This window comes from Phacochoerus africanus, chromosome 6 (assembly GCF_016906955.1).
Source record: "Phacochoerus africanus isolate WHEZ1 chromosome 6, ROS_Pafr_v1, whole genome shotgun sequence".
Lineage (NCBI taxonomy): Eukaryota > Metazoa > Chordata > Mammalia > Artiodactyla > Suidae > Phacochoerus > Phacochoerus africanus.
The window spans coordinates 8,539,670-8,656,764 of record NC_062549.1 but is presented as its reverse complement, the minus strand read 5'-3'; the positions used below and the strand labels follow the sequence as shown (position 1 = coordinate 8,656,764).

Sequence of the window (117,095 nt, the reverse complement as noted above, 5' to 3'; positions counted from 1 at the left end):
CCCCATTTGAGAACAGTGTTCCTATTCCATAAGGATTTGAAGAGGTGACTCAGCAGGACACGGCGGGGGTGGCAGGGGGGTGGGGGCAGTCAGCCCTGCCTCCGAGGGACCCGAAACACCTTCTTTCTTCCTTTTCTGGACTTGACTGCCCTCCACTTTACCCACCAATCTCAGAGTTACTTCGGCTCGGACAGTCTGGGGCTGCCAGAAAGAAAACCAGTGTCTGCTCAGGACAAATGGTCAGGGCAAGGGCAGGTTGGCGTGGGTCTCTAAGAGCCTTCGATGACAATGACGAGGGCTCTCACTCCTTCCAGAGAAGGAGCACGCTGTGTCCGTGCATGTGGGGAGAGCACCCCTCTGGCTGGTGCGATTGGCTCTCAGCCCTGAGCAGCGCTTAGATTTTGCAGAAAAATCATCATCAGATGATTTCCGAGACAAACTCCCATTGTAGATGGGTTCTGATGGGCTGGCAGTGTCTTTTTTTTTTTTTTTTAACTGATTTTATTAAAGTTCAGTTGATTAACATTGTTGTGTAATTTCTGCGGCACAGCGGTGTGATTCGGTTTTACATATAGACACACACACACATATATTCTTTTTCATATTCTTCTTCATTATGGTTTATCACAAGGTATTGAAGAGAGTTCCCTGGGCTATATACCCTAGGACCTTGTTATTTACCCATCCTATAGGTAGTAATTTGCACCTGCTGATCCCAAACTCCCAGCCCATCCTCCCCGCCCCCTTGGCAGCCACGAGGCTGGTCTCTCTGACCATGAGTCTGTTTCTGCTTGGTAGACAGGTTCATCTGTGCCATACCTTAGATTCCACATATAAGTGAGGTCATAGCGTCTTTGTCTTTCTCTTTGGGACATATTTCACTTATCATGATCGCCTCCAGAGGGATCCTTGTCTGGCAGCGTATTTGAAAAGACACTCGGAGGCTTTGGACAGGGCGTGGTCTTCCTGCCCTGTCACAGACCCACTCCCTCCTTTGTTCTTGTAAGTTTGTGCTTAGGAATCAGACCCCAGATGTGCATTCCAGAATGCAGGTCCAAGGCTCAATTTCTTCTCCTCCATCCCTGCCCGAGGCGGGCCGAGGGGCCGGCTGTCATTTGCAGGCTGCCTTTTCACAGAAGCCTGGGCCAAACAAAGGCGTTGATCCTCCCTCCCGGGCGGGGCTCCTCTTCGCCGCCAGGCCCCCGGAGGACCTGGAGGCCGGCGGGAGCGGGATTCTCTCCTATGCATTATTCACACCAGAGCTTCCCTTTCTATTTTTAATGTTCAGTGTGTAGCGCGGGTCCCTCCGCCGGCTATTTTTAGCAACACTGCTGCCAGCTGACGCCAGAGACAAAGGCGCGGAGGCACCTTGAGAATGACAAATGGCGATTCCAAAGATGAAAATAGAAGGGCTATTTTTCTTCCTGGAAAGAAAGAGAAGACAACGTCTACAGTTGCAAAGTTGCTGGGGCTTGAATTGAATTTATAATTTGGGACATAGAGCCTGCCACACACAGCGAGGATTTCCTTCTTCTTTCTCATCTTTTGTCCAGATGAAATACACCCTCCTTGGTGGAGCTTTCCCTTATATCCTCTCTGCTTCCCGTGAGCCCCCCTCTATCTAGATATTGCACCTCCATTATTATTATTATTATTGTTGTTGTTATTATTATTTTGCTTTTTTAGGGCCGCACCTGCGGCATATAGAAGTTCCCAGGCTAGGGGTTGCATCGGCGCTACAGCTCCCAGCCTGCACCACGCCAGGTCCTTAACCCACTGAGTGAGGGCAGGGATGGAACCTGCATCCTCACGGATACTAGTCGGGCTCATTACCGCTGAGCCACCACAGGCTACATCGCCATTATCGCCGTAATAATAAATGCGTTATCCTCATACAGTATAGTGGGGTTTTTTTGGCCATGCCAGCAGCATGTGGAAGTTCTCCAGCCAGGGATTGAACCTGTGCCACGATGGCCATCTAAGCTGCTGCAGTGACAATGTCAGATCTTTAACTTTCTGTGCCACAAGAGAACGCCTTCATTTTTTCAATAACAATAAACACACTATCTTCATAAGGTCTTGTAAATGTTTGCTTCCCTCCAGGCTAAGGAGCTTCTGGAGGGCTATGACTTTATGTTTGACCTCTGCCATCCAGTACTAAGAAAGAAAAAGAAGCAGCCTCTGCCCTCCAGAAGCGGGTTGGTCACTCCCGGTGAGGCTCTTTCACTCTCTTGCTAGGCACGAACTGTCTCATGAGGCATCAACATCAGACAAGTTTACTCTGACACTATGGGAAAGTGACACAGAACAGGGCCACTTCACGAGGGACACTTCATAATCTTGACTGGGGACAGGCAAAGACGAGGTCCTTGGACCACCCACTAAATATCAAACATCCCCCTCCTTCACTAAAATGAGTGACTGGGCACCTGAAAAAGAACCTCGGGGAGGTCCCGGTGTGGCTCAGCGGGTTACAACCCCGGCTAATATCCGTGAGGATGTGGGTCTGACGCCTGGCCTCGCCCAGTGGGTTAAGGATCCGGCGTGGCTGTGACTGAGGCGTAGGCCAGCAGCTGTAGCTCCGACTGGACCCCTAGCCTGGGCACTTCCGTGTGCTGCAGGTGCAGCCCTAAAAAACAAACAGCAAACAAACAAACAAAAGTCCAGAGACTGCATGAAGCGGTCAGCAGTAACCGTTTCTTTTAGGTCTGGTGGTTTTCCCATGAGTGCTTTGACCACTCCATCAAGATATTTGTTCAAGGATTTGATTGGGACTGAGCTTTGATCACCTTTTACCTCTGGGTGTTCATCATGATCGTCTCTCATCAGCCTGGAGTTACCTGGGACTCAGTCAGCTTTGGAGCTTCCCTCTCGCCGTTTCTGCATATGGTCACCTGGGACTCCTGACTCATTCGTCCGACCCCCTGATATCAGCAGACAGGTGCATCCAAAGATGGACCCACAGCCACATCCACTTATGTTGCAACCCCGAGAGCATTAACCCTTTTATGTTTCCCTCAGAGCAGCCTCTTCTGGGTCCACTTGAGCCTGGCTCTACTGGAGTAGAAGGTATGAATGCTGGGGGGGTCACGTGAAGGACGATAATTGTCTTCAGTGGCCTTGGGGGGGGTGTGAAAACCACAAAGGGACAGATTTGAGCTCCACATTCGGAAGGAGCTTCCAACATTAGGAATGGCAGTTCAAAGACAGGGCTTCCTTATGAAGTAATGAGATGCCTGGCAGAGGGCGGCTACAAGCAGAAACCAGCACCGTTTGGCAGGAGTGTTTCAGAGCACAGCCATGGATCATGTGAGCCTGGGGGAGGGCAGCGTTGGCAGAAAGGAAGGTTGATGAAGGGATTGCAGAGCCTTTGAGACCATAGGCCTCATCCCCTCCCCGCCTCTCACCGAGACATGCTGTTCAACGTGCACAAATTTGAAAGGGTTACTGGAGTTCCTGTTGTGGCCTCAGTGAGTTAAGAACCTGACATAGTGTCCATGAAGATGCAGGTTCGATCCCTGGCCTTGCTCAGTGGGTTAAGGATATGTTGTTGCCATGGCTGTGCCATAGGCTGGCAGCTGCAGCTCCGATTCAGCCCCTAGGCTGGGAATTTCTTTATGCTGCAGGTGCAGCCTTAAAAAAAAAAAAAAAAAAAAAGAAAGGAAAAGAAAAGGGTTACTGAAAATGTAGTGGTATCGTTTCTCCGTCAGCGGATATCAAAAATACAAGTACTATTACAGGGGGATCTGTGAAATCCTTTCACCCTAAACGTGACTTCCTATTCTTAAAAAAAATTGCGAAATGGAGTTTGGGTAGATTCCAACTTCAGATGGGAGAAATCGGATTAGCTGGCATTTATTTCTCTTCCAACCAGTTCTCAGATTCTAAGGGTTCACCTTTAACATAATTTTACTCCACAGAAGAAAGAAGAGAAACAAGCAGTGAGAGTTCTCTGTGTGTAATTATGGTGTCACCAAGAAATGGATCATTTAAAAAAATATGCAAGGAGCATGCCCAGTGGGGGGAGCAATGAAATTGCATTTACTAATGCAATTGTCCACGTATCTATCACTGACATTGACATTTTCTTCTTAAAAATCCATTTGGAGAGGCCACTCAAGTGGCACGGACATGACCATGAACTTTAGGCAGTCAGCACGGTGGAGCACGCACCACGTTTCAGCCGTCTGCAGGGAGAGAGGCGTTCCTCTTGCGGGCAGGCACTCAGCCGTCTCTCCACCCCGCAGGGGAGCTGAAGGAAGCAGAAGCAGCAGTCCGGATCTGCAGGACAAGTTACTTCAATCAGCCCCACGGCAGGACTTTCAGGGAGCGAGAGTGGTCCAATTCCATAGCCCTTGTTGGATGGGCTAAAGTCTTTCCTAAAAGATGGGCTTGAATCTGCATTTTTGTGGAACTTGGGTGAGAGAGGATGTTTGGCTTCCTTTTTTTCTTTTTTCTTTCTTGCTTTTTAGGGCCATACCTATGGCCTATGGAGATTCCCAGGCTGGGGGTTGAATTGGAGCTGCAGCTGCTGGCCTGCGCCACAACCACAGCAGCACTATGGAATCTGAGCCATGTCTGTGACCTACAGCACAGCTCATGGCAACGCTGGATCCTTAACCCATTGAGCGAGGCCAGGGATCGAACCCGTGTCCTCATGGATTCGAGTCGGGTTCATTAATGCTGAGCCATGACGTGTATACACAGGCCTTAGCCAAATCACCTCCCGGTTCTGGGATTCAGTTTCCTGAGTCTCACAGGGAGGATCAACTAAACGGTCTCGAAATTCCCTCCAACTCTGGAGTTATTCACTCTGGTGGAAGCGCTTTCTGAGATTATTTGCAACATCTCCAAGAAACCCAGTGCTTTCCAGCTCAGGCTTGCTGAAATTCTAACGAAATGTTAACAATAGTTTTCCAAATAGTGCCAGCATTGTCTTGAATTGCAAAGCACAGCACAGAATAAATATGAAACGCAGAGTAATTTTTAATATAGAATGTGAAGCCCTGGCAGGCTTATCATCCACCTCAGCCTTGTTACCCCGGAAAGTGCAGATGGCGATTCCAAGAGCCGTGCCCTCGATTCGCCTGGACCATCTAACGTTCTCTCCAAGGATGCGCTCTCCCCTGTGCAATGTCTTGTAATCTCAAGGATAATGAATGCTGTTGTCTAGTCATTCATTCCTTCAATCAATCATTCAACCATTCCACAGACTTCTAATGACTCTAAATTTCTACTTACCAGGCACTTTCTAAGCACCAAGGATGCAAAAATAACTAGGGCACTGCCAACCTCCTCAGTGCTTTCTATTTCGAGGTCAGGGAGCTAGTCTGTCTTTCTTTTTTTTTTTTTTTTTAGGGCTGTACCCAGGGCACATGGAGGTTCCCAGGCTAGGGGTCGAATTGGAGCTGTAGCTGCTGGCCTATGCCAGAGCCACAACAATGCCAGATCTGAGCCACATCTGCGACCTACACCCCAGCTCACGGCAGCACCAGATCCTTAACCCACTGAGCGAGGCCAGGGATCGAACCCGCATCCCCATGGTTCCTAGTCGGATTCGTTTCTGCTGCGCCACAACGGGAACTCCCAGCCATTCCTTTCAACCAATGTATAAGGGCAAGGGGGACAGAAAGTGTGGAAATTAAAAAAAAAAAATTATCACATTTGCCCTAAAAGAATGACCAACCAGACAAGTGGTCTCCTATACTGAGAAAGTGGGAAAACGTCTTGACCTTCTATTTTAAAAAATTATCAAAGAATATGTGGCTTCTTCTTCCCAGGCTCTCTTTTCCCTACAGCATCTTTTTACAAAGCCTCACAGGGCCTTCAGTGGGCCTTCCCTCAGGGTGCTCTGCGTGCTGCACCCCCACCCCACTCCCTCCAGGCACCCAATCCTTTCCCAATCCCACATTGCCTCAGCAAAGTCATTTTGGGGGACAATTAAATTCATTAGTTAAAACTTAAATTAAGGAGTGCCTGTTGTGGCTCAGCAGGCTATGAACCCAACTGGGATCTATGAGGATGCGGGTTCAATCCCTGACCTCTCTCAGTGGGTTAAGGATCCAGTGTTGCCGTGAGCTATGGCAGACACGGCTTGGATCCATCATTACTGTGGCTGTGGTGTAGGCTGGCAGCTGCAGCTCCAACTTGACCCCTAGCCTGGGAACCCCCATATGCTGCAGGTGCTGCCCTAAACAAACAAACAAACAAACAAAACCCCAGTTAATTAAATTAAAATTTCAGACTTGAATCATTATCCTAGTCTTTATAACTCTAGTCTTTTTCTCCCTAAAATTCTTTATGTATTTTTTAAAATTACAAGTATAGGTATGTGTGCACAGGACAGGAAGCTCTCCAGGGGCTGGGTAGGTGAGCCAGTGACATTTTCTGGGCTTATACTGTGTACAGAGCACAAGCCTAGGCACCTCACAAGAGTGAGCTCAGGGATCCTCAGAGCGACCCTGGAAGGCAGCACCCTTGTTTTAGGGGTATGGACAATGACATGAAGAGGGAACAAGAAAAAAATTTCTGTGTTGGGCAAATACGACCGACGAAAATAATGTTAAGTCTAAAGAGACTATCGAGGCTCAGTGAGTAAGGACCCAACATAGTATTAATGAGGATGCAGCTTGATCCCTGGCCTCGCTCAGTGGGTTAAGGATCTGATGTTGCCACAAGCTGAGTGGTGCAGGTCGCAGATACAGCTTGGATCCAATCTTGCTCTGGCTGTGGTGTAGACCGGTAACTGCAGCTCCAATTCAACCCCTAGCCTGGGAATTTCCATATGTCGTGGGTATGGCCATAAACACAAAAGGAAATTTTTTTAAAAAGAAAGACTATCAGGTCAATTAGGGGGAAGAGATTTTGGATCAATGGGCAGAGCCGAGGGGATCAGAAGTTACTGGGAAAGGCATTTAGTTCGGGGGGATTCAGAGTTTCGTTTTGTTTATGTCTGATTTTCCTGTCTTGTGGCCCTGCTGCTGGTTGCTGCTTTTCCCTTGGATCTTCCCATATGTGGTTTGAACAGTTCCGAAGCCCAGTTATATATACACACACTTACCTCCCTGAGCCTCCCACACTGCCTCTGTGCCTGGAGCACCCCTTCTGGGCGACAAGGACTTCCACCTGGAGGGCCCACAGGCATGACATACTTATACTCAAACTCACTTGCCTCAACTCCTGCTCCCTCACTGTCCACCCAGTCTCTCGAGCCATGGCTATGGAGTCATACTTGAAGCCTACCTGTCCTGCTCCCTTCTGCCTCCACCTTCAGTCCCTGGATTCTCTGGATTCTACTATTTAGTCCTTTCTGTGCCCACACCCCCTTCCTCCATCCCTCTGGCACTATTTTTGCTCAGGTCCACAGAGCTACCCCTTGGGCCAAGGCAGCAGTCACTTCTGGCCTCTTCACATCCAGGGGGAGAGGCTCTTTAATCACCCATCCTTGTGTTTGGGGGAATGCATCTTCCACCTAACAAAATCCCTTAGATCGGTTTCCCCAGAAGCCGATATGGCCACGAGGAATCACCTGCAGATAACTTAAGAATGTGTTTCCAGGACCACCTGGTAAGGGAAACAGAACAGGCAGTGGAAAGAAGGCAAAAGCAGGGATGCGAGTTCAGGTCAGACGTCAGCCCCGTCCTGCAGGAAGCTCTGGAGTACAAAGGGTGCCTCAGAGAGGTTTTTCCAACTCAAAGAAAGGAGCTAGGCTCTGATATCCTGCATCAAGCAGTCCTGGGCTAAGAACCACCTCAGGGAGATAAAGCTCCCAGGGACTTCCTGTTCTCTGTAGCTGCAGGCAAAGGGCTCCAGCAGCCCCAGGGCTGAGAGCTGCCTTCCGGGGTCACTCTGCGGATCCCTGAGCTCACGCTTGTGAGTGGCCTAGCCTTGTGCTCTGTACACGGTACAAGCCCAACAAAGGCTAGGCACAGTGCCTGCAGATAGAATCCAGGGAGGGGCTCACAGAAACAGGACAGGGCGTCCCAGGGTATCTGAGTGCAGCACCAAGAAGCCCCCTAAAGAAACTATCCAATTTTAAAGACGGGAGAGAACTCACACTTTTTGAGTAGTTTCCATACTCAGCCCCTCTGCCGGTGAGTGCCATTTTCCTTATCACGACAAGACGAAATGAGTGTTACCTGAGCGTGTGGCTCCAGAATTTCTCAAATGGAAGGAATATTCCTTACTTAGTGAGGTGCGGTAGGAAGGGCCTGGATGTCCAAAGAACACATAGAGTTGCTTATCAGGTCTTGGGATGACTAAGACCAAGGGAACAAGGATACCAGATGTACCACCCGAGCACGTGTCGCCGTGTCTTCCGTGTGAACTGCTGGCATGCTGCCTGGGAATCCAGGATAATTTTAAAGTCTCACGTATTCACAGGCCTGGGTACTTTGTCTCACCTCTGAAATTAGCTGTGAAGTGTGAACGAAGTTAGCTTGCTGGTTTGGCAGCCTGAGGTCTGAGATGTTACCTTATTATGCCAATCACTAGATAATTTTAGTAGACACATTAATAGCTTTTAAACAGAAATTTGGAGTAATTAATGAATAAATGAGAAATAACAGGTGGGAAAAAAAGGTTTTGTTTTCTGGGCCTCCTTTTTCCAAAACACCTTAAAAAATCCTTTTGCATAGATTGTTCTTGATATTTAATATGCAGTTTCCTCTTGCCCTCCCACCTCCATGTTACTGATTTAATATATACATTCAATAAAATACATTTATTAAAAAGCAAGCATTACTGATCTTTCCTTCACTCATTTACTCCATTTCATTCATTCACTGAATAGATGGTTAATGAACAGATTGAGTACAAGATTCTGTGCTGGACCTTAGGATAAATAAAAATCCTACTTTTATAAAGCTTACAATTTAGGAAGGGAGAGATATTAAGACCTGCACACAAATATCCACAATCTAATATTGAAAGTGATCCAGACAGATACAGAAAAGGCATATGATAATTCAGAAAAAGGGAGAAATTGCTTCCATGTTGACTCATTCAATTGCCCTAATGGTCTTTGGCGGACATCTGTGCCTGCACCGGGCTTGGCTCCAATGAACGAGGAGGAAAAAAGCAGAGGTTAACCAACAGAAAGGCCTCAAGCTTCCCCCACTCTCCTGCCCTTGTTACCACCTCTTGCTCAGCTCGGGCAACCTCCTATTTGCCACATCCCGGGGCCTTTTCTAGTTCGCATTTATGTGGTCACTTTGACATGATTGACCAGGAAGCTGGTCTTTCCTCATTTCTCTGGTTCACTCCCCACCCCTCTCTCCGTCTTGTGAGTTCTTCACTGAATTATCTTCCCGCAGTCATGTCTACAGTGGTCCCTTGACCTTCTTTGACTCTCAGGAAAGAGAAACCTCCAAGACTACACAAAATACTGCCTCACCCATAGGATCACTAATTTTATTAGACCAATAATATTATTAGTTTTTAATACAATAAAGATAACAAAATCATACTAGCGACCCTGAAGGAAGTATAAATGGCCCTCTGATGATTTGAAGACATGGTGTAGACAAAGCCATCATTTCCCTTCTGAAGCCCGGTCATGTGCATGGGAGCTGAGTCTAAGGGTGCTTGAATCTAAGGGTGCTTCAAGGGGGACAAAATGTGAAACTGGGTAGAGTTTTGTGATTCAGGTTCACTCTCTTGAGTTACAGAATTTAATATTTTGCCAAACTCAAGAAGATCGTATAAGTTTGTGAGCCTGGAAGCACAGAGAAAGCAGCACTTTAAGCTGAGCAAAGTTGAGATGCTCGACTTGCCATGGCAGTTGTTGAAGAGAGGGATGGAAAGCCTGAGGGAGATGGGCAGGCTAGAATTGATTTACCACCTCTACCCTGGGGAAGACCCATCAGATGATCCACAGGAAGGCTCAGAGGACGAATCATTTACTGTAAGGATAAGGAATGCTCTGGTGTTTTTTGTTTCTTTTTTTTTTTTTTTAGAGCTGCACCTGTGGCACATGGAAGTTCCTGGGCTAGGGGTGGAATCAGCTACAGTTGCCGGTCTACACCACAGCCACAGCAATGCCAGATCTGAGATGCATCTGCTACCTACACCACAGCTCACTGCAACACTGGATCCTCAACCCACTGAGTGAGGCCAGGCATCGAACCTGCATCTTCATGGATGCTAGTAGGGTTTGTAACCTGCTGAGCCACAAGAGGAACTCCCAAGGAATGCTCTGTTGAGTGGGCACCAGTATTGGGAAAGGGGGTGGGTCTCCTCTGTAGGCCAGGGCTGTTGTAGAAGAGGCCATGAAAGAACTTGGCTTGCAGATAGCAGTAGGGATGGTAGGACCTTAAACCACCAGGGGCCAGGTGACAGTGCTTAACTGCCAGCAACCAGCAGGTTGCAACTGCTAGGATTGTCAGGTTGACACAGTGAGGACCATGGAGATGCTTAATATAATGTAGTATCCTTAGGGGCAAAACAGATGTGTAGGGGATGAGGTTAATATTCAGCTGGTACCGGCAGAAGAAAGCAAGGATGAATGACCAGCAAGGTGCTACTCCTTGAGGATGAGTAGTTTGTCCTTCCCTTCTAGATTCTCCTAAGGAAGAGAACCCCACCAGGATCCTGGAGGATTGGTTCCCCAAACAGGTATTGAGAAGTGTATCTGAACAGGGCAAGGAAAGGGATGTAATAGACATGAGATGCACTGCCCGGGGGCTTTTCCCAAGAAAACCTTGCAGTCAGTTATAGGGAGTATGGTCAGCCTACAACCCCAGTACTTTGCTCTTTCAGGGTTTGGCCATGATGTGTCACCCAAAACCATGCCTTTCCTGGGGCAGCTTGTGACCAAGGGTGATATTAACAATCCCACTATTACTAGTCCTAGTAATTCCTCTAAAGCTTTCCCACGCCTTTATAAATAGCTCATTTAAGAAACCCTCCTTGTATTATCCTAATTTGAGACCTGACCCTGATTATACAATGACCAACAAGAATGGTACACCCGTGGAGACTCCCACAAATAAACGATCTGCAGGCAGCAGGCGCATTTTAAGATTCTGACTTATTTAGCAGGTTGGGAAAGACCAGTAAAACTCGGATATACAAATATAAACACAGACCTGTAATAGGTATCCTGCTCTGAGTTTTCTGAGGGATCTTCGCATGTTTTCATCAGCTCATAGATGGGGTATTTTGTTCTCATTCTAAGCAGCCGACTGCCTGTCTTAGATGTCACCCGCCGAACGTGGCACCGACTGGCCACCATCAGTCAGTCTGGAGTCAGTCTCTTTTCAACACTGCAGATCCTGCCAGGCTCAAGAAAGCATTTGTTCTCTGGGGGCTTCCAAAAATATTGACAGTTCTTGGAAGAAATTCAACACTAATTTGGGGACTTTCTCTTTTGCTTTTCCATGGTGACAGCTTTCCTGACAGCATGAGGCCAAGCATGTCTGCTGTTTAAATGGTGATTTTTTTTTTAAGTTGATGATCTCATCGCTGTAGTTTTGTCTGGGTGAGTATGAGTGGCAGAGACGCTGCCCATGCCAGGCTGTGTAATGAGCTCTCGGGAGGATGATGAGCTCATCAGATTGCTAGCATGACTGTGGGCTTGGGCTGCCTTCTGTGTATCCCTGGCATCTGGGTGCTTGCATATGGACACCTTTGCTTCTGAAAATGACACAGCTGGCATTTTATGTTCCAGCTGGACATTGGAAGCTCCCCCCGTAGAGATGCTCTTTGAGCAGATGCCTTCTTTTTCTTCTTCTTCTTCTTCTCTCTCTCTTTTTTTTTTTTTTTTTTTTTGTCTTTTTAGGGCCAGGCTTGCTGCATATGGGAGTTCCCAGCCTAGGGGTCCAACTGGAGCTGCAGCTGCCAGCCTACACCACAGCCACAGCAACACTGGATCCTTAACCCACTGAGCGGGGCCAGGGATTGAACCCCTGTCCTCATGGTTGCTAGTTGGGTTCACTACCGCTGAGCCACAACAGGAATTCCAGATGCCTTTTTCTTAATCTACGCTAAGAACTGTGCCCTTTCCTGTCCGGTCTCCAGACCTTTGTTGTCCCCTCCCCCTGGAGTGCTCACTCCGCCAGTTCTACCTGTCCAAATTCCAATTATCTTCCCACGTCACCAGTATCCCCATGAAATCTGCCACCTGTCTCGCATGTTGGATTTAATAGTTCCTTCATCTGGGGTCCATTACATTATGCCTTTATGATAACTTAGAAATAATATTTGCATAGAATTTCACAGTTTTCTAAGCACTTTGCACATATGTTACTTAATCCTTACAACTTATGGCATTATTTTATTGTTGCAAGGCTTATTCAGTGGGACATCGGTACTTATCCACCCCAAATTCCTACTTCTCCTCTTGGCCATAACAGTATGGCGCTTTCCTGCCCCCGTGAAGTTAAGTGCAGCCTTGTGACTTACATTGGCCAAGAAAGCAAAATTGATACATGATTTCTGAGCTAAAGCTTGAAAAACCAGTGTTCAACTTGGCGCACTTTCTTTTTCTCTATACCATAATATCAGGCGATATTTGAAGCTGTGGCCACTCCAGCATCCTGCATTCTCTATTAGGTGCTGATGCTACATAATTGGTAAGAATTGGTCCAGCCTTGCAACTATTGACGGGCGAGAGCAAAATTACTAGTGCTGCTGCATTCCTAGGGCTAGGACATAGATTACTTCAATAAAATGAAATAATTGCCGGAATGGAAAACTTTTTTAAATGATGTAAGTATATAGGAGTCCTGTAATGGTTCAGCAGTAATGAACCAGACTAGTATCCATGAGGACATGGGTTCAATCCCTGGCCTCGCTCAGTGGGTTAGGGATCTGGCATTGCTGTGGGCTGTGGGGTAGCTCACAGACACGCCTGAGATCCTACCTTGCTGGGGCTGTGGTGTAGGCCAGCAGCTGCGGCTCTGATTAGACCCCAAGCCTGGGAACTTCCATATGCTGAGGGTGTGGCCCTAAAAAGACAATAAATAAATAAATAAATAAATAAATAAAGTATGTGGGAAGAAGATGCTAAATTTGTCCCAAAATTTCATGGGAAAAGTTACATTTAAACTGATATTTGAAGGATGAACAAGTATCCAGGCTGAGAAGTAGGAGTTGACTGTTTTGAGGAGAAAGTGAAAGGTACAGAGCCAGGAGAAAAGTGTGACAGAGAGACAGTAAACAAATGGCCTCCCAAAGAGATTACAGTGAAAGATAACCCTGGCATTTGTGCAGGTCCTTAGCTTTTTCTTTGGCCATGCCCCTGGCATTCAGAATTTCCCCAGCCAGGGAACCTATGTCACAGCAGCGACCCGAGCTGATACAGTGACACTGTTGGATCCTTAACCCACTGAGCAAGGCCAGGGATCGAACCCAAATCCTCATAGATACTAGTCAGGTTCTTAACCTACTGAGCCACAACGGGAGCTCCATCTCACTAGTTCTTATGAGAGATCCTTCAAGCACCTCTTTGCCTTCACTTTGAGGGTGGGAACCCTCCACACACCTGCTGCTCCCAAGCCATGGGGAGAGGAGGAATAAACTTCTGCCTCATTCCTGTACTTCCTGAGCAACTGTCTTCTCCTGTTTTTCATGATTCCAGTTATATATATATTTTTTGGTCTTTTTTTGTGTGTCTTTTTAGGGTCGCATCTGCAGCATTCAGAGGTTCCCAGGCTAGGGGTCCAATCGGAGCTGCAGCTGCTGGCCTATGCCACAGGCACAGCAACGCAGGATCCGAGCTGCCTCTGCAACCTACACTAAAGCTCACGGCAACACCGGATCCTTAACCCACTGAGCGAGGCCAGGGACCGAACCCACATCCTGATGGGTCCTACTCAGGCTCATTAACTGCTGAGCCATTACGGAAACTCCCGATTCCAGTTATATGGGTTGGAAGGTGCAAGTTAGAGGTTGCGGCAGGTGGTAGGAACTGTTGTGTTGAGATGGCACCTCTCAATAAGTCTTAAAGGAGGTGACCAGTTAGAATGTGAGACTCCTAAATTCTCTTTTCAGTTTTGCCCTTAGTTTTCCATTCCAGGAAAAGAAAGCAGGGTCCCATTCAACCGACACAGCATCCTTTTGCATAGATAACATCTTCATTGTATTCATTAATCACCCATTCAATGCAGAAATCACTGCCTTAGAGATAAAGACGAGACCAAAATTCAGTGTTGCATTCTGCCTTTGAAGCCCAACATTTTAATAGAACCATTTTCCATGACTTCTCAAGTTCTTTCTAAAAAATAATTTTGACATCTCTAATTTATTTAACCATTCTTCCATTGGATATTAGGTGCCTTAAAAAAAACACCAGCATCATAAATAGGGCTGGGACGGACCTCTTTGAGCCTTAGCTATCTTGATGTGATTCTGATTATTTCCTAAGATGAAATGACCAAAAACAGAACCTTGAGGTCAGAGGGCAGAAACATATTCAATAGGCTTACTACATTTTTAATATGTCATCTCCAAAAATGTCATGCCCGTTTACACCGCTGCCAGCCGCAGGGACGAGCAGCCCCGCCGTGACGGGTTTCGAGGGCAAAGTCAAAGGCACGCGGGGCTTTCCCTGTCCTCAGAGAGTGACATCATCCCTCGGTGTTCCTGCCAAGACAAGTCTCTGTTGAGTGGACCCGGATGCGTGACTGCTTTCTGAGCCAAAGAAAGGCTCTCAGAAAGTGGGATTTTACTTTTTTTTTTTTTTTCAAGAGAGTGGGAGGCCAGCTGGCTCTGGATCTGAGCATAGACAGAGGGAAGCTTGAGCTGAGCTACAGAGGTGTTTTTTGGGGTTTTTTCCCCTTTCTTTAAATGAGAGAGCCACGTGAGGATTTTCTCCTTACATCTGAAATCTTCAATCAAGTAGAAATGCATTTAGCATGAACGGTGTTTTCCGAACTGGGTTCAAATCCTGATTCACTTGCTGGAGGATCTTGAATGTTTTATTTAATCTCTGTAACTGAGTTTCCTTCGCTGGACAATGAGGTAAATAACCCTCACCTCTGAGTGTTGCTGAAACATTGGAAATAATCTCTCCCACCGAATCGTCTTCATTGCAGTCCAGGCCCCATCTGCCTACGCGGCATCCCTTCTAGGGCAGCCAATAGCTGTGTGTAATTTAGCCCGGCCGCGGCTGGACTCCTCTTCCACTGCCCCAGTCGAAGGTGACTCCCTTCGGCTCTTCCACATCTCTCTCCAAGCCCACTGATGCTGGCAGTTTTCAGACAAACACTTAAGGACCACCCTTGACTCCTCTTGGCTCTCTCTTTCTCCAAACACACACACACACTCCATCTCCGCATGCTCATGTGTCTCTCCTTAAAATACAGGCAGGATCTAGTTATTCTCCCGACTCTCACCAGCCCCCGCCCAAGCCAAGTCAGCGTTTTCTCTCTCCCTCCTTTTTCTTGCCTAATTGCTCCCTGGCTTTTACATATAAGGTTGGCTTATTTATTTACTTGTCTGTTGATTTATTTTCTCCCTTCAGGAGAATAGAAACGCCATAAGGATGGAGATGTTTGTCCATTCTGTTTATTGCTGAAGCCCCAGCCTTGGGAGACAGCAAGTGTTTAATTCATATTTGCTGCAATAAAAGGAAAGGCACATAGTAGATGCTTAATAAATGTAGTTATTTTTTATTTATTTATTTATTTATTTATTTGTCTTTTTTTGTCTTTTTTTTGTTGTTGTTGTTGTTGTTGCTATTTCTTGGGCCGCTCCCGCGGCACATGGAGGTTCCCAGGCTAGGGGTTGAATCGGAGCTGTAGCCACCGGCCTACGCCAGAGCCACAGCAACGCGGGATCCGAGCCGCGTCTGCAACCTACACCACAGCTCACGGCAACGCTGGATCGTTAACCCACTGAGCAAGGGCAGGGACCGAACCCGCAACCTCATGGTTCCTAGTCGGATTCGTTAACCACTGCGCCACGACGGGAACTCCAATGTAGTTATTACGAGGACCCTTTTTACAATGCTAGATCAGCCTCAGGTCACCACATATATCATGAAAAGGAAGTGCCCTGGAGCCAGACACGGGGCCTGGGATGTTGGTGATGCCTTGAGGGCTATGAATGGTCCTCCTGGAGGCCAGGACCCAGGTCACCGGCCTGCCGCATGGACCCAGCCACAGAGGGGACAGAGAAGATGGTTTTCCTGCCGAGACTCATCCCATCCCAAAGGTGGCTTCCCCTTTGGGAACAGAGGAGCAAGTTTCACTCTGTGGATGGAGGAAAACAGAAGAGGAAGAAACTGCCTTTATTCACGCTTCTAAGACATCGTTACCCGGTTCACTATTAAAATCTACCTCGGAGTTCCCGTCGTGGCGCAGTGGTTAACGAATCTGACTAGGAACCATGTGGTTGTGGGTTCGGTCCCTGCCCTTGCTCAGTGGGTTAATGATCTGGCGTTGCTGTGAGCTGTGGTGTAGGTTGCAGACGCGGCTCGGATCCCGCATTGCCGTGGCTCTGGCGTAGGCCAGTGGCTACAGCTCCGATTGGACCCCTAGCCTGGGAATCTGCATATGCTGCAGGAGCAGCCCAAGAAATGGCAAAAAGACAAAAATAAAATAAAATAAAATAAAATAAAATCTTCCTCAGGGAATGGCCTTCTCAGGCTGATTGGATTAACCAGCCAGGAAGGTCTGAGCAAGGTGACACTGTCCTAGAAGATTTTTTTGTATTACTTTCACATTCAGATCTAAAAATAACCTTTAGGAGTTCCCTCTTTGGCTCAGCAGTAGCTAGCCCGACCAGTGTCCACGAGGACATGGGTTTAATCCCTGGCTTCACTGGGTGGGTTAAGAATACAGTGTTGGTGTGAGTTGTGTGTAGGTCACCGACGTGGCTCAGATCTAGCATTGCTATGGCTGTGGCGTAGGCCGGTGGGTACTGCTCAGATTTGACCCCTAGCCCGGGAACATCCATGTGCTGCACGTACAGCCCTAAAAAGACAAAATAAAAATAACCTTTAGGTGTGAGTGTTACGTGATGTGGGAGTCAGTTTCTTTCTTTCTTTTTTTTTTTTTTCATACTGATGTGCATTTGATCCAGCACCATTTATTGAGGAAGCCATTCTTTCTCTACTGCTCTGTTGTGATAGATCCAGGGTCCACATGGGGTGGTCCTATTCCTGGACTCTATTCAGTTCCGATACTGCACGGTTCTAATTACTAAACGCTTCACATACATTACTCTTCTCCATCATCAAAATAATCACCACCACCATCATCGCCGTCCCCATCCCCATCCCCACTGCTGGCACCATCGCCATCCCCATCGCCATCCCCACTGCTGGCACTATCGCCATCATCATCCCCATCCCCACTGCTGGCACCATCGCCGTCATCATCCCCATCCCCATCCCCACTGCTGGCACCATCGCCATCCCCATCGCCATCCCCACTGCTGGCACCATCGCCGTCATCATCCCCATCCCCACTGCTGGCACCATCGCCGTCATCATCCCCATCCCCATCCCCACTGCTGGCACCATCGCCATCCCCATCCCCACTGCTGGCACCATCGCCGTCATCATCCCCATCCCCATCCCCACTGCTGGCACCATCGCCGTCATCATCCCCATCCCCACTGCTGGCACCATCGCCGTCATCATCCCCATCCCCATCCCCACTGCTGGCACCATCGCCATCCCCATCCCCACTGCTGGCACCATCGCCGTCATCATCCCCATCCCCATCCCCACTGCTGGCACCATCGCCATCCCCATCCCCACTGCTGGCACCATCGCCATCGCCATCCCCACTGCTGGCACCATCGCCATCATCATCCCTATCCCCATCCCCACTGCTGGCACCATCGCCGTCATCATCCCCATCCCCATTACCATCATCTTCATCCCCTTTCATCACTTTGACAACTAACAGTTACTGAGATGCTTACTACCCGCCATAGCTTTATATGCATTTAATCCTCACATCAACTTGATGTGATCAGCATTATTATAAACTTACTTCTGCAGAGGAAGAAATGGAGGCTCAGAGGGGGCGGGTTGCCTTTCCAACATCACACATGTAGTTGGTGGCTGAGCAAGGAATGCTCCCATCTTCGTGGGAACTCCTGCCTCCCAGGGCTTTCTATTTTCCCAGAGTGCTTCCCTCAGCTACAACTTTCCGGTCAATTACGTCCCCGCTCCAGCCTAGAGGTGGCTCTTTCAGGTCATGGGACAGATGGACAGGACCTGAGGCAGGGCTGACCACATACTGGGCTGCCTGAAGCCCTACTTAGGAGCAGCTCCAGTTGGCGGCTCTCATTGAGCTCCCTTTCCTCTGCCACATCCTCTAGCTCCCCTCCCACCCAGCACATGGGTTTCCAGCAGGTTAGACACAGCACTGGATGCTGGGCAGTGTTTCCATGGTGCCAGGGAAGTTGCCCCAACCCTGTCCCTTTAGCACAGCTCACAACTGATCTAGCCAGTTGCCTGGAGACGCCCGGTGCTCTATTTAAGGGGTGAGTGGAGGACAGAACAATTCCAGTTGAAAACAACTAACTCGGGCTGCCTTGAGCCCTGAGAGCTGGGAGGCAGAGGCAGAGTGATCGGAAGGACATTGGCGGGCCGGAGGATGTCACCGTCCCTGACCCCAGGATTCTGCTGATGGCTAGTGCAGACTTGCGTATTTCTGCTGAGTCCCCATGCTTGTCTGAAGTCAGCAGCCGAGGAGGTGCTAACTGCATTCAGGTAACACTTCAGAAGGTAATTTCACGCCCTGCCTTGGTGCTGATGAGGCACTATTAATTTGGGGACACTTTAACACCACTACATTGTGCCAGCTTAGCAACCTGGCTAATTAACAGGAAAAAAAAAAAAGTAAGGGGATGATTTAAAGAGACATTGTAATGAAAAAATAGTCACTTCAAATGTTTTGATACAAGGAGAGGGTTAGGGCTTCTTTTGACGTCGATGGAAGTAAGGCTATGAGATTGTTGATATACACACATAGAATTGTGTATATTCTCATTATATACCAGTGTGTTGTGGTATAAAAGAGAGAGGTACAGTGGGAAGTGCATGGGTTTGAAATAAGATAGGTCTGAGTTTCAATATAGACTCTGTTCTTACTGAAACAGTGTAGAGAAGTCATTCAATCTCCATGAACCCCGTGTTCCTCAAACATAGAATGGGGCTAATACACCCACATCGCTGGATTATTCTGATTGGAGGCTGCTGTATATAATGCACCCAGAGTGGTGTTGGCCCAATAGTAAGTATTTCACAAGTGGTTTGTAAATGATATTCGAGTATGAGAACTTTCCAGACTACAAAAGCATGCTTGAAGTGGATTCTATGAATCCAGAGTTCTTTGGACATAAAAATCCCCCCAATTCTTTCCTGTATAAGGAATTGGCTGCACTGGAGCCTGCTGGAGAAGGGGGGATTTCCAGTGCAGGCTCACCTGGGGGTCTGAAGTTTGCCCTCACACATCTGAATGAAATAGATGCGGTTATTGTCATTTTATAAAGAAGGAAACCAGGGCTCAGGGGACCGAGTAACTGGCCTGAGTCCATACTGTTGGATCAAGGTAGTGTAGAAAGTTATCCAATGCTGGTTTAACTCGGTTCCACATGCACTCACGCCATCTACCAGATTGGCTAAAGATGGCTAGTCTTTATTATACGGCAGGACTCTGATTTTAGCGGCCGATTATCATGCAAAACAAAGACTCCATTTACAGCCTGACTTGGATCTCAGAGTCACCCTTATCCAAGTCTTGACCATCGAGAAGCAGATCTATGCTGGAACTTCAAGAATGTTTCTAAATGACAATTCAGTTTGAAAAAAATTTTTTTCTTTGTGTCCAGCTAGACTATAGATTTGATGGTTGGAGCTCCAGCAACTGTTTTAGGCCCTGAGGTGACATCATCTCAAAATACCATGTGCTCAAATGGAGGAGCAGAAAATTAGAAGCCTGCTGGCTAATGACACCATGAAATCCATATTAGCCCTGGATTCCCTACCCCTGGGCTCCTATTCATCAGGGAGAAATAAGCCTCGCTCTTATTTTATCCACTGTTCTCTTTTACTTTTTCTTACATCCAGCCAGATGAATCCTAATAAAGCAAAAATCCCAACTACTACAACTAATGTATAGTGCAGTGCTATTGATTCATAATCTAGCTTGATGCAGTCATCCCCATCACTGACAGCTTTGGTCAAGGCCAAGGAGTATCTGGAGAGCAGGCTGAGGTACAAGGTCTATTTGAGGTCCTGTGGTATTTTCCCATTCTCACAATGATCCTTCTGTTCTCCTACTGGGACCAGAGATTGTAGCGTATAAGAAAGAGCCTGGGCTTGGAGTTAAGTCTAAATCCACCTGACAAACTTCACGTTAGCTGTGTGGCTTTCTGATGGTGTCCTAGCCTCTCTGGGCATCAGTTCATTCATCTGTGGAAGAGAGACCATACTTTATTTCTACCTCATTAACACTGTGATGAGGAATAAATGGTTCCTGAGTGTGAAAGCACCCAGTCTAGTTTTACAACGTAATGGGCTTGGTCAGTGTTTGTTGAATTCAGCATTGCTGAATTTCAGAGAGTTTTATGTATATAAAATTGTACATATATAATACTTATATTTAAAATCAATGTGTGTGTGAGATTATATATGTGAGATTATATATATTATATTATGTGAGTATGTGATTATTATATATATTATAGTATGTGTGTATGTGAGATTAATACATATATGTATGTACATTAAACTCGATGAATATGTTCACTATTTTGTTCCATGCATTCTTTTTCTTTTTTACTCAGTAAAGAGAATTAAATGCATAACTAAACAGAGTGGTGATTTAGTTTAGATTTAGATTGAATTTAAAATTAGATTTTGGACACAACTTAGAATAGATTTACAGGGAGATCCTGCTGAGTAGCATTGAGAACTATGTCTAGATACTCATGTTGCAACAGAACAAAGGGTGTGGGGGGAAATGTAATGTATATAACTTGATCCCCTTGCTGTACAGTTGGAAAATAAAATAAAATAAAATAAAATAAAAAATAAATAAAATTAGATTTTGGGAGTTCCTGTCCTGGCGCAGTGGAAACGAATCCGACTGAGAACCACAAGGTGGCGGGTTTGATCCTGGGCCTTGCTCAGCATTGCGGTGAGCTGTGGCGTAGGTTGCAGACACAGCTCGGATCCCGCGTTGCTGTGGCTGTGGCGTAGGCCGGTAGCTGTAGCTCCAATTCGACCCCTAGACTGGGAACCTCCATATGCCTTGGGTGCGGCCCTAAAAAGCAAAATAAATAAATAAATACATAAATTTAGGTTTTGTTCACCTTTCCTTTTAAATGAGTTGACAAGGCAGGGAAAATCCTGGCAGGCTACATCCCGCACAGGTTATCTGCCGTGTTCAGCATCTCCTTAGACATCCTGAAGTCACACGGCCTGCCTACCTCTATCTCTCCCTTCTTTCTTAATTTCCTCCCTTCAACAACCATCTCAAGTGCTGATATGATGAATCAGGGGCTGAAAGACAGAAAAGAAACAATGGCTCTCGAATTCATCCGGAAAGGTGTGTCCCTTAATGAGGGACACAGGCGCTTTTGCCTCTGACGACTCCTCACCAACCCCCCCGCCCCTGCCCTCAACACACACCTGTCATGATGCCAGGCCTGGAGAGCTGCGCCATGGGGGCATTTCTTTTCAGAGCTTTGACCACCTCCTGTCCCCTAGGATGTAAGGTCTTCAAGGAAAGACTTTTTTAAAATTTTTAGTTGGTTGCCGGTATAGCCCCCAGGGCCGAGAATATTGCTTACTCCTCGTAGATATTCCTCATATGCGTTGGGGGGAAAAAATGGAGTGACTGCCAGTGTGAACTCATCTCTTTCTAGTTGGGTGAATTATTTCTCAAAATCTCTATATGCAGCATAAAACTAAGTCAATATTGACTTATCGATTACTTTCCCTTCTCCCCAACTTAAGGTCTCAGCTTTCCTGGAGAGAGTTAATCAGCTCATTTACACATGCTCATCATAGTTCCTGAAAGCATCTGCAAGGCTCGTTTGACTTACATACGTTCACGTTTATATGAACATCTTTGAATTTTCTCAGCATCTCACATCCCCACACCCAACCCCTCCTCCACGGTGTTCAATTTAGTCCGGTTAGTGTCTGCCCCGTGAACAATCTTCCATATATTCATTTTGGTATAGATGTGTCCTTTAAAACATCGTGTTTCATCAAGTGTGTGTGTTTAAGTTTCCAACGATTTCATTTGTGCTTTAATGTTCATGCTATTTCTTATTTTTTTCACTGGACACTATTTTTTGAGAACAATTTCTATTTCTGCATGTACACCTAGTTCATGGCCTTGGACTTCTGAAAACAATGGCATTTAAAACACAGACATCGGAGTTCCCCTTGTGGCTGAGCAGGTTACAAACCTGACTAGGATCCATGAGGATGCAGGTTCAATCCCTGGCCTCTCTCAGTGGGTCAGGGATCTGGTGTTGCCTTGAGCTGTGGTGTAGATCACAGATGCGGCTTGGGTCCTCTGTTGCTGTGGCTGTGGCCACCAGCAGCAGCTTTGATGTGAACCCTAGCCTGGGACTTCCATATGCTGCAGGAGGGGCCCTAAAAAGCAAAAATAAATAAATCAATAAAACACAGACTTTTTTTTTTTTTTTTTTTTTTGCAGGGGGCACACTTGTGGCATATAGAAGTTCCCGGGCTAGAGACGGCATCGAACTACAGCTGGAGCCTATGCCACAGCCACAGGGACTCCAGACCAAGTCACATCTGAGACCTATGCCACAGCTTGTGGCAATGCCAGATACTTAACCCACTGAGCAAGGCCAGGCATCAAACCTGCATCCTCGCAGACACTATGTCAGGTTCTTAACCCTCTGAGCCACAAGGGGAACTCCTCGACCTGATTTTATTCATCCACATCCCTGAACATTGGGAGTTCCCATCATGGCACAGCGGAAACGAATCCAGCTAGGAATCATGGGTTACAGGTTCCATCCCTGGTCTCACTCAGTGAGTTAAGGATCTGGCATGGCCTTGAGCTGTGGTGTAGGTCGCAGAGGCAGCTCAGATCTGTGTCGCTGTGGCTGTGGTGCAGGCCGGCAGTTGTAGCTCCGAGTGGACCCTAGCTGGGAACCTCCATATGCTGCGGGTGCGGCCCTAAAAAGCAAAAACAACAACAAAAACATATCCCTGCACATTGGACGAACAGTTTCCTCCAACTCTCTGCAGTCACAAACAGTTCTCTGTGGACCTAGGCATGAGTTTTACCGCAGTTGTGTTTCAGGAATGACCTCCTCTGTGATTGGCCAGGCATCTGTTATCTAAGGGGTACCAATTGTTATGTGATTTGACCATCACCTTCCCTGCATGTACATAGAGTCACCAACACCTGCAGACAGGTGTCCAGAAGATAGAGAGCATTCTCGTTTCTCCAGTCCTTCCCAGAACTTAATAACAAGTTTTAGAATCTCCTTGTTTAGTTGGTCTTTTCTGATTGCAGGTGAACTTTACTTATCAGCATTTAGATTTGCTTTTTATCAACAGATTTTTTTTTTTTCTGATTGGTGTGAGATCCTCCTGTGTTTCAGACACTAACTTCTTGTGGTTTTAGACTTTTACAAATGACTTTTGATATGAGGGGTCTTGTCTGAAATATTCTTCCCCATCCTGAAACCCTAAATACACTCACTTGCACTTTTTCTATCAGCTTCATAGAATTTTTTCCCATGTACATCTATAACCCATTTGGAGTTTTTGTTTTGTTTTTTGTTTATGATGGGAAGTAGAGATTCTTATTTTCCTCCTTCCCAATAGTATTTGAGCTATGTAAGTTGTAGAAAGCTGGTAATAAACCACATTGTGCCTGGTGAGCTGCAGTTCATTATTGCTCTATGGATAGGCTGATTCTGTGAAGTCATTTCAGCATTCCTTACTGCCCGTAGGCTAATGATTGTCTAATTCTCCTTTGAATTACGTGTACCATCATATTGGTCCACTCAATAATGAGTTAAAGACAATCTTTGACGTTTATTTATTTATTTATTTCGCTTTTTAGGGCCTCACCCGCAGCATATGGAAGTTCCCAGGCTAGGGGTCAAATTGGAACTGCGGCTGCCAGCCTACACCATAGCCACAGTAACTTGGGATCTGGGCCGTGTCTGCAACCTACACCACAGCTCATGGCAACGCCAGATCCTTTAACCCACTGAACGAGGTTAGGGATCGAACCCACGTCCTCATGGATACTAGTTGGGTTCATTGCCGTTGAGCCACAATGAGAACTCTGACATTTATTTACATTTACAGGGGAGTTAAAATTTTATCTTTTTTCCCCAAAAATCTGTCACCAAAAGCTAAAATTTTCTTTTAAATGTTCCTTTAGCTTCATCTTTTGAATTGTGACATATGATGCTCTCATTGTCATATAAACTCAAAATTTTCACCTATTTCTTTTTTTTTAACCCAGCGATCATTTAGTAGTCTCTTTTCTAGATTAAGAAAACATAGTTTAGCTGTACTTTTCTAACTTTATTGCGTGTGATCAAATAGGTTTTCTCTCTGTATTTATACCATTTCATTTTACAGGAGTTGGAGGTATGTTATAATGGCCTATGAAGTGTAAGACAATTGAAAAATGTAAATGAAAACTTCGATCATGGGCAACATGTATTCAGGCTGGATCCCCCGCAGCTCCCTTCATCACTGTGGTCCAGGTGTATCTGGGCATGGCTAAGTGGGCAGGAAAGTGGTAAATGGCTGAAAAAACATCTTGCTGTGGGGCTGGGAAGAAAGAAGGATGGAGGACTAGGTTGGCCGTCCCCATAGGCCACCTTCAGGTTTAATGACTTGCTTGGAAGTCTCACAGGACTTGGCATATAGTTATGATCACCGTTGCGATTAATTACATAATGCAAAGCAGAATCAGCAAAGAGACAAGGCTTATGGGGGCAGAGTCTGGAGGCAACGACATGCAGCTTCCAGAACCCTCTCCCAGTGGAGCTTCGCAGGATGCACTTAATTCCTCCAGGATGAGTTGTGACAGGTGTGAAATGTCCACCTGAGATGCTCATTAGAGACTCGGGACCCGAGGCTTTCTTATCTACCTCTGCCTGGTATGTACCAAAATTCCAGACTCTCCAAAGGAAAGCAGTTCAGCCTACACCACACTGTTTGCAGGGACTGCTTAAGCTCCAGGAGCCCCCCTTATCAGTTAGGGGATGATGCGAAGCTTCTCGAAGCCCCAGGTCCCAGATGCCAGCCAACAGCCAGTCTTGCAAGCATGCCTTTCTAAAGATAGCAATCTTACACTTGTTCTGTTACCTCTTCTCTCACAAGAAGCCTCCCAGGAGAGGGCACAGGATGTGATCTGATGGAAGGAAGGTGTGTTTGATGACCTGTCCTAGAAGTAGCCTAACCTCCTAGGATGGAGGATGGGTTCAGGGTATAGTGTGATGACTCCCCTGCCCATGGAGGGAGTCTCTTTAGCAAGGCTTGGGGAGACTGGCTGAGTCCTGCAAGAATGCATAGCACCCTCTGCCACCACCCGCATTTCAGATGCCAGTCACTAGCCAGGCTATCACCTCGGCTTCTGACCAACTGTTTATAAACTAGAGTTTCCAATGGCTCCCTCCTTAGGTTCAATTAATTTGCTAGAGCGCCTCACAGAACTCAGAGAAACATTTGACTTACTAGATCACTGGTTTATTATGAAAGGATATATACTCAGGAAGAGCCAGACTGAAGCGCTGTGTAGGGCGAGGTGTGGGGAAGGACCCGGAGTTTCCACGCTCTCTGAGCCCCCACTCTCCTCAGATCTCCATGTGTTCACTAACCCAGAAGCTCTCTGAACCCTGTCTTTTTGGTTTTTTATGGAGGCATCATTACAGGGGCATGATTGATTAAATCATGGGCCATCAATGAAGGATTCAGCCTCCAGCCTCTCTCCCCTACCTGGAGGTGGATGCGGAGATGGGACTGAAGCACAATCCTCTGGTCACGTGGATGGATCTCCTGGCAACCAGCCCAGTCCTTTCCTTACCTCCGGGCTTTCTGGTCGTCTTCGTCTCATTAACATAACAAAAGACACATCCGGTGCTTCCAGCACGTACAAAATTCCAAGGGTTTCCAGGAGCTCTGTGCCAGAAATGGGGACAAAGAATACAGAGGTTTCTTATAATAAATCATAACATCACATTAGGGAAAGAGGGTTAATAAGAGAGTGGAAAGGAAGAGGGAATTATGGGAAGAGGGTAAACATGCAGGATATCTCCCAGTCCTAGAACTTGACGTCTGGCCCCTAGAGTGACAGGGAAGGGGCAAGATGAGGCCCAGTTTTGCACTGTCCTGTGCAGAACTGGGTCCATCACCTGAAACCTGTGTGGGAGAGAATCTTTTCAACACCCTTGAGATGCAGCCTTGTGCTCAACTCTGAGGGATGGCCAGCCCCGTGGTGGAGGTGGCCTCATCCTTGGTACTCTCCTTGGACACCACTTGCTGGGTATCTACTTACAGATGAAGATGGACTGGAGGAGAAAAATTTCTTGTCCACCCCCCCCATATACAACATAAGGCAGGGAAGAAGGGTTTCAACTAATGCAGAAGTGCAGGTGCACCTGGGGAGACCAAAGGTTCTGTTCCAAACCACTGCAATAAAGCCAATGTCATGGACTTTTCGTTTTCCCAGTACACATAAAAGTTATGTTCACACTATACTACAGTCTAGTAAGCATGCAATAACATTATGTCTAAAAGATGTACATACTTTCATTTAAAAACACTTCATTGCTTAAAAATGCTAACCCCCATTTTGCTGGAGAAAGGTCTCACCTTGATGTCGATGGCGGCTGACGGATCAGAGCGGTGGTTGCTGAAAACTGGGGTGGCGATTTCTTAAAATGAGATGACAGTAAGTTTGTCCTACTGCCTGACTCTTCCTTCATGAGTATTTTCTGTGTAACACACGATGCTGTTTGATAGCATTTTACCCACAGTAGAACTTTCAAATTTGGAGTCGGTTCTCTCAAATCCTGCTCCCACATTATAAGTTTATGTGATATTCTAAATCCTTCGTTGTCCTTTCAACAATCTTCATAGCATCTTTTTTTTATTTTTCATTTTTTAATGGTTATTTCCCCAATACATTTTTTTCTACTGTACAGCATGGTGACTCAGTTACACATACACGTACACATTCTGTTTTCGCACATTATCAGGCTCCATCATGTGACTAGACATAGGTCCCAGGGCAACATAGCATCTTCACCAGGAATTGACTCCATCCTGAGACACCACTCTCTTTGCTCACTCTTCATCCATTAAAGTTTTATCACGAGATTACAACAATAGTCATATCTTCAGGCTCCACGTCTGTCTAGTTCTCTTCCTATTTCCACCACATCTGTAGTTACTTCCTCTGTTGAAGCCTTGAAACTTCCAAGTCATCCAGGAGAACTGAAGTCAGCTTCTCCCAAACTCCTGCTCAGGTTGATATTTTTACCTCTTCCTGTGAATAATGGATATTCTTAACGGCAACTAGAATGATGAAGCCTTTCCAGAAGGTTTTAATTTACTTTGTCCCAATCCATCAGAAGAATCTATGGCAGCAATAGTCTTATGAAATATATATATAGTCTTTTTAGGGCCGCCTCCTGGCATATGGAAGTTCCTAGGCTAGGGGTCGAATCAGAGCTACAGCTTCCAGCCTACACCACAGCGACAGCAATGCCAGATCCGAGCAATGTCTGGGACCTAACCACAGCTCACGGCAATGCTGGACCCACTGAGTGAGGCCAGGGATTGAACCCATGTCCTCATGGATCCTAGTCAGGTTCGTTAACCTCTGAGCCATAAAGGGAACGCCATCTTATGAAATATACTCCTTTTTTTAAATTTTTTAATTTTTTTTTTAATTTTTGTTTTTTTGCTATTTCTTGGGCCGCTCCTGCGGCATATGGAGGTTCCCAGGCTAGGGGTCCAATCAGAGCTGTAGCCACCGGCCTACGCCAGGGCCACAGCAACTCGGGATCCGAGCCGCGTCTGCAACCTACACCACAGCTCACTGCAACGCCGGATCGTTAACCCACTGAGCAAGGGCAGGGACCGAACCCGCAACCTCATGGTTCCTAGTCGGATTCGTTAACCACTGCGCCACGACGGGAACTCCGAAATATACTTCTTAAATAATAAGGCTTGAAAGTGCAAATTACTCCTTGATCCATGGGCTGCAGCATGGATACTGCATCAGCAGAAAGGACATAACATGAATTTCACTGACCATCTGCATCAGAGCTCTTGGGGGACCAGGTGTACCGTCCATGAGCAGAACTGTATGGAAAAGAACATTTTCCGTCTGAGTAGTGGGTCTCAACAGGGGCTTAGGAGTTCTTGTTGTGGCTCAGTGGGTTAAGAACCCGACTAGTATCCACGAGGATGTGGGTTCAATCCCTGGCCTTACTCAGTGGATTAAGGATCTGGTGTTGCCACAGCTGTGGTGTAAGTTGCAGATGCAGCTTGGATCCCGCATTGCTGTGGCTGTGGTGTAGGCCAGCAGCTGCAGCTCAGATGTGACCCCTAGCCTGGGAACTTCATATGCCACCTTTTTAGGTGTGGCCCTAAAAAGAAAAAAAAAAAAGAAAAAAAAACCTGTGGGCTCAAAATACTCAATAAACCCTGTAACCAGATGTGCTTGTGGTGTCACTGGTTTTGCTGTTTTATCTATAGAGCACAGCAGAGTAGATTTAACAGCGTTCTTAAGAGCCCTAAGATTTTCAGGATGGTGAACCAGCATCGGCTTCGACTCAAAGTCACCAGCGACTTTAGCCCCTAACAAGAGCGTCAGCCTCTCCTTTGAAGCTTCAAAGCCAGGCATGGACTTCTCCTCTCCAGCTGTGAAAGTCTAAGAGGACATCTTCGTCCAATCAAAGGCTGTCCATCTGTATTGAAACTCTGGTGCTGAGGGCAGGCACCTTCATCAATTGCCTGCCCTGGGGCTTCCAGATAATGTGCTGCAGCTTCTGCATCAGCACGTGCTGCTTTGCCTCGCCCTCCAGTGTTACGCCCACGGCTTCTTTTCCTAAACCAAGCTCCTGGCTTCACGCTTTTCTTCTGCAGCTTCTTAACCTCTCCACCTTCAAGGAGCCCAAGAGAGCGGGCCTGGCTCTGGCTGAGGCTCTGGCTTAATGGAAGGTTGTGGTTGTTTTTTCGGTCGTCTCTCCAGAGCACCAACTCTTCTTCATGTCAGCAATAGATGGTTTTGCTTTCTTATTATTCATGCGTTCATGAGATAAGCACTATTTTTTTTTTTTTTTGTCTTTTTAGGGCTGCACCTGCAGCATATGGAGGTTCCTAGTTTAGGGGTCGAATTGGAGCTGTAGCCGCCGGCCTACACCACAGCCACAGTGACGCAGGACCTGAGCCTTGTCTGTGACCCAAACCACAGCTCAGGGCAACGCTGGATCCTTAACCCAGTGAGTGAGGCCAGGGATCGAACCATCATCCTCATGGATACTAGTCAGGTTCTTTACCACTGAGCCACAGTGGGAGCTCCTAGAATAGAACTTTCATTACCTTCAGGAAATTTTCCTCCACATTCGCACCCCGGCTAACTGCCTCTAGAGTCCTGGCTTTTACCTCTCCCGGCTTTCATTCTGCCTTCCTCGCAAAGCTTAATCAGTTCTAGCTTTTGATTTAACATAAGAGGTATAGATGCTTCCTTTCACTTAAGCACTTAGAGGCCATCGTGGGGTTATTAACTGGCCTGACTTCCATTCTGCGGTGTGTGGGGAATAGGAGCCAACAAGACGAAGGAGAGAGAGAGAGATGGGACAATGGCCTGTCATGGAAGCAGTCAGAACCCACATGTATCTGTTAAGTTTGCTGCCTTCCAGGGGCCCAGCTCACAGCGCCCCCAACCAATTACAACAGTAACATCCGAGATCTTGGATCACAGATGAACACAGCACAAAACAACACTGACGGCGGGAATTACCGGAATGCTGCAGGGGGGTGCGAAACGAGCAAACGCCCTTGGAAACGTGGGAAACGTGATGATGGAGACAGAGCTTCTTGACGTGGAGCCCGTGAAGATTCTCCATGTGTTTTTGTTTTTCCTTTTTTTTTTTTGAGGCAATAACCATGAAGCACAATAAAATGAAGTGCAATATAATAAGATAGACCCGAGTTTATTCTCCGAGGTGTTGGGAGTACAATAGGAACTGCTCTGGGAGCCCTTCTAGTCAGAATCACAAGCGGCTGTTGGACATGGGCCGCGAGGATGGTCGTGACCCCAGGAAAGCAGCAGAGATGGGGGCTTGAGGGAGAGGAGGTCCCCCAGAAGGTTCATCGTGCTCGGGGGAGCCGTGCACCCTGGGAGATTCCACATTCCTAAGGAGGTGGGGAGACACAGCCAGGGATCTGGGCCTGGGGCCCGGGGGACCTTGCCGTAGATAAAATGCAAAGATGATACCAGAAAGAATATTAACTCCTGGATAGGCAAATACGGTATCAGTGCTGAGCTCAAAGAAATACGGCCAAAGGAAATTAAAAAAAAATTCTCCTTTGTCTTTATCTGCATCATCTAGGGAACATTAAATGGGATTCAATTCATACCTGTAAACAGGCCTCTCAGATTGCCTCCAAGGATCTGTATTTGGCCTTGCATTGATTTGTAAATATTTTTATTTATAGAACCCTCCCCCCAAAGGCGAGGCAGGCAGCGGTACAGGTTATAAAAATGATCCTGAAGTAAAATGAAATAGGCATTTCATCCCCCGCCGCCGCCGGTGCCCACATCTTGGATTCATGCACCAGGAAGACCTTCTCTTTGTGGAAGGGATGCTGCCAGATAGAACTTGAGCTTCAGAGCCGAGGAAGGGCGAGTGGTCGACTGTATTGTCCTTCGGGCTCCTAACAATGTCGCTGGTCTCAGCAGAACCCCACTCCTCCCGCAACACAGAGGGACCGACCGAGTCCTCTCTTCTTGAACTTGAACAGGCCTTGGTGATGGCCCTGATCAATAACAGTAAGGTGTGGCCATGAGGTCCTGTTGCGACTCAGCGGAAACAAATCCGACAAATGAGGTTGTGGCTTCAATCCCTGACCTCGCTCAGTGGGTTAAGGATCCAGCGTTGCTGTGAGCTGTGCTGTAGGTCAGAGATGCGGCTCGGATCTGGCATTGCTGTGGCTGTGGTTGTAGACAGGCAGCTGCAGCTCTGATTCAACCCCTAGCCTGGGAAGGTCCATATGCTGTGGGTGTGGTCCTAAAAAGCAAAGAAAAAAAAGGTATGGCAAAAGCAGGTTGTGCCACTTATAAAACTAGGTCATAGGCGTTCCCGTTGTGGCTCAGTGGGTTAAGATAATGTCCATGAGGATGTGGGTTCAATCCCTGGCCTTGCTCAGTGGGTTAAGGATCCGGGGTTGCCAAAAGCTGCAGTGTAGGTCAAGGGTGTGGCTCAGATCTGGCATTGCCATGGCTGTGGTGTAGGCCGGCAGCTGCAGCTCTCATTCGACCCCTAGCCTGGGAACCTCCATATGCTGCAGGTGCTGCCATAAAAAGAAAAAGAAAAGAAAAAAGAAAAAAACTAGGTCATAGAAATGCCATGCATTTCGTCATCGCTTTCCCAGGAGGCTCATCCTTGGAATTCAGCCACCACACTCCAAGGAGCCTAGGCCTCAAGGACACATGTGGGTGATGTGGCTGTTAGCCCAAGTGAGGCCTTGGTCAAAAGCCAACCTCAGAGTTCCCATTATGGCTCCGTGGTAATGAACCTGACTAGTATCCATGAGGATGCAGTTTTGACCCCTGGCCTCAATCAGTGGGTTAAGGATCCAGTGTTGCCATGAGCTATGGTGTAGGTCGCAGATGTGGCTTGGATCTGGTGTAGCTGTGTCTGTGGTATAGGCCAGCAGCTGCAGCTCTGATTCGACCCATAGCCTGGGAACTTCCACATGCCACTGATGCGGCCCTAAACACACACACACACACCAGCCTCGACTGCCAAATGCATGAGTGAAGACACTTCCAGTTTAGTCCAGCCTCCAATGTCAAGCTATCCATGGCCTCTGGGTCCTCCAAGTGGGGGTCCAGGCATGGGAGAGGACAGAAGAGCTCTCCCCAGTGTGTCCATCTGTATCCAACCTACAGAAACCATGTGCACAATAAAGTGGTGGTTTTATTGTACTAAGAATGCAGTGGTTTGTTACGTGGATGGGTGACCAGACATTCTAGATTTTTCCCTCTGGTGGTAGAAGTGAGCAGACTCAATAGCAGAGTGCTCCGTGACCCTGAGCGCTGAGGGGGGGCGCGTGTGGTCAGTGACTTCCTCCCCTGCAGGACCGCGGATCTGGACGACTCCCCAGTGCAGACGGTGTGAAAGGTTGACTCTGCAGCTGGATTTCACATCCCTCCTGAGGCTCTCCGTTTGTTGATAATTATCCCAACCACTGATGCTCTTGTCCAGGCAGGGGGACTGCGTGCTGGGTCCTGCTTTCCCCTCTACTCAAGGGCCTCCACTCTGTCCCTAGGGGACACCCCCCCCCCCCCCGCCCCGGCTCCTATCCAACCCCGAGAAGGCTCACCTGGGTCCTTGGACCCGGCACTCTCCAACCTCTGTTCAGTGATGCCACCGACAGAGGGTCAGTGTGGGTATAACCCCTGTGTGGCTCAGCATTGGTGGCAGCATTGGTCCACTGGGCGTTTTGGGTGCTCAGGAGGACCTGGGGGGAGATGTGGCCTTGAGGCAGAATATTAACTCAGGTGGTCAGTGCAGGAGCCTGGGCTCCACATTCGTTGATGTGGCTATTGATCAACATCTGTGGCTTCAGGGCTCCAGGGAGTAACATCCCCAGAGGCCTTGTTTTCTGATGGGAAATGCGGCTTCTCTGCAGGCTTTGTTTCCTATAGGAAATGTGCCTTTCCCCAAAAGGGCCTTCATCGCTAGCCCACTCCGCAACTGATAGAAAAGGAATGAGAGGAATGGTGACTCAGTCTAAGGAAAGAGAAGGACAAAGAAATCCTAAAACTTACGGGACATTTCCAACTCTAAATCCCTATTGGACAAGGACTGATACAGGTAACTGAGCAGGGCCAATGGGAGAAAACCACATCTTTCTGGACCCCACGTTGGTACCCCCCCATCTTTAAGAGATAAAAATCCCTATAGGACAATAGAGAGGGGGGCTCTTCTCCCCGCTCTCAGCAGCCCTGGGAGCTATTTGCTTTCTTTTAATAAAGACTTCGCTTGCTTGCTGCCAGTATGTTCCCGGGATTCATTCTTCGAATGCTGTGAACAAGAACATGGATTCGGTATCATCGTTCTGGCATCAGCTTCATGGGGCCTGGATCTGATGGGCTCAGACTTGTCCTCTAGGCAAGAATCACAGGGGGCATTCACATGGGGGGGGGGCATGCTGACATCGCAGACGACAGAGATGGCATGCAGACAGTGGCATGGGTTTGGAGAAGCTCTTTAAAAATTTTTTTTATTGTAGTTGATTTACAATGTTCTGTCAATTTCTGCTGTATAGCAAAGTGACCCAGTTATAAACATATATATATTCTTTTTCTCATATTATCTTCTATCATGGTCTATCCCAAAAGACTGGATATAGTTCTCTGTGCTGTACAGTAGGACCTTGTTACTTATCCATTCTAAATGGAATAGTTTGCATCTGCCAAACCCAAACTCCCCGTCCATCCCACTCCCCCCCCCAACCCCCGGCAACCACAAGTCTGTTCTCCGTGTCTGTGAGTCTGCTTTTTAGAGGAAGAAAAGACAGGTCCGAGTTACCAACTGAATGTTGAACCTTGGAAGGAGGGATAGGGTTTTTAGTGTTTTTTGTCAGCTGGGTGATTAGAAAATGAATCTATGAAACAAAATCCAGAGGATAAGAAGCAGAATAACAGGGCAGGAATAGATGAGAAAAAACAACAAACTGAACGATGGCACAGGGGACGTCCCTTGAACTTGCATTTGAGGCCTGAGATGGAGATGCCAAGGGCATCAGCCTGGAGCTGGCAGCACAAGCCACAGGATGGGCCCAAGGGTCCAGGGAGAGGGAGGGTATGTGTGGACGAGGGGACAGGCTGAGGGGCCGCATGGGTACCAGCCTGACGTGATGGCCAGAGGAGCTATAGGTCACTCAGCAGGAGGAGGACAAGAGCCAGGGGAGGGGGCCTCGGGAGAACATTTTCTGGCACCTGATGTGACTCCTTGCACATGGTAGGTGCTCAGGAAATGTGTGTGGAGTGAAGAGCCCCATGGGCATGGCCAACTGAGACTCAAGGAAAGCAGCAGACCTGAGGGAAGGTACCGAGTCGGGGAGCAGCCATGCAAAGGAACAGCTAGCCAGAGCTGGAGCAGCAACACACTGGCCTGACAAGCATCAACCGGAGACAGGACGGGGTGGCACCTTCCCTCCAAAAGTGTCAGGCAAGCTGTGACAGGCTGCCATCGGTGGCAGATGCACAGTGTGCACGGAGCCCCGGCTGTCAGCAGAGGGGCAGCCTTCTCGAGAGTGGGTGAGGACCAGGGCACCTCCCCCTGGGCTGGGGCCTGTCAGTGGCACACAAACCTCCCTTCAAGTTCATGGCCTGGGGCCTCCTCTGGATGGACATTCGGAGGCCATTCACAGGCAGGGGTCCTGCTGCAAGGCTGGCAAGGGACCTGGGAGGGGAGGCAGAGATGTGAATGGGACATCAATGCCAGTGAGAGAGAAGGGCCAGCTCAAGAGTTCAGGTGGCTTGAGAAAAACCAGGAAAGAAAAGCGGAAGGAAAAACACGGGGCTGGCATGTAGGGTCCCTAGGATTTCGGAAGACATCACACCCGGGGGATTTCCTTTCTCCCGGGGGCTGAGAGGAGGAGGAAAGGGCTCCTGGCAGAGCTGATGTGGGGGCTGAAGCAGCGGGCTTTTTCAAAGTGAGAGGTGAGCAGAGGCAGAGAGCGAGGAGGGTAATGCAGGAGGATGTGAGAAAAGCAGCCAAGGCACCGGATTCTGGGATCATGTGCTGTTATTGGTGGGAACTTAATGCTGAATCCTCACCTTGCAGCTGTAACCAAAACATGCTATGCTGTTCCCTTCAAGTCGGGTGGCCCTTCCCTGGCTCGGGATGAAGATTTAAGCAGAACCAATGACAATAACGCACCCTCGTACTCTTGGATAATTGATGGTCCTTTGGCCATTTGAATCATAATCTCAGTCTCCATTCAAAGATGTGCAGATACTGGACATCGGTAGCTGTGTGTAAGCGTTTGCTGATTGTGTGTGTGTGTGTGTGTGTGTGTGTGTGTGTGCGTGCGTGTGTGTGTGTGTGTGTGTGTGTGTGTGTGTTTGGGAAGAGGGGGAAGCCTGATTTAAATGCTCGTATGTCACAATTAGAGTAACGAGGGTTTTCCTATATTTACGTGGAATATGGAGTTCATCATGCTCTATATAAGGAAGAGGTTTAAGTAGTTACAAAGTGAAGAAGGAAACAGAGGAGAGAGTAGGATGGGGAGGAAGAGGGGGGTGAGAACAGTAGGAGGAGACGGAGAGGCGGCGGGGGAGGGAGGAGGAGCGGGGAGCGCAGTTCAGAGCGGACACTGCCAGGCGCTGGACAGCTCATCCGGAGACAAGCCTGTGCATGAGGCTGGTGTTATTACTCCCCAGTCACAGAGAGGGCCACGGAGGCTCAGGGAGGTTTACAAACTTGCTGAGGCTTTGTCCAAAGAGTCTGAACTAAACTCCAAGTTCAAGGTGCCTCATTTCCAACCTCATCTTCTTGCCATCGCACCTCACCATCAGAGAAAGCAGGTATATCAGAAGAAAACTCAAATATTGCTTAAAACCTTCTTAAAACATCCCAGTTTAATCTGAAATTTCGGTTTTAACTTCTGAGCATGACCAGTTGGCCAAAGCACCCATTTCTTTGTTTTCTTTTTAGGGCCGCACCTGCAGTATATGGAAGTTCCCAGGCTAGGGGTTGAATCGGAGCGGCAGCTCAGGCCTTTGCCACAGCCACAGCAACTCCAGATCCAAGGCACATCTGTGACCCATGCTGTGGGTTGCGACAACGCTGGATCCAGAGTCCTCTGAGCGAGACCAGGGATTGAACCCATTTTCTCAAGATTACGTTGAGTTCTTAACCCGCTGAGCCCTAATGGGAATTCCAGAAGTCCCAGTTTAAGAATCACTCCTTTAATCCATGACCTCACCCATCTGCACAAGCAGGCACTTCTGGGATTTATAATCGGCACGTTTCTGTAACAGTTCTGTGATTTACTGAGCACTTTCTCCAGCCAACACTTTATGACAGACGAATGATGTCACAGCACTCTGAAGGCATACATTTTAATTTTAAACTAGGTTGAGTGCATGACTGCACAGAGGAGAAGCTAAAGCACAGGAGTAGTGATATTGAAAAGTAACTGTGTTTACCCCATAAACCATATACACACACTCTTGGCACTGAGCAAACCTGGGAAAGATTTTGGTGGGTCAGCACAGCCTGAAGTTTCAGATCAACGGAGGCACTTCGGGATTATCTTCAAAGCCTGGATCTTCCTCGCCTGGTATTCTTTTGGGTTCAGACTGAACTCTTCTGGGTGTGTGTCTTTCCTCTTGGACGATGTTAGCCACGTCAGGGAAGGAATGCTTGCTGGGATCGACCTCTAGTCTCTCAACTTGCTGGCTTCTACAACAAAAGGGGCAGGGGAAATTGAGATTGCCTTTTAAATTAAATTTTGAGGAGATTCAAATATCAGCAAGTACTATCCCTGGAGCACGCAGGCAAAGAGGAGACTGTCCCAAGTTTCAAGTAGCTTAAAGCCTTGGAGAGGCAAGCATCCGACCCTTGGAGAAATAAAGGGGCAAAAAGTGCCCACAGGGCTGTGCTAACGCACAGGCAGCCGGAGGAGAGGCCAGCGGGGAAACTCTGCTTACCCGGGAATTTTTTGGATAATTGAGATGACACAGGCCAAGCCCCACAGCCAGGATCAAAAAGAGACTCACTCCAGGCAGGTCTCACTCCTGGAGCCAGTTGCTCAGGACAGCCCAGCCGGCCATGGTGAGGCAAGGGCACTTAGAGGACAAGTTCAGGTGCACAGCAGGCTTAGCCCACGCTTTCCCTCCCACAAGAACCTGTTCTGATGCCTGCCCTCGGGCCTCCCAGTCATGGCCAAAGCTACAGTGAAGGAGCCAAACAGGACCTCCGCTGGCCCAGGATTCCCATTATCACTGCTGGAGAGAACACTCTAGATGATGTGGTCAAGAGGCTGCTTTTCTGGCAATTTCCATCCCATAGGTCTGGAGTGGGACCCAGTAATCTTTATTTACATGAAGTTCCCCCAGGGGTTTTGATGATTTTGAAATTATTTTGGAATTGCTGCCCCATTCATTCATTCAGTTCGTTGACAGATATAATCGAGCGCCTACTGTATTCTAGCTTCCGTGCTTAACACCAGCAATACCACGGTCCGTGCAAGCAGACAAGGTACCTGGTCATGTCTAGGAGGACAGTGTAGAATTCACCAGAAGAGTTATCACACTGTCACATAATCGTCGCATCACTGACCTCTTCTCTCTATGAGCCTGACATCTTTGAAGCAAAGACTTTGTCTTTTTCAGCCTGTGTCTTTGGCTTACAGTTTTACTGAATACATAGTTGTTGAATACATGAAAGCGTGCTATTATATTGTTTTGGAATTATGAGATTACATAAGAAATTATCCCTAACATAAGGAAAATCACAATCTAATCCAGGAGTTCCAAACCCGCATCCTCAGACCAGATTCAAGCAGGCGTCTGGCGGGGCAAGGAGATTCAGTTTTCTTTGGAAAGTATAAATTCTCTCTTGTTTTCGCAGCCCTCTCGCCTCATTTCTACAAATGCTCAGCCCTTGAAAGCCTAGGACTTTCTGATTCCTTAGTATTTTGACTAACACACCTGGACCTGCTGAAGACAAATGCAGAGTACACGGGGAATATGAAATGGTATTTTCTAAAGCCCCAGATTATACGCTACAAACTATGTAGAAACGTACGGTTTTCGGCGATGTGGATTAGAGTCAGGATTAACTGTAGCCCTACTTTTTAATGGCTCTGTCCTTATTGAAAAGGCTGTGATATCTATGGCTTAATTAAGCAAATATCCAAATTCATCTATTAAGCTTGTGTGGTCCTTGACTTTGAGGAAAAGCAGCCTCGCTCACTTCCAGGCACATCCCTCGGGCTCTCGCTTCTACATCTCAGGAATGAACTGTGAGCTCGGCCAGCATCCAGGCGTCTGTGGCTCCTCTGCTTCGGATGCGGTGAGGAGCAGTTTGCACCCAGAGCCTTCAGTGCTTGTGAATCCTGGGGTAGTAAGCAGTGAAGAAGCTGGGCCGGGGGCACGTGAGGACCGCGCTGACCCCCCAGGAAAGAGCAGAGAGGGCCTTTCCTCCCCTGCTGTTTCCTGCCTCAATGTCGCAGGCCTGAAGAGCCAGATGCCCACCGCTGGTTAACCCACTGCCTGGCTGTGAGAGCTGAACCCCTGGAATTGAGACTCTAGTAAGAATAGCTGGAAGACAGAATAAATAAAGTTACTGCCACGGAAGAAAGCAAGGACAAAAAGAAAAGGTCTGAAGTCAGTAGCTGTAAAACGCAGTGAAGACTGATTCCTTCTATTAAAGAACATAAGTAACTTTCTTCCCACACTCTATTGGGCCAGCATGTTTGGACCGAAGACTCCCAGTTCCCACTGAAAACTCGAGATCATGAAATTGAGATCATGAAAAATGTGGTAAGATAATTAGGAACCACAAGGTCAAAATTCCGTGAGATGAGGAACCAGAAAGAGAAGTGGAGCCCCGAAGCCACCCTTGCCCCGAGGGTACTTGCTGAACCCCTAAAGTTGGGCTTGGTCTTGCTGGATGTTTAGAGTCTGGGGACAGAGGTCAAGGGTGGGCTGACAGGACGCCCTCTCCCCAGTAAGGATGCAGCCCCAAAGGGCTTCTCCCTCCTGTAAGAGTGAACGGGCCTCATGTCCTACGGCTCTTCTGTCTTCAGGCTATCACTTCTACGTGGAATCTAAAATAGGGCACAAATGAACCTGTCTGCAAAACAGAAAGAGACTCACAGACACGGAGAACAGACTTGTGGTTGCCGGGGGAGGGGGGGGGGAGTGGGATAAACGTGGAGTTTGGGGTTGGTTGATGCAAACTATTACACTTAGAATGGATAAGCAAGGAGGTCCTACTGCGCAGCACAGGGAACTATGTCCAATCCCTTGGGACAGAACATGATGGAAGATACTATGAAAAAAAGAATATATGTATATGACTGGGATGGGATGCTCTGCTCTACAGCAGACATTGACACACACTAAATCAGCTATACTAAAAATAATAGTATAGTAAATAATAATAATAATAAAAATCAATAAATTATTTTTTTTTTGTCTTTTTGCCTTTTTTTCTAAGGCTGCTCCCGCGGCATGTGGAAGTTCCCAGGCTAGGGGTGGAATCGGAGCCGTGGCCACCGGCCTATGCCACAGACACAGCAACTCGGGATCTGAGCTGCGTCTGCGACCTACACCACAGCTCACGGCAAAGCCAGATCCTTAACCCACTGAGCAAGGCCAGGGATCGAACTCGCAACCTCATGGTTCCTAGTCAGATTCGTTAACCACTGAGCCATGACGGGAACTCCAATAAATTATTTTTTTATTTCTTATTTTTTTTGTCTTTTTGCCTTTTCTAGGGCCGCTTCCATGGCATATGGAGGTTCCCAGGCTAGGGGTCTCATTGGAGCTGTAGCCACCGGCCTACGCCAAAGCCACAGCAATGCAGGATACGAGCTGCGTCTGCAACCTACACCACAGCTCATGGCAACGCCGGATCCTCAGAGCAAGGCCAGAGATTGAACCCGCAACCTCATGGTTCTTAGTTAGATTCGTTAACCACTGCATCACAACGGGAACTCCTAAGCTATTTTTTTTTAAATACTGAATGAGAAATAACCCCACTCCGCCTGCCTCCCCATGGGGCTATAAGAGAGCTGCCCCAGTGGACAGAGGAGGGCTGAGTTGTCACCCTCAGCTGGCACGTCCTTGGGTTTAGAGCAGCTAAAAAAACCCTTCAATCTTGAATTTAGACTTCAGTGATCCTAAGCCAGTAGTGTTTTTAGGGTCTGTTCCAAAGCGTACGCTGGTGCTCCTTGGCTGAACACCTGCTAGACCTCTGAGAAGCCCCAGACAATGGAGCAGGCCACAGTAAAAAGTAAACAGCACTCAAGGAAAAAGGGGACTTTGCATAAGAATCAGCAGAAGCAACAAGAGCAGAAAGAGAGACATAAAAACTTCAGATATTGACTAGGAAAGGATGGATTATGAAACCACTACATTTAACATGTTTCAATAAAATGTTTCTGACTTGATAGTAAAATGCTGAAAACTTTCCCTCTGGAATTGGCAATGAGACAAAGATGCCTGCGATCACCCTCTATTCAAGATTGTACTGGGAGTTCCCATTGTGGCACAGTGGTTAACGAATCTGACTAGGAACCATGAGGTTGCAGGTTCGATCCCTGGCCTTGATCAGTGGGTTAAGGATCAGGCGTTGCCGTGAGCTGTGGTGTAGGTCGCAGACCGGCTCAGATCCCATGTTGCTGTGGCTGTGGTGTAGGCTGGCAGCAACAGCTCCGATTAGACCCCTAGCCTGGGAACCTCCATATGCCAAGGGATTGGCCCTTTTAGAAAAGGCAAAAAGACAAAAAAAAAAAAAAGATTGTACTGGATTTTTTTCCCTATTCAGTAACGCATGAAAAAGAAATAAAAGGTACAGATTGGGAAGGAAGAAAGCCATCACTCTTTGCAGGCATATAGGAAACACAGAAGAAACAATTGATAAATTAATAAAATAATAAAAGAGATTAGCAAGGTTGCTAGGTATGAAACCAAACATGAAAGTGAATTACATAGTGGAAATTGTTACACAATTCTGTGAATACACTAAATGCCACTTCACTGTATATTTTCAAATGGTTAACTTGGTGAATTTTATGTTATGTGTATTTTATCACACTAAAAAATTAGCAATCTATATGCCACAAACAAAAATATTTATGATAGCATCAAAAATATCACACACCTAAAAATCAGTAAAACATGGAAAATTATCAAATTTTATTAAAAGACACCAAATAAGACTGAAAACATAGAGATGCCAATATTATAAAGACTGTTCTCCCTAAACTGATCTATGCATCCAATAGAATTTCAAACAAAATCTCAGTACACGTGTGTGTGTGTGTGTGTGTGTGTGTGTGTATGAGAAACATGACAAATTTCTAAAATTTATATAAAATTGCAAAGGACCAAGGGCTCTTTAAGAAGAACAAGTTGAGAAGACTTTTCCTACTAGTCAGAAATGTACAATAAAACTGTGAAAATTAAGGAAATGGAACAGAATAGAGGCCTATTCTCGTCCTAGAGACCTAGACACACGTGGACACTTGATCTATGACAAGAGTGACCTTGTTAATCATTACAGAAAGTATAAACTTTTTTTTTTGTCTTTTTTAGGGCTGCACCCACTGCATATAGAAATTCCCAGGCTAAGGGTCTAGCTGGAGCCATAGCTGCTGGCCTACACCACAGCCACAGCAACGCAGGATCCAAGGTGCATCTGAGACCTACAGTACACCTCACAGCAACGCTGGATCCTTATCCCACTGAGGGAGGCAAGGGATCGAACCCGCATCCTCCTGGATACTAGTTCGGTCCAACACCACTGAGCCACGACGGGAACTCCTAGAAAGTATAAACTTTTTAATAAGAGACACTGGAACAATTTGGTGTCTACATGGGAAAAATTAACAAAATTGTCAGACCTTAAATAATCAGTTCCTAATGTATTATACCTAAATGTGAAAGGCAAAACTACCAAAGGCTTATAAGATAAAGACTACCTTTATGACTTCGAGGCAAGATAGGATTTTTAAAACAAGATAAAGCATTAGCCATAAAAAGTTTAATAATTTTTGTTGTTTTTAAAAATGTGATTGTCTGTTCTTGAAAAGATACCATGAAGTGGCTTCTGGTTTCTGAGAAAAATTACGAAGCTCTGATGAAGGATATCAAGAACTAAACAAATGGAAAGACACTCTGCATCCATGGATAAGAAGACTCAGCATTGTCAAAATGTCAGTTTCTCTCAACTTGATCTGTGCATTCAACGCAAATCCCAATCAAAATCCCAGCAGGTCATTTTGTGGATACTGACAAACTGATTCTAAAGCTTATGTGGAGCGGTGACAGACTCAGAACAGCCAACAAGTAGTTACGGAAAGAACAAAGTCGGAGCACTGATGCTGCTTACCTTAAAAACTGAGACAGCGAGTATTGGTGAAAGACAATAGACAAATAGATGAATAGACGATAGACAAATAGAAAGTCAGTGCAGAAATAGAGCAGTGGAACAGAGTGGAGGGCCCAGAAATGGGCCTCCGTAAATACAGTCAAGACACACAAAGAACTCTTCAACCTCAACACTTCAAAAGACAGTTTGGCAGTTCCTTACACCACTAAACATGCTCTTACTGTATGACCCAGCAATTGGGTTCCTTGGCATTTACTCAAAGGAGCTGCAATCTTTTGTCCACACAAAATCCTCAATGTAATATTTATGTTAGCCTTCTCCATAATTGCCAAAAATTGGAAGCAACTAAGAAGTCCTTCAGCAGGTGAATGGATCAATAAACTGTGGTCCATCCAGACAATGGACGGTCCAGCTCTAAAAAGAAATGCACTACTGGAAGTTCCCGATGTGGCTCAGGGGTAAGGAGCCCAACTAGTATACATGAGGATGCAGGTTCCATCCCTGACCTCACCAGCGGGTTAAGGATCCTGTGTTGCTGTGAGCTGCGGTGCAGGTCGCAGATGCGGCTCGGATCCCCGTGTTGCTGTGGCTGTAGTGTAGGCTGGCAGCTGTAGTTTCGATTTGACCCCTAGCCTGGGAACTTCCATATCCTGCAGGTGTGGCAAAAAAAAAAAAAAAAAAAAGCAAAAGAAAAAAGAAAAGGAAATGCACTATCTCGTTATGAAAAGACATGGAGGAACCTTAAATGCACGTGACTAAGTGAGGGAAGTCAAACTGACAAGACTCCCTGTTGTATGATTCCAATCATATAACCTTTTGGAAAAGGCAGAACTCTGGCACAGTACATATGTCGATAGTTGGCAGAGGTTGGGGGTGGGGAGAGAGGGATGAGTAAGTGGAGCACAGAGGATTTTCAGGGCAGCGAAGCTACTCTGTGTGATCCTATAGTAGTGGATACACGTCAGGGTACCTTTGTCCAAACCCACAGATGGCACCGCACTGAGGCGCAGCCCTAATGCCAAGGGTGGACTTTGCGATAATGGTGCCCCAGCTCGGGGCCGTCAATGGGCACAAACGTTCCACTCAGGTAGGGGAGGCGGATCACGAGCGAGGCTGTGCACGAGCTGGGGCAGGGAGTGTCTGGGAACTCTCTGTGCCATCTAATCAATGTTGCTGCGAACCGAAGAGTGCCTTAAAGACGAGAGTCTGTTTTTCAAGAAAGACACCATCAACAGAGTAAGAAGGCCAGCCCAAGACAGGCCATGTTCTGGTCCCTGGTTCTACCACTCACTTAACGGTTCTGCCATCTTGGGCAAATCACTCCATGTCTTTGAACCGCAGTACCTCAGGAACACTGGAACTTACCCTGCAGTTATTCTGGAGATGAAGGATAAGGCAGGGCATCGTACAGCACAGTGGGGGCCCTCAGTACTCAATAAATCAGTTTTTGAGCAAGTTCTGAGTCTTCCTTCATCGCCGTGTCATAGGACCACAAGCCTTCACATGAGAGTCGGTTACTTTCCCCCAAACATGATCCCATCCAGGCCTGAGGAACAAGGCCCTGCTGTCCTTGATCTTTTCCTCCTACTCTGTCTCCACAGCTCAAGAAAAGGACCTGTCAAGCTATGAGATGCTTGAGGGGCTTATTCTAACACCCCTTGCATCTGTAGTCCCTTCCCCCAAACCAACAACCTACCCGACCCCATTCCCGCGTGCAGCCTTTATAAGCAACTGTTTGGTTAATGAAGAGGCTGAGATCATGCAGATGATGAAGTTGGCAATGATTAAGGCACCACAGACAACCTTCACATGGATACATTGTGTCTGGCTGTGGGGTGATCACTTCTTGGGAACCAAAATGAAAAAGAAAGGCTTGGTAACAACACCGTGGGAGGTTCGACTGTGAAGAACTGTGTTGCGACATCTCTAACCATCAAGTGGGAGCATAGCAATGATGGTTTCTCTGGAGTCTTGAGGAACAGCTCCAAACTATTTGCCACGGCTTGGTTTCCAATCCCTGGGATGCCTCATAAATTAGAATCAGACTCTTTATATGTGTTGGTGCTGCTGGGAGTTAATTATGACCGTGAATAGTCATAATACCTTGAATTTCTCTAAATGACACGTTATCCGAAATGGAAATCACTGAGCTAGGAAACGGGAGCGTGGCTTTCCAAGGTTAAAAACAGCAACCCCCGTTCAGAAGGAATTCAGTTCCATACCTGTTGTTTAAACAAACCCCATGTTTGAAAATCTTTACAAAACTTTGACAGTTGTCTTTGAATACACGAACGCCTGATTGCTTGTATTATGCAAGACGTAAATATAGCTCTGGTTCAGGTATTTTTACAGTGATAATTCTAGCGTGTACATTTGTATCACAAAGATAGTTTGCCTTGGTCCAAAATAGACTTTGCCATCTGGATGGTACGAGTCTGGAAATCATGACAAGGAGAAGGAAAGTTGGAAGAGCTGGGCGGTTCATTCTAAGGAAGAATTGAGAACTGATGAGAGCTTCGTCCAAAATACTCTATGGATTGTCTGCTGTGTATTGGGGCAGGGCGGGGGTGGGGTGGGTGGGGAGGTTTGTTCTGAGGGTCTCTGGGGGCAACGCTAGAACCTTCCGTTAGGAATCCTCGAGGAGCTCTCAAACACCAGGCCTTGCTGAGAAGGAGACAAATATCCTCTTGAGAGGATGAGGGTCCTGCTGGGAAGGAAGCGTAAGCAAAGGCTGGAAGATGACCTGGGACTGACAGCGGGGTGCCCACGGGGCCTCTTGGTCCTTGCAGCCCTGAGACGGATGTGACATCCAGCATAAAAGAGAGGCCGTGTGAGTGGTAGTCTGAGCAGAGCTCAGGAGAACTGTCCCAACGAGTCCCAGCCGTGTGGCTACAAACATTCTTGCCTTCTCCCTCCCTCATGGTCCCCATCTGCAAACTCAGGATAAAAATCGTGAGGATTAGATGTGTTCATGTGAATAAAGCGCCCAGGATGGTGCCTGATAAAACGCTGGTGCCCAGGACATGGGGCATCCAGGGTGTGGCTATGGCCACTTGCATTTTTATCACAGGAAATCAGGACCTAGATGCTCAGGTCCGTTTTTTAGGGATCCAGAGCCCCGCCAAACCAGGGTCTTAGTTTGGGGAATAAACACGAACCTTCATGGCATGAATCCTTTTTAAACTTTCAACAGTTATACCTGTTTGGCTTTTTCTTTTTTTTTTTCTTTTCCTTTTTTTTTTTTTTTGGTCTTTTCAGGGCGGCACCCACAGCACATAGAGGTTCCCAGGCAAGGGGTCAAGTCGGAGCTGTAGCCACTGGCCTACCCCAGAGCCACAGCCACACCAGATCTGAACCACGTCTGCGACCTACGCTACAGCTCATGGCGTTGCCGGATCCTTAACCCACTGAGCGAGGCCAGGGATGGAACCCGCAACCTCATGGTTCCTAGTTGGACTCGTTTCCGCTGCGCCACGATGGGAACTCCGGTTATACCTGTTTGGAAGGGGCTTCCTAGGCACCACATGACAAGAGAACTAAACCACAAAGCCACAGACAGGCTGGGGGACGTCACCTTCGGTGTGTCTGCGCTCTGCCGAGGTCCCGTGCGCTCTTCACAGACGGCGACGTTCCTTGACAGCCTGTGATCACCTCACCCACCTGTGACAAAAGCAGAGCACACACCAAATGATACGTAATCTCTGCCATATCGTCAAAAATAGACATATTTGAGATGTTCAAATGCTAAAACATTTTAATATTCACTACATATTCCAGTCTGATTTTAAGCCCCATGTGGGGTCTGGGAAAGATAAAACAGTCCCCGTGATCCATCAAGATACTTCCCAAGACCCGCAGTCACACCTGAAACCACGGATTGTACTTGAACCCTACATATATGCTGCTTCTTCCTTTACATACCCACCTGGGAAGAAGTTTAATTTATATATTAAGCAGAGTAGGATACCAACAACAATAACCAATAACAAACTAGAACAATCATAACAATATGTGCTAATACGTGTTACAAAATTGCACAAATAAATTGCACAAATTTAATACCTTTTCCACCTTTTTCTTTTTTTTTATGGCCACACATCTGGCACATGGAAGTTCCTGGACCAAGGATTGAACCCACGCTGCCACAGAGAAAACACAGGACCCTTAACCTGCTGCCCTACAGTGGGAACTGTGGATAGATGATGAATGAAGAAATGAGGCCATGCCTCCTACTCTGGGGGACACTCGGGTCAAATTCAGGGAGGAGTGTTCTTGCCCTTGAGGGCAAGGCTTTTCTGTGGTCATACAAGGATTTTTTAGATAGCGCAGTTGTATATTTTTCTATTGTATTTTATAAAAATTCAGTCTGTGTGTGCATATGTAATTTAGTTCAGCCCCTTCTCATAGACCCATGTGCAACACAGAAAGAAAAGACCTGCTTAGGAGCTCCCTGGTGGCCTAGCTGTTAAGGATTCCATGTTGTCTTCTGCTGTGGCTCCAGTTCCATCCCTGGCCCCGGGAACTTCCGCATGCTGTGAATGTTCAGCCCCCACCCCCCCAAAAAAGATCTGCTTAAACATGGCCCTTTCAATATATGCATTGAACATCTTACTAGGGAAAATACCTTTAAGCATCACCCACCAGTTTGTGTGAAGGCCAGACGTCTGCTGAGACTCCAGAAGGAAAAAACAATGAATGTGGCGTATACCAAACACAGTGAATTTTAAGGCTGGAAGAATTTCTTCAGAAGCCTTTTTTCAAAGGCACATATTCTGCATAACCAAAAGCTTGAAGAAGAAAATCGTGGAAGAATCAGCAGTGGAAGCCACTAATGCCATGTTCACCGATAATTAGAGAGGGTGACTCATGGAACAGCTCGCCCAAGGAAGCAGGTTTTTATCATCATCATGTGCAGTTTGCTTTGGAGGAGGCTAATTCTAAAATGATGTATTTGCTGTATTTTAAAGTGTATTTTATGCCAATTTTATTGTTTTCCCTTCATTGTTTGTTGGCCAAGGATGTTGTATTTTCAGATGTTAACGTGGCAGGGTGTGAATGTTTATACTATTTTAATATGACAATATTTTTCCTTCTCTCTCATTGAACTAGTGTGATGGATACAAATATTTTCCCCATGTTCCTGGCCTATCCTTGAAGAAATGGAAATACTTTTCGGTTGCTATTGATTCCAGGTCTAGTATGTTCAGCCACATTAATGTCCTATATGAGGGCAAAGAAAGAGTTGAGGGAACTAAAAAGAGAGGCCTCCCAGCTGAAGGGGGCGGAGTGAGGTCACAGGTGTCAGGGTTAGGAGAACTGGCACCTTCCTCCTGGGGAGTCTGGCGGTTGGGAGGCAGCAGTACCTCCGAGAGCTGTGGAGGTGGGGAGCAGTGCTGTCCAGAATTTTCTGCAATGATGGAAATGCTATGTGCAGTCCACCATGGGCCCTGAGCATTTGAAATGCGGTGTCTCCGAGAGACTGTAATTTTCTTTTCTTTTTGGCCATCCCCCAAAGCATGTAGAAGTCCCCAGACCAGGGATTGAACCTGCGCCACAGCAGTGACTGTGCGGAATCCTTAACTGCTAGACCACTAGGGAACTCCCTTATGTCATTTTAAAGTAATCTGAATTTGTACTGACCAAGCCAGAGACATGGGAACATGACCGGAGCAAGCCCCAAAAACCTATGTGTGGGCGGCCTGAATCTTCCTCAGGAAGAAAGGACATCCATCCACACCAGTAACCCCTAATTCATCAGTGTCCTTGTCATTCTGGAACGTTCTGCTCCTTCCTTGACATGCCTGGGACCTGGAACTCTTACGTGAGTGAGCGTGAGAACTCAGAGGCTGTGTGTCAACATTTCTGACCAGTGTGGGGTGGAAGGCTGCAGAGCAGCTCTATAGGACCGCGTGAGCCACAGAGCTTGCAGAGGTGTTGGCTGGGGTCTTGGTCAAGCCACTACTGCAACCCAACTTCTCCCTTTTCCCAATCCTGGGTCCTCCCCTCCCACTGGTGTTGATTCCCAGGCCACTGCCCTCCCTAACAAACCTTTTGCCCCTTCTGCTCCATCTCAGGGTTTGCTTCCTGCGGAGAAGTGGCCTCTTAGTACCTATTTTTTATTTTTTAATATCTTATCTACAACATTAAATGAGACCAATGGTAGTTAAAATTCATGAAAACATCAACTTGAAGAGAAAAAGCTCTCGAGCCAAACGCACAAGTTTTGTATTGCTTCATGTTGTAAATGCACTAATAAGAATGGGAGCATATGCATAATTCCAGTCTTAAAACACCTCATTCCCAACACTGTTATTTGTTCCATAATAAGCTCAGACAAAGATTCTCTGTGTTTATGGAAATGCAAATAGAATCACAAATTTGGAACTTTTCTTCCCCGGGAATTTGCTGTGTACCAGAATCTAAAAGTGTTGCTTATTTTTAAAACATGTTTTCACCTCATTTAGTTTCAAAGGTTCTTTTAATTGAAAGGTTATAAGGAATTAAGAAATCATCAGTAAAAAAAAAAAAAAAACCCAAAGACAAACAAAAAACACTAGCACTCATAGTAACACTAAAATCCATCTTAACACCAATATTTACAGGAAGAGCAGGAAAAACTCTTCTGATAAGAGATCTGATTTTCCCAAGCAGAGGATCACAGGGTCAGAGTTCCCAGGTACTGAAATACTAACATTTGGTTTCCCTCTGTATCTGCAGCCCTGGCGCTGCTCTTCCTCTAGGAAATGCTGTTTGTTGACACTGAACTTCTTACTCTTTTGTATGAAGTGTGTTTAGGGATGACTAATGGAAAAGCTGTAAAGGCCAAAATATGTTTAATAAATTAGATAATGTGGGACAAATGGCTTCCTGAATCCATGGAGGCAAATGTAGTCAACGACTTGAAAATTCAATTGCAGGGCAGGCACAAAGGTACAAATTAACATCTTAATAGTGTTACATTATTTTAACTCACGGATTCATACGATTGTAAGTAAATTGGGGGTGAACACGGAGGCAGACACTGAGGACTTCAGAATGTAGGCATCCCTTCTAAGGCTTTCCAGACAGACGGTTTTCCAGCCTTTGCTTTAAAAGGACCTTGGTCAGTGGTTAATGAACCTGACAAGTATCCACGGGGATGCAGGTTCGATCCCCGGCCTTGCTCAGTGGGTTAAGGATCCAGTGTTGCCATGAGCTGTGGTGTAGATCACAGACGCTCTTGGATCCCACGTTGCTGTGGCTGTGACATAGGCTGGCAGCTTCAGCTCTGAATGGACCCCCACCCTGGGAACCTCCATATGCCGCAGGTGCGGCCCTAAGAAAAGACAATAAATAAATAAATAAATAAATAAATAAATAAATAAATAGACCCTGGGATGGAGTCTTGTTACTTCTTGAGGCAGAATCCTATGCAGAGACCATCTTTATCGACCTTAACAAAATGCATGTGTTTGCTTTGCCAGTTATAAAAGTCACTCAAACCAAGCAATCCAGACCACCTACAAGAGCTGTGTAAAACTGCAGTAAAGAGCTGGGAGGGAAGAGTTCCTGCTGTGGCGCAGTGGTTAACGAATCCGACTAAGAACCATGAGGTTGCGGGTTCGATCCCTGCCCTTGCTCAATGGGTTCAGGATCCGGCATTGCCGTGAGCTGTGGGGTAGGTCACAGACGTGACTCGGATCCCGCATTGCTGTAGGCCAGCGGCTACGGCTCTGATTCGACCCCTAGCCTGGGAACCTCCACATGCTGCTGCGGGAGTGGCCCAAGAAATGGCAAAAAAGACAAAAAAAAAAAAAAAGAGAGAGATGGGAGGGAGAGAGATCTAGCTCTTTATCCTTATATTGAAGTTGAGCCATGGAACTTACCAACATCTGACTATTTTTGACCTAAAAAGCAGTAATTTTCCATGATTCAACCAAATAGTTATTTTTATTTTATTTTATTTTTTTGTCTTTCGTTGTTGTTGTTGCTATTTCTTGGGCCGCTCCCGCGGCATATGGAGGTTCCCAGGCTAGGGGTTGAATCGGAGCTGTAGCCACCGGCCTACGCCAGAGCCACAGCAACGCGGGATCCGAGCCGCGTCTGCAACATACACCACAGCCCACGGCAACGCCGGATCGTTAACCCACTGAGCAAGGGCAGGGACCGAACCCGCAACCTCATGGTTCCTAGTCGGATTCGTTAACCACTGCGCCACGACGGGAACTCCCAAATAGTTATTTAAATGAAGTTAAATAAGAATAAGTAACCAATCACTCCATTTCAGATGAAGACTTGCTCCTGGGAAGCTCCAAGGGTGAATGGACAAAGAAAAAGGAATATAAGGGAAGGTATTTGTTGAGAGAGAAAATATAAACATTTGACTTTCTAACGTTTGTCTGTGAATTTACTCAGGCTTTTTAAATATCAATATTCATGAGAATCAGAAATAAATTTCTCTTTCTCTTGCATTTTCATCTTGTATCATAGTTTCAACTATTACCTTCATTAAATCTTCTCAAAGAAATATTTACTGAGCATCTACTATGTGCCAAGCCTGGGACTGAGGGGTTGATATGGAATGACAGATTTTGAAATGACCCCGAAAATAAATAAATAAATAAATAAATCTCCCTGATCGTCTCATGAGGAATAAATACACATAAGTAATTAAAATACATTGAGGAAAGCCCAACTGATAGATTTATGCAAAGACTACTATAGAAGCCCAAGGAAGAGGCATAAACTGGGTGACATGCCGAGTAGGGATCAAAGAAGCCTTGCTCAGGATGTGAAATCTGATGCAGATCTTAAAGTTAATGAGCGGGAATTGGCCACAAGGTGGAGATGACGTCGGGAATAAAGAACTCTCCAGGAAGAGAACAAGCACAAACCAAGATAGGAAGGTAAAGGACCACACAAACCAGCCCAGGATATTAGACAGATAATAGCTGGAAATAAGGCTGAAGAATTGGCAGAGGGCAGATCTTGGGAGACGTTAAGGTGTTTTGAACTTGGGGCGGGAGGTGCTGGGGGCTTTCTCAGGTTTTCGGGTTTTTCTTTTTCAGCAGGAAGAGCAGCGTTCTAAATGTATTTCCTAATTTCATTACCACCGTGTGTGATGTTAACAAAAATACCAAGTCGGGTGGAGGGACGGCTTTTTTTTTTCCCACTAGATGAAAATATAGTTTCTCAGAATTTTGAAGAAAGTTTTCCATTTCTTTTTTCTTTGTCATTTTCTTTCTTTCTTCTCTTTTGGCTGTGCCTGCAGCATGCCTAAGTTCCTAGACCAGGGATCGAACGCAAGCCCTAGCAGTGACCTGAGCCACAGCAGTGACACCACCAGATCCTTAGCTGTGAGGCCACCAGGGAAGTCCAAGTTTTCCATTTCTGAGCTCTAGCCCTGATTTCCATGTTGTGGCAACCCAAACATGCTAAATAATTCCCTCATCTGATATGAAGAACTCCCATATAATTTACTGATGGATCGACATGTTTTTCCTCCACCATCATCTTGCCTAAGTATACACGTTAAGCAAATGCCTTCATCGACGCCGTGTAAGGAATTTCCAAAACGTCTCTCCATGTTTTTTCTTCATAAAACTTCAGAATTGTCTACGCCCATTAGATACCAGTCTGCCACGATGTAGCCAATTGTTTGATTTGGACGGTAGGGAACTTGCATCTGTGTCAGCACTGAGCCCTCCCTCTCCCACCACTGAAATAGACCCTATTGCCCAGAAAGCCTTATGCCAACTTCCGAAGGACTGGGGGACTTGAAAATTGTCCATCTTCTTCCATATTTTTTGGTATTTATATCTATTACTTAATTACCTAAAATACTGGTGTCAAACACTTAAATATGCAAAGTTCAGATTCCCATAAAAGAATATTATTAAATAAAACCTCAGAATCAATAAGACTTTTTAATTTTTCTCTGGCATTAGAGGAAGTTAGTATCTACATCCAAACTTACTGTTGATATTTTAACAACTTCGTTATTTCTTAACTCTATTCTCATTGAATTTATTAAGAAAGGTACATAATTCACTTAGCCTGCTTAAAAAAAAAAAAGAGTTCTTTTTAAAAAAAACAAGCTCTTGGGAGTTCCCGCTGTGGCGCAGTGGTTAACGAATCCGATTAGGAACCATGAGGTTGCGGGTTCGGTCCCTGCCCTTGCTCAGAGGGTTAACGATCCGGCGTTGCCGTGAGCTGTGGTGTAGGTTGCAGATGCGGCTCGGATCCCGCGTTGCTGTGGCTCTGGCGTAGGCCGGTGGCTACAGCTCCGATTCAACCCCTAGCCTGGGAACCTCCATATGCCGCGGGAGCGGCCCAAGAAATAGCAACAATAACAACAACAACAATAACAACAACAAAAGACAAAAAAAAAGTAAAAAAAAAAGCTCTTTTTTCTATTGAAGAAAATTCATTCATCCACAGTTAGAAAATATATAAATTACCATTAGCACGTTATTGAAAAATTTTTGAACAGATAAAAATACTTGAATAAGTCAAACATTTTTGAAGTATATTCTACCTCAAATAAAGACACAATTGGCAGCAAAGAACATTTAAATCGTGAAAAACTAATCAGAAAAATAAGAAGGGTAAGAATAGCGGGTTTGATTTCAAACATATCCAAGCTGTCTGAGGAAAAACGTAGAAGGTGCAATTGCTGATATTTATATGTAAAATCAATATTGACAGTTGCATAAGACAGCGCCATGGTTTTGAAATAAAAGGAGAATAAATCTAACTATCAAAGAGTTCCTTTGAAATTCTTTCATGCTTGTAATGTGCAATCTTATCTGACAGTTCCCCATGAAGAGTCATCCATACACACAGCCTAAAATTGAAAATGATATTTTCTTAAGTTAGGACAAACATCAAGAATGATAATGATATTTTAAAAGAAAATATCCTTTTTCAGTCTTGCTGGAGAGAGTCTCAGTGGGAAATACCCTGCATTTACCTGAAGAAGTTGATGATTATTCTCCTTGTTCCAGGTCAGCAATAGCTCAGAAGTGCTGGCAAGTCCATATCACCCCATCCCCTACCCGGCACCACAGGGAATAACCATCAACCCAGCATCCGCAGGGGTTGGTGTACTACTACCCCAGTTCCATCACCCCCCCCAGTGCAGTTATTCTGGGACTATCTCCCGGAGCTTTCCCGAAAGAGCTAGCACTTTCTCCTGGTGCCTTCCCTTCCCTGCTTCCTGACCAGCATTCCCGTATTTCCCAAAAAGACACCTGCACTCACACCCCAGGTGAGGTTCCACTTCCGGAAGACCCCAAACTGAAAAAGTGTTTTAGATTTCAAGTGTGAGTCTGTGCCTTGCAATTTAGCATTTACAAAAACTGGGGGACTCTCAAGTTTCCCCCGAGGAGGAAAAGCGGGAACCCAGTACAACTAGACTCCCAAACACTGATTAGATTTCCCCTGGGATCCCACTCATGTCTCTGGGAGCACCTAGTTTACCTTTGTGTGCTGGGTACTTATGTGAAAAAAAAAATCTGTCTATCCATTCATTCACCTATCTACCCACCTACTCACCTACCCACCTATCTATCTATCTACCTCCCTATTTGAGTCAGTGGATAATGTTGACTTCTAGGTGCCTGGGTTTTGCCAGGCATGTGTGGATGGTACTCCCTGGAGACCATCTTCACTCAAGTTCAAGGCCCACTTTTGGAGCCATTTAGACAGGCTTCAAGGCTTTCTGAAGACTGGATGGCTTCTCATTCACCTTCCTCCCAGGTGACACCTTTTCAGAGTCACATCCCAGAGTGGGGGTGGCTTACTAGAGTCCCCATCCAGGCTAGGCTCTGGACGTTGACTTTCTTCCTCTTACCCTTGGGTGGTCACTGAAAGCATCGTGTATCCTCTCAGCCATTCCTTTGGGGTCAGTAGACCGCAACTGCTCACCACCTATCACCGTCAAGATGTTTTTAAAATATGTGGTCCATCCTTCTAAATTTTCTTCAGTACGAGAGTCACTCCTGACTGCCTGGTTGGCAACTAGCAGATGATGGAGCTCTAGAGATCTTATTTAAAGTCATGAGATTCTATAGAGAATAAGTGTAAACAGAGAAGAGAAGGGAATCCCAGAACTGAACAACTGACATGCCAACATTCAGAGGCCTGGATAGGAGAATGAACTAGCAAAGAAGCATCCAGGGACAGAGGCCATTCGGTGGGAAGGGGGACCTAGTGATACGAGAGAGGATCAAATGACAGTGACGTGGCTAATGCCAAGTGAACAGGTGTTTGGGAATGAAGGACTGATCAATGGTGTACAAAGCTGCTGGAAGGTCAGATTGAAAAGAGGATGGATCTGGTAATGTGGAGAGGATGGGAGGCCTCGAAATGAGATATGTCCGTGAATGGGAGGCTGGAGAAGAGGCAAATGCCTCCTTGGAGTTGGTTTTAGAGATCATGAGAAAATAACTGAAGAGTAAATACAGACCTCTGCTTTAAGGGTTTTGCTGTAAACCAGGTCAGGGCAGTAAGTAGAGGGGAAAGTTTTTATTTTGCATTGTTTATATTTTGAAGAAGGGAGATGTTTTGGCACGTTTTCAGGAATAAGATGTATAGAAGGGAAATTCAGTAAAGAAGTAGAGAGATGAGAGAATTGTCAGGGTTGGGGCGGGGAATGGCCTTTCAAAGACACGTGGAAACAGGATGCAACACACATCTGGGGAGTATGAATGGGTCGTAGAGAGCTCACTCATAGAATCAGGATGGCCGAGGTGGGCAAGAGGAAAGATAGGGTGGTTTGAGTACGTGGAAGTCATCTTTTGATGCTTTCCTTTTTTCAGGGTTGGAAATTTTAATAATGAGCCAAGGATAGTCTAAATAATTCTAGTAATGTTCTAAAACAATTCAAACAAGCATGAATGGAAGAGGAAACCTAGCAAGATGACCAGGTGGCCCTCCCTGTAGACACACCTGACATTCCATCAGGTCATTCTATTAGCAGAGAAAAAAAGTGAGTTTCTGTGGGGGACACGGCAAGTATATTCAAGTGGAGAGAAAGCAGTGAGACATACATATCCAGCTGCTGAGGGGAAGGGAGTCTGAGATCGTGTTTTTAGAAACACGGTCTGTAATACTGACTTTCATCTATGACTTTCGCCCCCGGGCTCATTATAGCAGAATCAAGCAAGATAGTCACCAACTGAAGTTTAAATATATTTTGCTGCTCAGTTCAGAAGGCAACTTCTTTAATCTTGGTTAATTATTCTGAAAGAACCTCCGAGGGAAGTCATGAAGCATATTCTTGGAGCGCTCCTGTAACTTGTCAATGGAGGATCTAGATGGGAGTTTAATCTATGATGGGATACAGGCTTCTCCTTGAATGCAGAATTTCAGTTAAATCTTGTTCAGTTGGACTGTGATGAGATCATGTGACAAACATTGCTGGGATGACAAGATTGTCTATGTGCATATCACTTAGTCTGACCACACATTTAAGAAAATACACTGAAGGCTGAGCTATGAGATGGGGAATAAACCCACTCAGAAGAGGAATGAATAGCGCACATACTAGCAATAACATTCAGAAAATAGGTAGCAGCTTGAGAGAGAAAACTACAAAACAGAACTTCTGAGGGACTAAGAGTAAATAAATGGAAAATACATTATTGCGTAACAGTTTTAATTATGTAACTGTATCAATTCATTTTCATGACAGTCTATAAATTCAATGCCATCTCAATAATGAACATATTTATTCGTAGGAATGACTATGAATTAAAGTGACAATATTAATTTACTAGCGATGAATAACATGAATTAACAGTAACATGAATGTAGCATGTATTATATTCCAAGTTCGCGTCTGTGTGCTTCACATATTAATTTATATAATCCTCAAAACAACCTTTTGCGGTGTGAGTGATTATTGATATCACTTTATGGACAAGGAGCCTTAGGCACAGAGGGATTAATAATTTCTCAAGGTCACACAGCAGCTAATAGACGTATCAGGATTTAACCCAGGTTCTCTGGCTCCAGGGCCCATTGCCTTAATCATTTCTTTTCACTGTCTTTGAAAGGTGACAGCAATAAAAATTCAAATGGCATTGCTGGAGGCAGAATTGGATAGAAATTGTTCGAAAGTTAACCTGGAATAATACACATGAAAAAATAATGAGGAAATGGTTGGGGAGGGAGGAGAGTAACTAGGGGAGATTTGTATTCTAAATATTAAAATGTATTTTAAAGATGCATTTAACGCATTCATTCATTCAACCAAAATTTACTGAACAGCTACCCTTTGCCAGGCTCGGTTCTAGGTGCTAGTGACACAGTAGTAATAAGTACAGGCAAAAGTCCCTATTCTCATGAAGCTTAAATTTTTGTTGTAGGAGGTAGACAGAGAAATAAACAATGAAATACATGATCTGTCCAGTGGGGATACATTCTATGAAGAAAAATACAGTAGAAACAGGGGGCAGAGAATATACTGGGATAAGGGAAGGGAAAGCTTTTTAAACATGGGGATCAGGAATGACCTTGACGGTAAAATAACACTTGAAAAGAAACTTGAAAGAAGTGAGAGAGAAAACCATGATGATATCTGGGGGAAGGGCATTCCAGCAGAGGGAACAGCACGTGCAAAGGCCCTGGGGTATGAGGATGCCTGTCATATTTGTGAACTAGCGGGGAGGCCAAGGTAGCTGGAATGATAACATCAAAGGGATAATGGCAAGAGGAGGTTATCGGAGGATTTTGCTTTAACTGTAAATGACTAGAAAACATGGCCTGATTTGCATATATTCTAAAATGATCATCTGGCTGCCGTGTTGAACAAAGGATTAATGACTCTTCTAAGAAGAGTGAGGGGTTCCTGCTGTGGCTCAGCAGTAATGAACCAGACTAGTATCCATGAGGACGTGGGTTCAATCTCTGGCTTCACTCAGTGGGTTAAGGATCTGGTGTTGCTGTGAGCTGTGGTGTAGGTCACAGATGCAGCTCGGATCTGGCGTTGCTGTGGCTGTGGCGTAGGCCCGCAGCTATAGCTCCTATTCAAACCCTAGCCTGGGAACCTCCTTGTGCCGAGGGTGTGGCCTTAAAGAAAATAAGAGTGAGTTTCTGGTAGACAGATGACACCCATGGGTCCATGTTTCTTGACTGGATATAGCTAATATCATAAAAGGCATCAGGCACTGGAAACAGACTCTTTAATTGTAAAAGCTAAGACTAATGAATAAAGCAGTGTCAGAAGCTAGAAAATTTCTTTCACTGACCAGTGAAGCAGGATTGAGAAAAACCTCATGAAACACTGAAAGTTTCCTGTGCCTCTGCTCCCTGGTGCCATTTTCGGAGAAAGCCAGAGTACCTCTCCATCCACTACCCCCCAGCCACTTCTAGCCAAGACATCAACCCTTGAAATCATGGTGGAGGCAGTGCCGTAGGAGAGGGCATTCTGGGAGACGTGCTACCCACAGGGTAAGTTACAAAGACAGCAAATGGAGACAGGAATTCTGGCAGCATTGTAGGGGCTGTGATACCTGAGTATTAATTACATCACCCACCGATTACAGACGCTGTGGCAGATATTGGGAGGCAACTGGTTTTGGAGAGCTGGCAAAAGATGAAAGTTCTGTGGATGCGGAGGTGAGCTACGGAAACCCACCAGCATGTCAACAGCAAAATTTTTAGCCATAACCCCTGTGACAGACCAGACCTGAAGAAACATGCCTATTTGTCATCGCCCAGTCTGTGCAGATCCAGCTTCATCCAGGGGTAGGAAAGGGGAAACTATCGACTTGACATTTATGACAAAATGCTGAATGAAGCTTCTAATAAGAAATATTTGATGGAGTTCCCGTGGTGGCTCAGTGGTTAACGAATCCGACTAGGAACCATGAGGTTGTGGGTTTGATCCCTGGCCTTGCTCAGTGGGTTAAGGATCCGGCGTTGCCATGAGCTGTGGTGTAGGTCGCAGATGCGCCTCGGATCGGCCCAAGAAATGGCAAAAAGACAAAAAAAGAAAGAAAGAAAGAAAAAGAAATATTTGAACCTCAATTTTAAATTTTGTGTCCTTGAAAAATGTATACAAAGTTCATCACTGAATTTCCGTAAATAAATACAATATGATCATAGCATGGGCATAATCAAATAGCTTAGCTTTTCACAGGTATACTTTACAAATTCTATCACAAAGAAGGGACAAATAAACTGCAAATTTGATGCTCTTTTCATTAATTTAGAGTCTTCAAGTATTACAAACGTCTAAGGACTTTTGTTTTTTTTAATGGGCTGCACCTGCAGCATATGGCAATTCCCAGGCTAGGGGTCAAAGGGGAGCAGCAGCTGCCAGCCTACAGCACTGCTGTGGCAATGCTGGATCCTTAACCAGGGATGGAAACCGCGTCCTCGTGGATACTAGTTGGGTTCGTTGTCCCTTAGTCACGAGGGGAACTCTGTAGCTATTCTGGAAGTACTAAGTTATCACTTAACATATTGACAACACCGTCCTATGGTTGAACCAGAAGTATATCTAAGTGTCTGCCTGATTTTTACAACATGCTTTGAAATTCCAAGAAGATGCCTCAGTCCCACTGTAATGCAGGTCAGACTTGGACAATAACCCAGGAAGTCAGAAGTACAGACACACAAAATGACATAGTAGCTCAAACTTCAGTACTTCAACTGTTTCAATCAACAGGACTTATGAAGGTGTTAGTTTTCAGTAATATGTATTTTTAAGAGTAAAGTTAGAATTTTAATATATGAAATTAGAATTTCACTTTTTAACTTTCTATGATTTTTAAGAAAAAAAAATTTTGTTCTTTGAGCTTTACAGGCCTTGCAAATACCTAACTCTTGAATGAAAAAGAACTAATTCTGCGCAAGAAATTATTCTCCAAAGATTGATTTTACTGACTAGCTAACTTTTAGGAGGAATAATGATAGACAAATATAAAAGGGATGATAAAAGGAAATAAATTAATTTAATAATAATTTAAAAGGAATAGTGATAGACATAGCTCTATGTCAATATTACTTTAACGCGAGTCTAAAATCTTAAAAAGTAAATACCTTAAAGGAAAAAGTGTTACTCATAGTCTATTATTGAGAAAAAAAAAAACCATCCTGATTCTTTCTGTGTAAATTATCTCATATTCTACCAAGCACTTCTAAAATGCTTTTCCTTTAATAAGCCATTTTTTATGTTTTCATGTATATTTAACATGGAACATTTAAACAGATATAAAAACAAAAAGGATAATGGAAATAGAATGCTGTATTTATTTAAAAGATTCATAAGCTATGACAGCAGAGGCTTTCTGGTCAATTGCCTGGCACCCTGTAGCAAGCATGCAAATAATTTGATTTTCTTTTAGGAGAGCGCAGTTACCATTTATTCTTGGGCTTTTCTGTGAGAATGGACATTTAAAAGAAAAAAGAAGAGGAATGTCGAATCCAGTGTCATTCAAAGGTCCCTCTGAAAACGCGGAGGTAACTGAGTTACCGCTTAGATTTCCCTGTAGGAGAGTCTGATTAGCACAGAAGCATTTCCTTAATTTGTTACAGTCAACAAGGACAATGCCATTCCTACAGTTGTGTTTGTTGTTTTATTGCTTGACAACAAATCGTATTTGCGGTTTTATTGCCTCAGAGTAAAAATACATCATTGATTACCTATAATCAATCTGGTACAAACCTGGCTTTGGGAAAATGAAGGCTTATTAAATCATTACAGAGACCTTATTGGTTAATCAAGTTTTTACTCTCTGTGCTCCCGCCCTCCTTTGCGTCCTCACAAGGAGAACCAGATTTTAAATGGTTTATCCACTCTTCCCCTTTGAAACCTGAATGACTTGGGCAAAGCTGACCCAACCCCGCCTCCAACCCCGAGCTCAGGAGATGAGAGAGCAGTAACCAAATACAAAATCAGAGGAGCTGAAAAAGGGCAACCATCTCTTTGGCTGGAGATTGCGTCCACTGTTCAGGGTTAAGCTAATCAAGATTTGTTGGGCTTTTCAGCTAAATTGGCCAAATCAGTAGAGAGGAGCTTTTTTCTTTTTTCTTTTTTCTTTTTTCTTTTTTTTTTTTTTTTTTGGTCCTGGCTGCGCCTGCAGCATATGAAATGGAAGTTCCTGGGCCAGGGATTGAACCCAGGCCAGAGCAGCAACCCAGAATGCTGCAGTGACAATGCTGGATCCTTACCCAGCACCACAAGAGAACTCCTAAGAGGAGTTTTTATTCCATGGTGATGGGAGAGGTCCTCCTTCTGTGTCTTTTTTTGGATTCTCTTTTTTTTTCTTTTTGGCTGGGAACCCACGCTGCAGCTGTGGCCTGTGCCACTGCTGCGGAAATGCTGGACCCTTAACCTGCTGCACCACACAGGAAATTCTCTGGGATTCTCTGTCTGTCTTCGTGCAGGGTAAGAACAAGAAAGCAAGTCCCCTCAGTGCTGCTAATGCTCTTGTCAGGAAGGAAGCTGGTCTGAGGACAAAGCTAACATATCACAAAGGCCCTGACCCTCGCCAGATCCCTTGTTCCCTCCCTCCCTCCCTTATCTTGTTACAAGAGTTGAAACACTTCTTTATGGTTAAAGCCAGTTTTCTTTGGGGTTTCTGCAGTTTGAAGCAGGAAACATCCTAACTCATTCACAGGCCGAAGAATCCAAATACTCTAAATAGACAAATGAGTTTTACACGTTAAGCCTGTGAAGGCTTTTAAACAACTTTTTTTTTTTTTTTTTTTTTTGCAACCTGGGCTAGGGGTTGAATCAGAGCTGCACCTGAGGTCTACACCACAGCCATGGCAACACTGGATCTGAGCTACATCTGCAACCTATGCCACAGTTTGTGGCAACACTGGATCCTTAACCACTGAGCGAGTCCAGGGATTGAACCTGCGTCCTCATAGACACGATGCCAGGTTCTTAACTTGCTGAGCCACATTGGGAACTCCTCTAAACAACTTCTGTTTCAGATATTCAGCTCTGAGATCAAAGGTAAGGAGTCTGAAAGTCAGCAGAGGGAATCCTGGCCATCTTTAGCTCAGTCATATCAAAAGTACATATACACTTCTGTACTCTATGTCTGTGCGTCTGCTCCTGTGTTGCATATAATTCATTTGCATTATTTTTTAGAGTCTATGTATAAGTGATATTATATAGCATTTGCCTTTCTCTGTTTTACTTATTTCATTAAGCATAAGAGAGAGGAGAAGGACAAATTAGGAATATGTGATTAACAGACACAAACTATTATACATAAAATAGATAAGGGATTTACTATAAAGCACAGAGAATTTTATTTTATCTTGTAATAACCTATAATGGAATATAATCTGCAAAAGAAATAACTGAATCACTTTATGCTACAAATCTGAAACTAGCACAATATGGTAAATCAACTTTCCTTCGATTTAAAAAAAAAAATACTGAAAAAAGTACATATATACCACTCTCCATCCAAATAAAAGAAACAAAAGAGTTTTAGTTAAAATACTAACTAGTCCCTGTGATAAAAATAATACAAAAAAAGGCAGAGTTCCCGTTGTGGTTCAGTGGTAACGACCCCAATTAGTACCCATGAGGACAGGGGTGCCATCCCTGGCCCTGCTCAGTGGGTTAAGGATCCGGTGTTGCCGTGAGCTGTGGTGTAGGTCGCAGACACGGCTGGGATCCCAGGTTGCTGTGGCTCTGGCGTAGCCCGGTGGCTATAGCTCCAATTTGACACCTAGCCTTCGAACTTCCATATGCCGGGGGGGGGGTGGCCCTAAAAATAAAGGGAAAAAAGGAAAAAAAGAAAAAGAGATAATGAGGGCAACAGTATATTCATTGGGGGCTCATGCTGCTAGGAATTTTATGTGTATTATCTTTCTTAACAGCGATATTAGGGGGTTCCCGCTGTGGCTCAGTGATAACAACCACGACTAGTATCCATGAGGATGAGAGATCGGTCCCCGGCCCCTCTCAGGGTTAAGGGTCCTGAGTTTCTGCGGCTGTGGTGTAGGCCAGCAGCTGCAGCTCCGATTCGACCCCTAGAATGGGAACTTCCATGTGCCGCGGATGCGGCCCTAAAAATGAAAAGAAAAAATAAAAGCGCAGTATTAGGAAAAAGAGGCTCAGAACTAGGTTAACAACTTGCCCAAGTCACAAAACTAGTACGCTCAATATCTGGAATTCGATCACATTTCTGTCAGCGCCCCAAGGCCTAGGACATCTCCTCGCAAAGGCATGTGTAAGGAAAGTTCCCGTCCCCACGTGACACCCACACTTGGTGGGGGCCTGTGTTGGACACGTCCCAGCTCCCACCCACGCGCTGGGCTGCGTGGTAGGGGAAGGCTACAGAGGGGAGAACTACACGCAGAAAGAGCCACGACAGGCCCCAGCCACGACCCGGCCTCAGCTCTTTGTGCTCATAGGCCTTCCTTCTGCCTGGGCTGCCGTGAGTGGCTTTGCTGCTCTCTGCACCCGGAGCACCTGGGTCAGAGGTCATCGTGAGCCCTGACAGGTCAAGTGCCTTCGAGAGCCAGCATATCCAGACTCAGATGGACGCAGATGACACACTGCCTACCTTGGGCATGCAGACGACCAGGTGCCCTGTTGTCTGCGATCTTTGAGCAGAGCTGCTGTCAGGTTTGACTTCTGCAGGGAGCACGAGCTGAAATGGCTGAAAGGAAACAGGTGGAGCGCGATGCAGATCACGGGAGGGGGTGCTTTCAGAGGTATTTTCACTACAAATGTAGGGTTCGCCATTCATTTAAAAATGCAGGGGAAAAAACACATACGGGCTGTGTTTGAGATGAACGAACTGTTTTACCAGTCGTAGTGACTGGTCTAAAGAACAGCTACCAGCTACAAGGAGTGATTGGTCCCTTTGTGATAACATTGCTGATAGAGAATTTATGGATGAAACTTCTTGTCGTAAGACATCAACATATTTCCACTTTAAAGTCTTCAGCCTAACTTATATGAATGCTCAGAATCAGCAAAAAATACTCCCTCAAGAATGATGAAACTAGTTGCTATGGAATGAAATCCCATCGACAATTTTAAATGGGTATGTATTTAAAGAGAATTTCAAGCATAGGCTACCACATACATGATCATTTATCAGCTCTGAAAAAAGTAGTAACATATAAATAGATATGGGTCGAAACCAGTCATTTTATCAAGGTACAAAATGGTCAGCCCCATACCTGCTGAGCGACAATGCTATTGTATTAAAATTGTGTGTCTAAAACATAGCACTCTGACTGAGTTTCTATTTTAGAATGACTTAAAAATTTTTTTCAGGGCCACACCCTTGGCATATGGAGGTTCCCAGGCTAGGGGTTGAATCAGAGCTGTAGCTGCTGGCCTACACCAGAGCCATAGCACTGTGGGATCTGAGCTATGTGTGTGATCTGCACCACAGCTCATGGCAATGTGGGATCCTTAACCCAAGGAGCAAGGCCAGGGATTGAACCTGCATCCTCACGGATACTTGTCAGATCCGTTTCCACTGAGCCACGGTGGGAACTCCGACTTCAAACTGGTTTGAGGCAGGCTGGCTGGGTTCAGGCTGAGCTTTTGAGTGGTAACAGCCTCTGGGGTTACACTCACCTTTCCTTTGACCGTGACTCGCACGTATGTTGGCTGTACATCGACATCGATTAAAGAGGTGTCCATGTACCTTGAAAATTAAACCACCAAGTCTTAGGATTTTCGAAAACATGAAGTTTAAAGAAGTGCAAATATAAGCCCACACTTGTGGGAACACTTTAAATAAAGTTTATCATTGCATACTAAAAGGGTCTTAGAATACTCGTCTTAAATTAATTCTCAGACCAAAGGAAAGTCAATATATCAGCGATTTCATTTTTAGACCCACAAGTACACTTGGCATTGATTGCCCCTCACCCGAAAATATCTGCAGCCTGAAACACCAGAGGTTTGCAAAAGATGGCTTGCCATGTTCTTTCAAGAATATTTTATTTTAAGCCCCTAAGATTGACTTGAATAGCCAGGAATGCTGAATCCACTAAGCTTGGGGTCTGAAACCACCAGCTCCGTCTTCCTCAGCAGCTCCCAGTTCCCTGCAGCTGTTCTGCAGCTGCCCTGAGACCATGTTTCCTGAAGAGCGGCTCCACCTCTCCCCCCCCCCCCCCCCGAGATGCATCCTGCCCATCAAGCCCAGCCCTACCCCCATGCAGTGACCCCAGGATCGGGGGCCACCGTTCCCCTCGACTTCATGAGCAGATGAGAGGTTTAGATTCCATATCGCTTGTTAAAATTAGATGTTTGGCCAAATGATTATTATTATTTTTAATTTTATGGGAGTTCCCATCGTGGCTCAGCAGTAACGAACCCGACTAGTATCCGTGAGGACGCAGGTTCGATCCATGGCCTCGCTCAGTGCGTTAAGGATGCCGGTGTTGCTGTGAGCTGCGGTGCAGGTTGCAGGCGAGGCTTGCTGGGATCTGGTGTTGTTGCGGCTGTGGCGTAGGCTGGCAGCTGCAGCTCCGATGTGACCCCTTGCCTGGCTTGCCTGGGAACTTCCATACCCCATGGGTATGGACCTAGAAAAAAAAAATTATGGCCACACTCAAGGCAATCAAAGTTTCCAGGCCAGGGACTGAATCCGAACCACAGCTACAGCAATGCTGGAACCACCGGGCTGGGCTGGGGATCGAACCAGAACCCCCCACCCCCACCTCCTCAGTGCCCGAGCACTGCAGCTGGATTCTTAACCCATTGTGCTATGGCAGGAACTCCCCAAATGATTGTTTTTGTACATGTTAAAATTTGGATAGTGAACATTTGAAAATACAGTGATGATTCAAAGATCACAAACATTAAGGCAGGGAGGACAATGCGGGGTGAGAGGCTCAGGCTTCAGCCCCAGAGACCCCAAGAAGTGACTCCACCTCCTGCTCTATTACCTCGGACGACCTTCCCTCACCTTTCTAAACCTCAGTCTCCTCATCTGTAAAATGGGCACATACGTGGTGCCTGTCCTCTCAGATCACTACGAAGCTTGTGCATCACAGCTGGACATAGTGTTCATAAAGCCTTGTGTTAATAAAAATTAAAATAATACACAGTAGAGGCAAGTTTTCCTACAACTTCATGTTTCATAGCTATCACTTCAAAAATGGACTACAGGAGTTCCCATCGTGGCGCAGTGGTTGGCGAATCCGACTAGGAACCATGAGGTTGCGGGTTCGATCCCTGCCCTTGCTCAGTGGGCTGGGGATCTGGCGTTGCCGTGAGCTGTGGTGTAGGTTGCAGACGTGGCTCAGATCCTATATTGCTGTGGCTCTGGCGTAGGCTGGCGGCTACAGCTCCGATTAGACCCCTGGCCTGGGAACCTCCACATGCCGCGGGATCGGCCTAAGAAATGGCAAAAAGACAAAAAAAAAAAAAAAGGACTACAGGTTCTTTTTTTGTGCTTAGGGCCACCTAAAAAGTTCATCTGCCCTGACCTACCGTGGCTTTGCAGGTGTGTTTTTTCCTTTGCCTAGAACAGTTCCCTTCCAGTTCTCTGTAGAGCTCACTGCATCCTACTCTTCAATGTTCAGCGCTCCTGTCCCCAGCTTTCCCTCCTGCCCCAGCCATCCCCGTACCCCCCACCACAGACTACGCGCTCACACCCCACTCTCCGCTCCTGAGCTCTGCCCTTTCCTCTCTATCACTCCTCTCCCTCTGTCATCACTTCTCAGATGCCCGCCTGGGGACGTCACCCACACTGGGCCGTAAGCTCCAGGAGAATACGGACGGTATGTGGAACATGCCGGTGTGTTCTCTTGTGGCACAGTGGTTAAGGATCTGGCAGTGGCTCAGGCCGCTGCTGTGGCGCGGGTTCGAGCCCTGGCTGGGGAACTTCCGCATGCCGCGGGCTGCTGTTCACGTTGCAGAACTCAAGGGACTCTGCTGGAGAATGAAAGTAGAAAGAAATGCCATTAAATAAATGCATAATAAAATGTCTTTACCTATACACGGCGAGGTCCAGGACGATCTGGTTACGTTTTTCATCATCTTTCAAAGAGAAGTCAAGTCTAAGGGGGAAGAAAGAGGATGCCTTTAGTGACACTTCCCAGACAAACCCATCCCGTTAGCAAAAGAAATGTGATAATGATTGTTTCATAATCTTCAAGGAAAAAGTTATTTTGGTGGCTGGTCAATAAAAAAAATCTGTTAGTTAAGAAATTTCAACAGCAACCCTCAACATAGTCATAAATTATTTCCGTTTACATGGTTTCAATATGAGCATCTTAAACTATAGACAAAAAAATTAGCATCGGTGCGGAGACAGAGACATCTGGTGGTTAAAGTTCTCTTTTTCTATTTCACTGCTGGAAGAAAATTAAACATGGAGTCACTTGTGGATGGAGAATTTCAGGTTGCATTTGCTTCCCCGATCCAGCATCCCACTCCTTAAATTTTAAACAGTCTTGTCCTCTCTCTCTCTCTCTCTCTTTTTTGGCTTTTTAGGGCCGCACTTATGGCGTGTGGAAGTTCCCAGGCTAGGGGTTGAATCGGAGCTACAGCTGCCAGCCTACACCACAGCTCACGGCAACGCTGGATCCTTAACCTTCTGAGTGAGGCCAGGGATCAAACCCGCATCCTCATGGATCCTAGTCCAATTTGTTAACCACTGAGCCACCAAGGGAACTCCAGTCTTGCCTCCTTTTTTTGGTGACATCTTTTTTCTTCTTTCCTTGGTGACCTTTCCATCGCCCCCAGAAATGCCGAGACGCTGCCCATGATCTATCTCCTCCATTTTACAGAAGAGGAAACACAGGCTCGGGCTGATGGAGCTGGGAAAGAGGTCACGTGGGCCCCGGGGAGGCAGGGTCTCAAAGCCCTCATCTTTCCACCGTACCTGAGGTCGAGTCCTGGGTATAACTTCCATGCTGTCCCTGGACTGTTCAGAATGACTTGGTCAATTTCATTTTGAGTATTCCACTTATATTCTTCTGTAAAGGACATAGCCCACAGTATTCAAGAATGTAGGCTAAATAGTTTGGAAAAGTATACCATTAGCCCTAGATTAGCTGTCAGCAGGATGTCTGTTTGCAGCAGCCACTCTCACTGCTTTCAATAATCCAGTGGATTTGGGGGTGGGGGTGGGTGCGGGGGGGGGTGTGTGTGCAACTTCCTCAGGTGTTCAAGTGACCTCGTCTCAGGAGCCTTCATACCTTCTGTCCCTCTGCCTTGGCTGCTTATGCTCCCATTTTCCAGCCACCAACTTAAACTCTCCCTTCATATTAGAGCTCTAGAAAGGCAATTTCGGAGAGGTTTTCTCCGGCCCGGCCTGCTAGTCCTTCCCCATTGTCTGCTCCCTTTTATCCAGAGGAACAGGACCCCTGATTTTCACAAGCAACATGGTTCTGCCAGGTCAAGATCACATCCTCTGGCCTCCCCAGCAGCTAGACAGGTCGTGCGATGGAGGCATGACCAAGCAACACCTGTGAACGCAGGTGTTGCTTGGTGCTTTCCAGGGATTTTCCTTAACAGAGGGCTGTGCACCCTTTCCTCCCTTCCTCCTCCTTTGTTCTGAGTAGAGGACCTGGTGGGTGGCCGAGAGATGAACCATGGCGATGACCTAACAAGCTACTGCAATGGTCCAGGCTTCCTCTATGTGGTGGTGATGGAGTGAATGAGGAGGGGGGGGAATTCTGGTAACTCAGAAGGAAGACTGATGAGGCTGACTGATCAAACGAGAGAGAGATGAATTAGGGAGGCATCGAGGTTTCGGTCCTAACATCTGGGGGAGGTTCCCCCGGAGCTGGCGCACAAGGGACGAGCCAGCGCTGAGGGCAAGTGGGAGGGGGATGGAAGGGAGCGCTTCTGCTTTGGTCGTGATAAGCTTACGACACCTCATTCATATCCACACAGGATCTCAAAGACCCAACTGAACACACAGGTCTCAAGCCCAGGGAAGAGGCTGGGTCTGGTTGTGTTGAAAGCCATGGGATTTGGTGAGTGAATGTGGAAAGAGAAGATGAAGAGTTTGCCCCAGAGCACTCAGGAGATAAGACAAAAAGGATCCAGAGCAGTTCCCTGGTGGCGCACTGGGTTAAAGATCTGGTATTGTCACTGAAGCGTGTCGGGTTGCTGCTGTGCACGGGTTCGATCCCTGGCCTGGGAACTTTCACGTGCCACAGGCATCCCCCCCCTAAAAAAAGGATCCCGAAGAGCAGAGATGAGAAGGTAGTAGGATCAAAGAATCAGAAGCATAGGAAAGAAATTGCTTCAGAAGGAAAGGAAAGATCAGTATGGTCAGATCTGTTAGGTCAAGGAGACGGCTGGAATTTGTGACTCTGGAAAGGATGGGAACATAGAATAGAAACACGATGGGACTGAAGGAGCCTCACGGGTCTTCCTAGGGGCTCACAGAGCCCAGAGGGTCTTCCGCAAGCCTTATTTCAGGCTGATGAGAGACCATCTCCCCACTAGATTTTCAAGCTCCTTGAAGGCAGAAACTGTCATGTTCACTCTGTGTCCCCAGGGCTTAGCGTCGTGTGCTGTGGTACATTCATGCTGTGGACAAGGAGAGGGGGTGTGTGTGTGGATGTGTGGGTGCACACACATGCCTGTGTCAGGGGTGGTGATGGCAGTGAGACTACAAACTTGACCATGGAAACCACTAGAGCTGGGCTAGCACAGGCCAGGCGGTCATACCTCCTATTAGCTATGTGACCTCAGGCTCAGGGTCTGGGCCTGTGAAAAAGAGACACGGCCTGTCACATGAGACTGCTGGGAAGATGATGAGACGGACGCGTGAGGACGACTCGGGGCAGCCCCTCTGCCATGGCAACGGCGCAGCCAAGGGAGTGACCCAAGGAAGCAGGTTTTGAGGAGTGGAACGAAGCCAAACAAGATTGAGTCCATAGGCTTTCTGGTCTATATTTTGACCACAAAAGGCCTTTTCTGCCTGCTTTCTCGTTTCACATGTTAACACAGCCAGACAGAGTAGATCAGATAACTATTATACACGAGGATTTCCAGGCGGAATATTTTTTCCTCTCCCATCAACTCCACTGAGGTAATTATATCAGTCTCTTTCCTTAGCTCTCGAATGCTTTGCAGACGTGTTCCAGAGTCTAAAGTATACACACACAGGAGATGTATCAGTCTTCTCAGCCTGCTTGTTCATGGCAGAGTTTTAAAGACTAAGAGACGGAACAAAAAAATGCACTTGGAGTTTTCAGGCCTAAGACTGTATGTGGTCCAAGGTTGCAGGGGATACCAAAGTAACTAAGATTTCCATACGTCAATATCATCACCTTCTGGATGCCAAGAGAATGAAATATGACATTATGCACTTGAAAACGTAATAGATGTATGTTCTGCTTTCAAATATGCACAAAATGACATTCGTAATAGGCTCGTCGCGTTTGTTAGGAGCGGTCAGATACCTTCTCTGCAGAGCACACCTGTAATGGAAACCATCATAGCAGCAGCACTGCCCACGCTGCTTCTTCGAGTCTCCTCTTGGCTCACTTACTTTGGCTCATTTACGTTCAGGGCTCTCCCGTCTTCTGTGATCAAAACCCTGGGTGGTTTCACCTTCTTCTTTTTTCCACTTAATATTGGGGTGGGGGGAGAACAAGGGGCGGGGAGAGAGTAAAAAAGTAAATAAGATGAAAGCAATGAATACTTTGGTGAAACAGTTTAAGAAGAGTTAATCGGATATTTGCGAATACACCACCAATTCACTGTAACGAAGTCCACTGCTGGCAAGGGACGATGGAGCCCGATTTCTGGATGATTGTATCTATATCTGTGAGGCAAACAAGCGACCAAGGCAATTTGCCAGATAATTTCAATGGGGGAGAAAGCTCCTTTGCATGAGGTATGCAAGAATATTTAAATAAGTCTATTTTATGCATGATTTACCAGCTATCAATTCTCCATTTGTGTATATAGCTCCTACTTTAAAATTACAGTTTTAAAATTTGCCACATAGAATCAATGTTATAGAAATGAAAATACCGGTACATGAGGATCTACGTAAAACAATGGCTATCACAACAGCATCTGCGACGGCAAAACCCTGGACCATAGTGAACGCCCATCAATCCGGGGATGACGGAGATTGACTGGTACATTCGCGCCACAAAATATTCTGCAGTTTTACAAAATATGTTTACCCTACCTACTGGTCTAAAAAGTTATAGAAAAGTGTCGATGATGATTTAGAACAAACATATAAAATACAAGTCCGTTTTTGTTTTTAACAAAGATGCCCAATCCAGAGTTCCCATTGTGGCTTGGCAGTAATGAACCTGATGAGCATCCATGAAGACGAGAGTTCAATCCCTGGACCTGCTCAGTGGGTTAAAGGATCTGGCGTTGCCATGAGCTGTGGTGTAGGTCACAGACATGGCTCAGTTCCCACGTGGCTGTGGCTGTGGTGTAGGCTGGCAGCTGCAGCTCCTATTTGACCCCTAGCCTGGGAACTTCCATATGCTGCAGGTGTGGCCCTAAAAGGGGAAAAAAAAAAAAAAAAAAAGACCCCCACCCATCCTACATTTGCAGAAATCACTGCTACGCTTGTCTATGATTGTGGAAGGTGGAGAAGGTTCTGGTGGGGTGGACCCCGGCCTGTTAACTGTCATGACCATGAAGGGGTAGAGATGGGAGAGAAAGAAATGGAGCGAAGGGGAAAGATTCGTGGAATATCATGAAAGAAAAATGCAGAATGTGGAGCTCCCATTGTGGCTCACTGGGTTAAGAACCAACAATGTCTCTCTGAGGACGTGGGTTTGACTCTTGGCCTCATTCAGTGGGTTAAGGATGTAGTGTTGCTGCAAGCTGAGGCCTCAGTCGCAGACATGGCTCAGATCCGGTGTTGCTGTGGCTGTGGCACAGGCCTCAACTGCAACTCCGATGTGAGCCCTAGCCTGAAACTTCCATATGCCACAGGTGCAGCCATAAAAAGAAAAAAAATGCAGAACATAAATTCTATTTATTGAAAACACTGAAAATATATAAAAACTTAAAAAAGGCATATAGACAAGCTCTAGGAGATCAGATGGACAAATTTGTTTAGATGACAGAACTCTAGGCAATTCTTTCCCTTGAATTTCTATTTTTCTCTTGTTGCGGATTTAGTGTCAGTTTATTTTATTTTTGTCTTTTTAGGGCCACACCTGTGGCATATGGAAGTTCCCAGGCTAGGGGTCGAATCGGTGCTATAGCTGCCAGACTACGTCACAGCCACAGTAACGCGGGATCTGAGCCACATCTGTGACCTACACCACAGCTCATGGCAAGGCCAGATCCTTAACCCACTGAGTGAGGCCAGGGATCGAACCCATATCCTCATGGATACTACTCCGATTCGTTTCCACTGTGCCACAGTGGGAACTCCAAGTTAACTTTATTCACATTTTCCCGCTTCTTAAACTGGGTTTCCAGCTCCAGTGAAGTTCACGTTTCCAAGAACTACATTATTCTCCGTGACCCAGGACAGTTCGGGGGTGCCCAGAAGAGCCAGCCATCTCAGGAACGCACTGGATGGGGCAGGCTACAGGGATAACCAGTATCTCTAAACCAGGCCTTGCTATTATTTGATACATTTAAAGCTGTTAAAAATCTAAGGACATAAAAACAAAACCCTACCTAAAATACCACAACCCATGACATTCTAAAGAAGGTAGTTTGATAGTAATAAATGTTAGTGGATACACTTTTACGAAAAGCTAAAATGAGGGGAAAAACAGTTTTGGGTTTGCTTTTATGGTGGGGGTTGTTACTGTTGTCTTTTTAGGGCTGTACCCACAGTATACGGAAGTTCCCAGGCTAGGGGTCGAATTGGAGCTGTAGCTGCCGGCCTACACCACAGCCACAGCAATGCAGAACCTGAGCCACATCTGCGACCTACACCACAGCTCACGGCAATGTGGATCCTTTAACGCACTGCGTGAGGCCAGGGATGGAACTCGAGAGCCGGGTTTGTTACCACGGAGCCACAATGGGAACTTCTAGAAAAAGCAATGTTTGTGCGTGATGGCTGATGCAGATTTAACACACCCATGGGTAAAATCAAGTGCAATCATCAAAATATGTCCCATCACACTCAATGGTAGGGAAAAATGACCACCTCAATTTTTCTTGGTCTTTTCGTTGTTTTTCCATATGTCTAAGAGTTTCCAATCTAGATTCGGGAGTGTACAGCGAGGGCTTGTTCCAGAATTCCAGGTCATCTTCACTGCTGTCTGATTTCTTCTTCTTGCATTCCCCTTCTGGTATTTGTGGTGCCTGGATGTGGTCTTTGTTCTCTTCAGAAGACAGACTAGGAAAGAACAGAGAGCAGGTTAACATCAGGAATGGATTTCTGAGTTTCATCCTAAATGCTGCCCCTTAAATTCTTACACACTTGTCTTACCTTATGTCCTTACCCTGAGTGACAAATGGTGTCTTTAAGGAGCCAAGGAACTCAGCGCCACAGCCCAGGCCCACCTCATCTACCAGCAGGAATTCGGCAGTAATCAGATTCCAGGGTCCTGGCTGAGGTGAGTCACCTGGGGGGGGTTTATACCAAATACAGATTCCTGGGCTCCCACCAGAGTTTATCCAGGAGATCTGGAGTTGGGCCCGGGATCTTGATTTCCAGTATTTTCCGGTAGGTTCTGTGATCAAACTCAGGACCGGGGGGACTTAGCAATCGCCCCACCTCCAGTCTTGTACCTTCAACTCCATCTTTCTAAAAAATTAGATGCTATTACTTCCAGGCTCTTTGATGGTTCTCTAGCTCTAAAATTCTCTAGTGGGACGTATGAGATCGCCCACGGTGTGGCCTCTATCGACTCCATTCTGCATGGATAACTTGGGTTTTTTAGCTCTTTCTGACTCATGTTTTGTGGACTGTCAGAGAATTAAATGATGCCTCCACAGAGCATCAAATAGGTATTAAATGATATTCAATGTTCATGTCACCTGGATTCCAGTCCTATTTATTGAGCATCTTTCTGTGTGTCAGGCAGCAGAGAGACAACCCTCGTGAAGACACGCAGCGACGCTGCCTACAAAGAACTCTGTTCTAGCAGAGAGAAAATGGCATTATTCAAGGGTACACATTTGGGATGGGCCCCTCCCCTCTCCTCTCCCTAGAATATGTTCTCTTACAGAATGACATTAAATGAAAAACCTACAGGAAGCCCTTAGGACCAAGTATGGCAGAGAGTAAATACTCATTAAATGTTAGACTTATTGCTGCTGTTTGACTGAAATGAGATGACATGGATTTTCTCTGACCTTCAAATAAGACGCTTTTTGAAAGGAGGGACCAAAAATGCTAGAAATTTCAACAGTTTAAATAGAGCAGAGAGTAAAGTTCTGCTTAGATACCTTACATATTGTAAAAAGGAACTAGACAGTTTAAGAAGCAGAACACTGCACATTACTTAAATGCTTTGCCACAAACGTGTGGTTCTCTATGGCACCAAAAAAAAAAAAAAACAATCCATTAAGGGGACCTATAATTTCTACAATATTTTAGCTAATCATCACTGAAATAATTGGTTTAAGTCTCATTTAAAAGAATTTGTTTTGCCAACAGACATAGAAGACAAACCTGTGGTTACCAAAGAGAAAAAGGGCGGGGAGGGATAAGTTAGGAGTTTGGGATTAACAGATATCACCGCTATATGTAAAAGAGATAAACAATAGGGACCTGATCTGTCGCACAGGGAACGACATTCGCTATCTTGTAATAACCTGCAATGGGAAGGAATCTGAAACTATACACCTGACAGTAACGCTCAACTGTAAATCAACTCCAATTTAATAAATACATTTATATTAAAAAGAATTTGTTTTGCTAAAAAGTGACCAATTGCTTCACCTTTGCCTTCTGCAATCTAAAAAAAAAAAAATTTTTAAACATAAAACGTAACTGCACGTAAGAAAAATTCTAGAAATGTCTGCTACACAACGTCAGTCTCCAAATGCAAATCCACGTGTGTACCTGGTTGATGAAATAGACCGAGATCGTTAGGACGGGAACGAAAAATGTTGCTCTTCAACCACTTCCTTCACCTCTGCTCTCTCAGACCCTCCTGCTCAGGAGCAGACCCCGCAGCCCCACGGTCCCGTTCGAGAACAGTCTCGTCTCAGCTAACCCTCACTCTCAGATCTTAAAAGGCCTACGGTTTAAGGGAAACTTTAGATGCCTATCCACACGAAGCCCTTACCCTCCCTCTCCCAACCCTTCTCCCCTGATCCAGCTTAAGATCGGTCTTTGCACGGGGAGAGGGAGTCGGGCGACTCCAGCCCTGCTGCTCCTTTACCCCTTTCTTCGGTGCCCTCTCTCCTGGCCTCTTCCAGCTGCACTGACTTCCAAGATCGGGTCTGGGAGGACGGATGGGGAAAAGGAGGCTAACATCTCTTATGCGATTACAGCATAAGGTCATTTAGGAACAGAGGTTTAAATATTATGCACAAAATATTAGCAAAATGCATGCAGCCATGCATTTAAAATAGATGGACAAGGATCTCCTATCATGGCACAGTGGAAACGAATCTGACTAGGAACCATGAGGTTGTGGGTTTGATCCCTGGCCTTGCTCAGTGGGTAGGTGTAGGTCGAAGACTTGGCTTGGATCTGGCGTTGCTGTGGCTGCAGCCTGGGCCAGCGGCTACAGCTCCTATTGGACCCCTAGCCTGGGAACCTCCACCTGCCACAGGTGCAGCCTTAAAAAGACAAAATAAAATAAAATAAAATAAAATAGATGTAATTCAACACATCAACAGAAAAAAACCATGATTATCTCAATAGATCCAGGGAAAGTATTTAATAAAAATCTAGTATCTGTGATGATAAAAGCTGTTCATTAACTTGGAATAAAAGGAAACTAACTTAACTCTCCAAAGCCTCACAGGAATCATCATACTTAATGATGAAAAACTGGAAACATTCTTTTAAAAGTCAGGAGTAAGATACCCCCATTCTTACTGTTGCTATTCCATCCCATACTGGGGGCTTAGCAGGCACCATAAAAAAATAAAAAGTAGAATAGGATTGGCAAAAAAGTTTTAAACTGCTATTTATAAATATGTTTTTCTATGTAGAAAACACGAGTAATCTATAGACTATTGCGTCTTTTTTTTAAAAAGTTCAGCAAGATCGCTTAATACAACATCAGTATCCAGAAACCGTTTGTCTCCAGAAACATCAGGAAGACCCCATTACAAGTCTATTCTTAAAATCCCATCCTATAAGATACTTAGAAACAAATCTAATAAGAAATGGTGTAAAACCATTATGGAGAAAATTATAAAAACTTATTGAAGGACTCAGAAGAAGATCTAAATAAATAGAGCTCTTTCAAAGTTCACAAGGCAAGAATCCTTGTTGTGAAGATGTCAACTTTCCTCTTATTAACATATAAATTAAATGCAATTTCAATCCAAATCACCCTAGGGATTTGGGGAGAGTTTGAATAGCACATTCGAAAATGCTCACAGAAGAATAAAAAAGAGTCAAGAAGAGACAAGATAATTTTGAAAAATGGAGTTATCTCCCACAGACAATCAAGATTTACAGAAAATTAAAACTATGTGGCGGGGCTCCCGTGGAACAGCCTAGGGAGCCCAGAAATGGGCCAGTAGTCGGGAGAAGAGGGAGGTGTTACCGAGAGTGGGAGAACTCTAGCAACGGGGCAGAGACATCAGCCACTTGCGTGGGAACGCACCCTACCCCACGCCGTGGTCAAAAGTTAATTCCAGACAGATAGATATGACACTGGCGTACTGACAGATTTCATAGACAACACCCAAAAGTGTAAAAAATAAATTTAACTACATTAATACTTCTGAATTCCATGGAACAGAAGAACTTATTAAAATTAAAGACAAGTCAGAAGTTCCCATCGTGGTGCAGAGGAAACGAATCTGACTAGTATCCATGAGGATTTGGGTTCGATCCCTGGCCTCACTCACTGGGCTGGGGATCTGGTGTTGCTGAGAGCTGTGGTGTAGGTGGCAGACACGGCTTGGATCCCACGTTGCGGTGGCTGTGGTGTAGGCTGGTAGCTTAGCTCCAATTAGACTCCTAGCCTGGGAACTTTCATATGCTACAGGGGCAGCCCTAAAAAGCAAAAAAGAAAAAATTAAAGACACGTCATAGCCCAGGACAAGATATTTGCAAAGCTCATAACCACTAAAGAATTTGCACTTAGAGTATAAAAGAACTATAAATTAATATGAAAAAACATTACAAATTCTTTAAAATAGATAGAGGTCCCAACTGAAGAAATCTGAATAGTCGATAAATGTATAAGAAGACAATTAAAATATTGAAAGTCACGAGTAATTCTAGAAATGCAAATTAAATATTAGATGCTCTTCAACAACCGACTTGATTGGCCAGTGTTTTATGCCTTTTTTTTTTTTTTTTTTTAGAGCCACATCCAAGGCATATGGAGGCTCCCAGGCTAGGGTTGAATCAGAGCTGTAGCCGCTGGCCTACACCACAGCCACAGCAATGCCAGATCAAGCCATGTCTGTGACCTACACCACCACTCGTGGCAATGCTGGATCCTTAATCCACTGAGCCACTGATCGAGGCCAGGGATCAAACCTGCATCCTCATGGACGCTGGTCAGATTCATTTCCACTGTGCCACAACAGGAACTCCAGGCCAGTGTTTTAAAATATCACATTACCTACTATTGGCAGAGACTAGGAACTCCCCTAAATTGTTGATACATGGGTTTAAGTGAATACTCTTTAAAAAACAATTGAACAGTGCTTATAAATTTGAAAAGATGTTCATAATTAATATATAGCAACACCAGTGTTGAATACACTACAGAAACTTCCATACTGCACAAGAATACATGTGCAACGTTGTCTGAAAAAACAAGAGAGGAAAACCCATCTAAAGAGCTACCCAGAGGGATGGCTGCACCAGGGCTGATGTGTAGCTGACACCCATCCATCCATCCATCCTACATCTTTCCTCCCTCCCTCCCTCCTTCCTTCTTTCCTTCCCTCCTTTCCTCCCGCCTTCCTTCCCTCCTATGTTCTCAAAACAGGGCCGCACAGATTGTTGGAGCTGGTGCATGTTCTTGACTGGTCAGTACCAAAGGATTACTGTTAAATATTTTGAATATCACCTCTGGGATAAACTGTGACTTATTCAGTCAATGGAATTTTATTCCACAGCTAGTGTGAAGGAACTAGTTCTACATGTCTTCATAGACATAAATCTCAAAGACATAACAGTGAATGACAAGCAAAGCTATAGAAATATATCATTTATGCTAAAAAATAAAACTACTCTTAAGGAGGCATAATTATGTAGGAAATATATTAACACATAGATGGGGTTGACATTATACCAAATATGTGCCAACTATAGGATGGCAGATGCCACTGGGGATGAAAGGAGGAGTAGGATGGGGGAAAAACACATAAGGAGCTTTTACTTACCTATATTTTATTTCTAATTTTTAAGAAAGATCCAAAGCAAACATGCAAACTATTGACATTGATCAAGTGTGAGTGGTGAAACTATATAGCTGCCTATTTATTTTTTTAAACATTTTTGTACATCTGAAATATTTTATAATTATTATTTTCTCAAGCTTAAGAGGTCCTGTTATCAAAATATTTAACGCTTTCATCGTATGGAATCAAATCCATTGACTATAGTTGCAATCCCCTTAAAATAAGCAAGCATGAAAAATTCATGTTTGTAAAAAGGACCAATTAGGAGCTTATTAATCACATTAAAAATGTATTCATTATATAATTCACAAAATAGAACATCTTATGATGCAATCAAAATTACTCAATTTATAATAATGTGATTTGCATTTAACTTTTCTAAAACATTCCTACTTTATAAATCAAAGTACACCTGTTAATTCATCTTTCCTGTGCATCTTTTAGAGAGGAGTGCTGGAGGATAATTTTAGATGCAAATTAAAGTTGCTAGTTTGGAAAGGCTTTTCTTTCTAAGGGAGGAAAGTCTCACAGTGGGTTAAGGATCTGGTGTTGCCTGCTCAGATCCCACGTTGCTGTGGCTGTTGCACAGGCCGGCAGCTACAGCTCGGATTGGACCCCTAGCCTGGGAATTTTCATGTGCCGCAGGTGTGGCCCTAAAAAGCAAAAAAAAAAAAAAAATTCTTTAAATGAATCGTCTGGAATATAAGTGCCACTGTAAACACTTTGGGAAGAGGATATTTTAACAAGAGTTTTGCCTTCAACAAAAGGTAACTGGAAAGCACACTCTGTTTACATACAGCGTGGTGCTGATGTCTGTGAACCAGCATCCATCAGAGTCGGTGTGGCTGCTCCCCTTGCCTTCGTTTTCCTCCTCTTGCAGTTTCCTCTGAGTCTCTTCCTTGTCCTTGGCTCGTGTGAGGCAATAAGCTTTCTCCTGCTCTCTGATTTGCTGCTCAACTGCTGGAAAGTTCTGCAATGCCTGAATCCTTTCCGAACGCTCAATTTCTTTACCATCCAACCACTTGAATAAAAAATGACCAACACAGTGCGATTACTCAAAAGTCCCAATTTGAATCAGCCCCAAATCGACTCTGTTTGCCAGATTAGCAATAGTATATAATGCACCTACTTCTACAGATTTAAAAGCAAAATAATGAATGGGAAATATCAGAAACTAAATCAATGTTTACTTCATACAATTAATACAATTTACAAAATATCTTTACTGGTAATAAGACTAAGAAGGACTTTTGTGTTGCAACTGACTGTTAGTGACAAGCTCTCAAGATACTACTAATTGTAGAACCGCTCACTATAGGAAGAAGTTCGATGCCTCAAGTCAGGCTCCAAATGCTCTCTATAAAAAAGGGGCCCTGTCCATTACACAAAATTGAGCTCTAATCCAAACAAGCCCAGGTTCTACTTGATGACAGGACAGTGTAGTGTATGATGAATTGTTCCGTCACTGTTTACATCTGGTACCTCTACGGTGATTTTCTTCCCAATTGAAATTTTAAAAACGCCAACCTAAAATCTGAAGTTTTGGAGTTCCCGTTGTGGCTCAGCAGGTTAAGAAAGCAACAGACGTCCATGAGGATGTAGGTTCCATCCCTGGCCTTGCTCGGCTGGTTAAGGATCTGATGTTGCCCTGAGCTGTGGTGTAGGTCATAGACTCGGCTCAGATACCATGTCAGCAACCTACACCACAGCTCTGACAAGGCCGATCCTTAATAAGATGGTCCCAGTAGTTAGCTTTGTTGTTGTTGTTGTTATCAACCTCGTTTAAACTAGGGTTAAGAGCTGAACAATTTGCAAAATTCTGGATAATGGCAATTTCTTTCACAGGAATTTTGCTAACATTGGGAAGGAGGTGATATTCTCTTACCTGTATCTGGGATGTAAGGATTTAAGTATTTACTTTACATATAATACATGCATATTATTACATATAATAAGTACTTTCCTTATACTTGGCTTAAGTAAACACTGACTGAATCTAGACCTACAGTGTCTAAACGATTGTGACCCATGAAGCCCCTTGTCACCAAGAGAGGCAGCAGACCTTCTACTGGGAACTGATGACAAGTTTGTCACATGCACACCAGCACCTGCTCTAGGGGCCTCCGTATTGGATCTCGGTTTATTTGATGACTTTTGTGAGTTCCCTTCAATCCAAAACCATCTCTGAGTTTAGAAGTCCTCGTGAACTGGGATACTGTTTGCTTTTTTAAATTCTCCAGTTCCAATCATACGTCATTTTCTTTGAGATGAAGTTTGAAGTTGTGCATTACAGTATTTCCTGATCTTTCTTCACTTAGGGGTCTTGCAACACAGAGGCAGAGTGTCCACATTTATTGATAATAATTGGGTGTGCGCTACAGTGAAGAAGAGAGAGAGAAACTAAGATTTATTTAGGGACTCAAAGAACTTCTTTAAAGTAGGAATTATTCACCCATTTCAGATGAGAAAAACAGAGCATGTGCCTTCTGGGGAGCGAGACGTGCATCACGTCCTGGTTTGTCTGCTACAAAACTTTTTCCTCTGCGGTGTCTGCTTACCCCCGGGAACGGCTCAGTCACTAGCCCGAGGACACCTGGAAAGGGCTGCATGTCCTCACACCTCTTCTTGTGTGCTTGGTATAACTACTCTGTTGTCACGACCTAAGCTGAATCCTGACCCCTAGCACCTCAGAATGTGTCCTTATTGGGAACTCCGGCACCTGTGGATGTGGTCAGTTAAGATGAGATGATACTGCAGGAGGGAGGTCCCTAATCCAATATGCCTGGTGTCCTTTTTTTTTTTTTTTTAACGCCTGCACCTGCGGCATATGGACGTTCCCAGGCTAAGGGTCGAATTGGAGTTGCAGCTGCAGCCGCTGGCCACAGCCACGGCCACAGCAATGTGGGATCCAAGCTGTGTCTGTGACCCACACTGCAGCTCATGGCAACGCTGGATTCTTAACCCACTGCACTGATCAAGGCCAGGGATCGAACCCACATCCTCATGGATACTAGTTGGGTTCGTTCTGCTGTGCCACAAAGGGAACTCCCTGGTATCCTTATAAAAAGAACACCCTGTGCAGAAACAGAGACACAAGGAGAACACCACGGGAGGATGAAGGCAGACATGGAAGTGATGCGTCTGTAAGCTAAGGAACAGCAAAGATTGCCAGCAACCATCAGAAGCCGGGAGAAAGGCCTGAAACAGAGTCTCCCCCACAGCTCTCAGAAGTAGCCAATCAGCACCTTGATCTAGAACTTCTAGCCTCCAGAACAATGAGATAAATTCCTGAGGCCACCCCTTTCGTCGGACTTTGTTATGGCAGCCCCCTTTGAAGTAGATCACAAACTCTCAGTGAAATGATAATTAAGATTTAGAGATTATCAAACTATTTTTAAATACTAGGAAACACATCTTTGGATAATGTTTTTCAAAGAGAAGCTGTTCCCTAGTATAGCAGCTGAATCCGAACTGTCCTTCTGAAAAGAAAGATGTGATCTGAAGCCTGGACATGAACCCAGAGAGAAGCAGTGAGTGTGGTTAGTGTATGAATGGGAGGTTTTAGGCTCAGGTCCCATCTCGGCCACCTGCCAGGCGTGTCCCATAAATAAGGAGCAGCCACTTTGCAAGGCCTGGCTTCTTCGTCTGGAATGCGCCTGTCATCTCCCTTCGAGGGTCAGGGAAGATCCCAGATGTGGGGCCCAAAGCAGCTGGACCAACCCTGGCCCGTGTTTCAGGCACCTGTCTGGTGGCCCTCACAAACCGCTAGCCTGAGCACCGCAGCACTGACCAGGGGCCCAGCTGTGATGCCCCCACACCCTTCCGGGCAGGTGGCTCACAGCAGCCATTTCTCTGAAAGTCTGCTTCTCATCAGTTCATTTTTCAGGAAGTCATTGTACAGCGATGATCAGCCTGGGTTATGTTTGAGCTAACTTATCACTCGTTCTAAATATATACTCTAGATTCAATTACCTGAGTCGCTCCTTCTCTTAATTGAAGAAATTTTCCAGTAGGAGAGATGTGTTCTATTAATCCAGCAATTATGACTCCACAGAACACAGCGGTCTAAAAACAAATGTCCTCTGAGGACAGCGGCAAACGCCTGTTAGAAAGCCAGGGCCTCCACGCACTCTCTTGGCAGAAGTGAAATGCTGCTTATGCTGCTGGAGGAGGTCGTGGGGAGGATGTGACCGCTGGGTGGCCTCCAAGCTGGACCTGGGCAATCAGGACTCCTCGCCACCCCATCCTTGGGACATGCCTTCTGCCCACTGTTCCCACACCAGGAGCCATTCCAAGGGCGCGGCCTTGAGAGAGTGAGGTTTGGTCAAAACCCTCTGGATGGTGGATGTGCCCTCTATAAACTCTTACGATCCTGCAGGCGGATGCAGAGATCTACTCGTCTCTTCGAGTAGCTTTGCAGGAAAGTTCCATTGCTTAGTAAACCTGCACCTGCCAATCCCGAGCGGGTGCCTCTTTCTTTGGTCTCTCCTTGCCCTCCATGTATGGCGCTGGTTTCAGATTTCACCTGGAAGTTCCCCAAGGTTCAAACCAATACATGCAGGTCAGGGACGCTTGGAAAATTACATGAACAGTATCGTTACTATTTAAATACTCTCAGGTGCAGATATGATTTCTCTAGAAACCATGTGTGGTTTCCCAATTCCAAAAACATCAGATACGGGAGATCGGAGGTGAGAGATTAACACAGAGAGTAGTGGTTCTCACATGAGGTCCCTGGACCAGCAGCATCAGTGCCACCTGAGAGAGCCTGTTAGAGATGCAGATGCCCGGGTGCCCATCTCATTCAGTGAATCAGAAACTCTCAGGGGAGTTCCCGTGGTGGCTCAGTGGTAACAAACCTGACGTGAGGACATGGGTTCGATCCCTGGCCTCACTCAGTGGGTTAAGGATCCAGCGTTGCCATGAGCTGTGGTGTAGGTCAAAGACGTGGCTTGGATTTGGTGTTGCTGTGGCCATGGTGTACGCCGGCAGCCACAGCTCCAATCCGACCCCTAGCCTGGGAGCTTCCATGTGCCTAGGAAAAAAAAAGCGAACCCCATCTAAGAACCCCAAAGCATACCAGAGTTTGAGAATCATTAATATAGCGAGTGAGCGCACAGAAAGTAATACAAAAAATTATTTTAAAAGCACAGTGGTTTCCGATGATGACAAACAAAGGTAACTAGCCAGAGCCCCCTCAAGACCCCTCAGCTTCTGGTAATAGTGAACACTCTTGCTAACAGTGACCTAAACTCATCAAGAAACAGTTCAATCAAGCTCTGTGTGTTCTGAATGAGAAAGGCGAAAAGAATGCAATTTATTTTTCAAGGCTTATTAAAACTATTAAAACAATTCTAAAGGTTGAGTAAGCTAAAGAATGTTTGGGATATTCTATTCTCTAAAACAACACGTTCTCTGAAGTGCTGCCCATCATCAGGAATTACTGTCGCTGCTTGGGTTCCTTTTTCCGAGAATTCTGTGCCACTGCAAAGAGTGTACCTTCAGTTGCTGAAGCGTGGCCACCACGAAGTCCCTGTAGCCGTCGAAGTCGGCACAGGGGTTTCCCATGAGGAAGAGCTCCTTCAGGTGGATGTTGTGTTGGAGGGTTTTCACGCTGCTCAGCTCGCCGATGAAATTGACCGTCAGGTCAAGCTTTGTCAGCCCTTCACATCCTGTTGAGAGCCATGAAAACGACGTCAGAAAAATCACACAGGGTGTCAAGTGCGTGTAACGGCACCTAATAGAAATAAGAGCCGCTGTACAGCCCAGGGCACTGGGTCTGATCTCTTGGGAGAGGGCATGATGATGGGCGAGGATATGAGAACAAGAATGTCTATGTATGCATGACGGAGCCACTTTGCCTACAGCAGATCCTGGCATGATACTGTCCATCTTTATTGTAAATATTGTAAATACTTTTATAAAAATTAAAAATAAAATGCCATAGAAATAGAAATAATAGTTCTAATATTTTAAGTCTGTTAAGTGCATTGCTTACCAAGAAGTGTTTTTTGGTTTGTTTTTTTTTTTCCAGAAATTTACAGAAGGCTTAGTCTTGACTCATTTTTCTATCTGGGTCTCCCGTTACTCGGAACCCCTTAGTCTCTCTGGCCAGAGAAAATTACTTTCCTGCCCACAGCCACAGGCTCTGGGCTGTCATTTGGCTTTGGTCATGATCTGGCATGAAGAAGGCCAGGTGTAAGCTGCTGTGGGGTGCTCTCTGTGGTAGAACAAGGCTCCCTCTAGAGAGCGCGCTGGCATGGGTTGTCCTGAGGATTGTACCAGGTACGGTAAATAGGACACATCTCACCGCAGAAGGGGATGGCGGGGAGGTTCCCCCAGAGGAAAGGCATTTCATAAAACAAGCACGTCCGAATTCACATTTGCACAGCAGCAACACGGATGCAGCCTGAGCCGATGACACCCTAAGAGAAGTAAGCCAGACAGAGAAAGACAAATACCACATGATGTCCCTGCCATGTAGAATCTAAAATATGGCACAAATGAACCTACCTACAGGTCAGAAACAGGCTCACGGATGTAGAGAAGATTCGTGGTTGCCAAGGGGAGGGAGAGAGAGGGGCAGGGACTGGGAGTTTGGGGTTAGTAGATGCAAACTATTACATCTAGACTGGATAAGCAATGAGGTCCTGCTGTACAGTGCAGGGAACTATACCCAACTCCTGGGATAGACCATGATGGGAAATAATATAAGAAAAAGAATGTGTGTGTGTGTGTGTGTGTGTGTGACAGTAGTTAGGACACATCTCACCTCAAAGGGGGATGGCAGGATGTACACATACACACACACACACACATATATATATACATGTGGCTATATATATACATATATAGCCACATATATATGGCTGAGTCACTTTATAGTCATATATATCGTCATATATATAATATATATATATTATATATATATATATATATATATATATATATATGGCTGAGTCACTTTCCTGTACAGCAGAAATTGGCACAACACTATAAATCAACTATACCTTAATAAAATTTTTAAAACAGATTTAATATTTTCAAAGTCACTCTAAAGAGACAGATGGCTCCAAGATGACCAAGAACGGAACTGAAGCTATCGACAAAGGTAAAGAATAAGAGTTTGGTCCTCAGAGGTTTGACAGGAAAAAGGAAGAGTCATTGGGCAGAGTTTGTAGTAAATGTGACCCATCCAACTTACAGAGATAGCCAGATGCTACAGAAATGTGAATGAAATTCAAATTGGAATTAATTCCCCTCACTTGCACTCCATGGGTACTTGGTAGTTAGGACAGACTTTAGAATTAGACCTGAGTCCTAGGTCTGTCACATCTTTGCTATGTGACCTTGGAGTTACAAGGTCTCTGTAGAATTATGACAGTATTGGTACCCGATTCAGAGGTAGCTGTAAAGACAATAAAAGATGACTCGTGGAAAGTACTTAGCACAAAGCCTGCCACTTGGGGAGCTTCAATAACCACCAGCTAGGATTAGAAATAGCCCAATGAACACCCTGCTGCTTGTCGTGTGGCTTCTTAGCAAATGTGTCTACAGGGAAAGAAGGACACGTACTATTCCATGAGCAGCACGTTTGCCCTTTCTTACTGTGAGCTAGGGAAGCCAGACCTGGTTCGTACAGGAGCCCTGTGGGACAGGTCCTCATAAGGCTGACTCCCCAGCCTTCTTATGAGGCTCGCACGTGCTGGATGAACACGGCAGACTGCGTGGGCTTCCATATCTAGAGGTCCGTCTCTAGCTGACAACCCAACTCCACCTTGTTCTGAGCTCATTTCTTCAAACTGCTACACACGCCACCCCTGCCACAGGCTTCCTGATTTTACCCTGCTTTTCTGTCACTGCTCTGTCGCCATGCAACTTAGGATACACCTTGGTTCCTGATGGCTTACATTAACTTTATCAATATGAACTTGATCCAGACTGGCTCATAGCTCCACAACGGTGTCGCTCACGGCATAAGTTTTCTCATTGCTGAAGGCTGTGCGACAGAACCAGCCTCACTGAATGCTGGTGTTCTCTTCTCCTTACTTGACTCCAGCGCCTGGCTTGTCATCTAAATGGCCTGTTTCCTCCCATCCAGTCACATCCAAAGCCAGTCTCTTCCAAAGTAGCTAGTTCTACCTTAGTGCTTCAAGATATGGGTTCCTACCCTATATCCATCCATCCATCCATCCATCCATCCATCCATCCATCTGGGAGGTACCTGCTGTGTACAAGTTACTGAGTCTGGTCTTCAGGATAAAGTGATTTTTAAAAACATCCGTGGTACTTCACCTCAAGCTATGTCTAATGTAGAGAAAGGAGAAAAAGATGGGAATTCCAGAAAAAGAAACTATACCATGCAAAGGCACCAAGAAGTGAATCCAGAGAAGGAGGCAGAACCCAGAAGCAGGCGATGCCCACAGAGACATCGTGAGCCACATTCACTGGTTCTTCTTCCCCAATCCTCATTCGCTCAACCCATCCTTCCTGGGTTCCATCCCCAACGTATTGCTATTCTCTAGAGTTGCTTCTATAAAGGTGAGCCAGGACCTTCCAGTTGACAAATTTAACAGATCCTCGTCAACCTTATGTCACTACAAGAGTCTGCTGCACATGGTGGGACCGACCGTGGACGTCTTAAATCTCTCAACGGTCTTGAAACAGCGAGGCCGCACTTTCCTTTTCCTCCTTCATCCTGTGGTCCACCCTCTGGATCTTCCGCAGACTTTTCCACTCCATCGATGGTGATGTAACCAACTTCCACCCTTGACCCGATATCCCCTCTCCCCATGGTCTGGATGACAACAGTCATGTTTACTGGTGTACCTAACCCCAGATTCCGGTGACTCCCAAACAACCACCCCACAGCTGACCATCCGCCTGAATATCATACACCTGTTTCTAAATACCTGCAAGACACATCACACTCAACATGTCCAGTGAATTCTCTCACTCTCCACTCCTCAAGACAGATTTTCTGCCTTCTTTACATCTAAACCCCATCAATGGCATCACCGTTTTGGTATCAGAAGTGAGTCAAGTTGGGGTTCCAAGAGTCAAGTCGGGGTTCACTAGGAAATTAACATCATCAGTCATCAAGGCCTGAAGATCTTAACCCCTAAATTCCTCTCACGAATGTCCAGTCCACTATAACCCTATTACCAACCTTCCAGTTCAGGTTCTTATCACCTTTTGTGTGCAATACAGCATATTTCCTAAACCATCTCCCTATTTTAAGAACATAGGAAAGAAGGAAGGACGGAAAGAAAGATGGACAGGAGTTCTCCTTGAGGCTCAGCAGGTTAAGAACCCAATACAGTGTCCATGAGGATACAGGTTCCATCCCTGGCCTTGTTCAGTAGGTTAACAGTACAAGCATGGGTCACAGATGTGGCTCGGATCCCATGTTGCTGTGGCTGTGGTGTAGGCCAGCAGCTGCAGCTCCGATTTGACCCCTAGCCCGGGAACTTCCATATGCCATGGGTGTGGCCCTAAAAAAAGAATGCATGTGAAACTAAACATGTAAATATAAATGAGTTTATATCTCTGTGCCTGTATGTTTGTTTTACATTGGCAAAAAAAAAAAAACTGTTAGATTTTATGAAATGTGAAAGGCATATGTGGGGTAGTCTGACTTAATAAGATACAGGTTCATGGGTATTAAGTTTACTTGGGACACTCTGAGGGATATTTTAATCATGTTTTTCTTCCATATAAGAAAAGACTGACATTTGAAAGGCTCCAACAAACTCAAAAATTCATACAATTTTTGGATTTTGCTGTAATTTTGTAGATGCAGGGCCCTCCAAATGTTCATTACAGTTTTCAAAGTGACAAATCTTAATTTTTCTTCTACCAGGCCTACATAAAAGAAATTAAACCACGTCTGCCACTCAAAAGAACAATTCTTACTGAACAAGCCAAGGTTGAGAAAGCCTCCTGTTGGGAGTCAGGGTACCCCATCCTCCACCCACTGCTCTGTGAAGATCCAGCTCAAGGGCCCATGAGGGTCTGAAGGTCACTGAAACAAACACATCGGTTCCCAAGGGGCAGAGTTTACACTCACAGTAACCCCATCCCTCCTTCCAGTGTAGGGTGGGAGAGGAGGGGAGATAGAAAAAAATAGGCACTTAATTTATTTATTCAGTCCTGGCGAATACACAGCAAGGAAAAAAAGAAGAAAGGATACAGGAGTTCCCGTTTTGGTTCAGTGGTTAAGGAATCTGACTTGGAACCATGAGGTTGCGGGTTCGATCCCTGCCCTTGCTCAGTGGGTTAACGATCCAGCGTTGCTGTGAGCTGTGGTGTAGGTCGCAGACGCAGCGCGGATCCCGCGTTGCTGTGGCTTTGGCACAGGCTGGGGTCTACAGCTCCGATTAGACCCCTAGCCTGGGAACCTCCATATGCTGTGGGAAGTGGCCCTAGAAAAGGAAAAGAAAAAAAAGAGAAAAAAAGACGAAAGGATACAGTTATGCTTTGCCATCCAGCAAAGCAAACAAACAAAAATCCAACTTACATTTAAAATTATACTGATATGCTATAGTATTTGTCTTTCTCTTTCTGACTTCATTCAGTATGAGAATTTCTAGTTGCATCCATGTTACTGCAAATGGCATTATTGTGTTCTTTTTTTAATATGAGAAAAAAAAATGTGTGTGTGTGTATGAATGACCGGGTCACCTTGCTGTATGGCAGAAATTGACAAAACATTGTATATCGAGTATTCTTTAATACATTTTTTTTAAAAATTTATACTACGATTCACTCAAGTGGATGAGCTGGGTATGGATGTCCAACTTCCTCTTCTCTACTGAAAACATTTAAAACTAAACAAAAAGTGCATGTTTGCTAAGAGATAAAACACCCATCCCTCCCTACTGCCCAAACACATCCTCAAACACCCCTGAGCCCAGCGCATCCAGGTTAGACCTGGACGGCAGAGCACCACAAGGAAGAAACGTTCAGGCAAAAGCTCTGGGGGGGACTGCCGACCAAGTTCCGAAACGTCCAAGACACAAGGGTGATGATGCTGCCCTCTAGTGGTCCATGGCCAACACACACACACACACACACACACACACACACACACACACACACACACACACACACACACACACACACACACACACACACACACACACACAAGGGTGATGATGCTGCCCTCTAGTGGTCCATGGCCAACACACACACACACACACACACACACACACACACACACACACACACACACACACACACACACTGCAAAAAACCCCAACACATCCTTTCAAATACTTTCTTTCTTTAAATAATTTTAAACAATCTATTATTTTTCATCATGGTCTATCCCAGGAGATTGGATCTACTTACCTGAGTTATACAGTAGGACCTCAGTGCCCATCCGTTCTAAATGTAATGGTTTGCATCTACTAACCCCAAACTCCTTGTCCATCCCACTCCCTCCTCCTCCCCCTTGGCAAGCACAAGTTTGTTCTCTGTGTTTGTGAGTCTGTTTCTGTTCTGTAGACAGGTTCATTTGTGCTATATTTTAGATTCCACATATAAGTGATATCATATGCTATTTCTCTTTCTCTTTCTCACTTAGTGCGATCATCTCCATTTGCATCCATGTTGCTGTAAATGGCATTATCTCATTCTTTTTCATGGCCGAGTAGTATTCCATTTTGTATACATACCACATCAGGTACCTTCTTAATGAAAATAACAAGCCCTGAACAAGATACCTGAGAGCAAGAGTTTCAGTTCTTTCTCTATTACAGATTGACATTTCACTACTATGAGACATAGATATAGAGAAACGTTTATTTCATTTGTTCACAAAAAAACACGGTAACTGAGCTGGAGAGTGGTAGCTGAGAGAGCATGAAGACTCCATTCCTGACGCAGAAAAATGTCAGTGCTGGAAAGAACCATCTCAACCCCAGATGATGGTGGTTTGGGGGCTTTTCCAGAGATGACATTTTAGGTTTTGAAGATGACCATTAAAAATGTATGATGAGTACTTATGTCTTTGTTGATATATAACCTTGATGGCCACTGAAATACCAATGTCTACACTCGGAGACAAATGGGCTAAAAGCCAACATAACCTAATAATGCCCTGCTAATTTTAGTTGTTGGCAGATGGAAGCGGTTTGTCTGGCTCTGCTCCACGCCTCTGCCCACTCGCACAGAGCCCACAGTGCCCCTGCCAGCCAGGCAGGAGGCCGGATGTGGAAACACAACATCACAACTGCAGGATAAGCCCACACAGCCACCTAATCAACCAAATTCTTTGTGGTTATGAACAGACACCAAGTGTTACTAGACATTTAGGAAAGAAAAACAACAACAACAACAAAAAAAAACAGCACAAACTAGAAGCCTGCGAAGTAAAACAGGGAACCTCCCAGAATGTAGAATAAGAAAAGAAGTTAAAGAAGGAACACAGGTCAGGAGACATGGACGGTTAATCCAGTATAAGCAGCGAAAAGAACTTTTAGGGGAGATCAGAGAAGACAAGTGATGGATATGCCTGTCACCTTGACGTGTGGCGATGGTTTCACGCATATGTGCGTGTGTCCAAACTCAACAAATTATATACATTAAATATGTGCAGGTTTCATATATCGACTACATCTCAATAAAGCGATTTAAGAAAAGTGAATGATTGTGCTGCAAAGGATATCAACAAGGAAGCTAAGAAAACCCACAAATGCAAGAATATATCTACAAATCATTTATCTGATCAGATTCTAGCATTAAGAATATAAAATTCAACAGTCAAATGATAACCTAATTAGAAAATGGGCAAAGATTTGGAATAAGGATGTCTCCAAAGAAGGTATACAAATGGCCTGCAAGGGCACACACACACACACACACAAATGCCCAAACTCATTGGCCATTAGATGGACGCAAATCAGAACCACCATGAGACACCACATGCATTAGGATGGCTACTATAAACACGAATAAATAAAAACAGAAAATAAGAAGTGCTGGTGAGGATGTGGAGAGACGGGAGCCCACACCCATTGTTCGTGGGGCTGTAAAATGGTGTCAGTGCTTTGGAGACAGTGTGGCCCTTCCTGAAAATGTTAAACAGAGACTTACCATCCGACCCAGCAATGCCGTTCCTAATGCTACTCAGTTAACAGAAAACATGCTTTTATAAAAACTTTGTGCACGCATGTTCATAGCACTTGGGTTCATAATAACCAAAAAGTGGAAACAACACAAATATCCAAGCCAATGAAAGGATGAACAAAATGAGGTGTACCCATACAATGGAATATTACTCAGCCCCCCAAAATGATTAAGTACTGATGCATCCTGCAACGTGGATGAACCCTGAAAACACAAGGCTAAGAAGTCAGACACAAAAGACCATGAATTGTTTGATCCCGCTTATGTTACATGTTCAGAAGGGGAAAATCTGGGTAGATTAGTGGTTGTTAGGGGCTTGGATAAGAGGTGAAAGGAGAGCGAATGCTATTGCATATGGGGCTTTCTTCTCGGGTGATGAAAATACCTGGACCTGGATAGTGAAGACGGATGCACAAGTTTGCAAATATACTAAAATGCATTGAATTGTGTGTTTTAAAATGGTCACTGTTATCCTATATAAATTATACCTCAATTTTTAAAATATTAAATGGTCCAAACATTCCAATTCAGAAATATTTACACGATCAATTTGAAGTCCATTAGACATATTAAATGTAAAAAACAAAACTATTCAAGTTAGAACCTATATGGATTATACTTGTATTCAGAAACCATAAAATATTAATAAAGATTGATTCATTGAGTATATTAATTTCAGAAATAAGACTTCTGCCTGATATCAGCTTCATGACTGAAACAAAAGTAGCAGACGCAAGAGAGAAATGTTTAAAACATATATAAATATATAAAGTGTCTGGAATGTATAAGAGCACATGAGGAAAAATCAGTAGAAAAATGGCCAAAAGATATGAAGTAGTAACTCACTAAGAAAAAATAATGGAATTCTTGTTTTGGCTCAACAGTTAATTACCCAATGTCTCTGTGAGGATGCAGGTTTGATCCCTGGCCTTGCTCAGTGGGTTAAGGCTCTGGCGTTGTTGCAAGCTGTGGCACAGGTCGCAGATGTGGCTCAGATCGTGTTGCCAGGACCGTAGCATAGGTGTCAATTGCAGCTCTGATTCGACCCCTAGCCTGGGAACTTCCATATGCCACAGGTGTGGCCATTTAAAAAAAAAAAAAAGAGGAAGAAGAAAGAAAAAATATAAACATGGAGTTCCCTGGTGGCCTAGTGGGTTAAGGAGCCAGCATTCCAGCACTGTCACTGCTATGGCTTCGGTCAATCCCTAGCCTGGGTACTTCTGCATGCTGCAAGCATGGATTAAAAAAAAAAAAATTACTAGAGAACAATGTTCTCCAAACTTTAAAAAAAGATTGCTTATAAAAAGCATTAGTGAAGTTGGAAGGAAAAATGGGTGCTCACGCTGACCATCAATACAAGCAGAAAGTGATACGACCCTTTGGAGAACAATTTGGCAATGTTTTCCAAAATATACATATTGAAACCCAGAAATTCCATTTCTTTTTTTGTTTTTGTTTTTGTTTTGCTTTTTAGGGCTGCATCCACGGCATATGGAAGTTCACAGGCTGGGGTCTAATCGGAGCTACAGCTGCCGACCTACACCACAGCCACAGCAACGCAGCATCTTTAACCCACTGAGCGAGGCCAGGGATAGGACCTGCAACCTCATGGTTGCTAGTCGAATTCGTTTCCACTGCACCACAACGGGACTCCAGATATTCCACTTCTAAGTACCTGTCCTAGAAGAATGTTCTCACACACACAGAATGAGATGTAGAAGGAGCCTCACTGCAGCCGTGCTTATTACAGCAAAATGCTGGAACCCCCCTGAATGTCCATCAGCAAAACGATGGTTGGAAAACACAGTCTACGGTCATTCCATTACACAGCCCTCCCCACCTTTCCCGGATCGCAGAAGGACAGGGTAACTTCATGGAAGAAATTCATTTGGAAAACAATATTCATAGTAAGATCCCATTGGTACAAAGCAAAATGTAACAAAACTACCTTCTACACACCGTAGCGTTAATACCAAGGCAGCTGGGTTAGGAAGCGGTGAAGCGGACTTCCATTGCTGAATTTATGTATCTTGCTATATGTGACTTTTTATAGCAAGACTTGACAAACCTAAGGCTTACGGAAAATGTTAACTTGAAAAGTCTAAATTATTGTTGAAGTAATACAGTTTAAGTCTAATTTCAAATCTCAATTTTAATTAATAGTAACTCATACGAAGAAAATTCTTACCTTCCAAATTTTCAATTTTTTCAATGTTGTTTAAGGCTAAATTCAAATATTCAAGTTTCTTGAGTTTGCTAACATTTTCTGAAATACACAAATAATGTAATCAACCTTCAAGATAAAAGACATTTCTATGTAATCTTATGAAAATGATAAAGAGAATCTAAGGACCATTATGGCTGTCAAAACAACGTGGCTTTTTCAAATCTGTCTCTGGCCATCAGACACTGCTGCTTGCCTGTGTAGCATCTGTTCCTCCCTCTATCTTCTGTAATGGAACCCAGTTCTGCTCATGCCTTGACCCGGCCCCAACTCCAGTGGGTGAAGCTTAGCCAAGCCAGTCCAGTGTGTGGCAACCCCATGTCCCTTGCTAGTGGCAGCTGGGATGCCCAGGCTTAAGTCGACCAGCCGGTGGCAGTGTCCTCACAACCGTACGATGCAGGAGGGCTCATGCACCCCGTTCACTCCCAGTCAGATGCGGAGGGAAGAGCTAGATTTCATGGCTGCGGATTTCCCTTCTCTTTTCCTTGCTGGATGTGAAACAGGTCCTCAGAGTCATCTTGCAACCATGAGGAACCAGCTGCAGGATGCAGCCCACTGCGTGCGACTGGTGGAGCAGAGAGAAGGAATTAGCCAGCCCCGGAGTCTGGCCTATCTCTAGACTCATAGTCGGGATAGATGTTAAATTTCCTCACTGCTAAGCCATCTTGAGTTGCGTTTTCCTTTCCTTGAAGCCAAAATTATCTTGATACAGAATGATAGTTTTTAATAAATATGAAAGCTTGCATAGGTAAAACAATAAGCATAAATAAGGCAAGAAATTGCCGTAGGGTGGGGCCTTTTAAGAACAGGTAATAATTCCATGGCTTACACTGCTGAATGCTTCCTACACACCAGGCAATTTCCTAAGCATTTTGCATGTTATCTCATTTAATCTTCATAACAACCCTATGAGGTAAAAGCTATCGCTCCCTTACAGCAACGAGAATTCCAAGAACTAATCCATTTGCTCAATATTGAATAGTAGAGCCAGGAAATGTGACCCTAGAGCTTGGTACTAACTCTGTACACGACACTTTAACAGAAGTCCTTCTTAGGATGACATCACTATAGAAAACCCTGCTAAGAAATGTGCATTTGGGGCAGACTCAATTAAATAATGCTTCCTCTGCACCATTTTTTTTCAGGGATATTGTAAAGGTCAAATATGATGATTTATAACCATCACCTTTATCATCATTAAGGTTTCATCTAAATTTACAAAATATCTTATATTTATTTCCACTCAAATCCTGAAAATAACAGTTTGCCTCTCTGGGCCTCAGTCTGCTCATTTTTTTTTTTTTTTTTTAATGAGGATTTTGGAATAAATTACTAATGTTTCTCTCAGCAATTATTCTAAGTAAAACAGATGTCTACAGAAGTTTCTCTAGGCAATATCTGAACATTTAATAGCCACTGATTGGGAGAGCTCTATGTGCCAAGGATTATAACAGAATATCAAAAATACACAAAGTTATCATTGTTAAAACTGCCATCTCACAATAAAATACCTTTCCTTCTCCACTTGTTACTTGAATAACCCTCTAAATGCTAAAAGAGTCACCTGTAGGGAAAAAAAAGTTAAGATTTGTTTTGTCAGGATTACCTAAAGTAAACTCCTCAGGAACAATGGGCCAGATGGGTCAGGAAAAACCAGAACTCCAAAAGTAAGAATATAGAGAGATTCTTGGGCAGCAGGAGAGGAGGCAGCTTCTAGGCCAAACCATCCTGGAAGCAGTTCTCACCAGCTGCTGTTACCAGACCTACAAACCCATAGTGGACCAAATCCATCCCCCGATTCAAGCAGCTCTGAGGCTTTCAACCTCATCCAGGCCTGGGGCTCACTGGGAAGCTGTTACAAATCACTCTAAACCAACTATAATGGAAAAAATAAAAACCATTAAAAAAAAAAAAAAAGCAGATTCTGGAAGTTCCCGTTGTGGCTCAGTGGTTAACGAATCCAACTGGGAACCATGAGGTTGCGGGTTTGATCCCTGCCCTCGCTCAGTGGGTTTAGGACCCGGTGTTGCTGTGAGCTGTGGTGTAGGTCCCAGATGCGGTTCGGATCTGGCATGGCTGTGGCTGTGGTGTAGGCTGGTGGCTACAGCTCTGATTAGACCCCTAGCCTGGGAACCTCCAAATGCCATGGGTGTGGTCCTAAAAAGACGAAAAGAAAAAAAAAAAACGCAGATTCTGGGAGCACACCCTACAGGCTCTGAATCAGGACATCTGGGGTGAGGCCTGAGCCCTGTCTTAACAGACTGCAGACAGACCCCTGCTCACAGCTGGATCTGTACTAGGCAGAGCCTTCCCCACAGCCCCTCCGGAACTGCCAGTGAGGAGTAGTGCTGTGGGAAAGGCCATTGTTTTGCAAACTTCTGCCTCCAGGGCCCAAGGGCAAGTCTGAATCCTAAGAAACAGTTTACTTGCTAAATAAGTGCCTAAACGCCTATGGCTGGAGAAGCGCAGAAAAATCCCATTATTAGGATTTAAAAGCGTATTTAATTTAAGAATACTTTGGAAGCAAAAATTTAAGCCTTCTCACAGCTCTGAAAAGGACTGAAATACTATGCTACTAATTAGGAATTGTGATGGACCCAGCTGTGGAGACGAAGATTTCGGGAACTCTCCACGCTGCGCAATTAGGACAGCTCGCTGATGCCCTCGTGCACAATAGCTGGTGGTTTGCTATGACAGCCTTTTTAATTGAACAATGTGCCAGAGTTTCTAATTTCTGGTAGAGCAGGAGATGCCAAAAATAATTATCTGAAGGAATAGAAAGAATGTTAATAAACCCAAAACGGATGCAAATTCTAGACTTTTTGTATCCCTAGAGCCACTTTTCAATTATCTGCTAAGCTGGAGGCAACTGTATCACCAGAGTTTCTCAGCCTCAGCAGTACTACCATCTGGGGCTGGGTAATTCTTTCTCGGGGGAGCGGGAGTGGGTTCCTGTGCATTATGGGATGGTTAGCATGTCCTTGGCCTCTGTACCTAATTGCCAGTAAGTTCACACACACACACACACACACACACCACACACACACACACCCAAATACATCTCCAGACATTGCCAAGTACCCTGCTGAGAACTCTCACGTGTGACCTTGGAAAGTTAAAATGTAACCTCAAGCAGACCTCTGGCTCCAGGACCAGAACCCCCCCGGGGTGGTGGACACCTGCTCTGCTCTGCTCCTTGACCCTGACTCTACCCCTTTTCCTCCAGCTCTGGGTGGTCCCCCCACTTTGCTCCTCCCTCCGTGGCGTCCCCCTGGCCAAGAGACAACACTCTCCCATCCAGAACCTTAAAGAAATCATGAGAGCCAGGTCCTCGAGACTCACCAATTTTTCCAATGAAGTTATTCTGAAGATAGAGAATTTTTAAATCCCGGCACCATTTGTCAATATGCTCTAGTCTTTCTATTTCTTGCTGATGCAAAGAGAGTTCCTCCAGGGAAAAAATGATACAGTCATTGTGCTCGGCGTTCCGTCTAATAAGATCTTCCGTGACTGAAAGAAAATGTGTCGCATATTATAATATTACATTTGTAACACCTTGGTTTTTCCTTGCAGTTACGTGTGAATGCTCCAGGCTCAAGTCATCTTCTAGAGGGAAGGGGTCAGAGAGGTCAGCTGCTTCCTGCAGGGTTTTTGTGACTTTGGGGTGACTCAGGAGAAAGACGTGATGATAGGTCTTGTCTTTCTTACCTGGGGTCTACATACAGTTGGCTGTATGGATGGAGACCAAGTGGATGGATAATGACCCTGAGAATGCTGACACGGAATCTTGAGGCGGTGTCACATTGAACTGGGTGAGACCCACTAAGCAATCAAAGACAGAGCACCAGCCACAGAGAGGTGGGGTCAGGCTGACAGAGGGCAGAAATATGAAAGCCTCTCCCCTCAATAGCCACAACCATTCGATAAGGAAAGGTTCGCCCATTCACTCGTTCATTCAACAGGTAGCTATTGAACTAGGGTGGAAGAGACAGATGGACAACCCAGAGTTTGCATTGCAAACTTATAGAGCAGCCACCCCTTGGTCCGTTTCCAGAAAGAATGAAAGAAGCTGCTGGCAGGAGGGGCAGTGAAAGTCCCCACCCCCACCCTCCCTTGGACAAGAGTGCTGTGTGGTCCTGGGCTGGCCTGATGCCGCAGGTCTGGACCACATGTTGACGGCGGCACCCAGGGACTGGAGACAATGCCCTGGCCCACGGCTGGAGCCAAGACCAGGACATGAACCCTCTTTACAATAGCGACTAAAATCACAGGGGGTGATGATAAGGGAGAAAACGTGCATTTTCCGGCACTATTAAAAAATTACTGGAGTTCCCTGGTGACTCAGCAGGTTAAGGATCAGGTTATTGTCACTGCCATGGTGCAGGTTCCATCCCTGGTCTGGGAACTTCCATGGGCCATGGACACGGCCAAAAAAATTATGAATCCATTTGAACCCTCCCATTTTAGGTGGAACGTGGAATGCCCATCCTACAAGACAATAAAGTCTCGTTTATTGCCCTTTTCGAGGTGCCAAACCCTGTCCTAAATGCTTTGTGTGTAGTTCCATGTGAGTAGTGACAATAATTATTTTGCCAGATGAGGAACTGAGGCACAGAGAGTTTAAATAACTTGTCCAAAGTCTTGGCAGTAAATACAAGAGCAAGGTTTTAAGGGTAGGGATTTGACGCCTGACCACATGCTCTGAACCATAGGCTACACTGCACTGAACATGAACAAATAGGTGCTTCTGGTGATTTCCTAAGCTTCCTATATTTAGCACAAGTTCCTCTAGCTGAGACCAAGCTTCACAGCACCTTCAGCTGCCCCACTTCTGTGCCACATCCTTCAAAGTCAAGTCTCCCTTTTTGAAACAATGTGAAAACAGGTATGAACCTCCATCCTCTGTGCACAGTGAGCCGAACCCTCTGCTGCTTCTGGAGGTAGGAGATGGGGTTGCTTTTGCAATGATGGTCCTTTGGAAGAAAGGCAAGGGAAATACAGAGGCGGAAAGATTAAAATACCGCGCCAGGGAGGTGTTCCTGCTGCTCTAAGCTTTTTGGCTCAACTGAGAGCGGAGACGGCTGCAGACTAGGACCTGGGGACGGACGGGGCAGGCCAAAGAGCTGGTTCCGAGGCTAACCAGCCCCACCAGCCTGGCTCTCTGGGCTCCTACTGCCTACTGCACTCTGCTGTCTTGGGAGGCCACCGCTCTTAGGCAAACTGGCTTGAACAGACTGACTGCTCCACTCAAGGAAAAGCATCACAATAAATGTTCTGAAAACCAAATTTGTAAGAGAAGGGAATTAAAACTACTCCCCACACCTTCCGCCACCAAAGTTGGTTCTTACAGCTTTAAGCTCCTCCCCTGGTGCTAAACCTCCTCCCTTTGTCCTCTGTTACACCTTTCTTAACGTTTAAGAAAGTCTTTTCAATGTGCTATTATGCGCGTGAATGGGATGGGGTGTGTGTGTGTGTGTGTGTGCAGTTATCAAGTCCTCCCTTTCAGAGGCATGTGGATATCAGGACAGAATTATGTCGCCCTGTGTTTCCTCGTCATGATGATTAAGATGATACGGATCACCATTAGTGGAAAAGGGGGGAGGGCCCCCCCTTAGCATAAATCATTTACACACACACACGCATGCATATACATGGGAGAGGAAGGGCTAAGATGCATGTAGCACAATGGGGGAGTCTGTCCAGCAGCAACAATTACACACTCAGGACAGATAAAAAGGAAGGGGAGGATCACAGGGGGGCAAGTAGAATCGAGAAGGTCTGGGATCTCCCGGGGACCCTCTTCTGAACTCTTCCGTGTTAAGCACACTGCTGTGTGGCACACCGTTTTCAAAGCACTCGGGAAACGGTCATTATACAACACAAAACATCACTGCAAAACCCAGGGTCCCCCGGGAGAAATGTGTCAGAATATCCACATGGTGTAGAGATGACGGTGTTTCAGACTTTCCAGGGGGAAGGCCTTTGGCGGTTTTACGTATGATACAATTTAGACCAGACACTCTTTAACTCCGAGGAGCACAGTCCACCTTTAGAAAGTCCTACTCCAAAGAATACAGCACTGCATTTACAAGAAATCTCTCCAGGGATTTCAAAATGCCTTAATAGGTCCTCATAAGACTATTTCAAGACAGATGGTGTTACCATGCCTGTCACGCGGGATAGAAGACCACGCCGAGGGACCCACTATATGAAACATACTGCCTCCCCTTCCTTATTTTGGAAAAATTCCAATAGCAAAATACAGGGCTCAGATGGACTTGAGAAGTGTCTGCCTATAGAAGGTCGTGCCCAGTAGCTGAATGAGTGGTTGATAGAGGAGAGTTTTAACCACAGATTCATACTTATCATCCTAAAAGAATTCTGCTATGGAAACCAAAGCTGTCACCCAAACTGACCAGCTAGCCCAGGCTTCCTTTCAATTCCCTAAGATGAGTTCTGGATAACTTGAAAGGGTGTCAATAAAGTGACTTTGCAGGGTGGAGGGGTCAAAGGGCAGCAGGATAAATTTTCTGGGATATTAGAGGTTGTCATGAGGTGTTTGCTGTGACAGAGCTTTCCAGAGCATTGAACAAAGGTCTAGCATATCCCAAAGCCATCAGTGGCATGTTCATCCTTTAGGCTTTCTACCGTGTTTCGTAAACAATGCTCTCTTTTTTGCTGGATTAGAGCAAAACTAGGAATACGTGTTTAAGGCAGATTCTACAGAACTTTCGAACATCTCAAAAGACCAAGCAGACACGGACATGAAACAGAGATGTAACATAAATGAAGGGGTTACAAATAGGTGAGAGTTCATCCTGTAGCATCACATTTTTTTTTCTTCTATTGTTTTCCATGGAAATTTTTAGGAAGTGGGATTGCTCATTCGCCCTGCCTTCTCCTCCTGACTCGGGTCATCGTGAGCATCGATGGCCCCACTGTCCACCCTGACATGTCTCCACCATGACATTGCTGGAGGCGCTCGTGCAGAGCGTGTGGGGCAACGACAGAAGGAGAGAGGACCAACAACGCGGACCAAGGAGGGAGTGACCAGCGCTCCTGAGCGACAAGAAGGAGGTCAAATGAGGCATCACGGAGAACACGTCTGAGCTGAATTTTGAAACAGGAGTAGATATTTGCCAGATAAACAAATGAGGAAAGGGCACCGCCCGTGTTTGCTAGATGCTTTGATGTGCTGCCTGGGTTCCCCCTTCAAGCCGGAAGATTACTTCCTGCTGCTGGGAATTCTGCCGGAAGACAGCCCCCTGCTGCCCACCTTCTCTGAAGTCACTTCAGCGCCTCTGAAGCCCATATCCAATGACTGGTGGATGTGGGGCTAAAGAGGCCCAGCGCTCTCACCCCACCTTGGGAGAACCGGAGGTCCGTTCCAAGCTTAGAGCTCCTTCCAGCTTGCAGGTTGGTGAGCTAAGGCCTTTGTTAAGAAGCATCCCAGGTCTATTCCCTTCTCTGCCTGATCTTGCTTTCTTCCCTGCCCACTCCAGCCACACTCCCTAACAAACCTCCCGCATGCACACGGACCTCCATCTACAAGTCTGCCCCTGGGGAACCCAACCTGCCAGAAAGTGGTACCCCAGAGCAGATGCCGGCTAATACAGAGCCCTGAATATCTGTTCACCATTGAGAGTAACCTCACACATGGGAGGGCTGAGCTAGGTCTCCAGGGCTTCTTTTGCAAGGGCAAAAATCCCTATCAGGAGGGGTCTGTCCTCAGGACCTCATCATCTCCCCAGAGCCTCTCCACCTGACACCATCACCTTGGGCGCTAAGGTCTCAACATATGAATTTTGGTGGGACGGAAACATTCAGCCCATGGGCTACCAATGGAAGGGCAGGTACTAGTAAGTGCGACACATCAGGAGCAAAGGAAATTCGGAGAAACTGTAACTTAAAGGACAGTTGTATTGGGTGGCTGCCGCCAAACACAACTGACAAGGTAAGAGGGACAACCGAACATTAAAAGCTAAGTGTGAAAACCAGAGTTCTACATCGGCAGTGTATAAAGACGTTTTCTCCCTGAAAACAGAGGGAAGAGAGGGCCGAGAACCAGGACAAAGGCTGAATCATTAGAGTAGCAGAGACTTTAGATTCCAGACACCATAGAGTCACAGGCACAGAATTTACTCTCTAGCCTAAGATGTCTAAAAATCGAGACAAAATATAAGAAAATATGGGGTTTTTAAAAAAATATCATTGGGAAGTCAAAAGGGAGATTAGAAAGCATTGTGAACAAAATATAACATGTAAAAACAGTATATCAAAATCCGTGGGAAGAAATTTATAGCACTAAATGCCTATAGCACGAAAGAAAAAATGCCCCAAGATCAGCTTCCTCTTTGAGAAACTAAAAAAATAGCAAATGAAACCCAAAGTAAGCAGAAGAAACAATAAAGGTTATAGGATAAATCATTGAAATAGAAAACAGAAAAACAACAGAGAAAATTCAATAAAAGGTCTTTAAGAAAATAAAATGGGTCAATTTTTTTGCCATGCTGATCAGTTAAAAGAGAGAGAAGCAAATACCTGATTAAGCACACACACACACACACACCAAGCTAGGAATAGAAGGCAACTGACCCAATTTGATAAAGGGCATCTACAAAAGACCTCCGACTGTAACACCCTACTTGATGGCAAAGACTGAATGCTTTCCCCCTAAGATCAGGGAAAAGGCAAGGATAGTTCTCCCCATTTCAACATTGTGTAAATGTTCCAGCCAGGTTTCAGCAATAAGGCAAGAAAAATAAATAAAAGGCATCCAGGTAGTAAAGAAAGAAGTAGAATGATCTCTCTTTGTAGATGGTATGACTGCCTATGAAAAACATCCAAGAAAATCTACATCAGAAGCTGCGAGTAGGAACAGCACAGTTTAGCCAGTTTGCAGTATACGAGTCTATAATGGAAAAGTCAGTACATTCGTGCATACCACTGGCATTACAATGGCATCACATTAAAATAAACTGAGTTAAATGGATGACAGAATAATGCAAAACTTAAAATTAGGGAAACGAAAACATAAGAGAAAAATCTATGTGAGCTTGAGTTAGGCAAAGATTTCTTAGATGACACAAAAAACCAAAATCTATAAAAGAACTAATTGATAAGTTGGACTTCAAAATTTTAAACTTCTGCTCTTTGAAAAACTGTTAAGAGAATGAAAATACAAGCCACAGATGGAGAGAAAATAGCTGCAAATCATCTATTCTAATAAAGGACTTATGCTCAGAATACGTAAAGAATTCCGAGAACAAATCATAAGTTTGAGTGGCCAAAGTTTTCACTTTTTCTTTTTTTGGTAATATCCGGGATTAAAACAGTTGGGTCAGAGGATAAGAATACATTTTTCAATTAACTTTTTTTTTCTACTGTTGGTCTATTCTTTTTTTTTTCCTAGTGTCTTACCTTATGCTTTCTATTACTTTGAGTTTGGCTCTTGTATTATTCCAGGTTTCTTTCTATTTGGGGCTTAATTTGTAATCTTTTTCTAGTATCTTAAGGTAGAACCTTAGCTCGTTTTATGGCTATGCCCTAATTTATAGAACCTGGGAATATGTCACTTTGCATGACAAAAGAGCAAAGGGACTTTGCAAATGTGATTAAGGGTAGGGACCCCAGGTGGGGAGAGTAGCCTAGAGATCCAGGTAGACCCAATCTAATCAAACGCATCCTTGAAATCAGAGAGCCTTTCCTGGCTGGGCCAGAGATTGGGATGGAAGAAGAAAAGGAGATGCATGCAATGAGAAGGATTCAACCCACTATCGCTGGTTCTAAAGATGAAGAAAGGGAGCCACAGCCAAGGAATATGCTTGGCCTCTAGAAGCTAGAAATGGCCTTCAGCTGAGAGCCAGCAATGACCTGAGGCTCTCAGTCCTATTACTGTAAAGAACTGGCCTCTGCCAACTCAAATGAGCAAGAAAATGGATCCTCCCCGAGGGCCTCCAGAAGAGACCAGAGTCTCGCTGATGCTGATTTTAGGTAGGTGAGACCCATACAGGACTTTTGACTCGCACACCTCAGTGTGTAGTCATTTGTTATGGCAGCTGTAAGAAACTCACACACTGCTTTAAAGTTCTTGTGTGCTAATTCCAGCCTCTCTATCACCTAGTGTTGGGTTTGTTGTTGTTTGGCTGCGCCCATGACGTACAGAAGTTCCCAGGACAGGGACTGGACTCAAGCCAGAGCAGTGACAACTTGAGACCTTGACCTACTCAGCCACCAAGGAACTCCACCTTGGGATCTGTCTTTATTATTTTTTTTTATATTTTTGTTTGTTTGTTTACGGCTGCCCTTGCAGCATCTGGAAGTTCCCAGACTAGGGGTCAAATCGGAGATGCAGCTGCCAGCCTATGTCACAGCCACAGCAATGTCAGATCCCAGCCTCATCTACAATCTACACTGCAGCTCATGGCAACACCAGATCCTTAACCCACTGAGCAGAGGCAGGAATTGAACCGGCAACCTCATGGTTCCTAGTCGGATTCGTTAACCACTGAGCCATGACGGAAACTCCACATCTAGTAATTCTTAATTATAGGATGGTCATTGTCTTGTTCCATTGAAGCACTGGAGAAAGCCTAGATTTCTTTTTCTTTTCTTTTCTTTTTTTTTTTTTTGCCATTTCTTGGGCCGCTGCCACGGCATATGGAGGTTCCCAGGCTAGGGGTCGAATTGGAGCTGTAGCTGCCGGCCTACACCAGAGCCACAGCAACGCGGGATCTGAGGCGCATCTGCGACCTACACCACAGCTCATGGCAACGCCGGATCCTTAACCCACTGAGCAAGGCCAGGGATCGAACCCGAAACCTCATGGTCTTAGTCGGATTCATTAACCACCGAGCCACAACGGGAACTCCCAGATAGCCTAGATTTCTGCCTATCTATCACTGTCCTTTAAAGAGAGTTCGTGTTTTACTCTGGCAGTTGAAGTACTGGCAGAACCTTTTTTCCCTGTTAGGTCTGACTGTATTTTTTTTTGTCAGAGTTTTGAACTTAGCCCTACAGCATGGCCGTGACTCCAGGGCCCAGTATTTACTGCTAAGGAAGGGTTTTCCTGGGCGCTCAGCAAGGTCTTTGAATTCAGATGAGCCAGGACTCCGATGACCTGCGGGCCTGAGTGACCTCTGGCGTCTCCAGCCGACTCTCTGCCCCACGGCGGGTGATCTCTGTCCGGTCTCTGCAAGTCTGCGCTCCACATGCGCGGCCAGGCCTTGCCTACATCCCCACTCCACACTGTACCTCCTTCTCTGTATCCTGCCCCACAGACTCCAGCAACTTCACCAGCTCAGAACGCCAACTTCTGCCTCTCTAGCTCGGAGAGACCAGCACAGAAAGCTAGTGTGGCAGTGGGGTGTGACTTTTGCATTTCCCTTCTCTCGAGGAGCACAGTCAGGTCCCACTTGTCCTTCCTGAAAACAGCTGCCTTATATATTTGCTCGGTTGTGGGTGTTTATACAGTGGAAGGTTCAGTTCAATACCAGTTACTCTTGTATAGCTGCAGAAAGAAGCCTGAAAAGGTATCGTTATGACTTAGCACTTTCACCAAGTTGTTCTAATAACCTGTCTCAAGAGAGTGTCTCTGGCCCTTATTTCAGAGAGTTAAAGGGAAGATTAAGTGCCCTATGCATGTAAAGCCTTCGGCAGGGTCGTGACGTGCTCTCGAACAAGGACTGGATAAAGAAGAATTATGCCTATGTTTTAACGGTTTAATTTTCAAGGGCACTGTCTGAAGGATCTCCCTTGGACCATTCATAGAAGCTTAAACGAATATAACTAATAGTCAAAGTATTTTAATTTGCTTAAGGCCACAGGATATTTGCCTCATCATCACTGTAATTCAGTTACATCAATGACTAATTACAGAAAGGAAAAAGCTGTTCCAGGATTGAAGCTATTGTCAAATAAAGCCATTATGATAACAACAAAGTTAAACACATTAGGACAGTCTTTAGCAACCAGTTCGGTTGGAGAACTAAATTAGGTCTTCCATTTAAAAATAAAGCAAACTAAAAACTGCTATTTATCCGTAATTCAGTGTTCTACTTATTTCTTAAACTTTGTCTATGTGCTTGGTATATAAATGTATGCAATTTCTTTAAAGGCTGATGCTTTTCTTGGAAGTCCATTTTTCATCAATAAAGCTTTTCTGTATAAAGCTAAAATGTCTATAAAAAGCATTTAGCAACTGTTCATAGGTGTGAGATGAACAATCCACGTGACATCTCAATTGAATGTTTCTCATCTCAATTCTGAAGAGCTTCAAATCAAAGGTGAACAACGCTGTCCGCCAACTGAATCAAGACTTAAAAGTAGGAAACAAAAGATTTAAAGCACGTGTGGTAAGCAGTTGATGAAGTCTACAGTGTGACAGCCAATGAATGAAGGAGATGACACTAATGGGAGTTTCCTATTCAAGGTGAACTGAAAGGAATTAATATCAGACTTTTTTTTTTTTCCTTTATGTGCCTTTAAGAAAATGAAGACATTATGAAAGGCCACTGGGCTGGAGTCTCAAATTTAATTCTAATCTATCACATAAAGAGTGCAAGCTTTGGGACCAGATGCTTAAACTTTCTGTGTAACAGATTCCATCTGTACGATTTTATAGATGGCATGGATTAGAGACCATTGAGCATCCTTCCAGCAATAGCATCCTAGGGCTCTGTGGGAACTTACAAATGCATTTGTGTACTGGCAAATGCATACACAGATCCCATCCCCATGAGACAAATCATCCTCATTTGATAGTCATAGTCATACGAAATGAATTCAACACTAAAATTTCTTTTTGAAAAAAGAAGCTTGTCCTTATCATAATCTATAGCAGATCAAATTTGCAGAGAAGAACTAATTCTTTCATTTTTCCCTTAGCAACTACCCCTGGGTTTGACACTGCTCTTCCTGGGCAGACATTAACACTGAAAGTAGTCGCCTTGAATTTAAATACAAAAACTTACACATAACCTCTCTTTCCGTCCCCACATTTTTCCTTAGTCTCAAGAGACAGTGTAGCAACATGTACAAAATGCCAGCTCTGGAATTCCCGCTGTGGTGCAGTGGGTTAAGGATCCTGGGTTGTCACAGCTGTGGCACAGACTGCAGCTTCAGCTCAGGCTCTGATTTGATCCCTGACTGGGGAACTTCCATATGCCGCTAGGGTGGCCAGAAAAAAATTATTTTTTCATGTGCATGTAGGCCATCCATACATCTTCCAAAGAAGTAGGCATTTCTCCAAAGAAGACATCTGGGTGGCCAATAGGCACATGAAAAAATGTTCAACATCACCAACTATCAGAGAAATGCGAATCAAAACTACAATGAGGTATCAGCTCACACGGGTCAGAATGGCCATCATAAACAAGTCAACAAACAACAAATGCTGGAAAGGGTGTGGAGAAAAGGGAACCCTCCTTCACTGTTGGTGGGAAGGTAAACTGGTACAACCACTATGGAAAACATTATGGAGGTACCTCCAAAAACTAAATATAGAACTATCATATGATCCAGCAGTCCCACTCCTGGGCATATATCCAGACAAAACAACCCTAACCCTAACCCTAACCCTAAAAAGATACACGCTCCCCTATGTTCTTCACAGCACTATTCACAATAGCCAAGAGATGGAAACGACCTAAAAGTCCATCTACAGATGAATGGATTAAGATGTGGTGCACATATGAAATGGAATACTACTCAGCCATAAAAAGGACAGATTAATGCCATTTGCAGCAACATGGATGCGACTAGAGATTCTCATACCAAGTGAATAAAGTCTGAAAGAGAAAGACAAATATCATATGATGCCACTTATCTATGAAAACTAAAATAAGGCGCAAACGATGCTATCTACAAAATAAAAACAGATCAGGGCCATGGAGGGCAGACTTGTGGTTGCCGAGGGGTGGGGGAGGGAGTGGGACGGATGGGGAGTTTGGGGTGTGAACTGTTACATTTGGAGTGGATGGGCAATGGAGTCCTACTGTACAGCACAGGGGACTGAGTATGACTGGGTCACTTTCCTGTACACCAGAAATTGAAGAAACATTATAAATCAACTATACTTTAATTAAAAAATCATTATCATATGAAAGAAGAAATCTGAGTATATGCAGGCAAAATTTGTAGGAAATAAAGTAAAAAAGATGAGTCGGGAAGGTTATGAATGATAATGTTTTGTAATGCTTGCAGTGCTGTTTAGTTTTTTGATACCTAATTTGCGATGCCTTTTCTGACTCTGAATAAATATCAAAAAAGTTTTTTTTTTTTTTTTTTAAAAAAGAAGGATGCCAGCTCTGTTCGGGTTCACATCCCAACTTACTATACACAGTGGCCAGGTGACTCAACCTCTCTGTGCTTCACATTCCTCATCTGCAAAACAGAGGTGACAACAGTGTCTACCTCACGATTTGTGCAAGGACTCAAAGCCTTAACACCCAGAAACCAACTGGAGCATTTTCTAGAAGGTAGCAAGTGCAGGGCAAATGTGAGCCATTAACACCTTCTCTCAGAGCCCAAGTTTTTTCTTCAGGTGTAAAGGGTTCAGTGGGAAGCAGTAAAAGTCAAAAATTTTATATCTTAGTTTTGACTTTATCGTGACTGATTTCTTTTCTTTTCTTTTCTTTTCTTTTCTTTTTTGGCCTCCCAGCCTCCATAGGCTTGATGTTCGATCTCAGGTGCCAGCCCAGGGCTTGACCCTGGACCACAGCAGTGAAGGCACTGAGTCCTAACCACTAGATCAGCAGGGAACTCCCATGACTAATATCTTTCAGTAAATGTTTGCCTTCTTCCTCAAAGGGAGATTGATTCTTCACCACTGTATCCTCAACGCCTGACACAGGGTAGGAACTCCAGTATGTCTAATAAGTTAATAATCTAACAAATGAAAGCGGACAGAATTCCGAGACCTGAAAAGGATAGGCTACAGAAAAGTAAAAAAAAAAAAATATATATATATATATATATATATATATGAGCAAAAGTAAGCATAAGAATCTCGGGTTGGACCATGGGATGGGAATAAGGGAGGGAAAGTGTGAGAAAAAATAACTGGTTTAGGAGCAGAGGGATCACGTTTACAATCACCAGCCCCCTTCCACCACCAGGCTGTCAGCTCTTCCAGGGCAGAAACCCCATCATCTACCACAATGTCTTGACATAAAGTATTCACTATGACACTCTTACAGTAAGTGATAAATTAGGTTGAACTGCGTAAAATTGCCACTTGGGAAGGTCAAAGACAGTGTCGATATTGGAACGGTTCGATCTCATATAACGGACTCAATCTAACATAAATGTCAATCCTGCCACCTCGTCTCCTGGTATATTTATAATCACATTGCCAACACCGTCTGTAAACAATATGACTCTTGCCTTCGTTTTGGAGATGAGGAAGTTGGGACCAAAAGGGGTGACGTCACTGACTCAAAGGCTCACTGTTGGAGATGGAGCGGGTAGGTCCGGAACCGGTTCTCTCAACCACTAAGCTACACTGCCTTCTGATAAGCCTCTGAGGGCTGTGGCACAGAGACGGTGACTAGCCCATGACCGCCGCCAAGGCGATGCGCGGGCTCGAACCCGCGAGTCTGATGCCAATCCCCAGGCCTTCCAAGGACCCTTCCAAGGACCCTTCCATAAGTCCGAAGGCTTTCTCACTCACCCCCACGCCCAGCCCATTTTCCAGAACCTGAGCCTGAGCCTGAGCCTCGCCGGGGCCCAGCTGCCCAGCCAGTCTGCGGAGGACCTGGCACAGCCAGATCTGCACAGGGCTGGGCCGGAGTCCGCCGGCAAGGAGAGGCGCCGAGGGTCCCAAGAGACCCGGGACAATGCCCAGAATGGGGACAGTCGAGAGCGGAAGGTGAGAGGGGGGCGCTTACTCCGGCCCATGGCGCCGCGCGGGTTCGCGGGCCCGGGAAGCTCGCCTCCACGACTCCCTGGCCACCTCCCAGTCGCGCCTCCGAGTATATCCGCGTCGGTACCCGAGTTTGGGAGCCATGGCAACGAGGACTCTACGGCGGCCGCACGGGGCCAGGCGAGGCCGCGTTTCCCGGCTCGGGAGGAGCAAGGAGAGACTCCCCAGAGGAGGGGCTCCCGGAGCAGAGAGGGGCTCCCCCGACCCAGACCTAGTCTGCTCCCCCGTCCCCACCCTCCACCTGCCGCAGGCTACTTCCTTTCCCCCAAATCGACTGGCCAGACTAAACAAAGAACCGCAGGATGCTGTTTCCTGAGCGGCGCTGCTTCCTAGGCGTGCCTCTTAGCCTGCCCGTCACTTTTTTTCTCTTTGTATTTTATTTAACGCCTTCCAGAGCCAGGAAATCTCAAATCGGCCCACAATCCATTTACCAGACGTGTGACCCTAAACTTCCTTAGCTTCGGGTTCCACTTTTGTGAGATGAGTACTGAAAAAACCTCCGAGGATCACTGTGAGGCTTTAATGAGATAATTTGAGTGAAGGAAAGACACTTTTTAAACAAAACAGCAGACTCGGTGTCTGGAGGATTGAGCAGGACACCCAGGAAAGGTGCCCCATTCTTTTGGACATTGAACCCTTCTTCATCTTGGGATCAATTCACCGAAATCTAGGATAAGAGCTCCTTCTGGAAGCAGTGTCTGAACAGATCATTTGACACTCTGGTGGGCTAGAGAAGAGATGTGGGTGATAAAACAGGCTAACCAGGAATATTTACTCTATCATTTGTCATGGGTCAGGCTGGGCTGGTTATGCTGTGTCCTTCCTCAACCCGACGTCACAGACACTGTGTTTCTCAGAAATGGAGGACCCAAGGGCCATGAGGGACAGGTGTACAGTGGGCTGACTGTTATAGCCCATTGACAGGAAGGGAAATTGGGAAATAAATCACAATGTGACAGCTCCAACTAAAGTCAAGTTCATTTCATTCAAACAAATGTGGTAGTTTAAAGAGCCCATGATGTGTGTCTGCTTATGCAAATGATTATTCAAAATAGACTTGTTTCTTTGGCTCTTGGAAATGTAACAAGATGAGCCGAGCGGGGCTTCCTGAGAAAACTGCTGCAACATATTCCATGTATAAGTAGAAATAAATTTTGAAGTGGGTTTTAAAAAATTCCAGTGACAGCAAATTAGGCCTCCTCCTTCTTTTGTGCTAGATAAATTCCAGGGACATTGACCTAGAAAGCTATTGGATTTTTATTATTATTATACAATTCAGTATTTTATGATGTGTAACTAATACTGTGGTTATAATTCCATTGTGCTTTGCATTAATTTTCCTTCCAAAGAATTTCCTCATTGTGACTTTATGACAAGTGAAACCAGCTCCCAATCTTACCAACACTTCGACAGTGTCAAGTCCTTCCTATCAGCACTTTGACTGTTTCAAGTCTTTCCTCCCATCTTTTATTTGGAATTTTCCAGTGGTGAATGGGAAGATTTAAACATGCATGGATACAAATTATGTTACATTCCTCCCATTGAAAGGCAGCATCAATGAACTTGGGCTTGCTTCTGACCACTTGGACCAATAGAGTACAAGGGGAGAGACACGATGTGATTTGCAGAGTGAGTTCATAAAAATCCGTGAAGCTCTCATTTTGCCAAACACTGACTGTTGGAGTCCTGAGTTGCCCCATGAGAAGTCTGACTTCCCTAAGGCCACCAGAAGCCAAACCCAGGTGGCTCCTCCAGCCAAGCCTCAGCCTTCCAGCTCTCCCGGTCCACATGCCAGAGGTTGAATGATCCTCTCATGGACCCTGTGGTTTACAGCCCATCCATCTCTGAATGTTCCTGAGTGATGCCACATGGAACATGAGAATCACCCACCCAATCCCTGCCAGAATTCCTGCCCCACAGAATCAGGAGATAAGTTTGGGAGTCATTTTGATATGACAGGAGGTAACTGAAATGAGGATGTGACCGCTGTGGCAAGTGGACAGGTCTCTTCCCTGGCACTCCACTGGGTGAAGTGGTTGGAAGCCCCTTCAGCTGAAAGGATGGATAAGTCCCTTCACTGCATGTTTAATGGGATGGTTTAATGGTGCTCAATTAAGTGCAATTTGTTAATTGCTTTTAATTAATGAAAATGTGTTTAATTGATCTGTGCAGGATAAGGAGATGCCTGCATCAGGTAGGAAACTGGACCCAGTGGTTTCTAAGCATCGTTTTAGCAGCCTCAGTCCTCTGTTCAAATTCTGATACACAAGACACATAAAAGAGGATCTGCTCTGCCTCTGTCACCATCCAAAAAGTCCAACATGTTAACACGCATGTTCACAGAAGGAGGATGCACTGATCTCAGAAGGCTGGTGATCAAAGCTTTTCCTTAGTTAGTTAATTTATTTGCTTCAAACTAGGGAGTTATGTCAGTTTTCTAGAACTTCCTGGAAGACAGTGGTAGCAGGTGCTGAAGGTCTAAAAAACTTCCATAAAAGAGGGAACAAAAATTATATCCACTAGTTTAATTTTCTCTGAGGATTGGGTAAACAACCAATTTGTTCAGTTTTAGTGTCAGAACACTTGGGTCCAGCTCACAGAAAACCTGAGAGTCACAAGACTATTTGAGAACCCCTGAGCTCTACCGGCTATGGACAAAGATACGGGACAGTGAAATCCACAAAAATTAAAACCGTATCTCCAAAAACATTAATCCTGCCTTAATATCATCTACGAGGGTAAACTCAAAATGAGGCCCCTGGGGAAACTGCAAGTAACTGCCAATTTTGCTAATGATAATAAGTTTATTTTAATTGCTAATATATTCCTAATTACTCTGGTTCTAAAATGTTTACTTCGCTGTCAGTCATCTTCTTTGATTTATGTTCTTTGTGAAAAGACTTTGTCATATCCATCCACCCTTTTCGAGCTCGGGTGGCAGCTGCTGAAAATGATCTCACCTTCCTTGTCACATGGCTCAGCTGGGCACCAATTGTCCGAAGGCAGAGAGAGGTCTCACCCCCAAACCTGCCAGAATTCATAGCTTCCCATTTCTGCTTCGAGGAAAGTAATATTTTCAAGGCTTTGATTGCATGAACAGAGGATGGATGCTGTTGATTCCAAATGATTTTCACATAAACTTTCTTGCTCTATCTCCTCTAAACCTGTGGGGGGGGGGTGTGCATGCATGCACACATGAGTATATCCAAATCATTGTTTCAAGAGTGTGACATAGTTAATGTCAGGATTCCCCATCTGGGTGGACATTAGAGGGTTTCATTAACTTTTTTTTTTTTTTTTTTTTTTTTTTAGTAAGCATGTACTGAGCCCCCAGGGCTGGAGACAGAGTGAGGACCAAGATGGAAAGGTTTTGGCCTTTTGGGAACTTATATACGCAGGGGGGAGGCAGACAGTAAACAAGTAAACAAAGACTACATGAGACAGCACAGGTGACATAACGGGTTATGAAAGAACAATGGGAGATGGAATGCGTTCAGAGGGAGGGCTACTTTGGGGAGTCAGATAGGTCACTTTTGGGGTGAGATCTGAGCATGAGAAAGAGCCAGTTATGGGAAGAACTGGAGGAAGATTTTTCTTCCCTGAGAGAGAGAAAAGTAAAACCTCGCAGATTGAAGGCAGCCTGGCTTTGCTAAAGGAATGGAGAAAGGTGGCTGGTAGGAGGGCACACGAGCAAAGAGCACATGGTAAGGAGTAGAAGCTAATGATCACGTAAGATTTTGTAAGGAAACAGGGTGTTATTCCAAATGTGATGGACGCAGACACGCCCAGAGGGGAGACCCGTGTGAAGACACAGGGAAGAGACGGCCATCTCCATGCCTGGAAAGGACCACCCCTCCCCGGCCTCAGAGGGAACCAGACCTACAGCCACCTTGATTTTGGACTTCCAGACTCCAGAATGAAGAGGGAGTACATTTCTGTCATTGAAGCCACCGACTGGTGGCACTTTGTTACAGCAGCCCAGCAAACGCATGTAGGAGTTAAGGAGGACCCCAGAAATTTGTATCAGGAAAACTGAAAAAGTGGCATTTCCATGAACTAACCTGGGGAAAGTTAACAAGTGGGAGGGGGGCAGATTTGGAGGAGACAGGACCCAGGACCTCTGTTTTGCACAACCTGAAATATGTTTTAGGCATCCAGGTGCAAACTGTGAGAGGACAATTGGGTCTGCGAACGTGAAGCAGGGGTCCAGGCTGGAGACAGAGCTGGAGTGGCCTTGGTTTGTGGGGTTACACTCACATGCATGGGTGCAACCACTCTAGGAGTGAGTTCAAACAGAGAAGAGGCCCAAGGACTAGGCCAAGGATACTCTAAACTTTGAAAGGGGGCCACAAGTGGACGAATTAACAAAAGAGATATAAAACCAGTGAGGTGAGAGGTCAAGCCAAGCAAGGAAAATGCTTCAAGAAGGTGGGTGTGGAGTTCCCGTTGTGGTGCAGTGGTTAACGAATCCGACTGGGAACCATGAGGTTGTGGGTTCGGTCCCTGCCCTTGCTCAGTGGGTTAACGATCTGGCGTTGTGGTGAGCTGTGGTGTAGGTTGCAGATGCGGCTCGGATCCCGAGTTGCTGTGGCTCTGGTGTAGGCCGGTGGCTACAGCTCTGATTCGACCCCTAGCCTGGGAACCTCCATATGCCGCGGGAGCGGCCCAAGAAATAGCAAAAAGACAAAAAAAAAGACAAAAAAAAAAGAAGGTGGGTGTGACTAAGTCAAAATCAAGCCAAGTAAGAAAAATGTTTCAGAGTTCCCGCCGTGGCGCAGTGGTTAATGAATCTGACTAGGAACCATGAGGTTGTGGGTTCAATCCCTGGCCTCGCTCAGTGAGTTAAGGATCTTGCTTTGCTGTGAGCTATGGTGTAGGTCACAGATGCGGCTCGGATCCCGAGTTGCTGAGGCCGGCGGCTACAGCTCTGATTAGACCCCTAGCCTGGGAACCTCCTCCATATGCTGTGGGAGCGGCCCTAGATAAAAAAGACACACACACACAAAGAAAGCTGCTTCAAGAAGGTGGGCATGACTAGGTCAACTCTGCTGTAAGTCAAGTCAAAGGAGGCCTGAGAACGGACCACTGGGTTGAGGAGCACTGAAGGTCACTACAGCTTGGACAGGGGCTGCTGTGATGGATGGTCAAAGTGAAATCTTGACTGAGGTGAGGTCAGGAAAGACTTGGAAGAGATGAACTGGAGACGCAAATAAGTAGAGAAGACAAACCTACCAAGGACTTTTGCTACTACTAGGAGCAGAGCAATGGAGGAAGCGAGTCGGTGTTAGGGGTGTGGAGTCCAAAGAAGGCTTAATTAGGACAGATGTGGTTCCAGCACAACAGGGGCAGCTGTTGAAGGAGAGAGGAAAATTCCTGGAGCAGTTCTCTGAATAGATAAGAGGGGGTGGGTCTCAGTGCATGAGAAGTGAGTCGGCCGTAGATAGCAACAAGAACTTTCCATCCATAGAAGAGGAAGGAAGGAGGGTAGGAACAGATGCTTGTAGGTGGCTAGACATGTTTCGCTGTGCCTTCATAACTGTTTCTACTTTCCGAGCAGAATTGGAAACAAGGCCATCAGCTAAGAAGGGGGCTCCGAGAGGATGTCCTGAAGGCTTGAGGAGAAAGGACAAGTATGAAAAAGTCACCTGGGGAGTCGGAGACTGAGTACATGGGATGGGGGCAGATGATCGCCAGGCACCCCCATACACACTTTGAGGGCTGAGATCATGACTTTAAAGAAAGCCAAGTACCATAGGATATCACTTCCATGTGGAATCTGAAATATGGTACAGGAGTTCTCGTTGCGGCACAGCAGAAACAAATCTGATTAGTGGATACTAATCCATGAGGATGCAGGTTTGATCCCTGGCCTGGCTCAGTGGGTTAAAGATCTGGCGTTGCCATGAGCTGCGGTCTAGGTCACAGATGCAGCTTGGATCCTGCGCTGCTGTAGCTGTGGTATAAGCCAGGAGCTGTAGCTCCATTTGACCCCTAGCCTGGGAACTTCCATATGCTGTGGGTGAGGCCCTAAAAAGGCAAAAAATAAAATAACATGAGGCACAAATGAACCCACGTACAAAGCAGAAGCATACTCACAGACATAGAGAACAGACTTGTAGGCTGCCAAGGGGGAAAGGGAAGGGAGTGGGAGGGACGGAGAGTTTGGGGCTGGTAGATGCAAACTATGACGTTTAGAATGGATACGCAGTGAGGTCCTCCTGTACAGCGCAGGGAACTATATCCAACCACTTGTGATGGAAGATGATGGAGAATAATATGAGAAAATAGTATACACACACACACACACACACATACACACACACGTGCAGGGCCACTTTTCTATATAGCAGAAATTGACAGAATGTTGTAATCAATTATCCTTTAATAAAAATTAAAGGGTAGTTGATGGTTTTTCTCAAGCCCTGTTCAGTGTGCAGGCAAAGATGTACAAGCAGGATAGCACTGGATGCACCCAGAGGTGTGGTCTTCCCAGGAAAGCACCCTAAACAGAGGGAAGTGCCAAGGAACACCTTTAATGCTCTCTCATGGGGTCTGAGGTGGAGAAGAAGAAAAATGAAGATCTGCAGAGGCTGAGAGTATAATGTGGTCAGAATCCACTGATCCTGATAAAACGGGAAAATTGCCGGTAGTGGAGAGATAGTAGGCTGGAGAGATTTTTTTTTTAAGTTTGATTGAAGTGGAGGTAATTTCCAAGGCTGTGATAATTTCTGCTGTACGACATGGTTAAAAGTGGAATGTTCACATTTGAGATTTTCGAGGGAGGTAAGGACGAGTTCTAGGGTTTGCCTGTGGACTGTGTGACTGATTCAAGGTGAAAGGCGAGATTATAAGCCCAGAGGTGGTAAGGAAAATGAGAAGTAAGACAAGAAGCATAGAAAGATGCTCAACATCACTGGCCATCAGGAGGGCGAATCCTATTGATGATGGGTCCCACTTCATGCCCACTAAGGCGTGGCCATCAGCAGAAAGACAGACATTACCAAGTGTTGGGGAGGGTGTGGAGAAACTGGAACTCTCACGCATTGCTGGTGGGAATACAACATGATGATGCTACTTGGGAAACAATTTGTAGTTTCTGAAAATGCTAAACATAAATTTACCACATCTCCTAGCAATTTCTTTCCCAGGGGTCTACCAAGGAGAAATCAAGACACCTGTCCCCACAAAGACTTAGATGTGGGAGTTCCCGTCGTGGCGCAGTGGTTAACGAATCCGACTAGGAACCATGAGGTTGCGGGTTCGGTCCCTGCCCTTGCTCAGTGGGTTAACGATCCGGCGTTGCCGTGAGCTGGGGTGTAGGTTGCAGACGTGGCTCGGATCCCGCGTTGCTGTGGCTCTGGCGTAGGCCGGTGGCTACAGCTCCGATTCAACCCCTAGCCTGGGAACCTCCATATGCCTCGGGAGCGGCCCAAGAAATAGCAACAACAACAACAACAACAAAGAAGACAAAAGACAAAAAAAAAAAAAAGACTTGGATGTGAATTTCAGGCAGCCTTATTCATAATAAATAAAAGTGGAAATAACCTGTTGGCGGATGCATAAACAAAATGCACTAGATGCATATAATAAAGTATTATTCTACCATGAGAAGAAATGAAGTTGTGATTCATGCTACAAGAAGAACCTTAAAAAATATGCTAAGTGAAAGAATCCAGGAGTTCCCATCGTGGCGCAGTGGTTAACGAATCCGACTAGGAACCCTGAGGTTGCGGGTTCGATCCCTGCCCTTGCTCAGTGGGTTAAGGATCTGGCGTTGCCGTGAGCTGTGGTGTAGGTCGCAGACGCGGCTCAGATCCTGCGTTGCTGTGGTTCTGGTGTAGGCTGGTGGTTACAGCTCCGATTCGACCCCTAGCCTGGGAACCTCCATATGCCGCGGGAGCGGCCCAAGAAATGGCAAAAAAAAAAAAAAAAGAATCCAGACATAGCAGACCATCTATCATGTGATTCCATTTCTATGAAATATCTAGAAAAGGCAGATCTACAGAGACAGAAAGTAAATTAGGGGTTGCCTGGAACTGAGGGGTGGGAAGGAGAAGTGGCTATAAATAGACGAGGGGCATATTTGGGGGTGATAACAATATTTTAAAATTAGACTCTGG

General features: G+C 45.4%; 1 protein-coding gene across 2 annotated transcripts; it reads right to left on the bottom strand.

Moving 5' to 3' along the window:
- Positions 1-36,073: 36,073 nt before the first annotated feature.
- DNAAF11 (dynein axonemal assembly factor 11) lies at positions 36,074-109,053 on the bottom strand. Of its 2 annotated transcripts, XM_047783227.1 has the most exons (12): positions 108,941-109,053; positions 96,396-96,563; positions 93,018-93,095; positions 83,198-83,370; positions 78,496-78,719; positions 72,348-72,539; positions 69,747-69,824; positions 66,226-66,291; positions 63,857-63,926; positions 62,826-62,921; positions 45,875-45,960; positions 36,074-36,639 (listed from the first exon to the last, which is right to left on the bottom strand). In XM_047783227.1, exons 1-12 carry the CDS (start codon positions 108,948-108,950, stop codon positions 36,462-36,464), a joined length of 1,419 nt encoding a protein of 472 aa, XP_047639183.1. In that variant the 5' UTR covers positions 108,951-109,053; the 3' UTR covers positions 36,074-36,461. The 2 variants fall into 2 exon arrangements, with proteins under 2 accessions (XP_047639183.1, XP_047639184.1); XM_047783228.1 differs by lacking the exon at positions 93,018-93,095.
- Between the last annotated feature and the right edge of the window lie 8,042 nt (positions 109,054-117,095).

Coding starts and splice junctions, on each gene's coding strand:
- DNAAF11 (XM_047783227.1), bottom strand. Junction 78,720..83,197: donor CCACGCTTCAGCAACTGAAG/GTACACTCTTTG, acceptor TTTTTATTCAAG/TGGTTGGATGGTAAAGAAAT. Junction 62,922..63,856: donor GAGTCACGGTCAAAGGAAAG/GTGAGTGTAACC, acceptor GTTTCCTTTCAG/CCATTTCAGCTCGTGCTCCC.